At 46.8% G+C, this 121,896-nt stretch overlaps 1 protein-coding gene across 3 annotated transcripts; it reads right to left on the bottom strand.

Moving 5' to 3' along the window:
* Positions 1–817: 817 nt before the first annotated feature.
* UBE2E1 (ubiquitin conjugating enzyme E2 E1) lies at positions 818–73,850 on the bottom strand. Of its 3 annotated transcripts, XM_063922211.1 has the most exons (6): positions 73,792–73,850; positions 73,330–73,552; positions 62,999–63,049; positions 11,416–11,548; positions 2,571–2,718; positions 818–1,590 (listed from the first exon to the last, which is right to left on the bottom strand). In XM_063922211.1, exons 2-6 carry the CDS (start codon positions 73,527–73,529, stop codon positions 1,493–1,495), a joined length of 630 nt encoding a protein of 209 aa, XP_063778281.1. In that variant the 5' UTR covers positions 73,530–73,552; positions 73,792–73,850; the 3' UTR covers positions 818–1,492. The 3 variants fall into 3 exon arrangements, with proteins under 3 accessions (XP_063778281.1, XP_063778279.1, XP_063778280.1); XM_063922209.1 differs by lacking the exon at positions 73,792–73,850 and having other exon boundaries at positions 73,330–73,737; XM_063922210.1 differs by lacking the exons at positions 73,330–73,552; positions 73,792–73,850 and adding an exon at positions 72,539–72,660.
* Positions 73,851–121,896: the final 48,046 nt, after the last annotated feature.

Here is a 121,896-nt window from a genome sequence, read left to right as displayed (position 1 = left end):
AGCGATTGCAGCCGCAAACACACATTGGGGGTGATAACATTTGAATTCCCCCCCCCCCCCCCCCCCCCCCCATCTCTGGTCTAAAGTGACGGGAGATCGCAGGGGGCGATATACAATTGAGGTCCCCTATCATGTTCATTAGTGTCAGGTTTAGCCATGTAAAGAGGCTAAACCTGTCTAAACTAAAGAGAGTGATCAGGAAAAGTGCCGTTTCGGCGCCCAAACGGATTTCCATTCACACACTTCAGCTCGCCTCCCCCAGCAAGATTAAATGTAGATGCTGGCAGCCGATCGTGCCCGAACGGAGCTACATTAGAATAGCTCCGCTCGACACCATCTAGTGGCTGCTGGCGGAAATAAGATTTGAATTCTGCCCATAGGATCCGTGAAAAGCTGCGGACTTATGTGTTTTTGCACAAAAAGGATAGATTTTGTCACTGAAATAAAGGGGCAATAATTGGATAGCTCAATAATGACCATCGGGCAAAAATGGCTAAAGAAGTCTTTTTTTTTTTTTTTTTTTTGTCGAGAAATATTACAAACAGCTAATACCCCCCTAAATGTAACAGCGTCTTCTGCTACAGTATGTTCTAGATGACAAGCAATGTGAGACAACCATTGTGACAACATGGCAGATACTTTGGATTCTAGGCATCACGCCACCAGCAGTATGATACGAGAAGCAGAGACAACTGTATAACACTACAGCTGTTTTATTATATACATATAATGACCTCAAGAAAAAGCAGATACCCCAGTCTCCATACTAAGGTGTGGATGGTAGCCCTTAGGAAGGACAAAACAAAAGACAGCAATATACTTTCTCCACTTTTATTAGCACAGTAACAAATGCAGACTTCACCAGCCTACAACATATAACCAATCCACGGGAGTAAACTCTTATCCACTTTTACAATTAAACAGCTTAAGGTATTTAACTACAGGTTTAGGTAACACCTCTGGTCAATATTCACCAACATACAAAAAGGAAGAAAAATGATATAAAGTGTAAAATGTTTTCATAATACAGATAACCAATTCCTCAGGACTCTGGGCCCCTCATGGTGGCTATCCTCCTCACGCACACACCGCAGCTCATACACAACAAAATAGTCATTCAATCAATCAACAAAAACAGAACACAGAGGTCTACAGTATAATCAGCTTAAATGTACAAAATTAAATTGCTTCAATAGTTTACATATCGCATCCAGAACAAAAATGGGGGGACAACAACTTTACATTCTTTGTACTCCTCATTAGATACTTTCTCAGAGGCTTAATGTCTGTTTTGCAATGATGTTATGACTCGTTCCAGTCAGTTGCTGCAGAAAGATACCTTAAGTTACAATAACAAAATTCTCTGGAAATAAAAGACTGAATAAAATCTGTTATAGAAATAACCTATTCTTTATAGATTCCCACCCTCCATTGCTCAATGAACAAGCAGCTCTTGTCATCTCACACAGACTGGTGGCGTGTGAAAGCGTATCTATGTGGCATATCTCTTGGTCCACTGTCTGGCCATTCTGTCATGCTCTGCTCTGTTCGTCATGTACTGGGTGGCGATACTTCCGACAAGAGGGTCAGCTGCAAAAGAAAACATAGCGTCATGGCTGCAGTAACAGAACTGGGGTGGGTACAGATATGTGCCATCTCATTATTCCTATTGTAAGTAGCAACAAATTAAAATGTGATCATATATATATTTTTTTTTAATTCGAAAGATAATACAGGTTGAGTATCCCATATCCAAATATTCCGAAATACGGACTTTTTTGAGTGAGATTGAGATAGTGAAACCTTTGTTTTTTGATGGCTCAATGTACACAAACTTTGTTTAATACACAAAGTTATTAAAAATATTGTATTAAATGACCTTCAGGCTGTGTGTATAAGGTGTATATGTAACATAAATACATTATGTGCTTAGACTTAGGTCCCATCACCATGATATCTCATTATGGTATGCAATTATTCCAAAATACAGAAAAATCCCATATCCAAAATTCCTCTGGTCCCAAGCATTTTGGATAAGGGAGACTCAACCTGTATATAGTTTCTTTTGAAATAATGGATATTTGACATACCGAAAAACAGCACAGTGAAACTAAGAATAAAATGCGCAGTACACAATATCATTCATTATTTCATTTCATGTGCCATAGATACACATCAAACAGATCTCTCTCTATTGTGTGTGTGTGTGTGTGTGTGTGTGTGTGTGTGTGTGTGTGTATATATATATATATATATATATATATATATATATACACACACATACACACACACACACACACACACACATATGTATATACATACATACCTACTTCCATATACAGTCCAGTTCCTGAGGTACACTTGTACATTTTAGCATTCTTGGAGAAGATTAAAAAAGGGGCAAAAACCCTATATGCAGCACTACACACACACTTATATGAGATAGAAAATGCTATTTACTCTAGCACTCTTCTGTGTAATTTTTCATTCTACTTATCTTCTGACATTTAATGTTGGGGATCTGGACAAATGCTTCGTATAGCACTGACTTCCGATGTAAGAAGACTTACCAGGGTTGCAATCTGTGAGCAGTGAGCAGATGGAGAGGAGAACTTTAGAAATGGTTAGTGCCGGGCTCCAGTTATCTTTCAGGATATCGAGGCAGATCACTCCTTGGCTGTTAATGTTGCAGTGGTAGATCCTTGTCCGAAAGGTCACCTAAGAAGAGAGGGATCTCCATTTTACCTCTCTAGTTTATTAATGTAAAATGATCCATGTAAAACAGAAATTTGGCAAGTAAGCTATATAAAAAGATAAAGCAATTTCCTGCAGGTAATATTTAAAATCACTCATCACTTACATACACAAAAAAAGGTTTACCAGCATTTTGCTAAATAATTCTATTTAACTTCAAACCTTCTAGCGAAAATACTGTTTGGGAATAGGAGCAGCTAAAATTGTGTTTTTTAAAAAAAAGATTTGTAAAAATTGATTGCTACATTTGTTTTAATCTTCTGACCTCTTGTGGTGAATCTTAGGAATTACAGTTTGGATGTACATCATTTCTATCCGTAGGGTAAATCTAGAAAATATAACCCACACATTTTGAATCATCATCATCATGGAGAGTTAACAGAAGATGAGACTAGTGGTGTTTTTAAAGATACGCATATTTGTGAAAACGTTTTTAGAAAAATTGAAGTGTATAATTGATTAAATGGATTAATGGCTTCTATACTGTTTCTGGTCATTCAGTTTTGTTATCCGACATTCTTTGCTGAAAGATGTCCCTTTGGATCTGGATCTCTGCAGTTGTGCACACTGCATCATCTTTCAGTCAGAGCTCTCCATCATTCCCCAGCTGGGCTAGAGATTGCAGAGACGTCTAATATTTGTAATTTCTCCATTTTTTGTTTTCCATAAGTGCTCTTATATTTACATTTTAATCAGTTTGGTATTGGTGATGGTGCAAGGAGTGATCTACACCAATTAACACAGCTATAATCTCAAACATATGCCTGTATAAAAGGATCATTAAACTCAAAATTAAATGTTATTGGACATCACCATCACAAATAAACTAGTTTGAGTACTTTTCCCCTATTGCACAGTAACACTGCAGACCCACAGGCAGCATCAAGCAACCATCTTCTTTTGTTTAAAACCAGAAGAGGGTCTATCTAGAAATTCTAATACAGATTTTGCCGCAAGCTGCTTCTTCAAGGTGGAAGCCTAGCTCAGGTTCCCAGGCTACCACATGAGGGTTCTGGTCTATCTAGAGATTCTAGAACAGATTTTACAGCAAGCTGCTTCTTCAAGTTACAAGCTTATGGTTCCCAGGCTACCACATGACCAGTGCTGGATTAAATCCTGTGGTGGCCAATAGGCAGTCGAAATCTTGTGGCCCTCCTCACAAATTATCTCTTAATATGTTTTTAATTTTACCAACCAACAGTCTACAATATGGAGACTGTAATGTGAATCTGCTGTCTATGGTTTATGTACTTTACGTTATGAATAGGTACATTACATTAACATAGTATTTTCTCTATAGTCTTTAAACATAAGCTTTTTGTTTCTTTGAGTTTATTCATTTTTTATATCTTATGGAAACAATTTAAGAAAGCTTGATTGCAATTTTCTTTCAACATCAAATCAATATTATTTTGATCCATTGTCGTGGGGCCCATAGGCCCGTGCCTACTCTGCCGATTTGGTAATCAGACACTGCACGAGGGTTCTGGAGTCTTTGGAGGCTATGATTACATTTTTCAGCACTAAAAAACCCAGGGCATAGCCACACCAACCGGCCCCAATCACTTCCAATGTTGGCAAGTATAGACAAAGCAACAGACTCGAAAGAACAAGGGCAAACCTCTTGCAAAGTTTTCTCTAGATGGTCCAAAATACCCTCACAAAATTTACTCTGACCAATATTGGAGCCATGTAGGCAGTTTTAATCATATTTGGTGAACCTGCACCAAAATCAACCAACACATTGTAATATGTTCCCTAAACCTAAATCACACTAACCTTCTCCTATTTGACCCTATAGCCCGAGAAGTACATAGATCAGCTTGTTATGCTTATCTGCTGGTGAACAAGGTGCTAAGAGCCTAATTCAGACCTGATCGTAGCCGTGCAAAATTTTGCACGGCTACAATCAGCCACCCTGACATGCGGGGGGAAGCCCAGCAAAGGGCTAGTCCGCCCTCCATGTCTGCCCCCCCCCCCCCCGCCGCACAGGTGCGATAGCATGGCACAGCGGCGATGCGATCGCACCCGGCGGGTAAGTCCGATCGCATCTCTGGCATGCACATGCGCACTGCGGGCAATGCACAATTCAGACCTGATTGCCCGCAGTGCGAAAACGCACAGCAGCGATCAGGTCTGAATTACCCCCTAAATTGTACACAACTTCTAATAAGAAAAAAATAAGAATTTACTTGCCGATAATTCTGTTTCTCATAGTCCGTAGTGGATGCTGGGGACTCCGAAAGGACCATGGGGAATAGCGGCTCCGCAGGAGACTGGGCACAAAAGTAAAAAGCTTTAGGACTACCTGGTGTGCACTGGCTCCTCCCCCTATGACCCTCCTCCAAGCCTCAGTTAGGATACTGTGCCCGGACGAGCGTACACAATAAGGAAGGATTTTGAATCCCGGGTAAGACTCATACCAGCCACACCAATCACACCGTACAACTTGTGATCTGAACCCAGTTAACAGCATGATAACAGAAGGAGCCTCTGAAAAGATGGCTCACAACAACAATAACCCGATTTTTGTAACAATAACTATGTACAAGTAATGCAGACAATCCGCACTTGGGATGGGCGCCCAGCATCCACTACGGACTATGAGAAACAGAATTATCGGCAAGTAAATTCTTATTTTCTCTAACGTCCTAGTGGATGCTGGGGACTCCGAAAGGACCATGGGGATTATACCAAAGCTCCCAAACGGGCGGGAGAGTGCGGATGACTCTGCAGCACCGAATGAGAGAACTCCAGGTCCTCCTCAGCCAGGGTATCAAATTTGTAGAATTTAGCAAACGTGTTTGCCCCTGACCAAGTAGCTGCTCGGCAAAGTTGTAAAGCCGAGACCCCTCGGGCAGCCGCCCAAGATGAGCCCACTTTCCGTGTGGAATGGGCTTTTACAGATTTTGGCTGTGGCAGGCCTGCCACAGAATGTGCAAGCTGAATTGTACTACAAATCCAACGAGCAATCGTCTGCTTAGAAGCAGGAGCACCCAGCTTGTTGGGTGCATACAGGATAAACAGCGAGTCAGATTTTCTGACTCCAGCCGTCCTGGAAACATATATTTTCAGGGCCCTGACTACGTCCAGCAACTTGGAATCCTCCAAGTCCCTAGTAGCCGCAGGCACCACAATAGGCTGGTTTAAGTGAAATGCTGAAACCACCTTAGGGAGAAATTGAGGACGAGTCCTCAATTCTGCCCTGTCCGTATGAAAAATTAGGTAAGGGCTTTTATAGGATAAAGCCGCCAATTCTGAAACACGCCTGGCTGAAGCCAGGGCTAACAGCATTACCACTTTCCATGCGAGATATTTTAAGTTAACAGTGGTGAGTGGTTCAAACCAATGTGATTTTAGGAATCCCAAAACTACATTGAGATCCCAAGGTGCCACTGGAGGCACAAAAGGAGGCTGTATATGCAGTACTCCCTTGACAAACGTCTGAACTTCAGGAACTGAAGCTAGTTCTTTTTGGAAGAATATTGACAAGGCCGAAATTTGAACCTTAATGGACCCTAATTTGAGGCCCATAGACAGTCCTGTTTGCAGGAAATGCAGGAATCGACCCAGTTGAAATTCCTCTGTAGGGGCCTTCCTGGCCTCGCACCACGCAACATATTTACGCCAAATACGGTGATAATGTTGTACGGTCACATCCTTCCTGGCTTTGATCAGGGTAGGGATGACTTCATCCGGAATGCCTTTTTCCTTCAGGATCCGGCGTTCAACCGCCATGCCGTCAAACGCAGCCGCGGTAAGTCTTGGAACAGACATGGTCCCTGCTGGAGCAGGTCCTTTCTTAGAGGTAGAGGCCACGGGTCTTCCGTGAGCATCTCTTGAATTTCCGGGTACCAAGTCCTTCTTGGCCAATCCGGAGCCACGAGTATAGTCTTTACTCCTCTCCTTCTTATGATTCTCAGTACTTTCGGTATGAGAGGAAGAGGAGGGAACACATACACTGACTGGTACACCCACGGTGTTACCAGAGCATCCACAGCTATTGCCTGAGGGTCCCTTGACCTGGCGCAATATCTGTCCAGTTTTTTGTTGAGGCGGGACGCCATCATGTCCACCTTTGGTTTTTCCCAACGGTTCACAATCATGTGGAAGACTTCTGGGTGAAGTCCCCACTCCCCCGGGTGAAGATCGTGTCTGCTGAGGAAGTCTGCTTCCCAGTTGTCCACTCCCGGAATGAACACTGCTGACAGTGCTATCACATGATTTTCCGCCCAGCGAAGAATCCTTGCAACTTCCGTCATTGCCCTCCTGCTTCTTGTGCCGCCCTGTCTGTTTACGTGGGCGACTGCCGTGATGTTGTCCGACTGGATCAATACCGGCTGACCCTGAAGCAGAGGTCTTGCCTGACTTAGGGCATTGTAAATGGCCCTTAGTTCCAGGATATTTATGTGAAGTGACGTTTCCATGCTTGACCACAAGCCCTGGAAATTTCTTCCCTGTGTGACTGCTCCCCAGCCTCTCAGGCTGGCATCCGTGGTCACCAGGACCCAATCCTGAATGCCGAATCTGCGGCCCTCTAGGAGATGAGCACTCTGTAACCACCACAGGAGAGACACCCTTGTCCTTGGAGACAGGGTTATCCGCGGATGCATTTGAAGATGCGATCCGGACCATTTGTCCAGCAGATCCCACTGAAAAGTTCTTGCGTGGAATCTGCCGAATGGAATCGCTTCGTAAGAAGCCACCATTTTTCCCAGGACCCTTGTGCATTGATGTACTGACACTTGGCCTGGTCTTAGGAGGTTCCTGATTAGGTCGGATAACTCCCTGGCTTTCTCTTCCGGGAGAAACACCTTTTTCTGTACTGTGTCCAGAATCATTCCTAGGAACAGCAGACGTGTCGTCGGAATCAGCTGCGATTTTGGAATATTTAGAATCCATCCGTGCTGTCGTAGTACTACTTGAGATAGTGCTACTCCGACCTCTAACTGTTCTCTGGACCTTGCCCTTATCAGGAGATCGTCCAAGTAAGGGATAATTAAGACGCCTTTTCTTCGAAGAAGAATCATCATTTCGGCCATTACCTTGGTAAAGACCCGGGGTGCCGTGGACAATCCAAACGGCAGCGTCTGAAACTGATAGTGACAGTTCTGTACCACAAACCTGAGGTACCCTTGGTGAGAAGGGCAAATTGGGACATGGAGGTAAGCATCCTTGATGTCCAGAGACACCATATAGTCCCCTTCTTCCAGGTTCGCTATCACTGCTCTGAGTGACTCCATCTTGAACTTGAACCTTTTTATGTAAGTGTTCAAGGATTTCAGATTTAAAATGGGTCTCACCGAGCCGTCCGGCTTCGGTACCACAAACAGCGTGGAATAATACCCCTTTCCCTGTTGTAGGAGGGGTACCTTGATTATCACTTGCTGGGAATACAGCTTGTGAATGGCTTCCAATACCGCCTCCCTGTCGGGGGGAGACGTTGGTAAAGCAGACTTCAGGAACCGGCGAGGGGGAGACGTCTCGAATTCCAATCTGTACCCCTGAGATACTACCTGCAGGATCCAGGGGTCCACTTGCGAGTGAGCCCACTGCGCGCTGAAATTCTTGAGACGGGCCCCCACCGTGCCTGAGTCCGCTTGTAAGGCCCCAGCGTCATGCTGAGGACTTGGCAGAAGCGGGGGAGGGCTTCTGTTCGTGGGAAGAGGCTGTCTGCTGCAGTCTTTTTCCCCTTCCTCTGCCCCGGGGCAGATATGAGTGGCCTTTTGCCCGCTTGCCCTTATGGGGACGAAAGGACTGAGCCTGAAAAGACAGTATCTTTTTCTGCTGTGAGGTGACTTGGGGTAAAAAGGTGGATTTCCCAGCCGTTGCCGTGGCCACCAGGTCCGATAGACTGACCCCAAATAACTCCTCCCCTTTATACGGCAATACTTCCATATGCCGTTTGGAATCCGCATCACCCGACCACTGTCGCGTCCATAACCCTCTTCTGGCAGAAATGGACATCGCACTTACTCTTGATGCCAGAGTGCAAATATCCCTCTGTGCATCACGCATATATAGAAATGCATCCTTTAAATGCTCTATAGTCAATAATATATTGTCCCTGTCCAGAGTATCAATATTTTCAGTCAGGGAATCCGACCAAGCCACCCCAGCACTGCACATCCAGGCTGAGGCGATCGCTGGTCGCAGTATAATACCAGTATGTGTGTATATACTTTTTAGGATATTTTCCAGCTTCCTATCAGCTGGTTCCTTGAGGGCGGCCGTATCAGGAGACGGTAACGCCACTTGTTTTGATAAGCGTGTGAGCGCCTTATCCACTCTAGGGGGTGTTTCCCAACGTGCCCTAACCTCTGGCGGGAAAGGGTATAATGCCAATAATTTTTTAGAAATTAGCAGTTTTTTATCGGGGGAAACCCACGCTTCATCACACACCTCATTTAATTCATCTGATTCAGGAAAAACTACGGGTAGTTTTTTCACACCCCACATAATACCCTTTTTTGTGGTACTTGTAGTATCAGAAATGTTCAAAACCTCCTTCATTGCCGTGATCATGTAACGTGTGGCCCTACTGGAAAATACGTTTGTTTCCTCACCGTCGACACTGGAGTCAGTGTCCGTGTCTGTATCGACCTGAGGTAACGGGCGCTTTAGAGCCCCTGACGGTGTTTGAGACGCCTGTACAGGTATTAACTGATTTTCCGGCTGTCTCATGTCGTCAACAGTCTTTTGTAGAGTGCTGACACTATCACGTAATTCTTTCCATAAGACCATCCAGTCAGGTGTCGACTCCCTAGGGGGTGACATCACTAACACAGGCAATTGCTCCGCCTCCACACCATTTTCCTCCTCATACATGTCGACACAACGTACCGACACACAGCACACACACAGGGAATGCTCTGATAGAGGACAGGACCCCACAAGCCCTTTGGGGAGACAGAGGGAGAGTTTGCCAGCACACACCAGAGCGCTATATATATATATATATATACAGGGATAACTTTATATAAGTGTTTTTCCCTAATATAGCTGCTGTATATAATAATATGCCAATTTAGTGCCCCCCCTCTTTTGTTTTACCCTGTTTCTGTAGTGCAGGACTGCAGGGGAGAGTCAGGGAGCCTTCCTCCAACGGAGCTGTGAGGAAAAAATGGCGCCAGTGTGCTGAGGAGATAGGCTCCGCCCCCTTCTCGGCGGCCTTTCTCCCGCTTTTTAATGGAAAAATAGGCAGGGGATAAATACATCCATATAGCCCTGGAGCTATATGTGATGTATTTTTTTGCCAAAAGGTGTTTTTTATTGCGTCTCAGGGCGCTCCCCCCCAGCGCCCTGCACCCTCAGTGACCGGAGTGTGAAGTGTGCTGAGAGCAATGGCGCACAGCTGCGGTGCTGTGCGCTACCTTATTGAAGACAGGACGTCTTCTGCCGCCGATTTTCCGGACCTCTTCAGTCTTCTGGCTCTGTAAGGGGGACAGCGGCGCGGCTCCGGGACCCATCCATGGCTGGGCCTGTGATCGTCCCTCTGGAGCTAACGTCCAGTAGCCTAAGAAGCCCAATCCACTCTGCACGCAGGTGAGTTCGCTTCTTCTCCCCTTAGTCCCTCGATGCAGTGAGCCTGTTGCCAGCAGGTCTCACTGAAAATAAAAAACCTACTTTAAACTTTTTCACTAAGCAGCTCAGGAGAGCCCTTAGCCTGCACCCGTCTCGTTCGGGCACAAAAATCTAACTGAGGCTTGGAGGAGGGTCATAGGGGGAGGAGCCAGTGCACACCAGGTAGTCCTAAAGCTTTTTACTTTTGTGCCCAGTCTCCTGCGGAGCCGCTATTCCCCATGGTCCTTTCGGAGTCCCCAGCATCCACTAGGACGTTAGAGAAATATATATATATATCTTCATAATTTGCACTTTGTTCATATAAACAAGTCTGTGGGGTTACAGAACAACAATGCTGCATAACTATACTACATGAAGCAAGTAGAAATACAAAATAGAATATTGATAATAAAATAGAATACTAAAACATTTGTTCATTATAGATTTACAATTCAGACAAGTGGTGGACAACATGTGTGTGGGCTTCCAAGTGAAGTGAACAGTGCCCCCAAGCAGTGTGCTATTATAGCTGGTTAATGAAGGAGAATACATTACTACTTAATAATGTAACTAAATTGCTACACAGGCCACATCTCATGTCTACCGTGTTGGGCGATATTCAATTATTTATTTGAGTTACTGGGCACCCATTGCGCGATACACATTGCGGCCAAATACACCAGGGTTTAGATGCGGAAAACTGCTAAACCCAAGAAAACTCCTCGGGGAAGTGGCGGTAGTAATGAGCAGAAATAATGGGCGCCCAGCAACACAAAATTCAAATAGCACTATGGGAATTGCGGCTGCGATAAAACAGATTTTCCCCTGACAGTTTGAAATTTGTTCTGTTAAGGGAGAATAAACATTTTTCATTCTGCACGAACAGTTTACTAGCTTGTGTAATGCATGAGATTATGGAAAGTCTGAATGTGAATCTCCCCAAGAAACCACTACATAATTTCATTTACATTGATAGTATATTGAGGTTACAATTACAGAGCATATACGTGGTGAGGAAGCAGAATTGTACAACCACTTGTTGCAGCAGCTGCAAACCCCTACTCATGAAATACCAGTCAGTAGGGAGAATGCACTTACCTTTGGAGGCTTAAAAGGGTATTCAGGTGTGAATGTAATGTCCAGGAAAAACACGCCTCCCTCATAAACAGAGCCCGGAGGACCCAGGATGGTGGATCGCCATTCATAAATATTGTCTCCTTTTGGACCAGCACTAGAATGAAAATGATTTTGAAATTATTATTAAGATAGACATTCACCCTAAGTGTGGTCTTCAGTATGCAGTCTGTCGGGATCCCGGCGCACAGTATACCGGCGCCGGAATCCCGACAGCCGACATACCGACACTTTTTCTCCTTTGTGGGGCTCCACGACCCCCCTGGAGGGAGAATAAAATACCGTGGCGCGCGTAGCACGCCACCGTGCTCGCAGCGTGGCGAGCGCAGCGAGACCGCAAGGGGCTCATTTGCACTCGCCACGCTGTCGGTATGCCGGCGGTCGGTCTCCGGGCGCTGGTATGCTGGTCACCGGGAGCCCGGCCGCCGGCATACTATACTACACCCCCCACCCCTAATGTATACACACACACATTGGGATAGAACTTGAGAAGTGTGAACAAAAAGACAAAAGGTGTAAAAACAAGTAAAAAATTTGGTGCGTCTCTATTTATCTGCCCGTTTGCAGTACAAGAGTCTGAAACCACTCTTGTAAAATTAAATCCAACTCCCGGGGTGCACCCATACATTTCAGTATTCTTGAAGTGAACATTAAAACAAGAAACAAACAAAAAAAAGGACTACCCTCCACAACCCCAATATTACTGAGCTTCTTAATAATAGAGTGTAGTGTTTGTTGGAGAACACTATATACACAGAGTTGCTTCACATTGAAAATGCTCTTTTCTTTAGCACTCTTTTTCATCTTTCATTCAATGTTTAGGAATCTGGACAAATACTGGTGAGGATGTGGTTACACGTCAGCGGGTGTGTGATCAGCCCTTCTGGCACACTGGAGAACCCCCTACAAACAATCTGTATGCAGCGTACACATCACCCATTCAGTGCTGCTTTGATATGCGGAGCAACAGTGATTGGAACATACATTCCAGCCTGGCCAAAACCTGTCTCTATTGGGACTATCTCACAAAAAAACATATGCAGGGACAGGAGCCTTCCCCTGCGATGTGTTACTAATGAAGTATCCGCATTAGTCAACACTTCTATAGTGGGCCTGCACTACTGTGCATGTGCGGTCTACGGACCATGCACATGCAGGAGTCATTGGCAAGTAATTGCAACATGCTGCGGCCCATAGGCTACAGTGGCTAATGCTATCTTCAGTAAATCTGACAGCTACACAGCTCCCATAGAAACCTTTGGGGGCCGCAGCTGCTGTCAGAAATGAAGTGATAACAACAGATATGGAAATATCTGCTGCGTTGCCGCCTTTTTACATTCAGGTGAGACATAATATTTGTAGGTAAATAATAAGAATTTACTTACCGATAATTCTATTTCTCATAGTCCGTAGTGGATGCTGGGGACTCCGAAAGGACCATGGGGAATAGCGGCTCCGCAGGAGACTGGGCACAAAAGTAAAAAGCTTTAAGACTACCTGGTGTGCACTGGCTCCTCCCCCTATGACCCTCCTCCAAGCCTCAGTTAGGATACTGTGCCCGGACGAGCGTACACAATAAGGAAGGATTTTGAATCCCGGGTAAGACTCATACCAGCCACACCAATCACACCGTACAACTTGTGATCTGAACCCAGTTAACAGCATGATAACAGAGGAGCCTCTGAAAAGATGGCTCACAACAATAATAACCCGATTTTTTGTAACAATAACTATGTACAAGTATTGCAGACAATCCGCACTTGGGATGGGCGCCCAGCATCCACTACGGACTATGAGAAATAGAATTATCGGTAAGTAAATTCTTATTTTCTCTGACGTCCTAGTGGATGCTGGGGACTCCGAAAGGACCATGGGGATTATACCAAAGCTCCCAAACGGGCGGGAGAGTGCGGATGACTCTGCAGCACCGAATGAGAGAACTCCAGGTCCTCCTCAGCCAGGGTATCAAATTTGTAGAATTTAGCAAACGTGTTTGCCCCTGACCAAGTAGCTGCTCGGCAAAGTTGTAAAGCCGAGACCCCTCGGGCAGCCGCCCAAGATGAGCCCACTTTACGTGTGGAATGGGCTTTTACAGATTTTGGCTGTGGCAGGCCTGCCACAGAATGTGCAAGCTGAATTGTACTACAAATCCAACGAGCAATAGTCTGCTTAGAAGCAGGAGCACCCAGCTTGTTGGGTGCATACAGGATAAACAGCGAGTCAGATTTTCTGACTCCAGCCGTCCTGGAAACATATATTTTCAGGGCCCTGACTACGTCCAGCAACTTGGAATCCTCCAAGTCCCTAGTAGCCGCAGGCACCACAATAGGCTGGTTTAAGTGAAATGCTGAAACCACCTTAGGGAGAAATTGAGGACGAGTCCTCAATTCTGCCCTGTCCGTATGAAAAATTAGGTAAGGGCTTTTATAGGATAAAGCTGCCAATTCTGAGACACGCCTGGCTGAGGCCAGGGCTAACAGCATTACCACTTTCCATGTGAGATATTTTAAGTCCACAGTGGTGAGTGGTTCAAACCAATGTGATTTTAGGAACCCCAAAACTACATTGAGATCCCAAGGTGCCACTGGAGGCACAAAAGGAGGCTGTATATGCAGTACCCCCTTGACAAACGTCTGAACTTCAGGAACTGAAGCTAGTTCTTTTTGGAAGAATATTGACAGGGCCGAAATTTGAACCTTAATGGACCCTAATTTTAGGCCCATAGACAGTCCTGTTTGCAGGAAATGCAGGAAACGACCCAGTTGAAATTCCTCTGTAGGGGCCTTCCTGGCCTCACACCACGCAACATATTTACGCCAAATACGGTGATAATGTTGCACAGTTACATCCTTCCTGGCTTTGATCAGGGTAGGGATGACTTCATCCGGAATGCCTTTTTCCTTCAGGATCCGGCGTTCAACCGCCATGCCGTCAAACGCAGCCGCGGTAAGTCTTGGAACAGACATGGTCCCTGCTGGAGCAGGTCCTTTCTTAGAGGTAGAGGCCACGGGTCTTCCGTGAGCATCTCTTGAAGTTCCGGGTACCAAGTCCTTCTTGGCCAATCCGGAGCCACGAGTATAGTCCTTACTCCTCTCCTTCTTATGATTCTCAGTACCTTGGGTATGAGAGGCAGAGGAGGGAACACATACACTGACTGGTACACCCACGGTGTTACCAGAGCGTCCACAGCTATTGCCTGAGGGTCCCTTGACCTGGCGCAATATCTGTCCAGTTTTTTGTTGAGGCGGGACGCCATCATGTCCACCTTTGGTTTTTCCCAACGGTTCACAATCATGTGGAAGACTTCTGGGTGAAGTACCCACTCCCCCGGGTGGAGATCGTGTCTGCTGAGGAAGTCTGCTTCCCAGTTGTCCACTCCCGGAATGAACACTGCTGACAGTGCTATCACATGATTTTCCGCCCAGCGAAGAATCCTTGCAACTTCCGTCATTGCCCTCCTGCTTCTTGTGCCGCCCTGTCTGTTTACGTGGGCGACTGCCGTGATGTTGTCCGACTGGATCAATACCGGCTGACCCTGAAGCAGAGGTCTTGCCTGACTTAGGGCATTGTAAATGGCCCTTAGTTCCAGGATATTTATGTGAAGTGACGTTTCCATGCTTGACCACAAGCCCTGGAAATTTCTTCCCTGTGTGACTGCTCCCCAGCCTCTCAGGCTGGCATCCGTGGTCACCAGGACCCAATCCTGAATGCCGAATCTGCGGCCCTCTAGGAGATGAGCACTCTGTAACCACCACAGGAGAGACACCCTTGTCCTTGGAGACAGGGTTATCCGCTGATGCATTTGAAGATGCGATCCGGACCATTTGTCCAGCAGATCCCACTGAAAAGTTCTTGCGTGGAATCTGCCGAATGGAATCGCTTCGCAAGAAGCCACCATTTTTCCCAGGACCCTTGTGCATTGATGCACTAACACTTGGCCTGGTTTTAGGAGGTTCCTGACTAGGTCGGATAACTCCCTGGCTTTCTCCTCCGGGAGAAACACCTTTTTCTGTACTGTCTCCAGAATCATCCCTAGGAACAGCAGACGTGTCGTCGGAATCAGCTGCGATTTTGGAATATTTAGAATCCATCCGTGCTGTCGTAGTACTACTTGAGATAGTGCTACTCCGACCTCTAACTGTTCTCTGGACCTTGCCCTTATCAGGAGATCGTCCAAGTAAGGGATAATTAAGACGCCTTTTCTTCGAAGAAGAATCATCATTTCGGCCATTACCTTGGTAAAGACCCAGGGTGCCGTGGACAATCCAAACGGCAGCGTCTGAAACTGATAGTGACAGTTCTGTACCACAAACCTGAGGTACCCTTGGTGAGAAGGGCAAATTGGGACATGGAGGTAAGCATCCTTGATGTCCAGAGACACCATATAGTCCCCTTCTTCCAGGTTCGCTATCACTGCTCTGAGTGATTCCATCTTGAATTTGAACCTTTGTATGTAAGTGTTCAAGGATTTCAGATTTAAAATAGGTCTCACCGAGCCGTCCGGCTTCGGTACCACAAATAGCGTGGAATAATACCCCTTTCCCTGTTGTAGGAGGGGTACCTTGATTATCACCTGCTGGGAATACAGCTTGTGAATGGCTTCCAATACCGCCTCCCTGTCGGGGGGAGACGTTGGTAAAGCAGACTTCAGGAACCGGCGAGGGGGAGACGTCTCGAATTCCAATTTGTACCCCTGAGATACTACCTGCAGGATCCAGGGGTCCACTTGCGAGTGAGCCAACTGCGCGCTGAAATTCTTGAGACGGGCCCCCACCGTGCCTGAGTCCGCTTGTAAGGCCCCAGCGTCATGCTGAGGACTTGGCAGAAGCGGGGGAGGGCTTCTGTTCGTGGGAAGAGGCTGTCTGCTGCAGTCTTTTTCCCCTTCCTCTGCCCCGGGGCAGATACGAGTGGCCTTTTGCCCGCTTGCCCTTATGGGGACGAAAGGACTGAGCCTGAAAAGACGGTGTCTTTTTCTGCTGAGAGGTGACCTGGGGTAAAAAGGTGGATTTCCCAGCCGTTGCCGTGGCCACCAGGTCCGATAGACCGACCCCAAATAACTCCTCCCCTTTATACGGCAATACTTCCATATGCCGTTTGGAATCCGCATCACCTGACCACTGTCGCGTCCATAACCCTCTTCTGGCAGAAATGGACAGCGCACTTACTCTTGATGCCAGAGTGCAAATATCCCTCTGTGCATCTCTCATATATAGAAATGCATCCTTTAAATGCTCTATAGTCAATAATATATTGTCCCTGTCCAGGGTATCAATATTTTCAGTCAGGGAATCCGACCAAGCCACCCCAGCACTGCACATCCAGGCTGAGGCGATTGCTGGTCGCAGTATAATACCAGTATGTGTGTATATACTTTTTAGGATATTTTCCAGCTTCCTATCAGCTGGTTCCTTGAGGGCGGCCGTATCAGGAGACGGTAACGCCACTTGTTTCGATAAGCGTGTGAGCGCCTTATCTACCCTAGGGGGTGTTTCCCAACGCGCCCTAACCTCTGGCGGGAAAGGGTATAATGCCAATAATTTTTTAGAAATTAGCAGTTTTTTATCGGGGGAAACCCACGCTTCATCACACACCTCATTTAATTCATCTGATTCAGGAAAAACTACGGGTAGTTTTTTCACACCCCACATAATACCCTTTTTTGTGGTACTTGTAGTATCAGAAATGTTCAAAACCTCCTTCATTGCCGTGATCATGTAACGTGTGGCCCTACTGGAAAATACGTTTGTTTCCTCACCGTCTACACTGGAGTCAGTGTCCGTGTCTGGGTCTGTGTCGACCACCTGAGGTAACAGGCGCTTTAGAGCCCCTGACGGTGTTTGAGACGCCTGTACAGGTATTAACTGATTTGCCGGCTGTCTCATGTCGTCAACAGTCTTTTGTAAAGTGCTGACACTATCACATAATTCCTTCCATAAAACCATCCAGTCAGGTGTCGACTCCCTAGGGGGTGACATCACTAATACAGGCAATTGCTCCGCCTCCATACAATTTTCCTCCTCATACATGTCGACACAACGTACCGACACACAGCACACACACAGGGAATGCTCTGATAGAGGACAGGACCCCACTAGCCCTTTGGGGAGACAGAGGGAGAGTTTGCCAGCACACACCAGAGCGCTATATATATACAGGGATAACCTTATATAAGTGTTTTTCCCTTATATAGATTTATCTGCCAATTTAGTGCCCCCCCTCTCTTGTTTTACCCTGTTTCTGTAGTGCAGGACTGCAGGGGAGAGTCAGGGAGCTTCCCTCCAACGGAGCTGTGAGGAAAAATGGCGCCAGTGTGCTGAGGAGATAGGCTCCGCCCCCTTCTCGGCGGCCGTTCTCCCGCTTTTTTATGGAAAAACAGGCATGAGTTAAATGCATCCATATAGCCCAGGAGCTATATGTGATGCATTTTTTGCCCCCTAAGGTGTTTATATTGCGTCTCAGGGCACCCCCACCCAGCGCCCTGCATCCTCAGTGACCGGAGTGTGAAGTGTGCTGAGAGCAATGGCGCACAGCTGCGGTGCTGTGCGCTACCTTATTGAAGACAGGACGTCTTCTGCCGCCGATTTTTCCGGACATCTTCTGCTCTTCTGGCTCTGTAAGGGGGACGGCGGCGCGGCTCTGGGACCCATCCATGGCTGGGCCTGTGATCGTCCCTCTGGAGCTAATGTCCAGTAGCCTAAGAAGCCCAATCCACTCTGCACGCAGGTGAGTTCGCTTCTTCACCCCTTAGTCCCTCGGTGCAGTGAGCCTGTTGCCAGCAGGTCTCACTGAAAATAAAAAACCTAAAACTAAACTTTTTTCTAAGCAGCTCAGGAGAGCCACCTAGACTGCACCCTTCTCGTTCGGGCACAAAAATCTAACAGGGGCTTGGAGGAGGGTCATAGGGGGAGGAGCCAGTGCACACCAGGTAGTCTTAAAGCTTTTACTTTTGTGCCCAGTCTCCTGCGGAGCCGCTATTCCCCATGGTCCTTTCGGAGTCCCCAGCATCCACTAGGACGTCAGAGAAATTTCATATTTATATAATATTATGCTGCAAATATTGATAGATATATAGGCCCCTTAGTTTTCAGTTAAGTCTATTATGCAACAATTAACTCTGAAAGCGTTCAATGACAGATAGAATGTAACTACTGTAAAATAAAATATATAATAGGTCACACAAGAATACCAGTAAGCACGTGCATTAAGCAAACCCACTTCTTTTATGACTTCCACCATCAAGTTCGCAAAGTCCTGTATATATATGTTGCAGGAGTAAAACAATCTCCCCCCTAGATAAGGAATCCAACCCCTCAATTAGGTTACCTGACCATCTAGCAATGGCTTTAGTAATCCACGCACATGCTATAGTGGGTCTCTGGGTCACCCCAGCAGCCGTGTACAAGGATTTGAGTGTCGTCTCAATCTTGCGATCAGCCGGAGGAAAAGGAAAATATGAGATTAACCTTTTAGGGATCTGAAATTTCTTATCAGGATTAACCCACGGTTCTTCAAACAGGGTATTCAATTCCTTTGACACAATAAAAGTGACTGAGGATTTCTTTTTTTACATTAAAATAAGATTCCTCACATTCCTCTGCCACTTTATCAGGAATTTGCAGAACATCTCTGATAACTTCTATAAGAGCCTCTATTCCCTGTGACCCCCCCTTCTGAATCCACCTCCCCTTCCCCCATGTCTGACTGCAGGATATGGGCCAGAGTTCGCTTGTGTGGACAAATGGCAGGGGACTGAGACGCTTGTTTGGGGACTGAGGGGGTCATTCAGACTCGATCGCACGCTGCATTTTTTCGCAGCCATGCGATCTGGCCTGAACTGCGCATGCGCGTGACCCGCAATGCGCAGGCGCGCCAGCCGCTGCTGGCCAGTGACAAATCTAAGAAAGCGATTGCACCGGTGATCGCAAGAAGATCGACAGGCAGAAGGCGTTGGTGGGCGGCAACTCACCGTTTTCTGGGAGTGTCCGGAAAAACGCAGGCGTGCACAGCCGTTCTGGAAGAGGATTCCTGCCGTCACCACCTGTCCGGATCATCGCAGCAGCTGAGTAAGTCCTGGGCTGTGCAGACACTGCATAAACTTTTTACCAGGTCGCAACAGTGCAAAAAATAGCCTGCGTGTGTCAGGTCTGAATTAGGCCCTGAGTCTCTATTCATAATCTCATCCACAGACTGTCTTAAGTATTACGTCTCTTTCTCATGGCGGGACAATTTATTAGATATATTGGAAATTATTCCTTTAATGGAATCCAGCCACGCTGGTTCAGCCCCGCTAGCCTGAGAAGGTGCACTGCACTGAGTACAGGGCCGGTTCCGGGGCTTCTGGCGCCCCGGGCGGCATTAGGGGGCGTGGCTTCATACAGGGGGCGTGGTCAGTTACGCCCCCTGTACTGTTGTAGGATGTGCGGTGCGCGATGACATCAACGCGCACCGCACATCATTACAGTGAAGGTCCTCTCCAGGAAGGGAAACTAGACGCGTAGCGTCTAGTTTCCCTTCAGAGCGGGCAGCCCACGAAGGGAAACTAGACGCATAGCGTCTAGTTTCCCTTCACAGCAGACAGCGGGCCGCGGGGGGCACCACAGCAGCAGAGGATCTTGCCATGGTGCGGCGCCCTCCGGAAGGCGGCGCCCCGGGCAAAAGTCCTGCTTGCCTGTGGCAAGATCCGCTACTGACTGAGTACATAGTAGTGAGCTCCCTGGGTAAGAGGAACACTCTTGAAACACATGAAACACACTCTTTGCCTGACATATTGTAAATGTGACAGCACACACACACACAGGAAAGGTTAAAAGCACAACTAACCCACAAAGAGCCCTTCCAGGGAGAGACAGAGGTATTTGGAGCCAGCAAACGGCGCCCTTAGTGCTAACGCCAAGCTTATCCGGGTCGCAGACTAAGTACACTAATAATCGCTCCCCCCCGGTACCGCTGAGGTAATCTGGAGTCACACCGAAGGAGCTGCGCGTCCCTGTCAGTCAGCGTCTGTGTCCACTGCAGAGGAAAAAATGGCGCTGGTGAGCTGCTGCATCCGCTCATAGTGAAGACCCGCCCCTTCAATGGCACGCGGTCTTCCAGCTTTTTTTTTTTTTTACTGGCTGAGGTAATTTTGTGCTTAAAATGGAGCCAGATCTGTTTAAGGCTTTGTTTGCCAGTGTGGGTACTGTGTACTGAGACGCAGTTGTGTACTGAGTCTGGAGACGCAATCCGCCCTGGTGAGAAGCCATGAGTCTCCAGACCCTCATGCTGCCATAATGGGTGGCGACCCGCTAACAGAGACGCCAGCTTTGTACTCACCGCTCTTCTTTCTTCTGGCTCCGTTAGGGGTGGCGGCGTGCTGTGGGAAAGTACGCTCGCCGTGGTCGAGCTTGCGAATAGTTCCCTCAGGAACCCCCCCCACACCCCATAAGTCCCACACAGCAGGCAGGCTGGTGCCATCCAAGACCAGCCTGAAAATAACAAACAGAAAAATAAATGCAGAAAACTCTACAGGATTTTCCATAAGTGTGACTGGCTCCGCCGGGCACATTTTCTAAACAGAGTCTGGTAGGAGGGGCATAGAGGGAGGAGCCAGCCCACACTATCAAATTCTTAAAGTGCACATGGCTCCTAGTAGACCAGTCTATACCCTATTGTACTAAATAGAACCCCAGTATCCTCTAGTATGTAAGAGAAATAACAGCTAAAGCCATTTTGTGAGGTTTATTGAACTAAAGCAAAGTGCAGAGAGCTCTTATAGTGAGAAACATAATGAAATGGCAATACACCAGAGACATCACTCTTCCAAAACTGAAAGTAAAGCCAGGTCTCAGATATTTCACTTTTTTCTATAGAGAAAGTGTTGTGAGAAGACAAGCAGTTGTATCTGTATATACTCTAATGCTGCTGCCAGCTGTCTGTACTAGGCAGATATTGTACAGTAGGATTTAGCAGCTCTGCATAACCTTAGGTTTCTTGTAGAGGAGAGCTAGCATTACACACATGCACAGCGACTGACTGTACAAGTGGGAAGTATATAAATAAATTGTTGCAATTGGTGTATAAAAGGTCTGTGAGTAGCCAATGTAGGAAAATCTTGGCTGGCCATGGAGGGATGAACAGGGAGGGGACGGCTTTTTAACCCCATAACCACAGGTAGTTTACACTTCATCCTGGAGCGATTTTAATATTTTGTTTGACATCATCATGAAAGTTTAAAATAGCTCCACACTCCTTAGTCTACCAATAAAGTTTGTGTGTGGTTTTGCTGGCTCCCCTTTTACAGCATTATTTGAATAGGTGTTTCAGTTATATTTGCTTTAGGAGATTGTTTTAAAACAAACAAACAAACAACCCCCCCCCCCACCCCACACACACACACACACACACACACACTGTCCCCCCCCCCCCCCTTTCCCCTCCATCCCCAGTTTACCCACATTCCTCATAGATACTTTTATGAATTTATACACGTGCAGCGTATTCACAATCTGGTCTTCTGTCAAAGGACTACTACCATATTTTGTGTGTCACAATAAACAAAAACACGCTCACACAAAAAAGGAGTTAATAATTCAGATTTAAGACAGGTTAAAAAACCTACTTTTTGAACCATGGAGTGAAAATAATAGAAAGAATTCAATTGAAAGCAATTTTGTTTAGCTCTGGGTATAAATGCCGGCGCCATTCAAATGTCCACATCGCGTCATGATCATTTGGGAGATGCAGTCAATCACAACTAATGCCCATGGCTTGTCTCTGTAAACTGTATTTTCCTCACACATCAAACTGATAAATGGCCAACACATAGGGCTATACTTCTAGAGATCTCAACAAAACACCCAAAAAACCAGCAAACACCATATAACTGGGTGCAATTTTACGTTTCACTTGTTTCTGCTCAAACACAAACCTCTATTCTATTTTCTAATGTGTGTAAAGGGCCCTACACTCTCTGCGACTGGCCGCTGAACTGCCCGACGGCCGGACGCCCACCCGGCCCCATAGCCCTGCATGATACTATGGACGAGATTGTCCATATTGGCCTGCAGGTATGAACGAGCAGACATCAACGATGAACAAGCGTGGGGCCGCACATCGTTCATCGTTGGTGCCTACACATTGAACGATATGAACAAGAACGTTCATATCGCTTAGTTACATCTTCAAGTGTGTAGGGCCTATAACTCAACAAAAAAAAAAGAAAAAGATTTTAAACCTACCGGTAAATCTTTTTCTCCTAGTCCGTAGAGGATGCTGGGGACTCCGTAAGGACCATGGGGTATAGACGGCTCCGCAGGAGACATGGGCACTTTAAGAATTTAGAATGGGTGTGCACTGGCTCCTCCCTCTATGCCCCTCCTCCAGACCTCAGTTAGGACTGTGCCCAGAGGAGACTGACAGTACGAGGAAAGGATTTTTGTTAATCTAAGGGCGAGATACATACCAGCCCACACCATACACACCGTACAACATGGTATATATTAAACCAGTTAACAGCATGAACAACAGCATCAGCCCCAGACTGGTCTCAACTGTAACATAACCCTTATGTAATCAACAACTATATACAAGCCTTGCAGAATTTTTCCGCACTGGGACGGGCGCCCAGCATCCTCTACGGACTAGGAGAAAAAGATTTACCGGTAGGTTTAAAATCTTATTTTCTCTTACGTCCTAGAGGATGCTGGCGACTCCGTAAGGACCATGGGGATTATACCAAAGCTCCAGACCGGGCGGGAGGGTGCGGATGACTCTGCAGCACCAACTGAGCAACATGAGGTCCTCATCAGCCAGGGTATCAAACTTGTAGAATCTTGCAAAAGTGTTTGAACCCGACCAAGTAGCAGCTCGGCAAAGCTGTAATGCCAAGACGCCTTGGGCAGCCGCCCAAGAAGAGCCCACCTTCTTAGTGGAATGGGCCTTTACCGAATTTTGGAACCGGCAATCCAGCCGTAGAATGAGCCTGCGGAATCGTGTTACAGATCCAGCGAGCAATAGTCTGTTTATACGCAGGAGCGCCAACCTTGTTGGCTGCATACAGGACAAACAGTGCTCCTGTTTTCCTAACCCTAGCCGTTCTGGCGATATAAGTCTTTAAGGCCCTGACTACATCGAGGGACTTGGAATCCTCCAAGGCACCCGTAGCCACAGGCACCACAACAGGTTGGTTCATATGGAATGACGAAACCACCTTAGGCAGAAAATGAGGACGAGTCCTCAACTTTGCTCTATCCGCATGGATAATCAGATAGGGGCTCTTGTAAGACAAAGCCGCCAATTCGGACACCCGCCTTGCAGATGCCAAGGCCAATACCATGACCACTTTCCAAGTGAGAAACTTCAATTCAACTGTTTGAAGGGGTTCAAATCAGTGTGATTTAAGGAACTGTAACACCACATTAAGGTCCCACAGTGCCACTGGAGGCAAAAAAGGAGGTTGGATGAGCCACACTCCCTTCACAAAAGTCTGGACTTCTGGGAGAGAAGCCAATTCCTTCTGGAAGAATATAGATAAACCAGAAATCTGCACCTTAATGGAGCCTAACTTCAGGCCCATATCCACACCTGGCTCAAGAAAATGGAGAAAACTACCCAGTTGAGAATCATCCTTAGGATTCTTGGCTTCACACCAAGACACATTTTTTTCCCCGATACGGTGATAGTGTTTCGCCGTTACCTCCTTCCTAGCTGTAATAAAAGTAGGGACGACTTCATCCGGAATACCTTTCCTAGCTAGGATTTGGTGTTCAACCGCCATGCCGTCAAACGTAACCGCGGTAAGTCTTGGAACACACAGGGCCCCTGTAGTAACAGGTCCTCCCTGAGAGGAAGAGGCCACGGATCTTCTGTGATCATTTCCTGAAGATCTGAAATCCAGGCCCTTCGAGGCCAATCTGGAACAATGAGTATTGTCTGCACTCTTGTTAGTCTTAAGATTCTCAATATCCTTGAGATGCGAGGAAGTGGAGGGAACACAGAGACTGACTGAAACACCCACGGTGTCACCAGGGCGTCCACTGCCACTGCCTGAGGGTCCCTTGACCTGGAACAATACGTCCAAAGCTTTCTGTTGAGGCGTGACGCCATCATGTCTATTTGAGGAAGTCCCCAACGACTTGTCACCTCTGCAAAGACTTCTTGATGAAGTCCCCACTTCTCCTGGATGGAGATCGTGTCTGCTGAGGAAGTCTGCTTCCCAGTTGTCTACTCCCGGAATGAAGACCACTGACAGAGCGCTTACGTGATTTTCCGCCCAGCGAAGAATCCTGGTGGCTTCTGCCATTGCTGCTCTGCTTCTTGTCCCACCCTGGCGGTTTACATGCGCCCCGGCTGTGACCTTGTATGACTGTAACAGAACAGGTAGGTTGCGAAGAAGATTCTCTGCCTGTCGGAGGCCGTTGTATATGGCCCTTAATTCCAGCATATTGATGTGTAGACCAGCCTCCTGGCTTGACCATATTCCCTGAAAATTGTTTCCCTGTGTGACTGCTCCCCATCCTCGGAGGCTCGCGTCCGTGGTCACAAGAACCCAATCTTGAATGCCGAACCTGCGACCCTCTAAAAGGGGAGTATTCTGGAGCCACCACAGGAGAGAGAGGGAGAGGGAGAGAGAGAGACCCTGGGGGACAGGGTATCTTCCGATGTATCTGCAGATGGGACCCTGACCACTTGTCCAGAAGGTCCCACTGAAAAGTCCTTGCATGGTACCTGCTGAATGGAATGGCCTCGTAGGCCGCCACCATCTTTCCCAACACTCGAGTGCATTGATGAACTGACACTCTTTTTGGCTTTAACAGGTCTTTGATCATGTTCTGGAGTTCCTGGGCTTTTTCTACCGGGAGAAAAACCCCTTTGTTTTCCCGTATCCATAATCATGCCCCCCCCCCAAAAAAAAAAAGAAAAAAAAGACAGCCGAGCTGTCGGAACCAACTGCGACTTAGGTAGATTTAGAATCCAGCTGTGCTGTTGTAGTACCCTCAGGGCGAGACACACGGTTTTTAATAAATGTTCCCTTGAACTCGCATTTATCAGGAGATCGTCCAAGTATGTGCGCAGGAGCACCATCATTTCCGCCATTACCTTGGTGAAAATTCTCGGGACTGTGAAAAGCCCAGACGGCAACGTCTGAACTGGTAATGACAATCCTGTACAGCGAATCTTAGGTACGCCCGATGAGGAGGATATATGGGGACATGAAGGTATGCATCCTTTATGTCTAGTGACACCATAAAATCCCCCCCCTTTCCAGGCTGGATATCCTTGCCTTGAAAGATTCCATCTTGAATTTGAACCTCTTTAAATATAGGTTTAGGGATTTTAGATCCAGAATTGGTCTGACCGAGCCATCCGGCTTCAGGACCACAAACAGGGTTGAATAAAACCCTTTTCCCTGTTGCACTAGGGGTACCATGATAATCACTTGCTGTTGACACAGCTTTAGTATGGCAGCCAAAACTATTTTCCTCTCCGGGGAAGTAGCTGGCAAGGCCGATTTGAAAATCGGTGTGGAAGCACCTCTTTGATGAATTTGGTAGAGGCCGGGGAGGACATTTTTCCTGTGAACTAGCTGTAGCCGGTGTTCTATTCCCTCTACCTCTACCGAGGAAAGAAAGCAACGCCCCTTTCTGAACTTACGCAACTGAAAGGACTACATCTGTTATTAGGGTGTTTCCTTTTGCTGTGGGGGAACGTAAGGCAAAAAAGGCGACTTACCCGCGGTAGCTGTGAAAACCAGGTCCGCGAGGCTCTCCCCAAATAAAACTTTACCCTTGCAAGGTAAAGCCTCCATATGACTCTTTGAGCCAGCATCACCTGTCCATTGACGGGTCCGCAGGGACCTACTAGCAGAACCTGCCATGGCATTAGCTCTTGAACTCAAAAGCCCAATATCACTCGTAGCCTCTCTCATATATAGTGCTGCGTCCTTGATGTGACCTAAGGTCAACACCATACTATCTTTATCTAGGGTATCAATGTCCTAAGACAAGTTATCAGCCCAAGCTGTAATTGCGCTACCTACCCATGCCGACGCTACTGCAGGTCTAAATAGGGCTCCTGTAGTCGCATAAATTGATTTTAAGGTAGATTCCTGCCTACGATCCGCAGGATCCTATAGGGCCGCCGTATCAGGGGACGGCAATGCTACCTTTTTGGACCAGCGCGTTAAGGCCTTGTCCAGCGTGGGCAAGGATTCCCACCGTAACCTGTCCTTTGAGGGGAAAGGATACGCCATAATAATTCCCTTGGGAACCTGCAGTCTAATGTCAGGAGTCTCCCAAGCTTTTTTTTTTTTTTTTTTTCTTCTTCAATAAAACGGTCAGCTCATGAGATGAGGTAGGTTACTTTTCTTAAACATGCAGACCCTCGTGTCAGGGACAGAGGAATCCTCTGTGATATGCAAAACCTCTTTTATTGCAATAATCATATATTGAATACTTTCGCAACACATGGGTGCAACCTTGCATCATCCTGGTCGACACAAGTCGGAATCCGTGTCGGTATCAGTGTCTGCTAACTGGGTAAAGGGACGTTTATGGGACCCTGAAGGGTCCTGGGACACAGTAAAAGCCATGGGTTAATTCCCTGCTTGTCTTTGGACTCTGCTTTGTCCAATCTGTAATAAAGCCACATTAGCATTCAAAACATTCCACATGTCCACCCAATCAGGTGTCGGCTGTGCCGACGGAGACACCACCACCATCTGCTCTGCATCCTCCCTAGACGAGCCTTCCGCTTCAGACATGTCGACACACACGTACTGACACCCCCACACACACTGGGATAAATAAATATGGGCACTGACCCACAATAAGGCCCTTTGGAGAGACAGAGAGAGAGTATGCCAGCACACACCCAGCGCCACAATATACTGAAACCAAGGTCCCAGCCTAAATAGCGCTTTATATATACAGGTTGAGTATCCCATATCCAAATATCCGAAATACGGAATATTCCGAAATACAGACTTTTTTGAGTGAGAGTGCGATAGTGAAACTTTTGTTTTTTGATGGCTCAATGTACACAAACCTTGTTTAATACACAAAGTTATTAAAAATATTGTATTAAAGGACCTTCAGGCTGTGTGTATAAGGTGTATAAGAAACATAAATGAATTGTGTGAATGTACACACACTTTGTTTAATGCACAAAGTTATAAAAAATATTGGCTAAAATTACCTTCAGGCTGTGTGTATAAGGTGTATATGAAACATAAATGCATTCTGTGCCTAGACTTGGGTCCCATCGCCATGATATCTCATTATGGTATGGAATTATTCCAAAATACGGAAAAATCCCATATCCAAAATACCTCTGGTCCCAAGCATTTTGGATAAGGGATACTCAACCTGTATATATAAATATATGTACAATTCTGCACCAAATAAATGTGCCCCCCCCTCGTTTTTGCCCCATGTTATTGTTCAGCAGGGGAGAGTCCGGGAGCACTTCTCTGCAGTATGCTGTGGAGAAAATGGCGCTGGTTAGTGCTGGAGGATCAAGCCCCGCCCCCTCGACGGCGGGCTACGGTCCCGCTCAATTTCTTTATACTGGCGGGGATTTTATACTATACTGCCTCCGCAGTATCCGAGACCTGTGCCAGTGCTGTTTTTGAGGTAATAATTGCTGCCCAGGGCGCCCGCCCTGCACCCGTACAGTGCCTTCTGTGTGTGTGTGTGTGTGTGTGTGTGTGTGTGTGTGTGTGTGTGTGTGTTGGGAGCAATGGCGTGCAGCGTTACCGCCGCGCGTGTACCTCATTGAAGATCTGAAGTCTTCTGTCGCCTTTGAAGTCTTCTTTCTTCTCATACTCACCCGGCTTCTATCTTCCGGCTCTGTGAGGAGGACGGCAGCGCGGCTCCGGGACGAACGGCGAGGATGAGACCTGCGTTCCGACCCTCTGGAGCTAATGGTGTTCAGTAGCCTAAGAAGCAGAGCCTATCATTTAAGTAGGTCTTCTCTCTCCTCAGTCCCACAATGCAGGGAGCCTGTTGCCAGCAGTGCTCCCTGAAAATAAAAAACCTAACAAAAGTCTTTTCAGAGAAACTCAGTAGAGCTCCCCTGCAGTGCATCCAGTCTCCACTGGGGACAGGATCTAACGGAGGTCTGGAGGAGGGGCACAGAGGGAGGAGCCAGTGCACACCCATTCTAAAGTCTTAAAGTGCCCATGTCTCCTGCGGAGCAGTCTATACCCCATGGTCCTTACGGAGTCCCCAGCATCCTCTAGGACGTAAGAGAAAATAAAATGTACTTTGGTACTTACAATATTAAACACAACTTTATTCTCTGGTATAGCATTAGACAGATACAAGCTGTCCTGCCACTAATGGGTCAAAAAGTATGTGCAATTTATAAACTAACAGCATAGACTTAAAACAAGCACCTGGTAAACCAAAATTTACTTTGTAAAATCCATTTCATGCTAATTCAAAATCACTGGTTAATAGTCAATGGTTTACACCAGGGGTGGGGAACCTCCGGACCGTGAGCCCGCTGCTGTGCTGAGAGTGCAGCTATGTCCGGCAGCAGCAGCATGTAGAATTTCAAACCAGCCGCCGGTACATGAGCCAATCAGAGCTCGTGGACCGGCAGCCAATCAGGAGCAGCCACTGCCGATTCGCGAGCTCTGATTGGCTCATGAACCGGCGACTGGTTTAAGATCCTACACGCCGCTGCCGCCCGACATAGCTGCGCTCTCCTCCCTGCCTGGCCCCTGACATCTGAGACACGCTGCTGCATGATTGGCTGCCGGTCCACGAGCTCTGATTGGCTCATGTACCGGCAGCTGGTTTGAAATTCTAGATGCTGCTGCTGCTGCCGGACATAGCTGCACTCTCCTCCATGCCCTGACAGCTGAGACACGCTGCCACCGGACTGAGCACTAGGGGGCAGGAGAGGCGCACGCTGCGCTCTCCTCCCCTGACACACAGCAGCAGCGATGAGAAGCGCAGTGGGGTGGGGGTAATGTGTGGGGCAATATGTATCTGGCACTGTGCCGGCATATGTGTATCTGGCACTGCACTATTGGGGGCATATGTGTATCACGTCCATTTTAATTGGCCACATCCATTTTTTAAGGGACATAACTATTGGGGGTATATCTACTGGGGCATAACTACTGGGGGAGGGGGGGCAGGCCAATTGTTTAGTTGATAAATTTTGTATGGCCCCCGAAGGATTTTATAAATATTCAAATGGCCCTTGGTAGAAAAAAAGGTTCCCCACCCCTGGTTTACACAATGAAAACAAGCTGTAAATACAGTAAGAGGCAATAAAAAATAAGATTTTACTTACCGGTAAATCTATTTCTCGTAGTCCGTAGAGGATGCTGGGGACTCCGTAAGGACCATGGGGAATAGACGGGCTCCGCAGGAGATAGGGCACTTTAAGAAAGACTTTGGATTCTGGGTGTGCACTGGCTCCTCCCTCTATGCCCCTCCTCCAGACCCCAGTTAGGGACACTGTGCCCAGAGGAGACGGACAGTACGAGGAAAGGATTTTAGTTAATCCAAGGGCAAGATTCATACCAGCCACACCAATCATACCGTATAACCTGTGATAAACTACCCAGTTAACAGCATGAACAACAACATAGACTCGGTTCAAACCGATGAAACTATAACATAACCCTTATGTAAGCAATAACTATATACAAGTCTTGCAGAAGAAGTCCGCACTTGGGACGGGCGCCCATCATCCTCTACGGACTACGAGAAATAGATTTACCGGTAAGTAAAATCTTATTTTCTCTAACGTCCTAGAGGATGCTGGGGACTCCGTAAGGACCATGGGGATTATACCAAAGCTCCCAAACGGGCGGGAGAGTGCGGATGACTCTGCAGCACCGATTGAGCAAACAGGAGGTCCTCCTCAGCCAGGGTATCAAACTTATAGAACTTTGCAAAGGTGTTTGACCCCGACCAAGTAGCAGCTCGGCATAGTTGTAGTGCCGAGACCCCTCGGGCAGCCGCCCAAGAAGAGCCCACCTTCCTAGTGGAATGGGCCCTAACCGATTTAGGCAATGGCAATCCTGCCGTAGAATGTGCCTGCTGAATCGTGTTACAGATCCAGCGAGCAATAGTCTGCTTTGAAGCAGGAGCGCCAACTTTGTTGGCTGCATACAGAACAAACAGAGCTTCAGTCTTCCTGATCCTAGCTGTTCTGGTCACATAAATCTTCAAAGCCCTGACCACATCCAGGGACTCTGAATCCTCCAAGTCCCGTGTAGCCACAGGCACGACAATAGGTTGGTTCATATGAAAAGATGAGACCACTTTTGGCAGAAACTGAGGACGCGTCCTCAACTCTGCCCTATCCACGTGAAAAACCAGGTAGGGGTTTTATGTGATAAAGCTGCCAATTCCGAAACACGCCTTGCCGAAGCCAACAACATGACCACTTTCCAAGTGAGATATTTCAACTCCACTGTTTTGAGTGGCTCAAACCAAGGTGACCTGAGGAATCTTAATACCACATTAAGATCCCACGGCGCCACCGGAGGTACAAAAGGAGGCTGAATATGCAGCACCCCCTTCACGAATGTCTGTACTTCAGGAAGAGAAGCCAATTCTTTTTGAAAGAAAATGGACAAGGCCCAAATTTGGACCTTTATGGACCCTAATTTTAGGCCCAAATCCACTCCTGTTTGCAGGATGTGAAGCAGACGACCCAAATGGAACTCCTCCGTAGGAGCAGCCCTGGCCTCACACCAAGAAACATATTTTTGCCATATACGGTGATAATGTTTCAATGTCACATCCTTCCTAGCCTTTATTAGCATAGGAATGACCTCCTCCGGAATACCTTTTTCCGCTAGGATCCGGCGTTCAACCGCCATGCCGTCAAACGCAGCCGCGGTAAGTCTTGGAACAGACAGGGCCCCCGCTGCAGCAGGTCCTGTCTTAGAGGAAGAGGCCACGGATCTTCTGTTAGCAACTCTTGCAGATCCGGATACCAGGTCCTTCGTGGCCAATCTGGAACAATGAGGATTGTTCTCATTCCTCTCCCTCCATTCTCAACACCTTGGGTATGAGAGGAAGAGGGGGAAATACATAGACCGACTGGAACACCCACGGCGTCACTAGGGCATCTACAGCTACTGCCTGAGGGTCTCTTGACCTGGTGAATTACCTCTGTAGCTTCTTGTTGAGGCGGGACACCATCATGTCTATCTGTGGCAGCTCCCACTGACTTGCAATCTGTGCGAAGGCTTCCTAAAGAAGTCCTCTCTTGGATGCAGGTCGTGTTTGCTGAGGAAGTCTGCTTCTCAGTTGTCCACTCCCGGAATGAACTGCTGAAAATGCGCTTACATGATTTTCCGCCCAGCGGAGAATCCTGGTGGCTTCTGACATTTCCACTCTGCTCTTTGTGCCGCCTTGTCGGTTTACATGAGCCACTGTGGTGATGTTGTCTGGCTGGATCAGAACCGGTAGGTCGCGACTCGCGAAGCAATGTTTCCGCTTGCCGAAGGGCGTTGTATATGGCCCTCAGCTCCAGGATGTTGATTTGAATACAAGTTTTTTGACTTGACCCAAAGACCTTGGAAGTTTCTTCCCTGTGTTACTGCTCCCCCACCTCCGAGGCTCGTGTCCGTGGCTACCAGAATCCAGTCCTGGATGGCGAACCTGCAGAAGGTGAGCACTCTGCAGCCACCATAGGAGAGACACCCTGGCCCTAGGGGACAGGGTGATTAACTGATGCATCTGTAGATGTGATCCGGACCACTTGTTCCGTAGATCTCATTGGAAAGTCCTCGCATGGAACCTGCCGAAGGGAATGGCCCCATAAGATGCCACCATCTTTCCCAGGACCCGAGTGCAGTGATGCACTGACACCTGTTTTGGCTTTAATAGGTGTTTTACCAGAGTCATTAGTTCCTGGGCCTTCTCTATCGGAAGATAAACCCATTTCTGGTCCGTATTCAGAATCGTACCCAAGAAGGGCAGACGAGTCATAGGAACCAACTGTGACTTCGGGATATTGAGAATTCAGCCGAGTTGCTGTGACACCTTCAGCAAAAGTGACACGCTGTTCAACAACTGCTCTTTTGATCTCGCCCTTATTAGGAGATCGTCCAAGTATGGGATAATTGTGACTCCTTGCTTGCGTAGGAGCACCATCATTTCCGCAAATTACCCTGAAATTGGTAATGACAATACTGTACCGTAATTCTCAGGTACGCCTGATGGGGTGGATAAATGGGAACATGAAGGTATGCAGACTTTATGTCTAGATACACCATAAAATCCCCCCCTTTCCAGGCTGGTGATGATCGCTCTGAGCGATTCCACCTTGAATTTGAACCTTTTCAATTATAGGTTCAGAGATTTTAATTTTAAAATAGGTCTGACCGAACCGTCCGGTTTCGGGACTACAGCCAAGGTCGAGTAATATCCCCTTCCTTGTTGAAGGAGGGGAACCTTGAGCACCACCTGTTGGAGATACAATGTGTGAATTGTATTTAATATTATCTCCCTTTCTGGGGGAGAAGCCGGTAGGGCCGATAAGGAAAACCGGCGAGGAGGCACCTCTTCGAATTCCATCTTGTAACCCTGAGAAACAATTTCTATTGCCCAGGGATCCACCTGTGAGTGAACTCAGATGTGGCTGAAGAGTCGAAGACGTGCTCCCACTGGGGCGGACTCCCTTAGCGGAGCCCCAGCGTCATGCGGTGGATTTAGTAGAGGCCGCGGAGGACTTCTGTTCCTGGGAACTAGCTGTGCCCTGCGCCCTTACCTCTGGTAAGAAAGGACGCTCCTCGTACTTTCTTGTTTTTCTGCGACCGAAAGGACTGCATTTGATAATGTCGTGCTTTCTTAGGCTGTGAGGGAATATAAGGCAAAAGATCAGATTTACCAGTTATAGCTGTGGAGACCAGGTCCGAGAGCCCTTCTCCACACAATTCCTCACCCTTGTAAGGTAAAACCTCCATATGCCTCTTTTAGTCGGCATCACCTGTCCATTGCATGTTCCACAGGACACGTCTAGCAGAAATCGACATAGCGTTGACTCTAGAACCCAGTAGACCAATGTCTCTTTTAGCATGTCTTGTATATAAGACAGCATCTTTTATATATCCTAGGGTCAATAACATGGTATCCTTATCTAGGGTTTCAATCTCCGCTGATAAGATATCTGTCCACGCTGCTACAGCGCTATAAACCCCTGCCGACACAATCGCCGGTCTGAGTAGTGTACCAGAATGTGTGTAAATGGACTTCAAAGTACTTTTCTGCATGCTATCTGCAGGATCCCTGAGGGTAGCTGTATCTTGGTATGTCAGCGCTACCTTTTGGGTAAACGTGTCAACGCCTTGTCCACCCTAGGGGAGGATTCCCATCGTATCCTGGCCCTAGCAGGGAAAGGATACGCCATGAGAATTCTTTTGGGAAACTGCAGTTTCTTGTCTGGAGATTCCCGCTCTTTTTCACACAATTCATTTGGTTCATGAGAGGGGGGAAATGTTATCTCAGCTTTCTTCCCCTTAAACATGTGTACCTTCGTGTCAGGGACAGATGGGTCATCAGTGATATGCAAAACATCTTTTATTACAATAAGTTTCTGCCAGTTTTGGCTGTAACTTCGCATCATCGTAGTCGACACTGGAGTCAGACTCCGTGTCGGTATCAGTGTCTATTATTTTGGATAGTGGGCGTTTTGAGACTCTGAAGGTCCTTGCGACATAGGGACAGACATGGGTAGATTCCCTGTCTGTTCTCTAATCTTTTGTGCAATAAATTTACCTCAGCACTTAATTCCACATATCCAGTCAGGTGTCGGCGTTGTCGACGGAGACACCACACACACATTTGCTCCATCTCCTCCTTAGAAGAGCCTTTTACCTCAGACATGTCGACACACACGTACCGACACACCACACACTCAGGGAATCCTCTTATCTGAAGACAGTTCCCCCACAAGGCCCTTTGGAGAGACAGAGAGAGAGTATGCCAGCACACACCCAGCGCTAATACCCCAGGAAAACACACAATGTGTTTACCCAGTAGCGCTGTAATACTATTATTTGCTGCTAATTATGTGCCCCCCCCTCTTCTCTGAAACCCCCTTTTACCGTGGATAAGCAGGGGAGAGTTCGGGGAGCTTCCTCTCAGCTGTGCTGTGGAGAAAATGGTGCTGGTGAGTGCTGAGGGAGAAGCTCCGCCCCCTCGGCGGCGGGCTTCTGTCCCGCTTAAATATAATAAAAACTGGCGGGGGCTCTTTATATATACAGTGCCAAGGTGTGTGTGTGTGTGTGTGTGTGTGTGTGTGTGTGTGTGTGTGTGTGTGTGTGTGTGTGTGTGTGTGTGTGTATATATAATAAGAATTTACTTACCGATAATTCTATTTCTCATAGTCCGTAGTGGATGCTGGGAACTCCGAAAGGACCATGGGGAATAGCGGCTCCGCAGGAGACTGGGCACAAAGTAAAAGCTTTAGGACTAGCTGGTGTGCACTGGCTCCTCCCCCTATGACCCTCCTCCAAGCCTCAGTAAGGATACTGTGCCCGGACGAGCGTACACAATAAGGAAGGATTTTGAATCCCGGGTAAGACTCATACCAGCCACACCAATCACACCGTACAACTTGTGATCTGAACCCAGTTAACAGCATGATAACAGAAGGAGCCTCTGAAAAGATGGCTCACAACAACAATAACCCGATTTTTGTAACAATAACTATGTACAAGTAATGCAGACAATCCGCACTTGGGATGGGCGCCCAGCATCCACTACGGACTATGAGAAATAGAATTATCGGTAAGTAAATTCTTATTTTCTCTAACGTCCTAGTGGATGCTGGGGACTCCGAAAGGACCATGGGGATTATACCAAAGCTCCCAAACGGGCGGGAGAGTGCGGATGACTCTGCAGCACCGAATGAGAGAACTCCAGGTCCTCCTCAGCCAGGGTATCAAATTTGTAGAATTTAGCAAACGTGTTTGCCCCTGACCAAGTAGCTGCTCGGCAAAGTAGTAAAGCCGAGACCCCTCGGGCAGCCGCCCAAGATGAGCCCACTTTCCGTGTAAAATGGGCTTTTACAGATTTTGGCTGTGGCAAGCCTGCCACAGAATGTGCAAGCTGAATTGTACTACAAATCCAACGAGCAATCGTCTGCTTAGAAGCAGGAGCACCCAGCTTGTTGGGTGCATACAGGATAAACAGCGAGTCAGATTTTCTGACTCCAGCCGTCCTGGAAACATATTTTCAGGGCCCTGACTACGTCCAGCAACTTGGAATCCTCCAAGTCCCTAGTAGCCGCAGGCACCACAATAGGTTGGTTTAAGTGAAATGCTGAAACCACCTTAGGGAGAAATTGAGGACGAGTCCTCAATTCTGCCCTGTCCGTATGAAAAATTAGGTAAGGGCTTTTATAGGATAAAGCCGCCAATTCTGATACACGCCTGGCTGAAGCCAGGGCTAACAGCATTACCACTTTCCATGTGAGATATTTCAAGTCCACAGTGGTGAGTGGTTCAAACCAATGTGATTTTAGGAATCCCAACACTACATTGAGATCCCAAGGTGCCACTGGAGGCACAAAAGGAGGCTGTATATGCAGTACTCCCTTGACAAACGTCTGAACTTCAGGAACAGAAGCTAGTTCTTTTTGGAAGAATATCGACAGGGCCGAAATTTGAACCTTAATGGACCCTAATTTGAGGCCCATAGACAGTCCTGTTTGCAGGAAATGCAGGAATCGACCCAGTTGAAATTCCTCCGTAGGGGCCTTCCTGGCCTCGCACCACGCAACATATTTACGCCAAATACGGTGATAATGTTGTACGGTTACATCCTTCCTGGCTTTGATCAGGGTAGGGATGACTTCATCCGGAATGCCTTTTTCCTTCAGGATCCGGCGTTCAACCGCCATGCCGTCAAACGCAGCCGCGGTAAGTCTTGGAACAGACATGGTCCCTGCTGGAGCAGGTCCTGTCTTAGAGGTAGAGGCCACGGGTCTTCCGTGAGCATCTCTTGAATTTCCGGGTACCAAGTCCTTCTTGGCCAATCCGGAGCTCTGTCCAGTTTTTTGCTGAGGCGAGACGCCATCATGTCCACCTTTGGTTTTTCCCAACGGATTACAATCATGTGGAAGACTTCTGGGTGAAGTCCCCACTCCCCCGGGTGAAGATTGTGTCTGCTGAGGAAGTCTGCTTCCCAGTTGTCCACTCCCGGAATGAACACTGCTGACAGTGCTATCACATGATTTTCCGCCCAGCGAAGAATCCTTGCCACTTCCGTCATTGCCCTCCTGCTTCTTGTGCCGCCCTGTCTGTTTACGTGGGCGACTGCCGTGATGTTGTCCGACTGGATCAATACAGGCTGACCCTGAAGCAGAGGCCTTGCCTGACTTAGGGCATTGTAAATGGCCCTTAGTTCCAGGATATTTATGTGAAGTGACGTTTCCATGCTTGACCACAAGCCCTGGAAATTTTTTCCCTGTGTGACTGCTCCCCAGCCTCTCAGGCTGGCATCCGTGGTCACCAGGACCCAATCCTGAATGCCGAATCTGCGGCCCTCTAGGAGATGAGCACTCTGTAACCACCACAGGAGAGACACCCTTGTCCTTGGAGACAGGGTTATCCGCTGATGCATTTGAAGATGCGATCCGGACCATTTGTCTAGCAGATCCAACTGAAAAGTTCTTGCGTGGAATCTGCCGAATGGAATCGCTTCGTAAGAAGCCACCATCTTTCCCAGGACCCTTGTGCACTGATGCACTGACACCTGGCCTGGTCTTAGGAGTTTCCTGACTAGGTCGGATAACTCCCTGGCTCTCTCTTCCGGGAGAAACACCTTTTTCTCCAGAATCATCCCTAGGAACAGCAGACGTGTCGTCGGAATCAGCTGCGATTTTGGAATATTTAGAATCCATCCGTGCTGTCGTAGTACTATTTGAGATAGTGCTACTCCGACCTCTAACTGTTCTCTGGACCGTGCCCTTATCAGGAGATCGTCCAAGTAAGGGATAATTAAGACGCCTTTTCTTCGAAGAAGAATCATCATTTCGGCCATTACCTTGGTAAAGACCCGGGGTGCCGTGGACAATCCAAACGGCAGCGTCTGAAACTGATAGTGACAGTTCTGTACCACAAACCTGAGGTACCCTTGGTGAGAAGGGCAAATTGGGACATGGAGGTAAGCATCCTTGATGTCCAGAGACACCATGTAGTCCCCTTCTTCCAGGTTCGCTATCACTGCTCTGAGTGACTCCATCTTGAACTTGAACCTTTTTATGTAAGTGTTCAAGGCTTTCAGATTTAAAATGGGTCTCACCGAGCCGTCCGGCTTCGGTACCACAAACAGCGTGGAGTAATACCCCTTTCCCTGTTGTAGGAGGGGTACCTTGATTATCACTTGCTGGGAATACAGCTTGTGAATGGCTTCCAATACCGCCTCCCTGTCGGGGGTAGACGTTGGTAAAGCAGACTTCAGGAACCGGCGAGGGGGAGACGTCTCGAATTCCAATTTGTACCCCTGAGATACTACCTGCAGGATCCAGGGGTCCACTTGCGAGTGAGCCCACTGCGCGCTGAAATTCTTGAGACGGGCCCCCACCGTGCCTGAGTCCGCTTGTAAGGCCCCAGCGTCATGCTGAGGACTTGGCAGAAGCGGGGGAAGGCTTCTGTTCGTGGGAAGAAGCTGTCTGTTGCAGTCTTTTTCCCCTTCCTCTGCCCCGGGGCAGATATGAGTGGCCTTTTGCCCGCTTGCCCTTATGGGGACGAAAGGACTGAGCCTGAAAAGACGGTATCTTTTTCTGCTGCGAGGTGACTTGGGGTAAAAAGGTGGATTTCCCAGCCGTTGCCGTGGCCACCAGGTCCGATAGACCGCCCCCAAATAACTCCTCCCCTTTATACGGCAATACTTCCATATGCCGTTTGGAATCCGCATCCCCTGACCACTGTCGCGTCCATAATCCTCTTCTGGCAGAAATGGACATCGCACTTACTCTTGATGCCAGAGTGCAAATGTCTCTCTGTGCATCTCGCATATATAGGAATGCATCCTTTAAATGCTCTATAGTCAATAATATATTGTCCCTGTCCAGGGTATCAATATTTTCAGTCAGGGAATCCGACCAAGCCACCCCAGCACTGCACATCCAGGCTGAGGCGATTGCTGGTCGCAGTATAACACCAGTATGTGTGTATATACTTTTAAGGATATTTTCCAGCCTCCTATCTGCTGGCTCCTTAAGGGCGGCCGTTTCTGGAGACGGTAACGCCACTTGTTTTGATAAGCGTGTGAGCGCCTTATCCACCCTAGGGGGTGTTTCCCAACGAGCCCTAACCTCTGGTGGGAAGGGATATAGTGCCAATAATTTTTTAGAAATTAGTAGTTTTTTGTCGGGGGTAACCCACGCTTCATCACACACTTCATTCAATTCATCTGATTCAGGAAAAACTACGGGTAGTTTTTTCACACCCCACATAATACCCCTTTTTGTGGTACTTGCAGTATCAGAGATGTGCAAAACCTCCTTCATTGCCGTGATCATGTAACGTGTGGCCCTACTGGAAAATACGTTTGTTTCTTCACCGTCGACACTGGAGTCAGTGTCTGTGTCTGGGTCCGTGTCGACCCACTGAGGTAACGGGCGTTTAATAGCCCCTGACGGTGTTTGAGACGCCTGGACAGGCACTAACTGAGCTGCCGGCTGTCTCATGTCGTCAACAGTTTTCTGTAACGTGCCGACACTGTCACGTAATTCCTTAATTATGGCCATCCATTCAGGTGTCGACTCCCTAGGGGGTGACATCACCATTATAGGCAATTGCTCCGCCTCCACATAATTTTCCTCCTCATACATGTCGACACACACGTACCGACACCCAGCACACACACAGGGAATGCTCTGATAGAGGACAGGACCCACTTAGCCCCTTGGGGAGACAGAGGGAGAGTTTGCCAGCACACACCAGAGCGCTATATATGTATAGGGACAACCTTACAATAAGTGTCTATCCCTTATAGCTGCTTATATCTGTTATTTTGCCAAATAAGTGCCCCCCTCTCTTTTTTACCCTGTTTCTGTAGTTGCAGGATGCAGGGGAGATTCTGGGAGCCTTCCTACCAGCGGAGCTGTGTGGGAAAAATGGCGCTGTGTGCTGAGATAGGCCCCGCCCCCTTCACGGCGGGCTCTTCTCCCGCTTTTTACTGGAAAACTGGCAGGGGTTAAATACATCCATATAGCCCAGGAGCTATATGTGATGTATTTTTTGCCAAATAAGGTAAATGCATTGCTTCCCAGAGCGCCCCCCCCCAGCACCCTGCACCCTCAGTGACCGAAGTGTAAAGTGTGCTGAGAGCAATGGCGCACAGCTGCAGTGCTGTGCGCTACCTTATGAAGACAGGAAAGTCTTCTGCCGCCGATTTATGGACCTCTTCTTGCTTCAGCATCTGTAAGGGGGCCGGCGGCGCGGCTCCGGGACCCATCCATGGCTGGGCCTGTGATCGTCCCTCTGGAGCTAATGTCCAGTAGCCTAAGAAGCCCAATCCACTCTGCACGCAGGTGAGTTCGCTTCTTCTCCCCTTAGTCCCTCGATGCAGTGAGCCTGTTGCCAGCAGGTCTCACTGAAAATAAAAAACCTATTTAAACTTTTACTCTAAGCAGCTCAGGAGAGCCACCTAGATTGCACCCTTCTCGTTCGGGCACAAAATCTTAACTGAGGCTTGGAGGAGGGTCATAGGGGGAGGAGCCAGTGCACACCAGCTAGTCCTAAGGCTTTTACTTTGTGCCCAGTCTCCTGCGGAGCCGCTATTCCCCATGGTCCTTTCTGAGTCCCCAGCATCCACTAGGACGTTAGAGAAATAGATATATATATATATATATATCTATCTCTTTTGCCAGAAATGAGGTTTATATTGCTGCCCGGGGCGCCCCCCCTGCGCCCTGCAACCTTACAGTGACTGCAGTGTGTGAGGTGTGGGAGCAATGGCGCACAGCTGCACTGCTGTGCGTTACCTCAGTGAAGACCATGAAGTCTTCTGCCGCCTCTGAAGTCTTCTTTTCTTCTTTACTCACCCGGCTTCTATCTTCCGGCTCTGTGAGGAAGGCGGCGAGGCTCTGGGACGAACTCCAGGGTGAGACCTGTGTTCTGACTCCCTCTGGAGCTAATGGTGTCCAGTAGCCTAAGAAGCAGAGCCTTGAAACTCACAGAGGTAGGTCTGCTTCTCTCCTCTCAGTCCCTCGTTGCAGGGAGTCTGTTGCCAGCAGGCTCCCTGAAAATAAAAAACCTAACAAATATACTTTGTCAGAAAGCTCAGGAGAGCTCACTGAAAAGCACCCAGTCTCCACTGGGCACAGTATCAAACTGAGGTTTGGAGGAGGGGCATAGAGGGAGGAGCCAGTGCAAACCAGATCTAAAGTCTTTCTTGGAGTGCCCATGTCTCCTGCAGAGCCCGTCTATCCCCATGGTCCTTACGGAGTCCCCAGCATCCTCTAGGACGTAAGAGAAAAACGTTTTGGCTAACAAATCCTCACACACCATTGGCTGACTCGCTCACACATGTGCTGGGTAAATTGGATTAAACATTGCTTTAGGCCCCTTTTGTAATGCATTTGTGTGTTACGGCTTTATTAATGCAATCTATTATCCTGACAGTGTGACTTAATGTGCCATCATGATCAGTTATGTATAAAGCACAGACATCTTACACCTTTCTGCACATTGAAGGGATCAGAACACAAAGAAATTGTGTACAACATGAAACAGAAGGTGCAAGGGAACAAGTGTTAAATAAAAGGTAGCCGAAACACAATTGAGCTGCTGGTGGGGAAAGCCAGCAAGGCCAAACAACTCATTCATCGGTCACATTATAATCTGCAAACTTAATACAAAAGACTTCGGGGGGTATTCAGTATCACACGCTATTGAGATGCGATCGCATCTCCAAATCTGCCCCGCATTGCGTCTGAATGACAGAGGCGTTTGCGGGGCGGCAACGAAACTGGCGGTGGGTTCGGGGCAGCCGTGTCCCAGAAAATGCCCTCCCTGCGTCGGCTTTCGCAGCCTGGCTGCGTAGGCAGGGTGGCATACACAAATCAATCAGCAATGCGATCGATCACATAGCTGCCGGATATTAACATGCTGGGCGGCCCCCAACATGCGATCGCAGGCAGTTGCAGTTTTGCTAAAATAGCAAAACTGCAACTGAAGCTGCATGAGGGCCTTAATACATTTTACTTAAATATGGTTTCAGGCATTCATTTGCATCTAATATGTGCATTAACTCAATAGATATGAATAAGCTGTATGAGTCTTACTAGAGAACGACAGGAAAAAAAAAAAAACTTTTTATACATAAAGACTGCATATTCAAGTCTGAGGAATTTAGTAACATTAGTAACATATGCACATTACCCTGTGTTTGTAGTTTAATTTACTGGAAACACTAAAGGGGGGACGTACACACGGAGAGATCAGTGATTAAATTCTAAGCAATCTGACTAGATTGCTTAGAAGTTAAGCACGGATCTCTCCATGTGTATCCCCTACAGCGATAGCGATGCGCGATCCCGAGCATGCAGGCACAATCTAGCAGGTCACTCATTTCACCGCTGGGTGAAAAGAGTGGACCCCCTTCCTGCCACCCCCCCCCCCCCTCGCTCAGCACACATCGCGCTGTGATGAGCGGGGGGAGAGATGTGCGCTGAGCGGTCACTGATTGATCGCTCAGCACGCATCACTGGGGAAATCTCCCCGTCAGTACTGGCCTTTAGGCAGAGGTTCTCTTAGTGCAAATGAACGCTAATCTGCAAAGAAACTGCAGTATAATTGCTTCTAATGCTGGTTTGCATAGCTTTCACGGTGACTCCTATTTTGTGCATTTGGATTTTTTTTTGTTAGTTTGCACTGTGAGCGTGTATTTTTTTGTGTGCGCAGATTTGCGTTGACTTTGCAATTGATTGCAACTATTCTTTTGCGAATACATTTGGGTTCAACCTTGAATTAGGCCCTCTGTACAGTGGCCACATTCCCTGTATATATGGTAGCCTAACATCGGGTGATGTAGGGGCAAAGTACAGGTTATGAAGGGGGCAGCTGCTGGCGTCCACACGCCAACACAACAGCACATCGCTCCTACATTGCATTTAACCGATTCACCCCCTAAGTGAAGGAGAGTGTAGCGCAATCAATTTCATGCACTGTGATTTTTACTTATTGTTAAAGCATTAGACCAGGTCACACTTTCACCCAGTCAACCAAGATGTGTCCTCCACATACTACAAATGTCATTTTCAATGCAAGGAGCACACCAACTTACTGGTTTCAAAACAGATGACTGAGGAGTAAAATGCCAACCTAGAAGTAGATATGTGTTGTTGACAACTGGCATACTGTTCAGCATACAGGCCAATACATACTATTTACCATAATAACATTTGAATGTGATAGCATTAGGCATGCATGTTTGATTAAGAGTTGTCAAATGACCTCCTTTTTAAACAAAGGACATGGCTTTGCAGTTATCCTGAGATCCAGTCATGAAGCAGACTACACGGAACTGCTCTTTCTAGTGGCCTTTCAGGTTTCATTAGAAATCACGTTTCAGGGAAATACATGGCTGCTAATTTGCTGTTGATCTTCACACAAATGCCTTTTGTGCCTTCCGCCTGGCACTCAATGTGGCAATAACAATGATAGCAAATCCAGTAATGACACTACAGCAGGAGTCCCTGGAGCAAAGGTCACTAACACAAGGCATTAAAAGGCTGCTCGTGGATGCATTCAAATACCACAGGAATTCAACACCTAATATAAAAGGGTGCAAGCAAAGCCATATATAAAAGAGTCTAACAATCAGCAGGGGAAAGTATACATACATTCTACTAATTAGCATGTTGGCTTTCTTGTGCCTCATACTGGCAAAGCATACAGCAGGCACAGACAGGGACAGCATGTGGCTTATGCATTGCAGCTCTAACAGGGAGCTGGGAAATACAACCCAACCTTGCTCATCTGATACTTCGGGAAGTGGTTTGCATACTGCCAGTCAAGATTCCGGCGATCACAATACAGATGCTGGAGTTTGCAACTCGGCTATGCATGGCATTAGCGGTAAGGGCACCGTGTTCTGGCTCCATACTTTCTCTTTGTCTCCCGGGAAGGGCTCTTTGTGGGATGATTGTGCATTTAACCTTTTCCTGTGTGCGTGCGCTTACACTGTTATAGGCCCTACACACTGGCCGATTTTCTGAAAGATATGAACGATCTCGTTCATAAATGAACGAGAACTCGTTCATATCTTTCAGTGTGGAGACTCCAGCGATGAACGATGCGCGGCCCCGCGCTCGTTCATCGCTGGTCTCCCGTCGGCTGTGCATGCAGGCCCATATGGACGATCTCGTCCATATTTGCCTGCACTTCAATGCAGCCGCGTGACGGGGGGAGTGAAGAAACTTCACTCCCCCCGTCACTGCCCCCCCGCCGCCGGGTCGCTCGTCGGCCGTATCCGCCGTCTGGCAGCTCGGCGGCGGGTCGGCCAGTAAGTAGGGCCCTTTACAGTATGTCAGGCAAAGGGTGTGTTTTATGTAAGGCACAATGTTCCTCTTCTCCAGGGCGTTCTCTAGTGTGTACTCAGTGTAGTGTCCCCTTCCCAGACTAGCGGGGCAGAGCCAGCATGGCTGGACTCCATTAGGGGAATGATTTCCAATATTTCTATTAAATTGTCCCACAATGAGAAAGACGCAATACTTAAGACAATCAATGACTGAGTTTATGAAGAGACTCAATACCCAAACCAGCGTCTCAGTCCCCTGCCATTGGTCCGCAAAAACATACTTTGGCCCATATCCTGCAGTCTGACTCTGATGATAAAGGGTCAGACATGGAGGAGGGGGGAGGTGAACTCAGAGGTGGTGGAGGGTACTCTGTCACAGGGAATAGAGGCTCTCATAGAGGCTATCAGAGAAGTTTTGCATATCCCTGATAAGGTGACAGAAGAGTGAGGAATCTTATTTTAATAGAAAAAAAGAAATCTTCAGCCACCTTTCCTGTATCAAAGGAACTTAGGGGGTGATTCAGTTGATCGTAGCTGGGCTAGATTTAGCACAGCTACGATCAGGCACACTGACATGCAAGGCAATGCCCAGCACAGGGCTAGCCTGCCCCGCATGTCAGTCCCTGCCCCGTCGCAGAAGTACAAAAGCATTGCACAGCGGCGATGCTTTTGTACTTCAGGAGTAGCTTCCGGCAGGCGTAGCTCCTGTGTGCTGGCCGGGAGCTACTCGTCGCTGCCCTGGTCACAGCGGCTTCGCGTGACTTCACACAGCCACCGCGGCACAGTCCGGCCACACCTGCGTTGGTCGGACAGCGCCACTTAAATGGTGTCTTGACGCCGCCATCCCCCCCCCTCCCCCCATCGGCTGTCTTTAGCTAGCGATCGCCTCTGCCCGATTGACAGGCATGCGCAGGCAGAGGCGATATTAAGAATGGGCTTTATGTTTCCTATTGTGCACACCACTATTATTATAACAGTCTTTGCTATAAGTTTAAATAAACTGTATATATGGTGTGCTCTACTAAGGGCAAAATTGCCCATACTATTAATGGTGTTCTTTCAGTCTGGTGATGAACACTTATTTACAACCAATGAATGCCGATTTGGGTCCGGTCACGTGACCGGCCATAAATCTGGCTTTGTTGTAGGGTATTGTTTCTATCTTTGATTGGCTGTTAAAAGACCATGTGGACGCCATCATAATCAGCCTCGGCTGCACGTCACTTTGGATGGCCCCATGATCCTCTACGAATCCCGCACATGTGACCGGTCACATGACCGGGTATTATCATGTGACCGTTCGATTCGGCTGCTTATAGGCCGAGTGAGGTCATGTGACTTATATGAGGTCATTAGTGGGCATAGCAAAACAATGCCACATGACAGGATCCAACCAATGAATTGAATGAAACACATTCTCATTAGGTATAGTCCAATCATGTGATCGGGACTAATAAATAAATTATAAATATTACTTCATTAATACACTATCCAACCAGTTTTAATATATTTTAAGAAATAGTTTTGCCTCCTTTATAGTTTAAGATTAACATCAAAATGTTTTTAGTGTGTGTTAAGTTGATTAATTCATTTAGTGACACCCAATAGGATGTAAGCATGTTTAGATGTACCATATATAAAAGGGGATCAGGGCAGTCTATGCACACCTTTGACAAAGCTGCCCAGAGCAGCGAAACGCGTCAGAGAAATCAACTGCTACATACACCGACTACACCAAGAAAGACCTGTGGTTCCATTGCTGCCTTTACAAGATTCTGGAGGACTTTTCCGGTAATTCACCAATCCGGCTTTATTTCCAAGCCTTCCAAGCCTTTTGTGGACCAGGATACCTACCAAAATTGCGTGGAGTTCAGCTGCTTTCAGGCACCATCGCTATGGATCCTCATATAGGAACACAAGGCTGGTAACATTGGACATTTTGACATCTTTAAGTCCTCATGTGTGAATCTGACTAATCTATCAGGAACACGGTCATAAGGTGTTGCAAAAACAACAGCAGTATATAGTCAATATTTTTCCTTATGCCATTTGTCAATGGACATTATATTCTCATGTGAGATTTGTTAGCTTAATTTTAATTTTATCTTAATCTTATCTTTTTAACACCAATATATTAAATGTGTTCAGGAATTTGAATCTAGCGCTGTTTTCCTTTCCTTTTACTTCATGTATATGTAGGGAGACTGACTATCTCCCTTATACAGCAGCTAGGAAAACACCCCATTCTAGCGCCCAACAATATACTTTGGTATACCCATTTTTGCATGCGCAGTTGAGGCCTGATCAGTGCTGTTTTGAAGAACTGTGGGTTAATACTGATGGGAAATTTCAAATCCCTAAAAGGTTGCTATCAACTTTTCCTTTTCCTCCTGAGGATAGGAAAAAATGGGAATATCCACCGATAGTGGATGCATCAGTATGCAGGCTGTCACGAAAATTTTTATTGCCTGTCCCGGGTGAAGCCTCCCTGAAAGACGCGGCTGATCGCAGAATTGAGACCACACTCAAATCCTTGTATACAGCTGCTGGGGTGGCCCAGAGACCCACTATAGCACGTGGGTGGATTACAAGAGCCATTGCCAAATGGTCGGGTAACCTATTTGAGGTGTTAGATATAATCTCCCCTTGAGGTAATGTTTTACTCCTGCAACATATACAGGACTCTGCAAATTTTATGGTAGAAGCCATAAAAGAAATAGGCTTGCTTAATGCACGCACCACAGCTATGGCAGTGTCGGCACGCAGGGGCTTATGGCTACGCCAATGGACTGCTGACACGGACTCCAGGAAAGGAGTGGAAGGCCTACCTTTCACAGGAGAGGCCTTATTTGGAAATGAACTAGACAAATGGATCTCCAAAGTTAATGCGGGTAAGTCCACATATCTTCCTTCTGCAGCTCCCCCAGCTAGGAAGGCTTACTCAGGTCCCAATTTACAGTCCTTTCGGATTGCCAAGTTTAGAGGAAAACCCAGAGGTTCTTCTACAGCCACCAGAGGCGCTAGAGGTTTACCACGCAAACCAGCAACTGCAGGTTCACAGGAACAGGGCTCCAGCTCTGCTTCCTTTAAACCTTCAGCATGACGGTAGACCGCGATGCCTGGAAGACTGGCAGGTGGGAGCCCGACTAAAATTATTCAGTCACATCTGGGCAAGTTCGTGCCAGGATCCCTGGGTCATAGATCTTATTTTCCAGGGCTACAGACTGGAGTTCCAAGAGCTTCAACTTCACAGATTCTTCAAATCAGGCTTGCCAGTTTCACAAGAGGCAAGTTTAAATTTACAGGACGCCATTCAAAAACTGGTACAGACTCAGGTCATTGTTCCAGTCCCACCTCATCTGCAAATTAAGGAGTATAATTCCAACTTGTTTCTAGTACCGAAACCGGACGGTTTGGTGGGACCGATTCTGAACCTCAAGTCGTTGAACCCGTACTTACGAGTGTTCAAATTCAAGATGGAGTCTGAAAGCGTAGTGTCTTTGGATATCAAGGATGCGTACCTTCACATTCTGATCTGGCCGCCTCATCAGGCTTATCTACGGTTTGCACTGCAGGACTGTCACTACCAGTTCCAGGCCCTGCCATTTTGTCTCTCCATGGCACTGAGGGTGTTCACCAAAGTGATGGCAGAGATGATGTTTCTACTCCGCAAACAGGAAGTGAAAATAATTCCGTACCTGGACAATCTTCTGATAAAGGCACCGTCCAGGGAGCAGTTGTTGGACAGCATTGGCCTCTCAACCAGACTACTCCTGGATCACGGGTGGATTCTGAACCTACTAAAATCTCACCTGGAACAGACACAGAGGCTTCCTTTCCTGGAAATGACACTAGACACAGAGAGTCTTAGAGTGTTCCTTCCCTTAGAGAAGGCTATGGTAATCCAGTCAATGGTTCGGGCTGTCCTGAAGCCAGCCCGGATCTCTGTGCATCTGTGCATTCGCCTTCTGGGGAAAATGGTAGCCTCTTACGAGGTTTCATGCGAGGCCCTTCCTGTTAGACCTATTGGACAAATGGTCCGGATCGTATCTTCACATGCACCAGAGGATCAGTCTGTCGCCAAGGGCCAGGATCTCCCTTCTGTGGTGGCTACAGACTTCTCACCTCGTTGAGGGTCGGAGGATCTGGATTCAAAATTGGATTCTGCTAACCACCAACGCAAGCCTCAGAGGTTGGGGAGCAGTCTCAAGGAAGATGGTCAAGTCAGGAAGTCATACTTCCAATAAACTTCCTGGAACTCGGGGCTATATACACACAACGCCCTTCTGCAGGCCTCATCTCTACTTCGCAATCAGGCCATTCAAGTCCAGTCGGACAATATGACAGCGGTAACGTACATAAAACAGACAGGGCAGAACAAAAAGCAGAGCACCAATGTCAGAGGTGTCAAGAATTCTCCTTTGGACGCACAAACACGCCGTGGCGTTGTCGGCGGTCTTCATTCCGGGAGTAGACAACTGGGAAGCAGACTTCCTTAGCAGACACGACCTGCATCCGGCGGAGTGGGGCCTTCACCTGGAGGTGTTCTAGTGGTTGACTCAACAAGAAGCTCAAGTGGTATTGCTCTAGGTCGAGAGACCCACAAGCAGTGGTGGTAGACGCTCTGACAACTCAGTGGGTCTACGTGTTTCCTCCACTTCCTCTGATCCCAAGAATTCTAAAAAGAATAAAAAAATAAGATTTTAAACCTACCGGTAAATCTATTTCTCCTAGTCCGTAGAGGATGCTGGGGACTCCGTAAGGACCATGGGGTATAGACGGGCTCCGCAGGAGATAGGGTATCTAAAAGAACTTTGACTATGGGTGTGCACTGGCTCCTCCCTCTATGCCCCTCCTCCAGACCTCAGTTAGAGAACTGTGCCCAGAGGAGATGGACACTACAAGGCAGGATTTGGAAATCCAAGGGCAAGATTCATACCAGCCCACACCAATCAATCATACATAAGCAGTTAACCGTATGAACAAAAAACAGCAACGGTCCAAGACCGATTCCAACTGTAACATAACCCTTATGTAATCAACAACTATATACAAGTCTTGCAGAGTTTCCGCACTGGGACGGGCGCCCAGCATCCTCTACGGACTAGGAGAATAGATTTACCGGTAGGTTTAAAATCTTATTTTCTCTTACGTCCTAGAGGATGCTGGGGACTCCGTAAGGACCATGGGGTTTATACCAAAGCATCCAATCGGGCGGGAGAGTGCGTATGACTCTGCAGCACCGACTGAGCAAACGCTAGGTCCTCATCAGCCAGGGTATCAAACTTGTAGAATTTAGCAAAAGTGTTTGACCCCGACCAAGTCGCCGCTCGGCAAAGTTGTAATGCCGAGACGCCTCGGGCAGCCGCCCAAGAAGAGCCCACCTTCCTAGTGGAATGGGCCTTAACCGAATTTGGTACCGGCAATCCAGCCGTAGAGTGAGCCTGCTGAATCGTATTACAGATCCAGCGAGCAATAGTCTGCTTCAAAGCAGGTGCGCCAATCTTATTGGCCGCATACAGGACAAACAGGGCCTCTGTTTTCCTAATTTTAGCCGTCCTGGCTACATAAATCTTTAAGGCCCTGACTACGTCCAGGGATCTGGAATCCTCCAGGTCACTTGTAGCCACAGGCTCCACAATAGGTTGATTCATATGGAATATGCGTCTTTTATATGGGCTAGAGTTAAGAATATAGTATCCTTATCCATATTTTCAAAATTATCTGTCAGCTCATCTGCCCAAGCTGCAACTGCGCTACACACCCATGCCGACGCAATTGTCGGTCGTAGTACAGCACCCGTATGAGAATAAATACACTAAGGTAGTTTCTTGCCTGCAATCTGCAGGGTCCTTAAGGGCAGCTGTGTCAGGAGACGGTAGCGCCACCTTCTTGGACAAGCGCGTCAGTGCCTTGTCCACAGTGGGAGGTGATTCCCAAATCGGCCTGTCCTGTTTAGGGAAGGGGTATGCCATATAAATTCTTTTGGGGATCTGCGGCCTCTTCTCCGGAGTCTCCCAAGCTTTTATAAAGAATTCATTTAATTCATGAGATGTGGGAAAATTAATAATCTGTTTCTTTTCCTTAAACATGTGTACCCTTGTGTCGGGGACCGAGGGTTCATCCTCAATATGCAAGACATCCCTAATAGCCACAATCATACACTGAATGGTTTTAGTCACCCTAGGGTGCAATTTTACTTTGTCATAGTCGACACTGGAATCAGAGTCCGTGTCGGTAGTAGTGTCTTGTGTTAAGGGACGTTTTTGAGACCACGACGGGCCCTGTGAATCGGTCCAATCCGAGGATTGACCCCCTGATGTTCCCCTTAATTCAGCCTTATCAAGCCTTTCATGTAAAGATGTCACACTTGCATTTAACCTATGCCACATGCTCATCCAATCCTGAGTCGGCACCAGCGACGGTGACACCACTCATTTGCTCCACCTCCTCCTTGGAGAAGCCTTCCGCTTCAGACATGTCGACACACTTACCGACACCCCACACACACAGGGGGTTACCTATAAGGGGACAAAACCCCAACCAGGCCCTTAGAGGAGACAGAGAGAGAATGCCAGCACACACCCAGCGCCCAAACACTGGAATATATGACCAGATAGTGCTTTTATATATTTATAATGTTAATCTCCACTCACTGCGTCGCCAATGTGCCCCCCTCCTCTTTTTTTCCAGCCTGTGAGCTCAGCAGGGGAGAGAACAGGGAGCCAGCGTTTTCTCATGCAGCCTCTGTGGAGAAAATGGCGCTGGTTAGTGCCGAGGATCAAGCCCCGCCCACCCGACGGCGGGCTTCGGTCCCCTCATGGTATTGTAAGAAAATGGCGGGGGTCCGTGGATTTACTGTCCCACAGCCTAATCCAACATATTTATGCCCAAATAGAGGTTTATTGCTGCCCAGGGCGCCCCCCCCCCCCCCCCTGCACCCTACAGTGCCTCTTGTGTGTGTGTGTGTGTCTGGGAGCAATGGCGCGCAGCTTACCGCTGCGCGCTTACCTCATGAAGATCTGATGTCTTCTGCCGCCTGAAGTCTTTTCCTCAATACTCACCCAGCTTCTATCTTCGGCATCTGTGAGGAGGACGGCGGCGCGGCTCCGGGACGAACCCCAGGTGAGACCTGTGTTCCGACTCCCTCTGGAGCTAATGGTGTCCAGTAGCCTAGAGCAGTGCCCAACCTTACAAGCCAGCTCTGCTTCTCTCTCCTCAGTCCCACGATGCAGGGAGCCTGTTGCCAACAGGACTCCCTGAAAATAAAAAACCTAACAAAATTCTTTAAAACAGCAAACTCTTGAGAGCTCACTGCTTTGTACCCTTTCTCCTCTGGGCACAGAATCTAACTGAGGTCTGGAGGAGGGGCATAGAGGGAGGAGCCAGTGCACACCCATAGTCAAAGTTCTTTTAGGTGCCCGATCTCCTGCGGAGCCCGTCTATACCCCATGGTCCTTACGGAGTCCCCAGCATCCTCTAGGACGTAAGAGAAAAGTGAAAAGGTTCAAGCAATCCTCATTGCTCCGGATTGGCAGCGAAGGGCATGGTACGCGGTTCTTCTCGAGATGCTGACTGAAAATCCGTGGCCTTTACCTCTTCGCGAGGATCTTCTGCAACAGGGCCCGTTCGTCTATCAAGACTTACCGCGGCTACGTTTAACGGCATGGAAGTTGAACGACTGATTCTAGCCAGGAGAGGGATTTCTGACAAGGTCATCCCGACTATGATCCAAGCCAGGAAGGGGGTAACGTCTAAACATTACCACTATATATGGAAGAAGTATGTCTCTTGGTGTGAAAGCAGACAATATTCTGCGGTGGAATTTCATCTGGGACGTTTCCTGCAGTCTGGAGTGGATCTGGGCCTACGCCTAGGCTCCAATAAAAGTCCAGATCTCGGCCTTGTCCATTTACTTTCAGAAACAATTGGCTTCTCTCCCTGAAGTCCAGACGTTCTTGAAAGATGTTTTGCTCATCCAACCTCCCTTTGTGCCTCCCATGGCACCTTGGGATCTCAATTTGGTGCTGCAGTTCCTCCAATTGGACTGGTTTGAACCATTATAGGAGGTGGACGTACAGTACCTTACGTGGAAGACCGTCGGACTGCTGGTCTTGGCTTTGGCAAGACGTGTGTCGGAGCTGGGGGCATTGTTTTACAAGAGCCCCCTACTTAATTTTCCAAGAGGACAGAGCTGAACTCAGGACTCATCAGCAATTTCTTCCTAAGGTGGTGTCCGCATTTCACATCAACCAACCTATTGTGGTTCCGGTTGTTACGGACATCTCAGCTACTTCAAAGTCTTTGGATGTTGTGAGAGCTTTGAAGGTGTATGCAGAGAGGACAGCTCATCACACAAAAATCTGACTTGCTGTTCGTTCTTTATGATCCCAATAAAATTGGGTGTCCCGCTTCAAAGCAGTCAATTGCACGCTGGATCAGGCATACTTATTCCAAGGCAGGATTGCCGGTTCCAAAATCTGTACAGGCCCACTCTACTAGGTCGGTGGGTTCTTCTTGGGCGGCTGCCCGGGGTGTCTCTGCTTTACAGCTCTGCCGAGCAGCTACTTGGTCAAGTTCGAACACGTTTGCAAAGTTTTACAAGTTCGATACTTTGGCCTCTAAGGACCTTCAGTTTGGTCAATCAGTTCTGCAGAAATCTCAGCACTCTCCCACCCGGTTTGGGAGCTTTGGTACTGCCCCATGGTACTAAATGGATTCCCAGTATCCCCTAGGACGTAAGAGAAAATAGGATTTTAAATTACCTACCGGTAAATCCTTTTCTCGTAGTCCATAGAGGATACTGGGCGTCCGCCCGGTGCTTCGTTCTTCCTGCATGGTTACTTTGTTAAGTAATCTGGTTTGTTCAGCGGTTGCCGTTTATGTTTCAAGTTTGGTTAGCATGGCTTTCCTATTGTTCGGTGTGCTGGTTCGTAATCTCACCACTTTCCTTATCTATCCTTCTCTCCAAGTATGTCCGTCTCCTCAGGCACAGTTTCCTAGACTGATTCTGGTAGGAGGGGCATAGAGGGAGCAGCCAGCGCACACTATCAAATTCTTAAAGTGCCCAAGGCTCCCAGCGGACCCATCTTATACCCCATGGTACTAAATGGATTTCCAGTATCCCCTACAGACTACGAGAAAAAGATTTACCGGTAGGTAATTAAAATCCTATGTTTTCCCCCTTAAAAATTCGACACAATACCCCATAATGACAACGGCAAAAATGTTTTTTTTTAGATTTTTTTGCAAATTTATTAAAAATAAAATCACATGTACATAAATATTCACAGCCTTTCCCATGAAGCTCAAAAATTGAGCTCAGGTGCATTCTGTTTCCACTGATCATCCTTGAGATGTTCCTGCAGCTTAATTGGAGTCCACCTGTGGTAAATTCAGTTGATTGGACATGATTTGGAAAGGCACACACCTGTCTATATAAGGTCCCACACTTGACAGTGCATGTCTGAGCACAAACAAAGCATGAAGTCAAAGAAATTGTCTGTAGACATCCGAGACAGGATTGTCTCGAGGAAAAAATCTGGGGAAGGGTACAGAAAAATATCTGCTGCTTTGAAGGTCCCAATGAGCACAGTGGCCTCCATCATCCGTAAATGAAAGAAGTTTGGAACCACCAGGACTCTTCCTAGAGCTGGCCGGCCGTCTAAACTGAGCGATAGGGGAAGAAAGGCCCTAGTCAGTGGGGTGACCAAGAACCCGATGGTCACTCTGTCAGAGCTACAGCAATTCCTCTGTGGAGAGAGGAGAACCTTACAGAAGGACAACCATCTCTGCAGCAATCCACCAATCAGGCCTGTATGGTAGAGTGGCCAGACAGAAGCTACTCCTTAGTAAAAAAGCACATGGCAGCCCACCTGGAGTTTGCAAAAATGCACCTGAAGGACTCTCAGACCATGAGAAACAAAATTCTCTGGTCTGATGAGACAAAGATTGAACTCTCTGGAGTGAATGCCAGGTGTCATGTTTGGAGGAAACCAGGCACTACTCATCACCAGGCCAATACCATCCCTACAGTGAAGCATGGTGGTGGCAGCATCATGCTGTGGGGATGTTTTTCAGCGGCAGGAACTGGGAGACTAATTAGGATAGAGGGAAAGATGAATGCAGTACTGTACAGAGACATCCTGGACGAAAACCTGCTCCAGTGCGCTCTTGACCTCAGACTGGGGCGATGGTTCATCTTTCAGCAGGACAACGACTCTAAGCACACAGCCAAGATATCAAAGGAGTGGCTTAAGGACAACTCTGTGAATGTCCTTGAATGGCCCTGCCAGAGCCCAGACTTGAATCTGATTGAACATCTCTGGAGAGATCTGAAAATTGCTGTGCACCGACGCTTCCCATCCAACCTTATGGAGCTTGAGAGGTGCTGCAAAGAGGAATGGGTGAAACTGGCCAAAGATAGGTGTGCCAAGCTTGTGGCATCATATTCAAAAAGACTTGAGGCTGTAATTGCTGCCAAAGATGCATCAACAAAGTATTGAGCAAAGGCTGTGAATACTTATGTACATGTGATTTCTTAGTTTTTTTATTTTAAATAAGTTTGCAAAAATCTAAAAAAAAAAAAAAAAAAAAAAAAAAACTTTTTGCACGTCGTCATTATGGGGTATGGGGTGTGTGGAATTTGAGGAAAAAAAATGTATTCATTCCATTTCGGAATAAGACTAACACAGGGATGGGGAACCTTTAGCCCTCCAGCTGTTGTTGAGCTACATATACCAGCATGCCCTGACAGTTTTGATATTTATCCATGCTAAAACTGTTGCAGAGTATGCTGGGATCTGTAGTCATCAACAACTGGAGGGCCAAAGGTTCCCCACCCTTGCTGTAACATAACAAAATGTGGAAAAAGTGAAGCGTTGGGATGCAATATAAAAAATTATAATAATAATTTTAAAAAAATTATATATACCGTATATACTCGAGTATAAGCCGACTTTTTCAGCACTTTTTTTTGTGCTGAAAAAGCCACCTCGGCTTATACTCGAGTCAGTGCAGGCAGAGGCAGAGCAGTGTGAAGGAGGGACATGGAGCGCACAGCGCGCGGCGCTCCTGTGTCCCTCCTGCATCTCCGGCGGCAGCAGCGGCGGTTCTATTACAGGAAATACCCGTTCGTGACCTCTGATCACGAACCGGCACTTCCTATAATAGACCCGCCGCGGCCGCCGAAGATGCAGGAGGGACACAGGAGAGCCGCGCACGCTGTGTGCTTCGTGTCCCTCCAGAAGACAGCGCGGGATCGACGGAGGGGTAAGTAACAGCACTGTGGGGCATACCTGGCACTTGGGGAGGGAACGTATCTGGCAGCACTGTGGGGGCATATCTGGCAGCACTGTGGGGGCATATCTGGCAGCACTGTGGGGGCATAACTGGCAGCACTGTGGGGGCATATCTGGCAGCACTGTGGGGGCATATCTGGCAGCACTGTGGGGGCATATCTGGCAGCACTGTGGGGGCATAACTGGCAGCACTGTGGGGGCATATCTGGCAGCACTGTGGGGGCATATCTGGCAGCACTGTGGGGGCATATCTGGCAGCACTGTGGGGGCATATCTGGCAGCACTGTGGGGGCATAACTGGCAGCACTGTGGGGGCATATCTGGCAGCACTGTGGGGGCATAACTGGCAGCACTGTGGGGGCATATCTGGCAGCACTGTGGGGGCATATCTGGCAGCACTGTGGGGGCATATCTGGCAGCACTGTGGGGGCATATCTGGCAGCACTGTGGGGGCATAACTGGCAGCACTGTGGGGGCATAACTGGCAGCACTGTGGGGGCATAACTGGCAGCACTGTGGGGGCATATCTGGCAGCACTGTGGGGGCATATCTGGCAGCACTGTGGGGGCATATCTGGCACTATGAGGGCATATCTGGCACTGAGGGCTGTGTACGGCTAGAGCTGCATTTCCCACCCTAGGCTTATACTCGAGTCAATAAGTTTTCCCAGGTTTTTGTGGTAGAATTAGGTGCCTCGGCTTATATTCGGGTCGACTTATACTCGAGTATATACGGTATTTATCTATCAGACTCTAAGGAACTCGCTACCCCGCACAGTTCCTGAGGCCCCCACTCTACAATCTTTCAAAAAACAGACTCTCCTGTTTTCCTTAATGTCCCTTTAGCATCTCTATGCTCTCTGTATTTTAGAAATGGCTTTTCTGTACTTCATTGTTTATGTACTGTATTATGCTCATTCTGTTAAGCACCTTGAGTCTAACATTGTGCAAAAATTTTAGGCATGTGTGGAAAAAAATGCAAAGTAAGAAATGCTTTCAAAAATAGAAGCATACCTCCCAACTTTTCATTTTTTTTTTAAAGAGGGACACAAATGCGGCGAAGCCGTGTGCGCTCCCGAAAAAGGGGTGTGACCTAAGAAAAGCGGGCGTGGCTTCGCGGAGGACCCGCGATCATGAGCCACGCCCCGTTTTCGTCACTGAGGGGGCATGCCCAGCGCTCTATAAACCGCTGGCATGCCCCCTCTGACTCCAGTGAATAGACGCTGTGCGCGTCTATTCACCGCTGCTCTGCTAAGCAGGGCAGCGAGAGACAGAGCCTCCGCTCTGGGACAGTCCCCAAAAAACGGGACTGTCCCGCGAAAATTGGGAGGTATGTAGAAGTGTTACGTTTTTTTTTTTTTATCAATGAACAAAATGCAAAGTGAATGAACACAAGAGAAATGTGAATCAAATCAATATTTGGTGTCACTTCCCTTTTTCGTCAAAACAGCATCAATTCTTATACACTGCAAATATCTGGCAAAACTTACCACAGATGATCTGTGGATTTAAGGTTGCTCAAATCCTTCTGTATCTTCATGTAATTCCAGACAGATTTGATGAGTTGAGATCATGGCTCTGTGGGGGCTTTATCATCACTTCCAGGACTCCTTGTCCTTCACATGGAAGATAGTTCTTAAGGATATTGGCTGTATGTTTGGGGTTGTTGTCCTGCTACAGAATAAACTTGGAGTCATTCTGATGCCTCCCTGATGGTACTGCATGATGGATAAGTACCTGCTTGTGTTTCTCAGTATTGAAGCACAAAGAAACAGGCAACGTTAAGGACCGTAGATGCAGTGGTCAGCCAAGTAAAGTTAAGGTGCCCATATACTAGACCGATATTGGCTATTTAGGTGCGATTTCGACACATCAGACGACATATCACGAGTGAAAGTATCACAGCGTGTGTATTCCACTTATGATTACGATCTGAGGCGCGTTCCCGGGGGTCGTAGGATGGATCCTATAATCTTACCTGCTGCTTGTAAGATCTGGCCATGTCGCATGTGATGAGGTGCAGATAGAGCGCATGCGATCTATCGTGAGTTAAGATGAGTGGCATGTACGATATCGTGAGTCCAGGAGCTGCCAGGGAGCGCCCAGGAATTCAAGGGAAATTACATGCGATACGTCACTGTAGTGTATGGGGGCCTTTAGTGCATCAGACTCAGATGAGACATCATGGTTATTTCCCTTCGAAATCTGAAGATGTCCAGCTCAGAACTGGCAGAAACCAGTGGGACCCAGGTACACCCATCTACTGTTCAGAGCGCCCAGGAGTTCAAGGGAAATCACATGTGATACGTCACTGTAGTGTATGGGGGCCTTTAGTACATCAGCTGAGACACATCATGCTTATTTCCCTTCGAAATCTGAAGATGTCCAGCTCAGAACTGGCAGAAACCAGTGGGACCCAGGTACACCCATCTACTGTTCAAAGCACCCAGGAGTTCAAGGGAAATCACATGTGATACGTCACTGTAGTGTATGGGGGCCTTTAGTACATCAGCTGAGACACATCATGCTTATTTCCCTTCGAAATCTGAAGATGTCCAGCTCTGAACTGGCAGAAACCAGTGGGACCCAGGTACACCCATCTACTGTTCAGAGAAAACTGGCCAAAAGTGGTCTTCATGGAAGAATTGCAGCCAAAAAGCCATATCTTACATGTGGAAGCAAACCCAGGCGACTCAACTATGCATGAAAACACAGGAACTGGGGTGCAGAAAAATGGCAGCAGGTGCTCTGGACCAATGAGTCAGAATTTGAAATATTAACAGAAGACAGTTTGCTTGCTGTACAATAATGAGTGTCTACAGGCAACAGTGAAGCATTGTGGAGGTTCCTTGCAATTTTGGGGCTGCATTTCAGCAAATGGAGTTGGGGATTTGGTCAGTATTAACAGTTTCCGCAATGCTGAGAAATACAGGCAGGTACTTATTCATCATGCAATACTATCAGAGAGGTGTCTGATTGGCTCCAAATTTATTCTGCAGCAGAACAACGACCCTAACCCTACACCCAATGTCATTAAAAACTATCTTCAGTGTAAAAGAATAAAGAAAAACAAGGAGTCGTGGAAGTGATTATATGACCCCCACAGAGAACCGATCTCAACATAATCGAATCTATCTAAAATGATTTAAAAAGAGACAGAAGGATTTGAGCAAGCCTAAATCCCTAGAAGATCTGTGGTTGGTTCTCCAAGATATCTGGAACACGATAGATAGATAGATAGATAGATAGATAGATAGATAGATAGATAGATAGATAGATAGATAGATAGATAGATAGATAGATAGATAGATAGATAGATAGATAGATAGATAGATAGATAGATAGATAGATAGATAGATAGATAGATAGATAGATAGATAGATAGAATGCTGGCTCTCCCACATATGCAAGGTATATAGGACGGCACTCACAGGTCTTGGTTGCACAGAAAACACCAGACTACTGAGTCGTTCTGTTCAATGTTTTCAACTAGATATGTCTTGAAATATAATACCAGGGATTTGAATTTTGCTGCTGGTGAGAAATAGGCACATGCCACTATGTTAGAAGTTAGTGGAATAGACGTTAGATCGCAGAAGCTACTTGATGGCAGCAAAAATTCAAAATCCATGTAGATGTGGCATGTGCCTCTTTTCCACTGGGCCCGTCAATTATTCCGTGCTGGTCAAGACTGCTTCATCCTCGAGCAAAAATGCATGGCAATAACCTAGTTAAGTCACTTATCCCGTGCTTAGCATCAGGCGAACTACAGTTATCGTGCTCAGCACTTGTGACCAGCCCTGGAGCCCTACTTATCATAGATTTCTGCTTTCAGCTCAGGAGAGAGCAGAAATCCACAATACTTGCAGCCTTGAGGCTGGCTGCTAAAAACAAATCCATAGCTTTAAACTCCCACAAACAATTGAATCACCCCATAAAGCAGTGGCAACGAGATGCGGAGCAGGGATATAGTAAGTACATAGAAGTATAGTTGCGATAAAACAAAACAAAAAAAAGTGTTAAGACATATAAAATCCCGTAGGGATGGGCATCGATATCTCGGATTTATCAATAATACAGTACAACGTGTTGGTACAATGTGTTGCGAGATTTCATCAGATATGGTACACTCAATAGAGCATGCAAAACAATTCTGCCGCTATAATATAGATCTTTCCCATCCCCGCTCTCTCCTTCATTCGTTTTAGGCTATCCTGAGATTCTCTCAACTGCTTAGAGAGCCTATCAGGAGACAACAAGAACACAAACGCTCACTCAGCCCTGAGCTGCGGACCCACTGTAGACAGCAGCTGCACATTCACAGTACCCAAAATGTATCTATTTCCTCAAGGTATTATGTATCTCTTCAAATATGGTGATCCGGTCCCGTATGGACTCAGAATATTGATTCAGGAACGCCGATTGATCATCCCTATGTGCGAGTGAGAATCTAAATCAGAGTAAAATTTTGTGGAGTGTAACAGCTGGGTATGTGCCTAGTGCCTGTAAATTAATTAGGAGCATGATAAAAGACAGGGAGTATGTTTGTAATTACAGGTACTAGCATGGATATACATATTTTCATTAATCATTTTGAAAACAAGTAATGTACTTGAGGAGTTGCTGAATAAAGAGAACATACTATGGAATAGAGATGGTCTGGTGGCCAACACTACATAACATCACCACACAAGAAATGACTTTGCTGTAAAGCCTGTATGAGCAGGGAGCCACTATGCTCACACCCATAAGCTAGCAAAGATAGAGGAATGCATCAGCAAGGAGGTGAGCTGTCTACTCCTACACCTCATACTAGCGACACTGTGACAAGAGGTTACTAAAAAAAAAACAAAAAAAAAACTTTTTGTAGAAATCTCACATTCTCGAAAATCTAATTTTTATTCATTTGACTGTAAATGTTAAGGAAAAATTTTTTTTTATAGTATAACTGATGGGATCACTTTCCAGTTGGAATGTGATTACAGTATATGGCTACCTTAAGTGAACGTGAATGCAGTTATGATGGTCATCAACGAGATCTAGCTAGTCAGCAGTGGAATTAATTGCCGTTACCCGTTATGGCCGTCAGAGAAGCATGGCATATTATCTGACCAAATTTTTGTGCATGACTTATACTAATCTAATCAATAATTAGCAGCCACTGCACTTCTTTAGGGGCCTCACAATACAGCATTAGGTAAAACACAATCAAAACAAACAGCATAACCTTCTCAAAACGATAAAATTACAACTTAACCCATTTAAAATATACCATAGTATATTAAACCACGACACACACACACTGTTAGGAAAATGTTAACTTTTCCATAGACTTCAAAAATACATATAATGTGGGGAATGAGATTTAAGAATTGTGAAGGAGGGTAAATTGAAATTAAAAAGGATCTAGGTTTCCTTTTTATTTAGGTGATCAACAAAATAAAATGATGGGTGTGAATTCACATACAGAAGTCCATACACAACACAGACCCAGTTAATTGTTAGTTTTCAGAGATCCATCCACAATTGGGATTTGTCCAGTCCTAACAGACAGCAATTGCAGAAATTAAGAGTTATGGGCCCTAGACACTTTGCGATCCCCCACCGAGCTGCCCGACGGCGGATACGGCCGACTGGCGACCCGGCGGCGGGGGGCAGTGAAGTTTCTTTACTCCCCCCGTCACCCAGCTCCATAGCAATGCATGCAAATATGGACGATCTCGTCCATATTGGCCTGCATACACAAGCAACAGGGCACCAGCGATGAACGAGCGCGGGGCCACGCATCGTTTATCACTGGTGCCTCCACACTGAAAGATATGAACGTTATCTCGTTCATTAATGAACAAGATCGTTCATATCTTTCAGTATTATCTGCCAGTGTGTAGGGCCTATTAGTCTCACATCTCAATTAAGTCAGTGCCATCTTTATATGTAACATATTACGAACAGCTAAAGGTGCAGGAAGACTTCAATTTAGGCAGACTCTTAATTCCTAAATGAAATGCACACATGCACTTCTTAAACTAACAAGTAGTCCATTACATGTAAATCAACCAATTAATTAGGATAAGATCATACAACTGGTAGAAGGAGTAAAACAAAAAATAGTAATAAAATAAATGAATCAATAAATAAAGCAATGTTTAAATACAAAGTCAATTTTGATTAAGATGGAACACAAATTTAAAGTATACCTGCATAGTTTTAATGTGTTAGTTGCGCGTTTTCTGTGACACACAGGTCAAGAATAAAGCTGCATTCTCCTCACTCTGCACTGACTGGACTACAAACATATCGAGAAAGATTACCAATGTTTAATGCTGAATGAAAACTCTGTAGACAAAATCCATGGAAAGAACAGTCCATGTTTTAGGAGTTACTGTATATCCATCATAACTTTGAAATAAACTGTCCCTGTGTAAGTGCTTAAAGTCAGCGAGAAAGAAGGAGATTAAAAGTATCTGGATGCATTGCGCAATAGAGGATGTAAGAAGGCAGGTCAGTAATCCAATAGATTGTGTTTACACTGCAGCATGCAATGAATAAGATTTGACCTTACAATGGGTCACAGAATATGGATTTGGGATTCCCCCAATTGACTGGTATTAAATAATTTTTCTACAAATCACCTCTTTTTGACATACCAGAACACCACCACCAAACACTAGGGGGGATATTCAATTAACAAAATGATATCACCCAGCCCAGGGCTATCCTATTAGCCCCACTAAAATGGTACGAGCTGCGGCTTATCGGGTTTGTGTTACCATCTGCACCGGGTTCCGGCTCCTGACAGCTCCAAACGCAGACAGCTCCGGCTCCCCCATCACATGACCACCACCGTGGCAAGCGGGTCATGGTGCTGCCCCGGATTTCCAGCAGCCCTCACTGCAGTCCCAGCCTGCCACAGGCAGGTGAAACAAATTCCCCGATAAGCGCCGGCTTTTCGTTTCCTCGGCGGCGAAAACACACAGGTTTCACAGGCACTTTTTTGTACAGGAGATCTAATTGTATACCCCGCAAAAAAATATCAGTGAATTGCAAAACACTCCAGTTCAATAGGATACCGCCCTAGGGATCACAGAGCAATGCCCCATTAAACTTTTGGCACCACATTATGGAAGGGTAATACATTCGTTACATGTTTAAGCAATTCATTTGAGCCAACGATAACACTTTCACAAAGTAATCTTAAAAGAGTGAAACATAGGGGGCAATTCAATTGTTTATGCGTGCCCAATCTTCCATCTAAAGTGATGGGAGACTGGTGTTTGCCTTTTATATTAAATTTTTTGTAAGATATTGATCGTGCCCTGCATTGGCGGATTTAGCCGCGTAAAACGGCTAAACCTGAGCAAACTTCTGAGCAAAACACACACAAAAAATGCTGTTTGTTTGCGGGTCACATTTCTGCTCGCCAGCAGGGGAGCTGCATGCAGCAATGCCAGTACCGGCAGCTGTTCGTGCCTGAATGGAACAACAATTGAATTGATCCATCAGGCACTCAGTACTGACAGCAAACACTTAAGTTCCCCCCCACAGACTAATACTATGATGTCAGCATAGCATTAAACAAGAGCCCAGATGCACTTCTACATTATTACTTCTTCCTTGTGAAACACAGAAAAAAGGAATTAACAGTTCACCATTTTCAAAAGTGCAGCACTCCTATCTAATCTCAAGCAACTACAGTACAGTAAGGTCACACAGGATATGTTATTTGGATAGGAAGAGTAATGGCTCAGTGACTAACCTGCAGTTAGGGGGAGGATCCAGAGTGATATCTGCCAGTTCTTTCTGAATCCTGTGGGAAATAAAAGAAACAAAAGAATAGTGTAAACAATGTGTAGCAAGTGATCTACTGACTCAGGTAAGCAAGCAGTTAACAATATTCACCAAATAATGGCTTGCAATTGTTTCAACCATCATAAAAACTAACAGCAAGAGAATGTCTGGATAACAGACTTCAAACAGTGGTCCCTTTGTGGCTCAATGAACATTTGTCCCTTATTGCCACCTTTGAGTAGGAGGCAAGTAGTGATACCTTAAGCTGGGTACACACTAGATGACATCTTGAACAATTTGCCGATTTCCAATGGATTGGAATTACAAATCGTTCAAATCATCCAGTGTGCCGTATTGACAGATTAGGCATACATGCTGCTCAATCGGATGATGTCGTTGGCGGCGCCATGCATCATTCAGTGTGTAGGCAATAGCCAATGTATCGTTACATCAGTCATCGGTTGGGTACACACATCATGCTATATGTACCCAGCATTAGGGCAGTGGTTTCTCAAGGGGTACTCGCTGTAGTGTTCAGAGGTACGCAAACAAATTTCTGATAACAGGCAGGAAAATTAACATTTTAGATGAAATTGTAATAAAACTATAGCGTTGATTTCTTGTGGGGGGTTTTTTGTTATGCGTTTTCATTTGTCATGTTTTAACAATTGCAGGAATAGTTTTTAGATTTTTTGCTTTAATTTATTGCTTTTCTTTTTACATCTTTATGATTTCAACTCAACTAGAAAGTGGTAAAACCTATTAACAGAATATAGGCTGCTAACATCAAGGACACTGTTAAAAAAAATAATAGTCTGGATGCCGCTAAATCCAGATAATCACTTTTATTCTGGAAACTCCAATGATAATTTTGCTGTAATTGCCCATATGTGAGAAATACATGTACAATCCATTGTATGCTTGTGACATTGTTTTGAATCTTGCTTATAGCACAGTTATTATATACAGGTATACACACACACATACACAACTAAAGGCCCATACACACTTGACGATGCACACATCGTTAACGACCGTCGTTAACGACTTCCCTTGAACTTCCCTTGAACAGCTGAGCAAACGACATGAGCATACAAACTACCAACGACCAAAGACGAAAGACCAAAGACGAAAGACCAAAGACCATTCATCGTTGAAGCATCCAAGCTGAACAGTTTATTAAAATAATGAGCTGGGAACAGGGCTGGTGAACAGTGGCTTGGTCGTTGGTCTTTCATACCATACACATTCAACGACGTCTCTGGTCGGTAACGACCATAGTGGAAATTGAGCATACATGCTCCACAGATAAGCGAGGGTCGTTAACGTCCCGCGGGGCCGCGCATCGGTGGTCGTCGGATGCATACACACTTGACGATATAATGAGCGACGTCGTTGATGAGGGCTGAAATGAACGACGTCGTTCATTTTATCGTCAAGTGTGTATGGGCCTTTAAAGTTCAATTCATTAGACATGTTTTGCTTTGTACAAATAAAAATAAATAAATAAAATAAAAAAAGACAAGAAGAGGTTGTTAACTGCACTGTAATCACGGGACAAATTAGATTGCAATAACCAATTATATCTAGCTTGACATATTCAGTTAGGGTATGTATTATTATTACTACCAGTTATTTATATAGCGCACACATATTCCACAGCGCTTTACAGAGAATATTTGGCCATTCACATCAGTCCCTGCCCCAGTGGAGCTTACAATCTATATTCCCTATCACATGTACACGCACACACATTCATACTAGGGTTCATTTTGTCAGGAGCCAATTACCCTACCAGTATATTTTTGGATTGTGGGAGGAAACCGGAGTACCCAGTGGAAACCCACGCAAGAACGGGGAGAATATACAAACTCCGCACAGTTAGGGCCATGGTGGAAATCGAAGCCATGACCTCATTGTGAGGCAATAATGCTAACCATTACACCATCCGTACCTGTTGAGTACGGAAAACTGTATACTACAAGAGAAAAGGTGGAGGGACCCCAACTAAAAGGGGAACTCTGATGTCTACAATAATCTAAGCTGTAAATAAAATAAAATCTTCTAAAATCTCTTAATACGATTAAAATACATAAAAAGAACAAGTTTAAAATATGTTGCTATTGTAGTCCCAGATAATTGTTTCGATAGTAGAAACAGCACAAAGTAGATTAGATGTGCAAAGTGAAGTGTACAAAAGAATTTAACTCAAACAAGTTATTAGTGAACAAGCCTCCTGCTGAAACGTGCATCTAACCCTCTTACAAGGCTCCCCTTTAGTGCACAAATAGGAAAGGCCTCATCTCATTGGCTGATCAGCTCACCCACTTGAGATCCATCCAAGATAATAGCATCTGGTTACTTTTCTGACGGCTTATATCAGCAATTAAATTGCTCCAGGCTATAACTTTCAAGTAGCCTGATAAAGATTGAGGGCCTTATACACACTCTGCACTGCTTTAACAACCATACTATTTTTGACAGCAAAATACCCCTACATTTATTCCAAATCACTGGACCCTGGGACACTAATCTAGGGTTCACTTTACTGTGATCATCCACACACCCTGGCGAGCATAACTTACCCAAGGGTTTGCTGGTGTTCTTTGCTTTGTTTTCCTCCTGAACGTACTGATGCTACTTAGCTACAGGTATAAGATGAACTGTAATACAGGTGCTGTCATCCATTACCTGCTTTATTTGACTTTAGTGTGCTTTACTTCCGGGCGATTGCTTCAATTTTAGTCATTAACCCTACAATTATATTTGTATTTTGCATTACAATGGACTACTCTTATTTTGGGTGACTGGTTTATTTTTGTGATACTGAACTGCATATTCTATGCTTCACCAAGATTATATACCATAATTGTCCTTAAACTGTGTGACTCACTTTATTGCTATTTACTACACACCTCACATTATTGCCTTTACTTTAGGGACATCATTCTTGATACCCCCTTGTTTTGTTAGTTTTTTCTTACTTCACCTAGTGCATTTATTCTACTTTGTACCGTGTCTACCAGGAAAAACAATTAATTATCAGACATTTTTTTTTTGTAAATATTTGAGTGGGTGTACGCACATTGCAAATGGGCTGCCAGGTGGTTACCCTGTTCTAAAATTATTATTTAATTATATATTTATTCTGAATTTTTTACAGATTCTTAGAGGAGCAGGCTGCCTAGCAGAGAGCTACCCTGAACATGCGAAAGAAACGCCGACGTGCGTTGCTTTCGCATGTTTGGGGGGGGGGGGGGGGGCAGGACCCGGCAAGCGGGGCGGACTTGCGCTGTGCTGGGTTTCCCCCCCTGCATGTCAGTGTATTGGATCATAGCTGTGCGATTTTTCGCACATTTACGATCCATGCTGAATTAGGCCCTGTGTCAGTTAATGACCTCTGGTCACATTATTGGGTATAATGGCATCTTCTGGCCATTACTTCCTGTCCTTCATTTCCTCATGGGTTCTGGGTTTATGTCCCCTCCCTGCTGCACTGTATTGTTTTCTTTCTTCCATTCCAAGACATTTTTTTATACAATTTGTCCATACTGCTATACCTGCTGCATATATGCATTTTAATTATTATTATACTTTATTTATACGGCACCACAAGGGATCCGCAGCGCCCATTACACAGTACATAAACAAATGAGCATACAAGAATCAGCACTTACAGTACAAGACAATATAGGACAGCTTTAGAAAACCCGGGGTTAGGTGCCATCAAAGGGAGCATGGAGTATAAAATGGTGTAAGTAAGAAAAGGAAAGGCACATGAGGAAAGAAGTCTCTGCTCTTGCGAGCTTACAATCTAAAAGGTGAGGGGCTAACAGACTGGAGTGTCACAGAAGGTGTAGACAGTGAGCATAGACAAGAGGGTTAGGAGAAGAGTAGGCTGGGTTTGGTGAAGAAGTGGTTCTTGAGAGCCCATTTGAAGTTTTGTAGAGAGTCGGATGGGGAGAGGTAGAACATTCCAGAGATAGGGAGCAGCACGTGCAAAATCTTGTAGGTAGGAGGGGGAGGAGGTAATCAGTTGGCCGGAGAGACGGCGTGCATTAGCAGAGCGAAGAGGACGAGTGGGAATGTAAAGAGAGATAAGGTCAGAGATGTAAGAGGGAGAAGAGTGGGTGAGGGCTTTGTAGGCGAGTGTGAGAAGCTTGAATTGGATTCTGAATGAGAAAGGTAGCCAGTGAAGTTCCTGCAAGTAAGGGGATGTGGATTTAGTACATTTGGTGAGGAAGATGAGACTGGCAGCAGCATTGTGGATAGATTGAAGTGGAGAGAGGCATTTTTGAGGGAGGCCAGATAGGAGATTGCAGTAGTCTAATCTGGAGATGACCAGTGAGTGAATGAGGGTCTTAGTAGCATCCTGGGTGAGAAAGGGTCTGATCCTGGAGATGTTTTTGAGAGGTACTGAATGTGTGGTTTGAAGGAGAGGGAGGAGTCAAGGATTACTCCAACACATAGCACTTGGGGGCTAGAGATAGTTGTGCCATCAATGGATAATGAAATTGTGAGAGGTAAGTTTATGCGGGTTTTAATGTTATCATTCATTTTATATAACTATTCCTCTATGCCGAAACGTATAATTCTAAATTGAAGATGGTTCATTTATTTTCGAACACCACGGATTCCAGTTTATTTTGTGCTATACTTTATTTTTGTGTGCTAGACTACCTGTATTATTGGATGCCATACCATAATTCCCCCTGTATGTCATTTGTTTACGTGCAATTGGCCAATACCTGGCACATTTCATCAAACATATCAAAACAATAACCAGATCGATCCCTTGGCCACATGTTCTGTGCTACTGAAGTGTTATCCATTATTGCTATGGCAAGACCACTGAAAAAATAAATTGTGTTTGTATATTACAAAGAAATATTCTAATTTGATATTTTTCAAGTGTCAGTGTGCTTCCTTGTGTATACATGTATACAAAATAAAAGGTTAAAGGTTAACTGAAGACTTGCTATTCACACCCAATCTAGTTTGAGGCTATGCACGTAGTACAATTGTAACGCACTTATTTGCTCAGAGAAACTTTCATTAATTTTCAGTAGCCATAAAGCAAGAGCCTAAACAGTAAATCCCCCCCCCCCACCCCCACCCGCCTCAAAATTCCCATAAAAATTAGAAACCACAGATAGGCCTAGACATATTATTGCACTTATACAAAATCTGCACACACTATTCTTTCTTTATTCAATAATACTGATCTTTTTAATGCTGTAGTTGAAGTAAGAATGCAGCCCAGAGTTCATAGTGATACTGGGTGCATCAGCTCATATGCAAAGTCTAGGTAATTGTAAGCTTTAGACACCCACAACACAGATTTACTCTCTGCCATGCAACTGGTAGATCTCCAATTTCATGGTTATTAATACTCAAATCTGTTGGTACATCTCCTCACCCCTTGGGTGTCCGTGAAAACTATTGACACTTAGGGGTGTATTCAATGCTTGTCGGAGCAAACAGGATTTGACAGCTCCCGACAATGCCAATCCGACTTTTTTTTAAAGTCGGATTGACATTGTTGGAAACGGGGCTAAAACCTGTCGGATTTGGCCGCAAATCAGACAAAACATGTGGATCCGCGGCTAATCCGCTGATCCACATGCTTTCCGACAAGTAAGATTTTTTTGACTTGTTGGTTAAACAGGAGTATGAATGAAAAGGTTGAATCTGGATTTGACCTTAAACTCCTGTTAATCCAAGTCTGGAAATCTGACTTGAATTGAATACACCTCTTAGGCTGGGTACACACTTGCCGATGGCACATCAGATGTGCCATCATTCAGGATTCCGCCCGCAAAACGATATCGTTCATACACACTGAATATCATTTACTTCTCATCAGTGACAGCATGCACCCACATCCAGGTGCATGCTGTCTTGTACAATATCTTTAGAGTTCAAGGTGAAAACTAAAGATATTGTACGTAGTTAACGACCCGCGGGAGCGTGCATCGTTAACGATATAGTGAATACACACTGGACGATGTGCACAGTATATCGTCCGATCCGCCGAATCGGATGATATATCAGGTGCATATAGCCAAGTGTGTACCCAGCCTTAGATAGGGCTTTAGTCATTCATGTGCGCAAACACACGAGGTTCATGTGTTTGTAAACTGACTACTGAGCGTCATCTTTTATGCAACTATCAGTAATTCTCAATAAAATAATATTGTTTTCTTTGACTTAAACTTCTCAAGTCATGCCTTGTAAAATATCAGTAATTCACCTTTTCATATATACACAACCATACATTGGGGCCGATTCTGAGTCATATGCAGGCGTGGCCACGTCTTCTGCCGCAGTTGCGTCTGAGTGTTTATGCTAATGCCACTACGAAGTACTTCCGAAGCACACATCCGAATGTGCAAGAACTGAGACCACCACTGCCAGTGTCTGTAGGTGCAGTCCTACTGCTTTACATGCACCATCCAAACTTGCACCGGCCCTATGGCAAGTACAGTTTCTCCTATCCGAGTATGGCCTCCCATATTTGCGGCTCAGCATCTTTGTACGCTAACGCTTTTGGCGACATGCCTGGGACACTCACATAAGACACACACTTCTGTGCGACCTAGATACATGCAGAGAAAAAAACATTGCTCCTAGCAAGGTCGACTCTGAATCAGCCAACAACAATAATCTGCTTGGAAAAGCGCCTAAAGACTCTGAATCAGGCCAATTATATCAAGCTCCCCTTACTAGGTATTCTCTTTTGCCTTTAAGAAAGCAGCTGATCAGTTTGTTTTCACATATCTCACTAGTGTGAACTATTTTATACGATGCACTGTCCTGAATGTAACAGATACTTTTCCCTTCTGCGTCTTATAATATGGTGATCTGCTACAGCTTATGCCGTGAGGGTCAGCTAATGTAAGCTCTTGTGAGCAAGCCCTCTAAAGGCGTGTACTCACCATGTGTACACACCTTAAGAAATTATGTATTGTGCAGATTTTATTTATGTATAGCCATCAAGTTGTGTATTCTGTAACAGTTTTGTTCTGTTTAATCGCCATTGTAATTTGCTGTATGTACCATTCACTATGTTCAATTGTTCGGGAGATTTGTGGCACCATATAAATAATAGAAAATAATAAGAAATATCTACTTACTACGTATACAACTATTATAACAAAGGGCTCGATACAATTCAGTGCGAATTGAATAGCGATGGGAAGGAGCTATTCAATTCAGCACAATGTTATGCACGACTAGAGGATTTCTTCTCGCACTGCTCCTGGGGTGCAAGCAGAAATCCGACAAAACTAGGTGTGCAATGCTGCTTTCTGCCCTTTAGCATCGCACCAAGAATTTACGTCGGAGAATGCCGGTTCTCGCAACTAAACACCATGTTTAAGGTAGGGACGTGCGGTGAGCTAAATGGCACTGGCTAGCACCAGAGCCATATTTACACGCAATATATGAGCCAAAGGGTACATCTGGGCATTACACACAGGTGCAGCAGTATAAATTTCTGGAAATTTGCTGAGTTTTGATCAGAGATGTGCAGAAAATATACACAGGTGAGGCACTGTCTCACCTGCCATAGACTTTTTACTCCAGAGTTTTGGCAATAAAAATTATTAGAATAATGCAAAGAAGTTATTTCTAACATATTCTTTGTATTTTTAATTTACTTTATACAGTCAAAAATCTGACACAAACTTCAGTATGACAGGAAAGGCTCTGCCTCACCCCACGTCACTGGTGTAAGGCGCATGAACCGGCATTCTCCAACATAACAGCATGCTGAATTGAATAGCTGCGGAGCTCCTTCTTGGTGCCATTCAATTCACACTGAACTGAATCGAGTCCAGAGAGAACAAAGACAATTACATTTTAAAGGTCAATACAACTTTACAGCTAAGCCATTAGATGTGTATTCTGTACAGAGAAGGAATAAGAAGTTAAGAGTTATGGGCCCTACTCACTGGCCGACCCGCCGCCGAGCTGCCCGGCGGCGGATACGGCCGACGAGCGACCCGGCGGCGGGGGGGGGCAGTGACGGGGGGAGTGAAGTTTCTTCACTCCCCCCGTCACACGGCTGCATTGAAGTGCAGGCAAATATGGACGAGATCGTCCATATTGGCCTGCATGCACAGCCGACGGGAGACCAGCGATGAACGAGCGCGGGGCCGCGCATCGTTTATCGCAGGAGTCTCCACACTGAAAGATATGAACGAGTTCTCGTTCATTTATGAACGAGATCGTTCATATCTTTCAAAAAATCGGCCAGTGTGTAGGGCCCTTTAGAATCATGAAACCAATTTAAAATACTTCTTACACAGGCTGCCTGTCCTAGGTTAGCGCCAAACCAAGATAGGGTGCACAGGCGCTGAGGTACAATAGTTTTGAAAAGAGATGTGCAGAAGTATTCTCAGTCATATTACGCACAGCAGCAGCGTCTGCTATGAGAGGGTTAATATTTCACTGCTCATACATTATACACAAGTCGTAGTTATAAGCTTTGCACCATTAGTTTAGATTTATAATTGTATAATTATTAATTCAATATTTTTGAAGGCCATCCTTCCATTAACTTTTCTTTTCTATGTAATTCCAAACTAACAACAAATATAAAATGATTACGGTTGAGCAGCATGTCACACATGGCCCTTTTGGCTGGATGGGATATGGTTTAGCAGCAACTGGGGGATAGAAGTCAATATGAGAGGCTGCAGAGAGTATACATAGACCCTGAGCACACATAGCCCCATTTACAAGAGGGAGGGTCCAGTGTATCCTACAGGTACGTATGTAGCGTACCCTGCCATGACATGTGGTATACATGTATCGCGCACACACCTGTATATACACACACACACACACACTTGTACAGTACACATGTAACACGCACATTATAGGTACAGTACACATGTAGCACACACACACACATCTATATATATATATATATATATATATTATATAATGTAGAACACACACACACAGTACACATGTAGCACAAACACACATACAGTAAACATGTAGCACACACACATTATAGGTACAGTACACACATATACAGGTACAGTACCAGTGTTGGACTGGGGTATGAAGGGCCCACTGCCGTAATGCAATGGTAGGAGCCCATATTTTGGGGAGTGACCAGTCGCCAAATAGGGGTGTCGCCAGCCGCCACAGAGGCTTGGCTAACTATTATAGAGTGCATGGTGTGGGCCCTTTGATATAGATACTGTATATAATATATATATTAAATGAATGCTGTTAATGTGGAACATTATCATGCATGCACTAACAGCAGCTATGCACTATAGAAAATACACCATAGTAATATGCAGTATAAGGTAACATTTATAATGTATAATTCAAGTGCACAGTCTGAAACCTGATCCCTAGAGGAGGAGGTGGGCCCCACCGCTGGTTTCTCCTGTACCCCTGTGGGCCAGTCCAACCCTGTAGAGTACACATGCAGCACACACATATACAGGTACAGTGCACAGGTGGGTGCTGCCTGCTCACAGACTTTGCTTTGTGGACTATCTGATAAAAAAAATTCTCTCCAAACACAGTCAGTACGGGTACGAATAATCCCCGTCTCCTGCCCCACACAAGGGGATCCCTGCCCTCCATGGTAACGTCAGATACACCGGAGAAGAAGGGAGGGGGACACACAACATGGCCGCTGCTGCCGTTAAAACCCCCCTCCTAGTGGCTGCGCTGCCGCCTGCCCCGGCCCCACCTGTGGGGGCACCGCTGCTGGGGGCACCCACGTGGGAATCCTCCGCGGGTGACGACTCAGCGCTCCACGGGGACCCCAAAAAGCTAACATGCAAATGAGTCGTCGTGGGCGGCGCCCTGATATGCAAATGAGACGGGAGGCACGACACCCTTTCCTTTCCACGGAGGAGGAGGGGGGGGCGCTGGCGGGGGGAGTAAGGGGCAACACTAACGCTGTGAAGGGGGGGTGGGGGCAATGTACCCCGGAGTGCCGACAGGGACCCAAAGAGGAAGCAGACTTCGTGTCTATTGTTATGCCGCCCGCAGTCACCGGCTCCAGGAGCTGCCCCCATTGTCCCAGCGAGACCCCCGATAAGGAGTCACCTTAGTGTGGTGCCGGCGCAGGCGGCAGCACGGCGACGGTGGTGGTAACATGGGAGCAGCCTTTGTCTGCAGGAAGCCACACACACAGGTTACCCCTCCGCTGCCGGGCGGGCCTGGGACCTGCCTGCCAAGGACAGAGGGGGCCAGCAGCAGCAGCGGCCTGGCAGCACACGCAGGGCATCCCCGGTAGCAGGGTGCCCCCGGCAGCGTTACCTCTTGGCGCTGGTGGACAGGAGTTTGGAGTTCTTGCTCATGCTGACTTTGCTGTCCTTCTTCTTGGTGCCGCCTCCGCTGCTGCTGTTGGAGTTGCTGCTGCTATTGCTGTGCTGGCTGCCGGTGTCCCTGTCTATCTGCTGGCTGGAGGAGGTTGATGAAGATGAGCTGGTGCTGGCCCTGGAATCGTCATCCGACATAGCGAGATCACACACACACAAGCCTGCACCAAGCCAGAGAGAGAGAGAGGGAGGAGGAGGAGGAGATGGGTGACCAGATGCAATAGCCTTCCCCCACCCCAAACACAACAAGCAGCAATGACTGCTGCAAGACCAATCTGCCCAGTGCCCGCTGCTATCACAGCCCAGACTGCTGGCAGCAGCTCTTCCCTGGCTGCATGTATCCCCTGCACCCACTTACATACATGCACACACAATGCAGCGCCCGCAGCCACTCACTCACCCCAACAGTCTCTTCCTATACACCGTGAGGGGGAGGGGGATGTGGGATTTAAATGTAATGGAGGATCCAAAAGGTTACAAGAAGAGAGGCGGTAGGGAGGAGGTTTTTGGCAGGAATCAAAGTGGCTTCAAAGTATTTAGTCTAGGTCTGCAGGCTAAAGGAGGAATGTGACAGTATACAACTGAATAAGTTAATGCTAGTTACTTTCTGTGCTAACTACCCCCATCCAAAATAACCGGTGAGCCCATTTTCTGAACATCCATAAGTTATCATGTTATTTGTAGATTTTCCATCTTAAATTTATATTTTTCAGTGTGGCCCTTTAACCATTCTTCGAGCAATGTGGCAAGAAACTGTAGAATTAGCATAGTATGCCTAGCTGGATGCTATGGCAATATGAATATATGTAGTGTTCCATGTGTAATGGTATGTCAAGTAAGTAAATACAGTACTTGGCATGTCTGTTATACAGTAGGAATACATAATATGTGAGCACTGAATACTCCTTTGCGTCAGTAATAAAATGTATGTTTGGTATGCCAATAAAACACATAGCAGGGGCTGATCTTGGGTGTTTTTGCACATGCTCTGGAGCTGCAACTCCGTTGCATAATTTGGTAGTAATGGGACATTTGCATATTGGCTAATGAAGAACATGCATCTAAGGGCAGTTACCCAACGGGCGATGGCGTACTCCGATGAGCAGCAATTTCTCGGGGTACTGGCAAAATCCAGCATGCTAAAAATCTTAGACTCGCCAATCCCGATAATCTTTGGGTCGGAATTGAGATTGTACAACATGTTGGATTTTGCTGATCACCAGATCCCAGGCATCAGCAGAACGGGGAATTGGCCTGATAGATGCCTAATTTATCAGCCCCTTAGGTTTAGTGAGGGCATGTTAATACAATTATGGGGTTTTTAGATTTGTGCATATGCATGAATAAGCCTGTTTTCAGGCGGATGATTTCACCAGGGATAGGGGTGGTACAAGTACACAGTGATAAGGATGATGGCTAGGAAATGAAGTGTACAGATAGCAGCACTTGGCTGAATAGATGCTTACAATTTTGTATATGGGTGAAAATCCACATTAGGGCCATAACTGGTGGTGGTCGAGTGTTGGCGCAGGCATGGCGGGGGGCACTGTTGCTCCCTTTGTGCACCTGCATTTGGCCTATCTGAAGTTGGTCAGCTTCATCCACGACCAGGTGGCCCTGTCCCTCAGCTCTACTCATTCTGACATCACATGTTCTGGGTGTGGAGCTGACACAAGCCCTGATACACATTTAGGGCCTAATTCATACCTGATCGCAGCAGCAAAATGGTTCTCTAATGGGCAAAACCATGTGCAGTGCAGGTGGGGCAGATATAACATGTGCAGAGCAAGTTAGACTTGGGTGGGGTGTGTTCAAACTGAAATCTAAATTGCAGTGTAAAAATAAAGCAGCCAGTATTTACTCTGCACAGAAACAAAATAACCCATACAAATCTAAAGGTCCCTATACATTACTGCGCTTTCTCCTACGGGAGAAATCGCAGCCGATGCCCCTTGAGCAGCCCGGATCACATGCAGTCCTTTTGCATGTGACGTATTGCATGCAATCCCATTACACGCTGCCGGAGCCCGCCCCGTGTCGGTGGTCGGACGTACAGCTCCGATGCGCACGGGACATTGGATCGGATGTCAATCACATCCGATTTGGCTACTTATTTTTACACAAATTTTTCGTCTCGATCCGTCGGAATCGGATGAAAAGTGGCCATATCGGACAAGCGTATGGCCAGCTTAACTCTCTCTGCACATGTTATATCTGCCCCACCTGCAGTGCACATGGTTTTGCCCATTAGAGAACAATTTTGCTGCTGCGATCAGGTCTGAATTAGGCCTTTGTTTCATACATGCATTGCAGAAGCAATTATGGTCGATCTGTATGCAACTCTGCTTTAGACCCATAGCATTCACAAAGAAAGTAAATTCTCTGCACACCATACTAAAGGGCCCCATACACTAGAACGATAATGCACGATTTCTGCCAGTTTCGGGCATTTTGGAGGTGTTTCTGATCCGATACGCGTTCCCATGAGTGTCAGATCGGATACCCTAGGCCGTTAAGGGCCCCATACACTACAACAATATGTCTGAGGCTGAAGTCAGAGGCGATTTCCCTTGAACTCTCCCGGGAGCTTCCCAGGAGTGGTTCCATACGATTTGGTACATTTTGCATGCAATATATCGTATGCGATCCCAGACATATCTGCGGGAACCGACATATCACGAGTGCAGCACTAACGATCTAGGGGAGCCGATCCGACCCTCACGGGAACGTGGATCGGTTCGGAAACACATCCAAAATGTCAGATTTCCCCCGATATATCGGCCCGAATGCCCGAAATTGGATGAAATCGGTAATTATCGTTCTAGTGTATGAGGCCCTTTAGTGCTGCACTCGTGATATGTCTGTTCCCGCAGGCATGGCTGGGATAGTATACGATATATCGCAAGCAAAATGTACCAAATCGTTTGGAATCGTATGGAACCACTCCCGGGAAGCTCCCGGGAGAGTTCAAGGGAAATCACCTCCGACTTCAGCCTCAGGCATATCGTTCTAGTGTATGGTGCCCTTAATTCTGTACAGTTGTTTCTAGTCTGTAAGTAAAAAAATAAATGGTATCCTAGCGAAAAACAAACAAAACTGATAACATCTAGAGTAGACAATTAAACTAGTGTGTGAATAAATATCTGTAACTGACAATACCAGTTTAGATAAGCAAAGAATGGTCATTCCATTAAATGGCTGCCTATGTGTTTAAAAACAGGTAAAATATATGTTAAAAAATATATATATATGAGGGTGGTTCAATATGTAAGGTGACAATACGTTCTCAAATGTGCAATTTTCTCTATTTTATTCTTATTTCCTGCCAGGACAGAGCAGGTAGACCCTTGCTTTCCCTCACGGCCATTAGACTGTGCTTTATATCAGTCATACTGTCTCAACATCATACTTTTAATAACCTATATAAAATATTCAGGTACACAGTATTTCTAACTAGATATAATTAAAATATATGGTTCCTATAATTCATACCATATTTCATACCATATTACTATCTTATATTACCAGCCAGAGAATATTGCACAATCCCAACTATATATAATAGCGTGCAGCTATACACTTAACCTGAGCAGTCTCGTAAGGCCCTATTATCACAATTGTAACATTTGCCTTGCAGTCCTTAAGAATAGTAGCTGATATTTGTAATTTAGTGCCAGTATAGCTTTTTAACGAGCCTCCTTCAAATAGCGGTTCTTTGCATATACACTTTGTAATACAGTCTCTTCACGGAGTTTCTCCGTATATTTTTAACTGGTGTTAGATGTTATTACCAGCTTTATACTTATTCAAAGTCCCCGCTCTTCAGAGCCATAAGATGGATCATTTCTGTATTAATTGACAGCTTTACATGTACTTGAATACCTCTCCCGGCTATCGCTTCAAAAAATAGCCTTATCCGGAGTCCACCGTATAATGGATGGCAGGTGAGATGTCGAATCCTTTACATGTGGGTGGCTGTCTCTGGCCGTCCGGCACTTACTTGGTATGTCAACTCCTCGCAGTAATTATGACAAACGCGTTTCTCCGCTTAGAGTCCCATCAGCGGCTTCATGAGTGTCTATATAGACACTGATGAAGCCGCTGATGGGACTCTAAGCGGAGAAACGCGTTTGTCATAATTACTGCAAGGAGGAGTTGACATACCAAGTAAGTGCCGGCCGGCCAGAGACAGCCACCCACATGTAAAGGATTCGACATCTCACCTGCCATCCATTATACGGTGGACTCCGGATAAGGCTATTTTTTGAAGCGATAGCCGGGAGAGGTATTCAAGTACATGTAAAGCTGTCAATTAATACAGAAATGATCCATCTTATGGCTCTGAAGAGCGGGGACTTTGAATAAGTATAAAGCTGGTAATAACATCTAACACCAGTTAAAAATATACGGAGAAACTCCGTGAAGAGACTGTATTACAAAGTGTATATGCAAAGAACCGCTATTTGAAGGAGGCTCGTTAAAAAGCTATACTGGCACTAAGTTACAAATATCAGCTACTATTCTTAAGGACTGCAAGGCAAATGTTACAATTGTGATAATAGGGCCTTACGAGACTGCTCAGGTTAAGTGTATAGCTGCACGCTATTATATATAGTTGGGATTGTGCAATATTCTCTGGCTGGTAATATAAGATAGTAATATGGTATGAAATATGGTATGAATTATAGGAACCATATATTTTAATTATATCTAGTTAGAAATACTGTGTACCTGAATATTTTATATAGGTTATTAAAAGTATTATTTTAATGTGACTGTGCCAGCGCTGTCCTTGTATTTTTTGTATGTCGTTGTTCAGGCTGTGAACCTAGCCTTTTGGACATAGCAGCAGGCGTGCTTATTACAACAAATAGCGCCGGATTTTGTGTATATATCCTTGTCTCAACATCAGTTGTTAGATGGCGGTGCTGGTGGAGACATGGCACGCATTGAGGTGCGTAGTGTGATCAGATTTCTGCATCTAAAGGGCACATAAGTAGGTGAAATTCATTGCCAACTTGTCGAGTTGTACAGTGATAATGTAATTTTCACAGAAACCGGTTTGGGTTTTTTGCGCTACCTTTGACAACTTCAGGACAGACGTTTAAGATTAGCAGCGTTCCGGCCGTCCAACCATATACACCACAGGCAGTGCACCAAACCCAAACCTGTTTCCCTGACATGGCATTATCACCGTACCCCTTGATAAGCTGGTGATGAATTTCAGCTACTGATGTTCCCTTTAGACCACAGGTTCTCAAACTCGGTCCTCAGGACCCCACACAGTGCATGTTTTGCAGGTCTCCTCACAGAATCACAAGTGAAATAATTAGCTCCACCTGGAGACCTTTTAAAATGTGTCAGTGAGTAATTAATACACCTGTGCACCTGCTGGGTTACCTGCAAAACATGCACTGTGTGGGGTAATGAGGACCGAGTTTGCAGGGGCGTAGTATGGTATGCCGGCGGCCGGGCTCCCGGCGACCAGCATACCGGCGCCGGGAGCCCGACCGCCGGCATACCGACAGCGCGGCGAGCGCAAATGAGCCCCTTGCGGGCACGCTGCGGGCTATTTTATTCTCCCTCCAGGGGGGTCGTGGACCCCCACGAGGGAGAAAAAGTGTCGGTATGTCGGCTGTCTGGATTCCGGCGCCGGTATACTGTGCGCCGGGATCCCGACAGTCGGCATACTGAAGACCACCCGTTTGCAGACCTATGCTTTAGACCTCAATGGGGTCGATTCTATTCGGCAACTAATGAATAGCGCCGGGAATTAGCTCCCGACGCTATTCAATACAGCAACTAATTACCTGCAATTGTCGGGAATTCTTCTCTCATCCCCGGGGGATGAGAAGAGAAACCCGACAAAAGTGCTGCCTCGCGGCCGGCGCGAGGCTGATTCTGTCGGGAATCAGCCTCGCGCCGGGGAGTTAAGTCGGAGAATGTCCGTTCTCCCGACAATTCAACCTGTTTTGTCGGCGAGAACGGGCCATCGCCGACGTAACTAGTTGCTGAATTGAATAGCGTCGGGAGCTAATTCCCGGCGCTATTCATTAGTTGCCGAATAGAATCGACCCCTATGTTTGCCATGTTTCTGCCAGCCCTGCCGTCTTACATCTGATGTTGGGACGGTATGACTGATATGAAACGCAGTGTAAAGGCTGTGAGGGGAAGCAGTGGTCTGCCTGCTCTGGCCTGGCGTGGAATTAGAATGAATTAGAGAACATTACACATGTGAGAGGTCCTGTTACCTTACTTATTGAACCACCCTCATATAGTCATATGATTTAATCTGTAAAGGTATTGTTCTTTCTCTGACGTCCTAGTGGATGCTGGGACTCCGTCAGGACCATGGGGATTAGCGGCTCCGCAGGAGACAGGGCACAAAAATAAAAGCTTTAGGACTAGGTGGTGTGCACTGGCTCCTCCCCCTATGACCCTCCTCCAAGCCTCAGTTAGGTTTTTGTGCCCGTCCGAGCAGGGTGCAATCTAGGTGGCTCTCCTAAAGAGCTGCTTAGAAAAAGTTATTAGGTTTTTTATTTTCAGTGAGTCCTGCTGGCAACAGGCTCACTGCAACGAGGGACTTAGGGGAGAAGTGTCAGATTGTGTTTTGGCTGTGTCCCCGGAGGGGGCGCTAGTGGGTCAGTGGAGGTAGCTGGGAGTAAACGAGGAAGCTGGATAACGTTCCTGCGCATGAGCGCAATGATATTTATTAGCAGATGATATAAACAGAATGGCAGCAGAAATAATAATAACAAATGGAAATGTCAATCACACAGCGTAATAGCTGAAAGTCTATGGCAACAGGATGACAGATGACTGGAGAAATAATAACCGGTAATATAATAAACAGAAGAACAGGTGCTTGTAAAGATGATTCTGGTTTGGAAACCAGTGCAGGTTTAAAACAGGAAACTTTGGCAGTAAGGTGTTGAATGGCAAACCTGGTAGCAGAGGCAGGAGTCTGACTATCCACAATGCAGGTGGTGAAGCACTGACAGCAGCAAGCTGTATCACAGGTGGAGGAATGGAACACACCTGGAGTCAGTCTCAACTGCAAGGCTGAAGCACACAAGGTGGTGATGAGTGTGAAGCCTGTTTGAAGTTGCAGGTATTGCTGGGCCTTGAAGTTCCACGGAGCTGTGCAGAGTAACCAGGAGTACAAGTCTTAAAGCAGAGAGCCAGGAACACGGAAGGAACAGGAACAGATCCTTTCACATGGGTCGCAGGAGTGACACAAAGTCCAGGATGCCTGCAGACTGATCCTGCAGTCTCTTATGTACCCCTTGGTGCACAGGCATTGGATGAGTGAGGGAAAGTGGGTGCGGCCAAGCACCGGATTGGCCGCTGTATGCTGGTTGTTGTGAACTGTCATGGCGGCGCCCATGCCGCGGCCTAGCGGGAACGCGGCGTGCTACACGCCTGCTGTCTCAGGAGCGCTCCCAGGCCCGTGATGGCGTCCAGAGGCAGGGACACGGACGACAGGTGACCGCAGGGAGCCAGGTCGGAGTCCGCAACGGCGGACGGATGTCAGCTTGGTGAGTCGATTCCTGACAGTACCCCCCCCTTTAAGGGTGGACACCGAACACCCACGTGGCTTGGATGGATGAGTGCTGTGGAAGACACGGACCAACCTTGGAGCATGGACATCCGATGAATTTACCCAACTTCTTTCCTCTGGGCCATAACCGGACCAATCGACCAGGTACTGGAGACGTCCATACCGGCAACGAGAGTCCAGAATTTTGCCAATCTCGAATTCCACGCCCCGCTGAGTTCGAATTTTAGGGCCAACTGGAAGAGCACTCTGAAAACGGTTCAGGACTAGAGGTCTGAGGAGAGAAACATGAAAAGCGTTAGGTATTCGAAGAGAAGGTGGTAACTTCAGTTTATAGGCCACAGGGTTGATGACTCTTTCGACAGGGAAAGGACCAATGAAACGGGGTGCAAACTTCATGGACGGAACCCTAAGACGGAGGTTACGGGTTGACAGCCAAACCTTGTCCCCAGGTTTCAGGTTAGGAACCGCACGTCTCTTGCGGTCGGCAAAGTACTTGTACCGGCTGGAGGCCTTTTTGAGAGACACGTGAATCTTTCTCCAAATTAATGAGAACTGAGTCAGAGCAGTAGTGGCAGCAGGAACATCCATATGAGGGAGTTCTTGGAAGTCTGGAACACGGGGATGTTGCCCATATACTGCGAAGAATGGTGTTGTTTCAGTAGCAGTATGATAGCGGAAGTTGTGGGCAAACTCGGCCCATGGGAGCAGATCGAACCAGTCATCCTGGGAAGATGAAACATACAATCTTAAAAACGTCTCAAGTTCTTGATTAACCCTCTCTGTCTGCCCATTCGTCTGAGGATGGTACGATGACGAAAACTTCAGCTTGACTTGCATGGCAGAACAGAGGGCCCTCCAAAACCTCGCTACAAACTGTACCCCCCGGTCGGATATTATTTCCGAGGGTAGACCATGTAAGCGGAAAATCTCCCGTAGGAAGATTTGGGCAAGTTTCGGGGCAGAAGGGAGACCCTGGAGAGGAACAAAATGAGCCATCTTGGTGAATCTGTCCACTACAACCCAGATGGTATTGTATCCTTGAGATGGAGGAAGGTCGGTGTTAAAATCCATGGACAGGTGTGACCAGGGACGACTAGGAACAGACAATGGTTGTAACTGACCTGCTGGAGACTGACGAGGAGTCTTATGCTGCACACACTTAGGACAGGATGCCACGAAATCCTTGATGTCAGCCTTCATCTTAGGCCACCAGTACGTCTCGGAGAGAAACTTGAAGGTCTTCAGGACACCAGGATGACCGGTGAACTTGGATTGATGAGCCCAAGATAGCAACTTGGGACGGAGTTCTGGGGAAACAAAAGTCTTACCAGGAGGAGGAGCTGGGGAGACTTGAGATGCAGCGAACACCACTGGACTCAGGATGGAATGAGGCACTGAGTCAGGCGTTTCCTCTTCGGATTCCATAGATCGGGATAAAGCGTCAGCTTTAACATTCTGCGAACCTGGGCGGAAATGAAGCTTAAAATTAAAACGTGAGAAAAACATAGCCCACCTGGACTGGCGAGGATTAAGGCACTGAGCTGCCTTTAAGTATAGCAGGTTTTTATGATCCGTGTAGATGTTGAACGGATGTTTGGCCCCTTCTAGGAGGTATCTCCATTCCTCGAGAGCCAGCTTGATCGCCAGTAGTTCTTGGTCTCCAACGGAGTAGTTAGCTTCTGCAGGAAGGAATTTGCGAGAATAAAATCCACAAGGGTGGACTTTCCCATCGGTTCCCTTCTGGGAGAGAACAGCTCCAACCCCAACTGTAGAGGCGTCCACCTCCAACTCGAACGGTCTGTTTACATCTGGCTGAGACAGAACTGGAGCAGACATAAAGGCCAGTTTGATCTTCTGGAAGGCTGCTAAGGCTTCTTCTGACCAGTTGGAATGGTTTGCCCCTTTCCGAGTCAGGTTGGTAATAGGAGCGATGAGAGTGGAGAATCCCCGAATAAATTTCCTATAGTAGTTGGCAAAACCCAGGAACCGCTGGATAGACTTGAGAGAATTTGGAATGGACCAATTGGCAATAGCTTCCAATTTTGTCGGGTCCATCTGAAGATCCGATCCGGAAATTATATAACCCAGGAAGGGTATAGAGGGAACTTCAAAGGTGCATTTAGAAAGTTTACCGTAGAGCCGGTTCTCACGAAGACGTCGGAGGACTTCACGGACTTGTAGACGATGAGATGGCAGGTCTTGGGAGAAGATGAGGATATCATCCAAGTAAACAACGAGGTACTTATACAGGACATCACGAAAGATTTCGTTCACAAAGTGTTGGAACACTGCTGGAGCATTACTCAACCCAAATGGCATTACCAGGTATTCGTAATGGCCATCTCGAGTGTTAAAAGCTGTCTTCCACTCGTCACCACTCCGGATTCTGATGAGATTGTAGGCACCGCGGAGATCTAACTTGGTAAAGATGCGGGCTCCTTTAACTCTGTCAAATAATTCGGTAATGAGTGGTAATGGATAACTATTCTTAATGGTAATGTCATTGAGACCCCGGTAGTCAATGCATGGACGCAGTCCTCCATCCTTCTTTTTAACAAAGAAGAAACCTGCACCAGCGGGTGATGATGAAGGGCGGATGAATCCCTTTTGTAGATTCTCCCTGATATATTCACTCATCGCCTCGGTTTCAGGAACAGACAACGGGTAGGTGCGCCCCCTAGGTGGCTTCTTGCCAGGAAGGAGATCGATGGGACAATCCCACTCCCTATGGGGCGGTAGGACGTCAGCGGCCTTCTCACTGAAGACATCTGAGAAATCTTGATAAACTGCTGGGAGACTTGACTGTGTCTTAACTTCGGTAGACTTTATGGGACACACTTGGGCTAAACAGGACTGATGGCAATGTGAACCCCATGAGGTAAGCTGCAACGTTGACCAGTCAAACTGTGGATTATGTAGCTGGAGCCAGGGCATGCCCAAGACGATCTCCTGGGTGGCTTGAGGGATGACTAAGAACTTAATCAGTTCAGAGTGTAGGAATCCAACTCCCAGAACCACTGGGGCAGTTTGATGAGAAATATTCCCCTTGGAGATTCGACTACCATCCACAGCGGTAATATAAACTGGACAGGAAAGTTCACATATAGGTAAGCAAAATTTATTTACCGCAGCTTGGGTGATGAAGTTACCCGCAGCTCCACAGTCCACTAATGCTGATGCGGACTGGAGCCCAACTGAAGTCTCTAACGTCACAGGAAGGATAAGGTCTTGATTAGAAGGAGCTTGACTAAAAGATCCCAACTTGACTCCTCCTTTACAAGTCAGGATCTGGCGTTTCCCGAACGCACTGTGCAGGAGTTAATCTGATGGCCCGCAGCCGCACAGTACAGACAGAGTCTCTCACGCATTCTTCTTGTCCGCTCTTCAGGAGTTAGGCGGGACCTATTTACCTGCATAGGCTCGTCAGAAGAAGGAGACTGGAACTGTACCGAAGGTATCATCCTTGATCTGCGTGGCTCACTCCGAGCGCGTTCATTATTGCGTTCGCGGATGCGAGAGTCCAACTTAATGCACAAGGAAATCAATTCAGACAATTGTACAGGAAGGTCGCGGGTCGCCAGTTCATCTTTGATCCGGTCAGAAAGTCCATGCCAGAAAGCTGCTACCAGGGCCTGATTATTCCACTGAATCTCTGCGGCCAACGTCTGGAACTGAATGACATATTGTCCCATGCTACGGGTACCTTGACGAAGTTGAATCAGGTCAGCGGAAGCTGATGTTGCACGACCCGGCTCGTCAAAGATCCGTCTGAAGGTTGACACGAAGTCTGTGTAGTTGTTAATCAGAGGGTCAGCACGTTCCCACAGAGGAGACACCCAGCTCAGAGCAGATCCAGAAAGTAAGGAGATGATGTAGGCAACCTTGGATCTTGGCGTGGGGAAATTATGTGGCAACAACTCAAACTGGATTTCACATTGGTTGAGAAACCCGCGACATAACTTTGGACTGCCATCATACTTGCTTGGCACGGGCAGGTGCAGACGTGACACTGGAGCTGATGCAGCCGGCATAGAGGAACTCACAGCACTGGCAGGTGCTGGAGTAACAGGAACAGTAGGAGTGAGTACACTAGGCAGGGATTGCTGTAGTGTATCTATCCGGGAGGACATCCCTTGCAGGAATTGAAACATCTGCTGCTGCGCAGCCTCTTGACCATCCAGACGGGAGACCAGATTTTGCAAGGCCTCTGACCCCACACTCCGTCCACCATCCGAGTCCATCGATCCTGGACTTACTGTCAGATTGTGTTTTGGCTGTGTCCCCGGAGGGGGCGCTAGTGGGTCAGTGGAGGTAGCTGGGAGTAAACGAGGAAGCTGGATAACGTTCCTGCGCATGAGCGCAATGATATTTATTAGCAGATGATATAAACAGAATGGCAGCAGAAATAATAATAACAAATGGAAATGTCAATCACACAGCGTAATAGCTGAAAGTCTATGGCAACAGGATGACAGATGACTGGAGAAATAATAACCGGTAATATAATAAACAGAAGAACAGGTGCTTGTAAAGATGATTCTGGTTTGGAAACCAGTGCAGGTTTAAAACAGGAAACTTTGGCAGTAAGGTGTTGAATGGCAAACCTGGTAGCAGAGGCAGGAGTCTGACTATCCACAATGCAGGTGGTGAAGCACTGACAGCAGCAAGCTGTATCACAGGTGGAGGAATGGAACACACCTGGAGTCAGTCTCAACTGCAAGGCTGAAGCACACAAGGTGGTGATGAGTGTGAAGCCTGTTTGAAGTTGCAGGTATTGCTGGGCCTTGAAGTTCCACGGAGCTGTGCAGAGTAACCAGGAGTACAAGTCTTAAAGCAGAGAGCCAGGAACACGGAAGGAACAGAAACAGATCCTTTCACATGGGTCGCAGGAGTGACACAAAGTCCAGGATGCCTGCAGACTGATCCTGCAGTCTCTTATGTACCCCTTGGTGCACAGGCATTGGATGAGTGAGGGAAAGTGGGTGCGGCCAAGCACCGGATTGGCCGCTGTATGCTGGTTGTTGTGAACTGTCATGGCGGCGCCCATGCCGCGGCCTAGCGGGAACGCGGCGTGCTACACGCCTGCTGTCTCAGGAGCGCTCCCAGGCCCGTGATGGCGTCCAGAGGCAGGGACACGGACGACAGGTGACCGCAGGGAGCCAGGTCGGAGTCCGCAACGGCGGACGGATGTCAGCTTGGTGAGTCGATTCCTGACAAGAAGAAGTGAACTCACCTGCGTGCAGGATGGATTGGCTTCTTAGGCTACTGGACACCATTAGCTCCAGAGGGATCGAACACAGGCCCAGCCATGGAGTCCGGTCCCGGAGCCGCGCCGCCGACCCCCTTGCAGATGCCGAAAAGTGAAGAGGTCCAGAAACCGGCGGCAGAAGACTTTTCAGTCTTCATGAGGTAGCGCACAGCACTGCAGCTGTGCGCCATTGTTGTCAGCACACTTCACACCAGCGGTCACTGAGGGTGCAGGGCGCTGGGGGGGGGGCGCCCTGGGCAGCAATGATAATACCTTGTTCTGGCTAAAAATACATCACATATAGCCCCTGGGGCTATATGGATGTATTTAACCCATGCCAGGTCTCACAAACACCGGGAGAAGAGCCCGCCGAAATAGGGGGCGGGGCCTATCTCCTCAGCACATAGCGCCATTTTCCTGCACAGCTCCGCTGCGAGGAAGGCTCCCAGGACTCTCCCCTGCACTGCACTACAGAAACAGGGTAAAAAAACAGAGAGGGGGGGCACTTTTTTGGCGATATTGATATATTAAGCTGCTATAAAGGAAACAACACTTCTGTAGGGTTGTTCCTATATATTTATAGCGCTTGGGTGTGTGCTGGCAAACTCTCCCTCTGTCTCCCCAAAGGGCTAGTGGGGTCCTGTCTTCGATAAGAGCATTCCCTGTGTGTCTGCTGTGTGTCGGTACGTGTGTGTCGACATGTATGAGGACGATGTTGGTGTGGAGGCGGAGCAATTGCCGGTAATGGTGATGTCACCCCCTAGGGAGTCGACACCGGAATGGATGGCTTTGTTTATGGAATTACGTGATAATGTCAGCACGTTACAAAAATCAGTTGACGACATGAGACGGCCGGCAAACCAGTTAGTACCTGTCCAGGCGTCTCAGACACCGTCAGGGGCTGTAAAACGCCCTTTACCTCAGTCGGTCGACACAGACCCAGACACGGACACCGAATCTAGTGTCGACGGTGAAGAAACAAACGTATTTTCCAGTAGGGCCACACGTTATATGATCACGGCAATGAAGGAGGCTTTGCATATCTCTGATACTGCAAGTACCACAAAAAGGGGTATTATGTGGGGTCTGAAAAAACTTCCTGTAGTTTTTCCTGAATCAGAGGAATTGAATGAAGTGTGTGATGAAGCGTGGGTTAACCCCGATAGAAAACTGCTAATTTCAAAGAAGTTATTTGCATTATATCCTTTCCCGCCAGAGGTTTGGGCGCGCTGGGAAACACCCCCTAGGGTGGATAAGGCACTCACACGCTTATCAAAACAAGTGGCGTAACCGTCTCCTGAAACGGCCGCCCTCAAGGATCCAGCTGATAGGAGGCTGGAAACTACCCTGAAAAGTATATACACTCATACTGGTGTTATACTGCGACCAGCCATCGCCTCTGCATGGATGTGCAGTGCTGGGGTGGTTTGGTCGAATTCCCTGACTGAAAATATTGATACCCTGGATAGGGACAGTATTTTATTGACTATAGAGCAATTAAAGGATGCTTTTCTTTATATGCGAGATGCTCAGAGGGATATTTGCACTCTGGCATCGAGAGTAAGTGCGATGTCCATATCTGCCAGAAGAAGTTTATGGACGCGACAGTGGTCAGGTGATGCGGATTCCAAACGGCATATGGAAGTATTGCCGTATAAAGGGGAGGAATTATTTGGGGTCGGTCTATCGGATTTGGTGGCCACGGCAACAGCCGGGAAATCCACCTTTTTACCTCAGGTCCCCTCCCAACAGAAAAAGACACCATCTTTTCAGCCGCAGTCCTTTCGTTCCTATAAGAACAAGCGGGCAAAAGGACAGTCATATCTGCCCCGAGGCAAAGGAAAGGGTAAGAGAGTGCACCAAGCAGCTCCCTCCCAGGAGCAGAAGCCCTCCCCGGCTTCTGCAAAGCCCTCAGCATGACGTTGGGGCTTTACAAGCGGACTCAGGGGCGGTGAAGGGTCGACTCAAGAATTTCAGCGCACAGTGGGCTCACTCACAGGTGGACCCCTGGATCCTGCAGGTAGTATCTCAGGGTTACAGGTTGGAATTCGAGAAGTCTCCCCCTCGCCGGTTCCTAAAGTCTGCTCTGCCAACGTCTCCCTCAGACAGGGCGACGGTATTGGAAGCCATTCACAAGCTGTATTCTCAGCAGGTGATAGTCAAGGTACCCCTCCTACAACAGGGAAAGGGGTATTATTCCACACTATTTGTGGTACCGAAGCCGGACGGCTCGGTAAGACCTATTCTAAATCTGAAATCTTTGAACCTGTACATACAAAAATTCAAGTTCAAGATGGAGTCACTCAGAGCAGTGATAGCGAATCTGGAAGAAGGGGACTTTATGATGTCCCTGGACATCAAGGATGCTTACCTGCATGTCCCAATTTGCCCTTCACATCAAGGGTACCTCAGGTTCGTGGTGCAAAACTGTCATTATCAGTTTCAGACGCTGCCGTTTGGATTGTCCACGGCACTTCGGGTCTTTACCAAGGTAATGGCCGAAATGATGTTTCTTCTGCGAAGAAAAGGCGTATTAATTATCCCTTACTTGGACGATCTCCTGATAAGGGCAAGATCCAGAGAACAGCTGGAAGACGGAGTAGCACTAACCCAACTAGTGCTGCAACAACACGGGTGGATTCTGAATTTTCCAAAATCTCAGTTGACCCCGACGACACGTCTGCTGTTCCTGGGAATGATTCTGGACACGGTTCAGAAAAAGGTGTTTCTTCCGGAGGAGAAAGCCAGGGAGTTATCCGAACTTGTCAGGAACCTCCTAAAACCAGGGACAGTGTCTGTGCATCAATGCACAAGAGTCCTGGGAAAGATGGTGGCTTCTTACGAAGCGATTCCATTCGGCAGATTCCACGCACGAACTTTTCAGTGGGATCTGCTGGACAAATGGTCCGGATCGCATCTGCAGATGAATCAGCGGATAACCTTATCGCCACGGACAAGGGTGTCTCTTCTGTGGTGGTTGCAGAGTGCTCATCTGTTAGAGGGCCGCAGATTCGGCATACAGGACTGGGTCCTGGTGACCACGGATGCCAGTCTGAGAGGCTGGGGAGCGGTCACACAAGGAAGAAACTTCCAGGGAGTATGGTCAAGCCTGGAGATGTCTCTTCACATAAATATACTGGAGCTAAGAGCGATTTACAATGCTCTAAGTCTGGCAAAACCCCTGCTTCAGGGTCAGCCGGTGTTGATCCAGTCGGACAACATCACGGCAGTCGCCCACGTAAACAGACAGGGCGGCACAAGAAGCAGGACAGCAATGGCAGAAGCTGCAAGGATTCTTCGCTGGGCGGAAGATCATGTGATAGCACTGTCAGCAGTATTCATTCCGGGAGTGGACAACTGGGAAGCAGACTTCCTCAGCAGACACGATCTACACCCGGGAGAGTGGGGACTTCATCCAGAAGTCTTCCACATGATTGTGAACCGTTGGGAAAAACCAATGGTGGATATGATGGCGTCCCGCCTCAACAAAAAACTGGACAGGTATTGCGCCAGGTCAAGAGATCCTCAGGCAATAGCTGTGGACGCTCTGGTAACACCGTGGGTGTTCCAGTCAGTGTATGTGTTCCCTCCTTTGCCTCTCATACCAAAAGTACTGAGAATTATACGGCAAAAGGGAGTAAGAACGATACTAGTGGCTCCGGATTGGCCAAGAAGAACTTGGTACCCAGAACTTCAAGAGATGCTCACGGAGGATCCGTGGCCTCTACCTCTAAGACGGGACCTGCTTCAGCAGGGACCGTGTCTATTCCAAGACTTACCGCGGCTGCGTTTGACGGCATGGCGGTTGAACGCCGAATTCTAAAGGAAAAAGGCATTCCGGAAGAGGTCATTCCTACACTGGTAAAGGCCAGGAAGGAGGTGACTGCACAACATTATCACCGCATTTGGAGGAAATATGTTGCGTGGTGTGAGGCCAGGAAGGCCCCCACGGAGGAATTTCAACTGGGTCGATTCCTACATTTCCTGCAAACAGGATTGTCTATGGGCCTCAAATTGGGGTCCATTAAGGTTCAAATTTCGGCCCTGTCGATTTTCTTCCAGAAAGAATTGGCTTCAGTTCCTGAAGTCCAGACTTTTGTAAAAGGAGTACTACATATACAGCCCCCGGTTGTGCCCCCAGTGGCACCGTGGGATCTTAATGTAGTCTTGGATTTTCTAAAATCCCATTGGTTTGAGCCGCTCAAATCGGTGGAGATGAAGTATCTTACATGGAAAGTAACCATGCTACTGGCCCTTGCTTCAGCCAGGAGAGTATCAGAATTGGCGGCTTTATCAAATAAGAGCCGATATCTGATTTTCCATACGGACAGGGCAGAACTGCGGACGCGTCCTTATTTTCTGCCTAAGGTGGTGTCAGCGTTTCACCTGAACCAGCCTATTGTGGTGCCTGCGGCTACTAACGAGTTGGAGGATTCCAAGTTGTTGGACGTGGTCCGGGCATTGAAAATATATATTTCAAGAACGGCGGGAGTCAGAAAGTCTGACTCACTGCTTATATTGTATGCACCCAACAAGATGGGTGCTCCTGCTTCTAAGCAGACGATTGCTCGTTGGATTTGTAGCACAATTCAACTTGCACATTCTGTGGCAGGCTTGCCACAACCTAAATCTGTCAAGGCCCATTCCACAAGGAAAGTGGGCTCATCCTGGGCGGCTGCCCGGGGAGTCTCGGCATTACAACTCTGCCGAGCTGCTACTTGGTCAGGGGCAAACACGTTTGCAAAATTCTACAAATTTGATACCCTGGCTGAGGAGGACCTTGAGTTCTCTCATTCGGTGCTGCAGAGTCATCCGCACTCTCCCGCCCGTTTGGGAGCTTTGGTATAATCCCCATGGTCCTTACGGAGTCCCCAGCATCCACTTAGGACGTTAGAGAAAATAAGAATTTACTTACCGATAATTCTATTTCTCGTAGTCCGTAGTGGATGCTGGGCGCCCATCCCAAGTGCGGATTGTCTGCAATACTTGTACATAGTTATTGTTACAAAAAAATCGGGTTGTTATTTGTTGTGAGCCGTCTGTTCAGAGGCTCCTACGTTTGTCATACTGTTAACTGGGTTCAGATCACAAGTTATACGGTGTGATTGGTGTGGCTGGTATGAGTCTTACCCGGGGTTCAATATCCTTCCTTATTGTGTACGCTCGTCCGGGCACAGTACCTAACTGAGGCTTGGAGGAGGGTCATAGGGGGAGGAGCCAGTACACACCATGTGATCCTAAAAGCTTACTTTTTGTGCCCTGTCTCCTGCGGAGCCGCTATTCCCCATGGTCCTGACGGAGTCCCCAGCATCCACTACGGACTATGAGAAATAGAATTATCGGTAAGTAAATTCTTATTTTAAATCTGCTAGCAGCTTGCACTGTAACTCTTGTTTCGGAGTCAGTGGCTAAGGGGGCATACCAACTTAAAATGGCTCTGATTTGTCTCAGCTTCTAAATACATTACTGTTTGTGCTATTGTTATCACTAAACGCCTTCAAACACATGGCAGTAAATGTAACAAATGGCGATTTTGTGGAGTTCATGGTTTTCGGCATGTTACAGTTGGCTCCAAACTGCTGAATTTATTTAAGCAAAACCACTGGTAATTTTCTGCAAAGTCCTGCTGCAAATCATGATCCCAATTTTCTACATGCAAAAAATACGAGTGGTATTCATGTGACCGACGGTTGGGAGACCGACGGTCACATGACCTCCTCCAGCATCCCGACCCCCACTATCCCGATGGTCGGCATGCCGACCAACAGGGACTATTTCCACTCGTGGGTGTCCACGACACCCATAGAGTGGGAATAGAAACCGTGGCTGCCGTAGGTCGCCACCGAGCCCGCAAGGGGCTTGCTGCACTCGCCCCTCCCCGCCGGGATCCCGGCGTCGGTAAGTTGACCGGCGGTCAGGAGACCGCCGGTCAGCCATACTACACCCAAAAGTACAGACCACCCAATGTACTAACCGGTGGTTACGCATACCACTGGAAAACCCACAGAAACTTTTTAAAATATGTTTATACACTGCTCAAAAAAATAAAGGGAACATTTAAAACAACACAATGTAACTCCAAGTCAATCACACTTCTGTGAAATCAAACTGTCCACTTAGGAAGCAACACTGATTGACAATCAATTTCACATGCTGTTGTGCAAATGGAATAGACAACAGGTGGAAATTATAGGCAATTAGCAAGACACCCCCAATAAAGGAGTTGTTCTGCAGGTGGTGACCACAGACCACTTCTCAGCTCCTATGCTTTCTGGCTGATGTTTTGGTCACTTTTGAAAGCTGGCGGTGCTTTCACTCTAGTGGTAGCATGAAACTGAGTCTACAACCCACACAAGTGGCTCAGGTAGTGCAGCTCATCCAGGATGGCACATCAATGTGAGCTGTGGCAAGAAGGTTTGCGTAGTGTCCAGAGCATGGATGCGCTACCAGGAGACAGGCCAGTACATCAGGAGACGTGGAGGAGGCCGTAGGAGGGCAACAACCCAGCAGCAGGACCGCTACCTTCGCCTTTGTGCAAGGAGGAACAGGAGGAGCACTGTCAGAGCCCTGCAAAATGACCTCCAGCAAGCCACAAATGTGCATGTGTCTACTCAAATGATCAGAAACAGACTCCATGAGGGTGGTATGAGGGCCCGACGTCCACAGGTGGGGGTTGTGCTTACAGCCCAACACCGTGCAGGACGTTTGGCATTTGCAAGAGAACACCAAGATTGGCAAATTCGCCACTGGCGCCCTGTGCTCTTCACAGATGAAAGCAGGTTCTCACTGAGCACATGTGACAGACGTGACAGAGACTGGAGACGCCAAGGAGAACGTTCTGCTGCTTGCAACATCCTCCAGCATGACCGGTTTTGCAGTGGGTCAGTAATGTTGTGGGGTGGCATTTCTTTGGGGGGCCGCACAGCCCTCCATGTGCTCGCCAAAGGTAGCCTGACTGCCATTAGGTACCGAGATGAGATCCGCAGACCCCTTGTGAGACCATATGCTGGTGCGGTTGTCCCTGGGTTCCTCCTAATGCAGGACAATGCTAGACCTCATGTGGCTGGAGTGTGTCAGCAGTTCCTGCAAGACGAAGGCATTGATGCTATGGACTGGCCCGCCCGTTCCCTAGACCTGAATCCAATTGAGCACATCTGGGACATCATGTCTCGCTCCATCCACCAATGCCACGTTGCACCACAGACTGTCCAGGAGTTGGCGGATGCTTTAGTCCAGGTCTGGGAGGAGATCCCTCAGGAGACCATCCGTCACCTCATCGGGAGCATGCCCAGGCGTTGTAGGGAGGTCATACAGGCACGTGGAGGCCACACGCACTACTGAGCCTCATTTCGACTTGTTTTAAGGACATTACATCAAAGTTGGATCAGCCTGTAGTGTGTTTTTCCACTTTAATTTTGAGTGTGACTCCAAATCCAGACCTCCATGGGTTAATAAATTTGATTTCCATTGATAAATTTTGTGTGATTTTGTTGTCAGCACATTCAACTATGTAAAGAACAAAGTATTTAATAATCTTTATTTAAACATCTGATAGAGTCAGTTATCTACCTTTTAACATTAGCAATATACTAATACCGTGTAGCCGTAATGGCCGCTAAACCACTTGCACGTGCTACACCCTCCGTACGCTATTTGCGTATGAAGGCCTCGCACGTGGTATGCAAATTACGTACACACGCTACGCTGGGTGTACGGAATACACACAGCGAGCGTACACACAGACAGCAACCTTTATAAACTTTAAACACAGAATATGTTCACACTGTATACCTTGGTACTGTAACACTGTAATAATGTACTGCTTATAGACCTTCTTAACCTTGTTAATATAAAAGCTGCTTGAGCGATTGAGATGCTCCAAATACCCTCAGCAATGTAATAAACACACAATACCTTGCTAAGGTTCCAAAACCTTTACTAACGAGATTTAGTTATGCAAAAAGGGAAAATACAGTTAACATCTTATACACTACAGACTAACATCAATACCTAAACATGATAACTACACATATACAATATACAACAGTTTAACAATAACAGAGAGAGAGAGTATGGCAAATACAAACAGAGAACAAGTTGGTTACAGAGAAAAACTTACACACCGGGGAACGATCGCTGCGCAGTCCTGGTACCAGCTCTCTAGTTAGTCAATGATGAAAACCGTTGTGGAGAGAAGACTGAGCTGGCCAGGCTGGCTGTTCTTATATAGACTGCGTACAGTACACTACAAATGGACCTATAATCTCATTGTTCATTGGACACAGGAATGTCTCCCCGCACTATAACAAAAGGTCATAGGTTAGTTTGAACAGGTGGGCTGTGACTATATCGAACTGCTCAGGTGGGAGGGAATCTCAGGATTCCCGCCGCATGGATAATGAACCGCAAATATAGTAAATGTCCAGAAACTACTAATAGACATAACTATATGCAGGAGCGATTAATCTTTACCTAACCAGCACCGGATTGTTTCTAATAAAATGTTCTTTAGTTAGGTACCAAACACCACTGCTCAAACCCTGTCTGACCCTTCGTATCATGCAAAGAGGAATTCCTCTGTCCAGCGACCAGTTACAATAAACAAACTTACAGTTATTATTAAGGGGAACATTACCTATAAAACATACTATTTGGGTTTACTATGTAACGATTGAGTCGCCCGCTAGACGCACACAAACTCTACCGTAAATGCACATACCACGCGCTCAAGCGCATGGCCGTGGAGGCGCCGTCACGCAACTGCGAATATGTGCAGGCACGGGAGAGAATGTGTACGTGCAGCGGGCAAGCGCATGGGGTGAATATATGGCAACGTGTAGCATGATATTTTTCCGACTTTGACAGTCCACCCTTTGGCAGTCATCAATAACTGCCGCTTCCTAAAACAGTTCAAAAAAAGAAAAATCTATGTCATCATGTAAATACCTTTTTATGATTGGGTAAAGGGAGGAGTGGAGAAGGTGGGAAAAAGGTATGACCTAGTGAGATAGTAGAAGCATGTGTGTATGAATCCATGTTTGAGGGGTCATGTATCATCGTTCCGTACGTGTTTTAAATCAAGCTTCGAGGTATTGCGAAGTATATATTGAATCCTTCTTATCCCTTATCAAGGGTCTGTGGATGGGCTATCAAACTCTACCGAGCTCTTTTCGGCTTTTGGTTGCAACAAATGGGGAGCACATTTAGTTGATGATACATGAATGGGGGAACATGTGAATGCTGATATATGTGTCTATATTCCCTGTCGACTATGTGTGTCATTACCTGGAGGTTGTAGAGATGAAGATAAGAAACAATCATAAATGCAGTCGTAAACTATGTGAGTTTAAATAAACAGTCGCCGATTGAGGTCTTGTCTGATGTCTTGTCTTGATGTACATGTTGTCTGATGTCTCTCGATGCTTTTGCTATAAATAGCGAGCAAAAGCTTTTCCATTGTCCATAAAGTTACAGTCTCTAAAGTATTGGGCTATCGTAAAAGTTAAAGTCACTAGGGATATTGGGGGCTTGTGGCATAGTTCATCAATGGTCTGTATAAAAGAGGTTGTCAAATTCTTCTTCCAAGCGGATGTCTTTGTACCTTGGAGGAAAACAAAGGAGAAACGGGTGAAAGAAACGGACCGTGGAATCACATTTTCATCACAACATTGTCTCTATCGTTGGGTCATAAATCAAATTAATTGTTGTTATTACAGTGTCCTCGCTCCTCAGACTCATCACTCTGGTACTACCTTTACACTTCGTTAAAGCTCGAACGCATCTAAATATCAGGCCAACCAATATGACGACTCCCAGAATACACAAGAGAAATTTCCCTACGTCCATTATAATACCTTGGGTCCATTCTCCTAAACCAGAGAACCAATTTCGTGGGTTCAACCATGACACCCAACTGGTCAGCTCATTACCCACAGCAGCGAGTGTGAGATTATGTTTCCTTCGAAACTCCCACTTTAATTGCAAAATGTCATCCATCTTTTGGTCTATGACCTCGGCCGGGTCCTCAGTGCTGTTTGTAATATACGTGCAGCACTTTATTCCATATTGAGTTGCTAGGGTAACACAATACCCACCTGTCACTGCTGTGAGATAATTGAGAATCATCCTATGCTGAACCAGCTCTGTTTTGTAGGCTTGTAACTCTTTCCCAGTGTACCTGAACGTGTCGTCATACATTTCGGTGATATTGTCTAACAAGTTCGCTAGCGCAGATATATACTTATAATTTATCACTCCTCTGGCGGTACGAGTGATATCTAACGCGAGTAAGAATTGAATCCCGGTGGATTCATGGATCAGATCAGAGGCCGAGTGCTCTGTCCTCTCTATCAGGTGCCTTTTAACGACGTGCTCGTAATGAGTGTGAGTATAAGGAGCTTGGGCACCGCGGTGAATGTCTTTCATTTTGTTATGGGATACAGTCATTACTTCAGGCAGTACTTTTCCAATGTAACACAATCCCTCTGAGTTTGGGGCAAGCCACTTATACGCCTTTCTCCCGCATATGAAATATGCATCATCGGGGAGAACATATGGGACGGAGTATGACATTACCATGTTACAAATTTTCCATGTGAAATCTCCTAACCCTAACTCTCCCATCTGTCTAGTACACGTATCAGGTTGTACGATATGTGCACAGTATCCTGGTGATACTTCTCCAACTCGCATTGTCCTACTTCCTAGAGTGTACCTATACCGGAAAAATCTTCCATGGTCGGCTATCTGGCGTATAAGTTCTGTGTCTATGGGCATTCTATCGGCTCTATATGAAAATGTCATGGTTTGATTACTCCATGACACTTCCCAATTTCCCGGCTTTCGGGATTGGAAATGTTAAAGCATACTAAGGACTTATCCACATGATACTGGTGGAGCTTCAAACTAGGAGGACTAGAGATATTAAACCTCTTGTCCACCGGCCTCCCACCACTTAACTCAAGTACCTCTCCTACAGTTAAAGGGAATGGTACTAGTCCTGATTTGCTATGACCTTGAGGTACTTGAGAGCATACCCAACAGTCTGTCTGGTTTAACACTTTACCCACTAAGGAGTGATAGTCACTCAATGGATGCCGGTCCATGTGGACATTAAAACTGGACTGACATTTCTTGATGCACCCATCCTCAACTATATTGTCACAGTGCCTACAGATGCAGTTCTCTTCAGCTAACAATCCTTCACAATTCCTTCTATTGTCAATGCTATCAGATCGTTTTCTGATACTCGCCTTTACTCGGTGATTGTGCTGCTCTTGGAAATCTACGCCTCCATCCTGGTCATCAGAACCCATTCCAGATCCTTTCTCGACCTCCATGGTACTCTCACTGAAACAGACTGCTCTAGTCAACATCATGGTCAACAGGAAAATCCGGATCACAGTCTCTTGGGGCAAGTCCATCTTATAGGAGGAAAAGGAAAAATTTGTAATGGGGGTACAAAAAATAATTGAAGGGGGAAAAAAAAGTTACGATGTCTTTTGTCCTCTAGTCTTGTTGTTCTTCTTGCTCTGTTGTCATCTCAAAGGTGCTGTCTCTCAGTCTTCCAAACGAACATTCTGGTGATACAATATTCCTTCCAAATCTGCGATCTTTCTGTAAGGAGCAAAAATCTTGCATTACCATTTGTCTAACTGATGTGAGACATATCATCTGTAAAGCATGAGAACATGAGAGAGAAGAGGGAAAAAAAAAACGAGAGAGAACAATTCATATATATGTTACCTAAAACAACAAACAAAAAAAACATTGTCAGATCTTCCGCTCACCATCAGGCTGTCATACCATCACATCCATTGGTCTCTTTGCTCAGTCTCCCCCACCAGTATTTCCACACTCCACCCTTTTGTGCCTGGCCAGGACACACCGATGTCGGTAGGTTACACTGGGGTTAGGTAGACTTCTGCAAAGACCAAGTAGCTATGTGATGTTTGAGTTCTGCCGATGAACGTCAGAGATGGGGAAAAAGAAACATTTACAGATAAATTACAAAGTTTACCCGGCCGTCCCTGTGTCTACACGGAACTGACCTCCCAATATCATTAACTGTAACCTCAGGTTTACTACCAGGCCTAACGATCAACTTTCCTGACTGCATATTACAGGTGCGGCCCAAGCTTCTTCCTAGGTGATTCCTGATTACAATTTCGTGTATCATGACTTTGCTCGTTTTCTTGTCTAGGGGGTTGATATACCTTTTGTGGATCTTTAAACCTACAACTACGTGCAAAATGACCTTCCTTCTGGCAATTATAACACCTTATCACCTTTGACTTACCCACAGGGATCTGAGGCTTCTTACCTCCCTGTGCTTCCCTGTTTCTTTGGGTATCATGGTCATGTCGTTGTCTAGGGGGTTGATATGACTTTTGTATATTTCTTGATCTACAATCTCTTGCAAAATGTCCCTCTTTGTGACAATGGTAACAAACTATCACATTTGAATTTCTCACAGGGGTTTGGGGCTTAAGCTGGTGTGGCTTCGTTGTCAGGGCTTGTCTACTGATTGTCATTTGCTTACTGCCCTGTGACTCCAGGTGTCTTTTGATGTTCCATTCAATTATAACATCATCTTGTGTTGGTTCTACAATATGAGATACATTTGTTTGTGCGTGATATATAACACTGTACGTACCTGTGGACACGACCTCACCTGACCCTCCATAAGGGGGTTTGACTACTGCCTTTACCGATTTGGTCGCGTCCACCTGGATGTCTTGTATGATGGCTGCTGGCAATGGTGCCGACTTCGTGCTGGGCTCACTTTCTTGCCTGTAATCCTGAGGGAAGTTTAACATGGAGTGCAACTTGCACGGGTTAACAGTTGTACATTTAACAGTTTTACTTTTATCATTGTTACATTCGTTACAATTATTCTTATCATCTATACAGTTACTAAGTGCATGTTTATCATACCCCAGTGTGCCATTCTCTGTAACCACTCTCTTTCCCGTTGCCATATTTTTCTTACCAAAGTGAGAGTCAGCTGTGTAAGCTAATTCTCCTTGTATTTCACTTTCCCGTTGCCATAACTGTAAACAATCATAATATTTGATCCGTCTCTTTGCAGATTTAATGAGACATATCCTTCTCCTTAGATTTTGTAACACCTCGGGGCTAAAACTGCCTACCCGTGGGAACTTTTCCCCGTCATGCACAGTCATTCTTTCCCATTCATCGCACAAAACCTCTGTGTGTGAACCGTATGTCACAATCCTGACTGTAGGTTTATATTTGGTGACTTACCCCTGCCATCTGTCCTGGATCCTGTGTCTTTTCACTCACGGAGTTAAACAGCTTGTCAGCACTATGAGTTTTCCTGAGTTCTCTGCCTGAGAGGTAATCAGCTCCACCTGTGGTGATCTCCTGTGTGAGGCTGAATTCAGTAATCTAAAAGCAAGCATCCTGTGTTTTGCAGAAGTCCAGGCTTCAGTGTTCTCTTGGCCTGCTAGGCCTCATTCTACATCACAGCCTTGGCTAGAGTAGTCACATGACAGTGACATCACCTAATCCTGCCCACCAATCATCAAGGACCAGGAAGTATAAATCAGGAGGCTGAGTTGGAATCTGGGCCAGTTCCTTGTGTCACATACAGCCTTGTGTGGGTCTTAAGCTGAGCTCCCTAAAGGTAACCTTTGTACCTAAGTTCCTGTGGAAACTCTGTTCCCTTGTTACCGTTTGGTTTATTTGTGTGTTGCCATTTGATTTCACCATTTCCCTGAGTCTCAATGTAAAGGTACAGCTGCAATGTTTCGTCTTAAAGGCACAGTACTGAATTCCGTGTTCTCCACTGAAAACCACAGCTGTCGTGTTTCAGTTTTACTACTGTTGTAGTTGGGATCTCCAGGGCTCAGTACCTCGTGCCTCAGCATCTCCGTGCTTCCAGCATCTCTGTGCCTCAGTACCTCCGTGCTTCCAGCACCTCAGTATCTCCGTGACTCAGCATCTCCGTGCCTCAGCACCTCAGTGCCTCAGCATCTCCGTGCCTCAGTGCCTCAGCACCTCCGTGCTTCCAGCACCTCCGTGTATCAGTACCTCCGTGCCTCAGTACCTCCGTGCTTCCAGCACCTCCGTGCCACAGCACCTCCGTGCCACAGCACCTCCGTGCCTCAGTACCTCCGTGCCTCAGCATCTCCGTGCTTCCAGCACCTCCGTGCTTCCAGCACCTCCGTGCCTCAGCACCCCTACGCACCCCAGTGCCTCCACGCACCCCAGTGCCTCCACGCACCTCAGTGCCTCCACGCACCTCAGTGCCTCAACGTACCTCAGTGTCTCCAAGCACCTCAGTGCCTCAACGCACCTCAGTGCCTCCACGCACCTCAGTGCCTCCACGCACCTCAGTGCCTCCAAGCACCTCAGTGTCTCCAAGCACCTCAGTGTCCGCAAGCACCTCAGTGTCTCCAAGCACCTCAGTGTCCGCAAGCACCTCAGTGTCCGCAAGCACCTCAGTGTCCGCAAGCACCTCAGTGTCCGCAAGCACCTCAGTGTCTCCAAGCACCCCGTGCCCTTTAGCACAATTATACCTGGTATTCTTCACTGATTCATCAGTGCCTTTCCAGTTCTGTCTTTCAGGAGACCTTCAGCATGCCTCCTGTCTGCCGACCTAATCCTGCATGAGGAGAACCTAGATTCGGCCATCTCTGCTGCGGTTCCTCTTCCCAGTCACCGGAAGAAACCCAGAGTCCACAACAGTCCCAAACCAGGTCAGTGGTAGTATTCATATAATCCTCCAGTCGCCCGCACAGACTTCACTAACACCGGGTTCACAAAACCTTAGTCATGACAGTAGGAACTGGCCACATGGACCCGGCCGAAAGTGTTTGTCTGACGCATGACCTCCTAAGCAATATTGCAGGACGCTTGGAAGGTCTGGAGTCGACTCAGCATCGATTGGCACAGTGTCTGCAGCGGAATTCGTCCTCCAGAGATTCTATGACCTTCTGCTCTAAGACTCCTGACCAACTGCAGATTTTCTACCAGATGTTACTACAGTTACAAGAACTTTTGCCTAGTATTCTCTCTGTGATGCCTGATCTCCTCAGGAATACTACCAACGTTGTTGATCCTGTTTTGTCCCATCCAGTTAATAGAGTCTCTTCCTCTGCGCAAGGGAAAGTTTTTCATCAGAGCTATCCACGGCCCAAGCTCTCTGAAGCTGAACGTCAGCGGCGTAAGGAGCTACATCTCTGTCTTTACTGTGGAAATTCTGGTCATTTTGTTAAAGACTGCATTCTTCGCAAGCCAGGTAATAGTGACAAATCTCAGTATCATAGTGCTCATGTCTACAAGTCATCCACAGTATCCGATCCTTCTGCTGCTGACGGGGGTATCAAGAAGGCTACTCTTCTGAGAGAGACTCAAATTTATGACTGGGGTCCGGTGGTTAAAAGACCTTATCCCAAGTTGGGTGTCCAGAGAATAATGTTCAAGCCATTTACAGTCACAGAGGAGTCCGTGTCCACAGCCCCAGGAGGGGCGTCTTCAGAGCGTCCAGCCCCAGGAGGGGCGTTTTCAGAGCGTCCAGCCCCAGGAGGGGCGTTTTCAGAGCGTCCAGCCCCAGGAGGGGCGTCTTCAGAGCGTCCAGCCCCAGGAGGGGCGTCTTCAGAGCGTCCAGCCCCAGGAGGGGCGTCTTCAGAGCGTCCAGCCCCAGAGAGTCTTCAGAGTGCTGCCCAGCCAGTGAGTCTTCAGAGTGCTGCCCAGCCAGTGAGTCTTCAGAGTGCTGCCCAGCCAGTGAGTCTACAGAGTGCTGCCCAGCCAGAGAGTCTACAGAGTGCTGCCCAGCCAGAGAGTCTACAGAGTGCTGCCCAGCCAGAGATTCTACAGAGTGCTGCCCAGCCAGAGATTCTACAGAGTGCTGCCCAGCCAGAGATTCTACAGAGTGCTGCCCAGCCAGAGATTCTACAGAGTGCTGCCCAGCCAGAGATTCTACAGAGTGCTGCCCAGCCAGAGATTCTACAGAGTGCTGCCCAGCCAGAGATTCTACAGAGTGCTGCCCAGCCAGAGATTCTACAGAGTGCTGCCCAGCCCCGTGAAGAGGGGGCTCTTGCCTCAGCCCAGCCCCGTGAAGAGGGGGCTCTTGCCTCAGCACAGCCCCGTGAAGAGGGGGCTCTTGCCTCAGCCCAGCCCCGTGAAGAGGGGGCTCTTGCCTCAGCCCAGCCCCGTGAAGAGGGGGCTCTTGCCTCAGCCCAGCCCCGTGAAGAGGGGGCTCTTGCCTCAGCCCAGCCCCGTGAAGAGGGGGCTCTTGCCTCAGCCCAGCCCCGTGAAGAGGGGGCTCTTGCCTCAGCCCAGCCCCGTGAAGTGGGGGCTCTTGCCTCAGCCCAGCCCCGTGAAGAGGGGGCTCTTGCCTCAGCCCAGCCCCGTGAAGAGGGGGCTCTTGCCTCAGCCCAGCCCCGTGAAGAGGGGGCTCTTGCCTCAGCCCAGCCCCGTGAAGAGGGGGCTCTTGCCTCAGCCCAGCCCCGTGAAGTGGGGGCTCTTGCCTCAGCCCAGCCCCGTGAAGTGGGGGCTCTTGCCTCAGCCCAGCCCTGTGAAGAAAGGGCTCAGCCCGTCCCGGTTCCAGCCGGTCCAGCAATATTCCAGGCCCCGCCTGGTCAGTCCGTCCCGGTTCCAGCCGGTCCATCAATACTCCAGGCTCCGCCTGGTCAGTCCGTCCCGGTTCCAGCCGGTCCAGCAATACTCCAGGCTCCACCTGGTCAGTCCGTTCCGGTTCCAGCCGGTCCAGCAATACTCCAGGCTCCACCTGGTCAGTCCGTCCCGGTTCCAGCCGGTCCAGCAATACTCCAGGACAAGCCTGGTCCGTCTCCTTTGGCTCCAGCCAATTCAAGTATCCTCGGATCCAATCCAGTCCTACTCGTCCAGCCAAAGCTTTCTTCAGTTTCATCCTCTAAGCTTTCGTCTGATGGTTTTCCACCTATTTACTTTGATGGAGATTTATTGCAATATGCCGCTCTGGTTGAACAATTTCTCTCTCGGATGGAGTCTGATCCTTCAGGTGCAGTAACTCCTTCCAACGTTACTCGATATCTGTTCCTGGCATTCAGAGGAAGAGCTTTGGAGTGGGCCAACATGCTCTTTGAGAGTAATGATCCTGTGTTCCATGACTTACAGACTTTCAGTAACGCTGTAGTTAAAGAATTTAGTCCTAAACCTTTGGAATCTGCATCAACGAAGGTCCTAAATTCTTCTGTATGAATTTCTCAAGTTCCTCTAAGATTCAAGATGGGTGTCCGGAGTCCACCCTTGAAGAGGGGGATACTGTCACAATCCTGACTGTAGGTTTATATTTGGTGACTTACCCCTGCCATCTGTCCTGGATCCTGTGTCTTTTCACTCACGGAGTTAAACAGCTTGTCAGCACTATGAGTTTTCCTGAGTTCTCTGCCTGAGAGGTAATCAGCTCCACCTGTGGTGATCTCCTGTGTGAGGCTGAATTCAGTAATCTAAAAGCAAGCATCCTGTGTTTTGCAGAAGTCCAGGCTTCAGTGTTCTCTTGGCCTGCTAGGCCTCATTCTACATCACAGCCTTGGCTAGAGTAGTCACATGACAGTGACATCACCTAATCCTGCCCACCAATCATCAAGGACCAGGAAGTATAAATCAGGAGGCTGAGTTGGAATCTGGGCCAGTTCCTTGTGTCACATACAGCCTTGTGTGGGTCTTAAGCTGAGCTCCCTAAAGGTAACCTTTGTACCTAAGTTCCTGTGGAAACTCTGTTCCCTTGTTACCGTTTGGTTTATTTGTGTGTTGCCATTTGATTTCACCATTTCCCTGAGTCTCAATGTAAAGGTACAGCTGCAATGTTTCGTCTTAAAGGCACAGTACTGAATTCCGTGTTCTCCACTGAAAACCACAGCTGTCGTGTTTCAGTTTTACTACTGTTGTAGTTGGGATCTCCAGGGCTCAGTACCTCGTGCCTCAGCATCTCCGTGCTTCCAGCATCTCTGTGCCTCAGTACCTCCGTGCTTCCAGCACCTCAGTATCTCCGTGACTCAGCATCTCCGTGCCTCAGCACCTCAGTGCCTCAGCATCTCCATGCCTCAGTGCCTCAGCACCTCCGTGCTTCCAGCACCTCCGTGTATCAGTACCTCCGTGCCTCAGTACCTCCGTGCTTCCAGCACCTCCGTGCCACAGCACCTCCGTGCCACAGCACCTCCGTGCCTCAGTACCTCCGTGCCTCAGCATCTCCGTGCTTCCAGCACCTCCGTGCCTCAGCACCCCTACGCACCCCAGTGCCTCCACGCACCCCAGTGCCTCCACGCACCTCAGTGCCTCCACGCACCTCAGTGCCTCAACGTACCTCAGTGTCTCCAAGCACCTCAGTGCCTCAACGCACCTCAGTGCCTCCACGCACCTCAGTGCCTCCAAGCACCTCAGTGTCTCCAAGCACCTCAGTGTCCGCAAGCACCTCAGTGTCTCCAAGCACCTCAGTGTCCGCAAGCACCTCAGTGTCCGCAAGCACCTCAGTGTCCGCAAGCACCTCAGTGTCCGCAAGCACCTCAGTGTCTCCAAGCACCCCGTGCCCTTTAGCACAATTATACCTGGTATTCTTCACTGATTCATCAGTGCCTTTCCAGTTCTGTCTTTCAGGAGACCTTCAGCATGCCTCCTGTCTGCCGACCTAATCCTGCATGAGGAGAACCTAGATTCGGCCATCTCTGCTGCGGTTCCTCTTCCCAGTCACCGGAAGAAACCCAGAGTCCACAACAGTCCCAAACCAGGTCAGTGGTAGTATTCATATATTCCTCCAGTCGCCCGCACAGACTTCACTAACACCGGGTTCACAAAACCTTAGTCATGACACCGTATTTCTCACACATGATATACCTTGCCGACCCGATTGGTCGGTTTACTAAGTCAACCTGAACCGAGGTTGATCGCCCCCTACCTGAACAACTGGCCCCCATCTTTGCAGGTGTTGCTTTCACTACCTCTGACCTTCAAATCAGGGTCTTCAGCGAACCCTTACAAAAACCAAGATGTCCGGGGTAGGCCGGCGGCGGAAGTTTACCGAGTACCTCCACTCGCCCACGTTGACCAATACGCCCACACACTGCCTTAGCGCTTACATACTCAACCTAGGGCCCCTGCGACCTGAACCTCTATTTACTGGAACATGTGGGTGTGATCCGAAGAGCACTTAACCCTTCCCAGTAACTATTGGTTGTTAGAGAATTCCCGAGTGACCAGCGAACCTCCCTTAAAATAAAAAAAATTACACAAATCACGTTAGAATGTACAAATAGCGTTTATGACCCTTCTAGCGTACGCAAATGGTACTGGGTCAAGTTACTAACTAATGCACACAATTACATGCGGTACAATCAGAACGAAGCAACTAATCTTATGTGCGGAACGACCAGTGGAATCGAGAATTGTGGCTGCGAATTCCTTCAGCCAGAGCTTAATGGCCTATATGGGTATTGCACCAACCCTCCTGGTGTTGTGCTTCTTGACTCTTATCTTTAGCGGACTTCCTAGTCCGCAGTACCTAGACCTCCTGGTCCGTGCTACAGTAGACCTCCTGGTCTGCTATACTCTAATGCTCTTCTTTTAATATGTTTAACAAGGGATGCCTCCCAAGCCACCGTGCCGTCACTTACACGTATGTACCTCACGAGAACTCAATGATTTCCTGTGGTTCCACCCAAAAATTAGAAACTTATATATATGTATACACACACTTTCACCTCATATACTCTTTACTTTCGTTTCTGCGCAGAAATCCCTTTCATTCAGTATCGCAGGCTAATCCAGAGGAGTTGCAACTAGAGAAGGATCTATTAGCTTAACATTTTGGACACTGAGATTGATTTGCGCTATTATCGCGTTGCCTCCGTATCGCCTACTAAAACAATACTATCGTGTGATTTGTATTATGTGGGCGTACCCAGACGCTCCGTTGCGTAATATACGCTACGTGCGTCAGCCCTTGCGTCGCGCACGCTTGCCCCGCCCTTTGTTAGGGACACGTGTACACAGGCCAGACACGTCCACAGTAACACGTTTATATCAATGTAAATGATCTTTAACTGTAATCATTTACTGAACACCACACAGAACTTCCTTGTATCTTAGGCAAGCCATGTGCGTGTTTTACAATTTACTCCTTAACGTATTAATTTTACTTTTAACTACCAATAGCAACAAATCTTTCTCAGCACGTTATCAATGATAAATGGCAAAACAGGAAGGCGAGATGTGAAAATTACACAAATGACAAATGCAGGTGTGTGCGTGTGTTGCGTACGCAATGCGTATCAAGCAGAAATAAAACAGTTTTAAAAGACAATAGCGTACTGTTCTTACCTTTCGGTTCCGGATTCCACCAGCACTCCTACAGCGTAGCGATGCAGACGCTTATCTAGTCAGCACTACCGTATCCCTCACCACCAACACGGATACAAAGGGATACGCCTTCCCGCCCTTTGCTGACAGATAAAGTCTGCTTGTGTTCGCTAGAGCGGATGTGTGGAGGACGGACGAGCCGCCAATTGATAAAGCTAAATATTTATCTTATAACATTTACTATATATTGGTAAGAGACTCAGTACGTAATTGGCGTATGGGGTACCGTAAGGGTACGCACTTAGCATAGCAGACGCTTAGCCGTGGTCGAGACGCACATGCGGCACGCTCGCTCACAGCTTAACGCTTGGTGTCGAGCACGCTATAGGCGGCCGACTACCGTAATGCTACGCTACCAGCGTAGCGGACGTTCGTGACCACGAGGGGAACACGAGCGGCGCAGACGCTCACGGGATGACACTCAGTAAACCTTGTATGCAACACACTGAAAGATTGAGTTTGTACTGTAAACCTTACTACTGAAATACTGTAGCAATATAACGCTGCTTGAACTTGTTAATGTGAAAGCTGTTTGAGCGATTGAGACGCTCCAAATACCCTCAGCAATGTAATAAACACACAATACCTTGCTAAGGTTCCAAAACCTTTACTAACGAGATTTAGTTATGCAAAAAGGGAAAATATAGTTAACATCTTATACACTACAGACTAACATCAATACCTAAACATGATAACTACACATATACAATATACAACAGTTTAACAATAACAGAGAGAGAGAGTATGGCAAATACAAACAGAGAACAAGTTGGTTACAGAGAAAAACTTACACACCGGGGAACTATCGCTGCGCAGTCCTGGTACCAGCTCTCTAGTTAGTCAATGATGAAAACCGTTGTGGAGAGAAGACTGAGCTGGCCAGGCTGGCTGTTCTTATATACACTGCATACAGTACACTACAAAGGGACCTATAATCTCATTGTTCATTGGACACAGGAATGTCTCCCCGCACTATAACAAAAGGTCATAGGTTAGTTTGAACAGGTGGGCTGTGACTATATCGAACTGCTCAGGTGGGAGGAAATCTCAGGATTCCCGCCGCATGGATAATGAACCGCAAATATAGTAAATGTCCAGAAACTACTAATAGACATAACTATATGCAGGAGCGATTAATCTTTACCTAACCAGCACCGGATTGTTTCTAATAAAATGTTCTTTAGTTAGGTACCAAACACCACTGCTCAAACCCTGTCTGACCCTTCGTATCATGCAAAGAGGAATTCCTCTGTCCAGCGACCAGTTACAATAAACAAACTTACAGTTATTATTAAGGGGAACATTACCTATAAAACATACTATTTGGGTTTACTATGTAACGATTGAGTCGCCCGCTAGACGCACACAAACTCTACCGTAAATGCACATACCACGCGCTCAAGCGCATGGCCGTGGAGGCGCCGTCACGCAACTGCGAATATGTGCACGCACGGGAGAGAATGTGTACGTGCAGCGGGCAAGCGCATGGGGTGAATATATGGCAACGTGTAGCATGATATTTTTCCGACTTTGACACATCTTTATTTGGCAAGTGGGATTAGAACACAAAACAGTCCCTAGATATATTTTTAACTAAAATATTCTAATATTTTATTAAACACGCATTTTAAACTTTACAGGGAATAGAGGCTATCAGAGAAGTTCTGCATATCCCTGATAAGGTGACAGAGGAGAGTGAGGAATCTTATTTTAATATAAAGAAGCAATCCTCAGCCACTTTTCCTGTGTCAAAGGAACTAAGGGGGTAATTCCAAGTTGATCGCAGCAGGATATTTTTTAGCAGTTGGGCAAAACCATGTGCACTGCAGGGGAGGCAGATTTAACATGTGCAGAGAGAGTTAGATTTGGGTGTGGTGTGTTCAATCTGCAATCTAATTTGCAGTGTAAAAATAAAGCAGCCAGTATTTACCCTGTACAGAAACAAAATAACCCACCCAAATCTAACTCTCTCTGCACATGTTATATCTACCTCCCCTGCAGTGCACATGGTTTTGCCCAATTGCTAAAAAATGTCCTGCTGCGATCAACTTGGAATTACCCCCTAAATACCCTGTTTGAAGAATCGTGAGTTAATCCTGATAGGACATATCAAATCCCTCAAAGGTTGATATCATCTTTTCCTTTTCCTCCTGAGGATAGGAAAAATGGGAAAATCCACCAATAGTGGATGCATCAGTATCCAGGCTGTCACGAAAAATTGTATTGTCTGTCCCCGGTGCAGCCTCCCTAAAAGACATGGCTGATCGTAGAATTGACAATACACTCAAATCCTTGTATACAGCTGCTGGGGTGGCCAAGAGACCAACTATAGCATGTGGGTGGATTACTAAGGCCATTGCCAAATGGTCGGGTAACCTAATTAAAGGGTTAGATACCTTGCCTCAAGGGGAGATTATTTTACTCCTGCAGCATATACAGGACTCTGTAAACTTTATGGTGGAAGCCATAAAAGAAATAGGCTTGCTTAATGCACGAACCACTGCTATGGCAGTGTCAGCACCCAGAGGCTTATGGCTATGCCAGTGGACTGCTGACGCAGACTCCAGGAAAGGCGTGGAAGGCCTACCCTTCACAGGAGAGGCCTTATTTGGAGATGAGCTAGCCAAATGGATCTCCAAAGCTGCTGCGGGTAAGTCCACATATCTTCCTTCTGTAGCTCCCCCAGCCAGGAAGGCTTACTCTGGTTCAAATTTACAGTCCTTTCGATCGGCCAAGTTTAAGGGCAAAACCAGAGGTTATTCTACAGCCACCAGAGACGCTAGAGCTAAATCACGCAAACCAGCAACTGCCAATTCTCAGGAACAGAGCTCAAGCTCTGCTTCCTCAAATCCTTCAGCATGACGGTGGACCGCGATGCCTGGAAGAATGGCTGTTGGAAGCCCGACTAAAATTTTCAGTCACATCTGGACAGGTTCGAGCCAGGATCCCTGGGTCATAGATCTTATTTCTCAGGGCTACAGACTGGAATTTCAGGAGCTCCCATCTCACAGATTCTTCAAATCAGGCTTACCAGTTTTGCAAGAGGAAAGTATAACTTTCCAGAATGCCATTCAAAAACTGGTACAGACTCAGGTCATTGTTCCAGTTCCACCTCATCTGCAAAACAAGGGGTATTATTCCAACTTGTTTGTAGTACCGAAACCGGACGGTTCGGTAAGGCCGATTCTGATTCTAAAATTATTAAACCTGTACTTACGAGTGTTCAAGTTCAAGATGGAGTCTCTGAGAGCGGTGATCTCATGTCTGGAGGAGGGGGAATTCCTAGTGTCTCTGGATATCAAGGATGCGTACCTTCACATTCCGATCTGTCTGCCTCATCAGGCTTATCTAAGGTTTGCACTTTAGGACTGTCACTACCAGTTCCAGGCCCTGCTATTTGGTCTCCACTGCACCAAGAGTGTTCTCCAAAGTGATGGCAGAGATGATGTTTCTACTCTGCAAACAGGGAGTGAACATAATTCTGTACCTGGACGAACTTCTGATAAAGGCACCATCTAGGGAGCCTCTAAATTATATTATCTGTATACAGCGCCAACCGTGAACAGCAGCTTTAGTAAACCAAAGGAGGACTCCTCACAAGTCCCCAAATAGTAGACATAAAAAAATATAGGAACACCAATGCGCTATTCACAAAAGTTCATATGAGAGTCCAGATATCTTACATCAGAGATGTATCCAACAGAAGTATTTATTCTCTGTTCCAAACTTCCTCCCAGAATACCAGGTGCACAGTGTGGAAAAAGAACCATAAGTGGGGATTTATCCTCTTGTCCTCATATATGTATCCTCACCCCAGGGATAGATGTCACCTTTAAATTATCCAGAGATAAACGAAAAATAGTGCAAGTACAGCCGGATGCAAAGTTAAAATGATAATTTAATAAATTTGCACTCACAATCAACAGAATAACAAAAAGCATGTAACCACTATTGTGGGTTAGGACATTAGCCAGGCATTCGTGCAGTTACCCTCCCAGATCTCAAAACCAATGATTTTAATGTTAATCTTGCTTTTTCAATCAGTAAAACGGCCATTACATTTTTAGATTTATGTATTTATGTGAAGGATAATACTCTCCTCACAAAACTATATAGAAAAGATACGGATTCAAATAGCTATATAGAGAGTAGTAGCCTACACCATAAAAACTGGCTAGATGGAATACCGTATGGCCAATTTTTAAGTGTTAAACGTAATTGCACGGAAACAACAGTATACGATCAGCAAATAACTGAGATGAGTGAGAGGTTTCTTGAGAAAGGATATAAGAAGGAGGACCTTATAGCTTCAAAAGTACGTGTTGAATCCGTCGATAGAAAATTGTTATTACAGGTAAATAATAAGAAAGATCAGGGGGTAAGGGGACAATTCCAGACGTGGAATTTCATTAGTGATTATGGTGTTCAACATAAGGAAATTGAGTCTATCTTCAGAAAACACTGGAAAATATTAAAAGAGGACCCTATTTTGGGAAAAGAAATACCTGACAGACCTTTTTTCACTTATCGTAGGGCTAAGAATCTAAAAGATAAACTGGTACATAGTGCGCTCAATGTTACTAAATGCACAAGTAGCAGGAGCCACGGGTTCCATAGATGTGGGATGTGCACTATGTGCCGTTTGGTTAAAGGTCCGAGTAAACAAAAGGATTTTGAAGTCAACGGGGAAAATTTTACTCTCTCAAATTTTATTACGTGTAATACTAAAAACGGTTTATATTTTATCTTGTACATGCGATATCTTTTATGTCGGCAAGACGAGTAGAAATTTAAAGACTCGTCTTGCCGAACATACGTACAATATTAGAAAGGGGTTGGAGACGCACACGGTCTCCATGCACTTTAAGAAAATGCATCAGTGCAACCCCAAACATCTTAAAATGTTTATTGGTATTCAGGCTATGACTTCAAATTGGAGAAATCGTGATTTGGAGAGTAATTTAGCAATATCCGAGATGAAATGGATTTTTAAGTTAAATTCTTTAATCCCTAACGGTCTTAATTCTGAGTTTGAGCTTAAGGGGTTTTTATAATTACATTGTATTGTTTTAATTTGTTTTTACATTTTTTTGTTTTTTGGGTATACTTCGTCATTGACTTTATGGACTCTGTATAAGGACTTGGACCTTTTATACACGCTGCACTTTATCCTTACAAATGGACGTATTAGAAGAATATTGTATATGGATATTGAGGATGGATCCCTGTGTAAGTGTCATTTCTGGTCATTTGGAGTGCTCTGTGGAGCGCAAGAGCCCGGCTTCCGGCGGAACAATGAGTGGAACGCATTGTGGAACGCACGAGGGTCACTTCCTGTTCCGGCCGGAAGTACCGCGAGCGTCATTTCCGCGGAAAATGAGAGCGGGAAGCGGCGTGGAGGGAATTCACACCACACCTGTCACTTATTGGAAGATTAAGTGAGGGTATTTGGGAGGGATGATTTTAGCCAGCCACCATGCCTCTGATGAAGGACTGAGGTCCGAAAAGCTTCAGGCGTGGTGACTGGTGTTCTGAGGACAATCCCTGGCGGTGACAGTTTCCTGAGAGTGGGGTTCAGTGTGTCCGGACCGCTGATCCACATCATCCTATTTGAGATCTGGGAGGGTAACTGCACGAATGCCTGGCTAATGTCCTAACCCACAATAGTGGTTACATGCTTTTTGTTATTCTGTTGATTGTGAGTGCAAATTTATTAAATTATCATTTTAACTTTGCATCCGGCTGTACTTGCACTATTTTTCGTTTATCTCTGGATAATTTAAAGGTGACATCTATCCCTGGGGTGAGGATACATATATGAGGACAAGAGGATAAATCCCCACTTATGGTTCTTTTTCCACACTGTGCACCTGGTATTCTGGGAGGAAGTTTGGAACAGAGAATAAATACTTCTGTTGGATACATCTCTGATGTAAGATATCTGGACTCTCATATGAACATTTGTGAATAGCGCATTGGTGTTCCTATATTTTTTCTGACCATCTAGGGAGCGGTTGTTGGACAGCATTGGCCTCTCAACCAGACTACTCCTGGATCACGGGTGGATTCTGAAATTACCAAAATCTCACCTGGAACTGAAGCAAAGGCTTCCTTTCCTCGGAATCATACTGGACACAGAGTCTGAGAGTTTTCCTTCCCTTGGAGAAGGCTATGGTAATCCAGTCGATGGTTCGAGCTGTCCTGAAGCTAACCCGGATCTCTGTGCATCTGTGCATTTGCCTTCTGGGGAAAATGGGGGGCCTCTTACGAGGCGCTTCAGTACGGAAGGTTTCATGCGAGGCCCTTCCAGCTCAATCTGTTGGACAAATGGTCCGGATCGCGTCTTCACATGCACCAGAGGATCTGTCTGTCGCCAAGAGCCAGGATCTCCCTTCTGTGGTGGCTACAGACTTCTCACCTCGTCGGAGGTTCGGGATTCAGAGTTGGTTATTCTGTTAATCACAGACTCAAGCCTCAGACGTTGGGGAGCAGTCACCCAGGGGGTGCAGTTTCAAGTAAGATGGTCAAGTCGGGAAGTCGTCCTACCAATAAACATCTTGGAACTCAGTGCAATCTACAACGCCCTTCTGCAGGCCTCATCTCTACTTCGGAATCAGGCCATTCAAGCCCAGTCGGACAATGTAACGGCGGTAACGTACATAAACCGACAGGGCGGAATGAAAAGCAGAGCAGCAATGTCAGAGGTGTCAAGAATTCTCCTCTGGGCAGAAAAACACGCCGTGGCATTGTCGGCGGTCTTCATTTCGGGAGTAGACAACTTGGAAGCAGACTTCCTCAGCAGACACGACCTGCACCCAGGAGAGTGGGGCCTTCACCCGGAGATGTTCCGGTGGTTGACACGTTGGTGGGGATATCCACAGATTGACATGATGGCTTCTCGACTCAACAAGAAGCTCAAGCGGTATTGTTACAGGTCAAGAGACCCACCAGCAGTGGCGGTAGATGCTCTGACAACTCCATGGGTCTACCAGCTGGTGTGCGTGTTTTCTCCACTTCCTCTGATCCCAAGAATTCTAAAGCGAATAAAAAGGAAAAAAGGTTCAAGCAATCCCCATTGCTCCGGACTGACATCAAAGGGCCTGGTACGCGGATCTTCTCGAGATGCTGATCAAAGAACTGTGGCCTCTACCTCTTCGCGAGGATCTTCTGCAACATGGCCCGTTCATCTATCAAGACTTACCCCGGCTACATTTAACGGCATGGAAGTTGAACGGCTGATTCTAGCCAGGAGAGGGACTACTGACAGGGTCATCCCGATTATGGGGGTCATTCAGACCCGATCGCACGCTAGCTTTTTTTGCAGCGGTGCGATCGGGTTTGAACTGCGCATGCATATGCTCCACAATGCCAGGCGCTTTGGCTGCCGACGACGGGGATCGCCGGACAGTGACGGATTTAATGAAGAAAGTGATCGCCGGTAGAAGATTGACAGGAAGAGGCCGTTTGTGGGTGTCAACTGACTGTTTCTATGGAGTGTCTGGAAAAACGCAGGCATGCCCAGCCATTTGGCGGGAGGATTCCTGACGTCAGCTCCAGGCCGGATCGTCGCAGCGGCTGAGTAAAGCCTGAGCTGTGCAGCTCTCTGCACAAGCGATCGCACCGCGATTACCCCCTCCCCCTGTAGGCAGCAACTACCTGATCGCAGCACTGCAAAAAACTGCCTGTGTGCGATCAGGTCTGAATCACCCTCTATGATCCAAGCCAGAAAGGGGGTAACGTCTAAACATTACCACCGTATATGGAAGAAGTATGTCTCTTGGTGTGAGAGCAGACAATATTCTGCGGTGGATTTTCATCTGGGACTTCTCCTGCTTTTTCTGCAGTCGGGAGGGGATGTGGGCCTACGCCTAGGCTCCATTAAAGTCATGATTTCGACCTTGTCTATTTACTTTCAGAAACAATTGGCTTCTCTCCCTGAGGTCCAGACGTTCTTGAAAGGTGTTCTGCACATCCAGCCTCCCTTGGTGCCTCCCACAGTACCTTGGGATCTCAGTTTGGTGCTGCAGTTCCTCCAATTGGACTGGTTTGAACCATTACAGGAGGTGGACGTAAAATTTTATTTGCATGGATATATGCTAATAAGGAATTCCACGGTTTGAAGGACTTTGGAGTAAAGCAAGATAAAGTTACTTAAAGAAAAACCATCTGGGACATTTGAATAGACTTTATCATCACTCTCCCATACCATAATTAATTTTTGTTATTCTGACCATTTTCATGCAACCTGTTATAAGGTGGTAGCGCCAAAGATATATTCAAATATTTGTCTTTTATTGTTTTGTTCGTAGTGATTGGGAATCACCAGAATATATCCAGGCGGCTTTTTATTCCACCAAGCGCTATTTTCTGATCCACATATTTATTTTTACGTGGAAGACCGTCACATTGTTGGCCTTGGCTTCAGCAAGACGTGTGTCGGAGCTGGGGGCGTTGTTTCACAAGAGTCCCTACTTAATTTTTCATGAGGACAGAGCTAAACTCAGAACTCGTCAGCAATTTCTTCCTAAGGAGGTGTCCGCGTTTCACATCAACCAACCTATTGTGGTTCCAACTGTTACGGACACCTCTGCTACTTCAATGTCTTTAGATGTTGGGTGGGCTTTGTAGGTATATGTTAAGAGAAAAGCTTGTCACAAGAAATCCGACTCGCTGTTCATTTTCTATGATCCCAATAAAATTGGATGTCCTGCTTCAAAGCAGTCTATTGCACGCTGGATCAGGTTCACTATTCAGCATGCTTATTCCACGGCAGGATTGCTGGTTCCAAAATCTGTACAGGCCCACTCTACTAGATCAGTGGGTTCTTCTTGGGCGGCTGCCCGGGGTGTCTCGGCTTTACAGCTCTGCCGAGCAGCTATCCTTCTCTCAAAGTATGTCCGTCTCCTCAGGCACAGTTTCCTAGACTGAGTCTGGTAGGAGGGGCATTAAAGTGCCCAAGGCTCCTAGTTGACCCGTCTATACTCCATGGTACTAAATGGATTCACAGTATCCCCTACAGCCTACGAGAAAAGGATTTATCGGTAGGTAGTTAAAATCCTATTTTCGACATGCATCAGGTCGACATGAGAATGTCAACATGGTAAAAATATCGACATGCAGCATCTCTACACAGATTTCATGTTAACATAATAGAATGTCAACCTAATAATTCTGGTGGCCCAGTTTGTCTCTAATATGGTCCCAGTGTCAGCGGCATCTCCAGCATCTTCTGGGTTCCTACAGTCATGTGAGAGCAGTTCCGGCATAGACGGGTGACTCAGAGGCTTTCCGTTGGGGATGTAAACCTTAACCCTCCACCTAGTACCTACCACTAACCTCCCCGCAGACTAGCCTATATTCCCCCGCAGCCTAACCTAACAGCATTCTGAGAATGTTGGCATTTCAGATGTTGACATTGTGAACATGTCATTCTGAGGATGTGAACATGGTGCCTGTTGTCATGTTTAACATGTCCACATTCTGATGTCGACATATTGTCTGTCAACGTGGTTAATGTTGACATATTGATGGAATACTGGCATAAATTTCACATTCAGGCAGATCTGCACATGCATGTAAACACTTTTGTTGGCATACACCCTAGCATCAGCCTCTGTGTATCTAAAATAAGCCACTTCAGTTTTTTCGCATTTTTCGCTTTTTAGCAATATGCGGCAATTGTATCGGGCGGATTGGGTTGGAAAACCAGCCTGGGATATTTCTGGAAGGAGCCCTAATGGGGGTGGGTTCTGGTGAGGGACGGGGCTCTTGTGAGGGGGCAGTTTGTTTGCTTCTCTGATTCTGTTTACACGAAGTTATTGGGTTTGGAGACAACAAGTCTGGTAGTTGGAATAAAGAGGGAACATTTCAGTCTTATTCTTTAGACCCGCAGTTAGCACTAATAAGACTACACCAATCTTATCCAGCAAATAAATAAAATAGACAAGTTTTGTTCCAACAAGTTAATGTGATGTATCTGAGTGAAAAGTAGATGTCTTCACGCGTTCTGGAGATGTAGTGACTTTTAATAAAATCAAAAGAAATACAAATGTAAGTCTGTATGCAATTTGAGATCCCACTGGAGAGGTAGTCAGCCTCTCAAAACAGACCTGGCCCAGTGCAGATAACCTGCTCCCTGCCAGGGGCTCTGCAATGCATCACAGAGCAGGGTTTACAGGGATAGCCCATAATGTATATCCCATTCACTTCCAAGGGCATGAGACAAAATTGCTGTACACTACACAGTATAGAGGGAGCAGACAGACCACATCTGCAATTCACTTTACAGTATGTCATACCTGTGAACGCTGGTAACGGCACCCATACTTCCCCACGTTGTGGCCCCTTCTAGTGCTGGACTTGCACATTTTTGCTCACAAATGTTAAGGTGTGTGTGTGTGTATATATATATATATATATATATAGAGAGAGAGAGAGAGAGAGAGAGAGACAGACAGACAGACAGACAATGTAATAGCAGATTATCTTAATAATTATAATTATTTTTGCTCAGTATTTACTACTGAAAGAGAGGGGAAGGGGCCACTGTTAAGTTACAGGGATATTCAGAAAAGTGAAACCAGTACATTTACAGAGGAGAAGGTCCTAACAAAACTCTCAAAGCTGAAAGTGGATAAATCAATGGGGCCAGATAGGATACTTAAAGAGCTTAAAGTTGTGCTGGTAGCACCATTAACAGAATTATTCAACCAATCACTAGCTATAGAAGTAATCCCAGAGGACTTGAAAAGAGCGAACATAGGGGGTCATTCTGAGTTGATCGCTCACTAGCTATTTTTTGCAGCGCTGTGATCAGATAGTCGGATGTCAGACACCCGCCCTGCAGATGCTTGGACACGCCTGCGTTTTTCCAACCACTCCCTGAAAACGGTCAGTTGACACCCATAAACGCCTTCTTCCTGTCAATCTTCTTGCGATCGGCTGTGCACGTTCCACTTTATACTCGTACGACGTGCCTGTGGATTGCGGTGCATACGCATGCGCAGTTTTGCTGAGTTCTGACCTGATCGCAGCTCTGCAAAAAATAGCTAGCGTGCGATCAGGTCGGAATGACCCCCATAGTCCCACTACACAAAAGTGGGAGCAAGGAAGAGGCAAGCAACTACTGACCGGTGGACCTTAAATCAGTAGTAAGGAAATTGATGTAAACACTCTTTAAAGAAAAAGTTGTAGGTTATCTCAAATCCAGCAATTTACAAGACTCCAAACTGGGGAGAGATTGTATCAAACAAACCTAACTGACTTTTTTTGACTGTGTGACTAAAGTAATAGATAAATGTGGGGCCGTAGATATAGCTTATCTAGACTTTAGTAAAGCTTTTGACACTGTCCCACATCCAGACTGCTAAATAAGCTCAAAAGCATGGAATTGGATACTAAGATGGCTGAATGGATAAGATCTTGGTTGCAGGATAGAAAACAGAGAGTTGTAGTAAATGGAGTACATTCACAGGAGGGAAATGTTACCAGTGGTGTACCCCAGGGATCTCTACTTGGACCAGTGCTTTTTAAAATCTTAATTGGTGACATTGCAAATGGCATTAAAGGAAGGGAAGGTATACCCTTTTGCATATGACACAAAGGTATGCAACAGGGTAGACACACGAGGAGGGGTAAAATAAATGATTGATGATCTAGGTCGGAAGATTAGAGGAATGGTCAAGAGTGTGGCAATTACCGTTTAATGCCAAAAAATGCAAAATCATGCACTTGGGTCTCAAAAATACAAAGGCTAAATATAGTTTTAATGGCACTATACTGGAAACTACTGAGGAGGAAAGGGATCTAGGAGTCACTATTTCAGGAGACTTAAAGGCAGGTAAACAATGAGGAAGGCTAGTCAGATGCTTGGTTGCATAAGGAGAGGAATCAGCAGCAGAAAGAAAGAAGTAATAATGCAACTGCATAGGTCATTGGTACGGCCTCATCTAGAATACTGTGTTCAATTCTGGAGACCATGGCCCTCATTCCGAGTTGTTCGCTCGCAAGCTGCTTTTAGCAGCTTTACACACGCTAAGCCGCCGCCTACTGGGAGTGAATCTTAGCTTCTTAAAATTGCGAACGAAAGATTCGCAATATTGCGAAAAGACATCTCTGTGCAGTTTCTGAGTAACTCGAGACTTACTCTGCCAGTGCGATCAGTTCAGTGCTTGTCGTTCCTGGTTTGACGTCACAAACACACCCAGCGTTCGTCCAGACACTCCTCCGTTTCTTCAGCCACTCCCACGTTTTTCCCAGAAACGGTAGCGTTTTTTCCCACACGCCCATAAAACGGCCTGTTTCCGCCCAGAAACACCCACTTCCTGTCAATCACAGTACAATCACCAGAACAAAGAAAAAACCGTGAGTAAAATTCCTAACTGCATAGCAAATTTACTTGGCGCAGTCGCAGTGCGAACATTGCGCATGCGCACTAAGCGGAAAATCGCTGCGATGCGAAGAAATTTACCGAGCGAACAACTCGGAATGACCCCCCATATCTTCAGAAGGATATTAATACATTAGAGACTGTACAGTACAAAGAAGGCCAACTAAAATGGTGCATGGCCTACATCACAAAACATACACAGAAAGACTATAAAATCTCAATATGTATAGTTTTGAGCAGAGAAGGGAAAGGGGGGACATCATAGAGACTTTAAAATATTTCAAGGGTTTTAACAAAGTCCAAGAGGGAAACATTCTTCAAATTAAGAGAATCAATAGGACACAAGGACATGCACTGAAACTGGAGGGAGGGAGGTTCAGGGGAAATTTGAGGAAAAATTACTTCACAGAAAGGGTCGTGGACAAGTGGAATAGTCTCCCATCAGAGGTGGTAGAGGCTAAGACAGTAGAGTAATTTAAACATGCATTGGACAGACACAAAAAAATAAGGATCAAATAAGGCTTGAGGTAAAAATATGGTAAAAAAGAGGCAGACTAGATAAGCCAAGTGGGTCTTATCTGCCGCCAAATTCTATGTGTAAAATCTGATCCCTGGCAGTGGCATGCATCCATGCCTGTTTAATTTGCCATCCAGTTCTTGCTCCTAACTTTACTTATTATGCGCAGGCTCAATGCTGTAATATGATTGTGACCAGAGACAGGCCACTGTGACGCACATACCTTTGAGCGGTGGATGCCCATGTTTTTTATGACTCCTGTGATGCAGCATTGTTGCAGGAGTCAGGAGGATGCTGAAGGAGGAGCCTTGAGCTGTCACTCACAAGCCTCTCAGAGGCCCAGAGGAGGAGCTCCAGCTGCTGGGCATGCGCAATAACCCTTCCACTGCCATTTTTACTTCTGTACACACTGTCCTTTTGCGCCCTCGGAGAAGCTGCCTGCTGCTGATCAGAGTTGAGCGCTGTAGCTGCTGCCTGGCCAGCAGTGTAAGCCTGGCGACCCAGCTCCAGGGGGAGGACATGGACCAGCCCAGCTGGAACTTTCTCTCCGTCCCGGTACCAAAATCCACCACTGATAATCATTCTATCACTAAAGTTAACAAATAATACTTCACCATGGCAGCTGAGTGATGCTCAGCTTTTTGCTAACACTGGCTGGCTGCGGTAAAAGTGCTCTTTCCTATTTGCCAGTCAGTCCTCTGGCCTTTTAAAGTCAACACGCAAATATACAGTGGAAATGGGACCCTCACTCAGGGAACAGTTCTACTTTGTGTAAAATAATACATTTCTATAAAAAATTAAAATCCTTTATGGATCTTTCAATATGACCATCATGGACGGACTGGGGCCGAACAGCAGCCTTAGCATGCACGTACATGGGCAGGCTGTGAACGGGGACGCGCAGTCACTATTCACGGTAGTGTGAATAGTTTTACTTAGCAACCAGCACTTCGGGCTGGGGGGGACGGGACTAACAGAGAGCCAGAAGCTGCGCTGCGCATGGCCTTCCTGGCTCTCTGTGTGACCGGCCCAGCCCATCGGCTCTTCTAACATGTGCCAGATGGGCAGTCTGGCCCTGACGACCATCCTGATATAGCGATAAGAGGATTGCAACAGTATATGTACTGCCACGATCCTTATTAAATAGGCTTTCCCATGCTTTGTTTGAGGAAGAATTGCTGGAGTTGGCTGGTGAAGGCTAATGCATGCAATATCCAACTGTAGATACCTCTGGCTGATTAGCTACTCAAATAGGGCAGGGCCATCTTAACAGCATTGTAGGCCCTGGGTAAAGCAAAGTACTGGGGTCCCTATCCAACCATTCATGGGAATAAATGAAAAAATAAATCATAAATTTCCCCTCCTGCAGTCCCACACTGTCTCCCATGCTTCCATATAGTAAATGGCTGTCAGCACTGATTGGTGGATAGCTCCAGCCATCTACTAATTAGCATGCTGGCAGCCATTCACTTTCTGGCTGCAGGCTGGGAGGTAGGACGAGAATGCTGCCTGCAGGGCCGTAACTAGGTGTGTGCCGATGGTGCCTTGCCCACAGCGCACATGCACTGAAGGCGCACCAGCGGCAGCAACCCGCGCACGGCCGCAGCCACTGTCAGTACTCACTAGAGAGTTCAGCGCTGCCACCTGTCTCCTGCCCCCCCGCCGGAGCATCCGCCTCTGAAGGGACTCTGAGTATCGCATTCCCCCCCCCCTCCCGCACTGTCGCCATCTCAGGTCTCCGAGTCCTGCCAGCACCTGTCTCCCGCTGCTACCACCTCTGCAGGGGACTCGGGAGTGCTGCCGCAAACGCCAGCTCCCGGGTCTCTGCCATTGACAGCCTGCCGTGGATGCTGGATCGCTGGTCACGGGTGAGTATAACTCTCTCTTTCTCTCCCCCTTCCATAAAAGGGGCACTGCCTGCCATAATGTGTAAAAAAAAAAAAAGGGGGACTGCCTGCCGTAATGTGTAGAAAAAGGGGGACTGCCTGCCATAATATGTAAAATAGGGGACTCTCCCTGCCTAATGTGTAATAAAGGCGGACTCTGCCTACCTAATGTGTAAAAAAGGGTGACTCTGCCTTCTTAATGTGTGAAAAGGGGGACTCTGCTGCTGTATTGTGTAAAAAATAAAGTGAACTCTGCCTGCCGTAATGTGTAAAAGGGGGAGTATACCTGTCTAATGTGTAAAAGGGGGATTTTTCCTACCGTGCTGTGTAAAAGTGAGATCTGCCTGCCGTAATGTATAAAAGGGAACTATGCCTGCCGTAATTTTTAAAAGGGAGCTCTTCATGCCTAATGTGCAAATGGGGGGCTCTGCCTGCCGCGCTGTGTAAAAGGGGACTCTGCCTGCCGTACTGTGTAAAAGGGGGTTATGTGGCCACGCCCCTTCCCCATGAAGCCATGCCCATATATTTTTGGTGCGCACTGGCC

The sequence above is a fragment of the Pseudophryne corroboree genome, chromosome 5, assembly GCF_028390025.1.
Source record: "Pseudophryne corroboree isolate aPseCor3 chromosome 5, aPseCor3.hap2, whole genome shotgun sequence".
Lineage (NCBI taxonomy): Eukaryota > Metazoa > Chordata > Amphibia > Anura > Myobatrachidae > Pseudophryne > Pseudophryne corroboree.
The sequence above is the reverse complement of the archived record's forward strand: the minus strand, read 5'-3'. Positions and strand labels throughout refer to the sequence as shown.

Coding starts and splice junctions, on each gene's coding strand:
- UBE2E1 (XM_063922211.1), bottom strand. CDS start 73,529: ATGTCGGATGACGATTCCAGGGCCAGCACCAGCTCATCTTCATCAACC. Junction 2,719..11,415: donor ACCCTTTTAAGCCTCCAAAG/GTAAGTGCATTC, acceptor CTCTCTTCTTAG/GTGACCTTTCGGACAAGGAT. Junction 1,591..2,570: donor GCTCACAGATTGCAACCCTG/GTAAGTCTTCTT, acceptor TTTCTTTTGCAG/CTGACCCTCTTGTCGGAAGT.